This window comes from Octopus bimaculoides, chromosome 8 (assembly GCF_046866305.1).
Source record: "Octopus bimaculoides isolate indiv1 chromosome 8, ASM4686630v1, whole genome shotgun sequence".
Taxonomy (NCBI): domain Eukaryota; kingdom Metazoa; phylum Mollusca; class Cephalopoda; order Octopoda; family Octopodidae; genus Octopus; species Octopus bimaculoides.
In genome coordinates, this window is record NC_142935.1 from 43,266,871 (window position 1) to 43,389,981 (window position 123,111).

At 37.1% G+C, this 123,111-nt stretch overlaps 5 protein-coding genes across 6 annotated transcripts; 1 reads left to right on the forward strand and 4 right to left on the reverse strand.

Moving 5' to 3' along the window:
- Positions 1 to 36,718: 36,718 nt before the first annotated feature.
- Positions 36,719 to 45,685, reverse strand: LOC106869224 (small ribosomal subunit protein bS6m). The gene is made up of 3 exons (XM_014914871.3): positions 45,103 to 45,685; positions 41,611 to 41,750; positions 36,719 to 37,232 (listed from the first exon to the last, which is right to left on the reverse strand). Exons 1-3 carry the CDS (start codon positions 45,148 to 45,150, stop codon positions 36,977 to 36,979), a joined length of 444 nt encoding a protein of 147 aa, XP_014770357.1. The 5' UTR covers positions 45,151 to 45,685; the 3' UTR covers positions 36,719 to 36,976.
- Positions 45,686 to 46,133: 448 nt separating this feature from the next.
- LOC106869222 (ATP synthase subunit O, mitochondrial) lies at positions 46,134 to 56,761 on the forward strand. 2 transcript variants are annotated; one of them, XM_089356389.1, is made up of 8 exons: positions 46,134 to 46,192; positions 48,687 to 48,731; positions 50,210 to 50,320; positions 51,734 to 51,806; positions 52,431 to 52,490; positions 54,293 to 54,405; positions 55,936 to 56,022; positions 56,520 to 56,761. In XM_089356389.1, exons 1-8 carry the CDS (start codon positions 46,166 to 46,168, stop codon positions 56,631 to 56,633), a joined length of 630 nt encoding a protein of 209 aa, XP_089212515.1. In that variant the 5' UTR covers positions 46,134 to 46,165; the 3' UTR covers positions 56,634 to 56,761. The 2 variants fall into 2 exon arrangements, with proteins under 2 accessions (XP_089212515.1, XP_089212516.1); XM_089356390.1 differs by lacking the exon at positions 46,134 to 46,192 and adding an exon at positions 46,709 to 46,914.
- A 1,825-nt stretch (positions 56,762 to 58,586) lies between these two features.
- On the reverse strand, positions 58,587 to 76,165 carry LOC106869220 (carbonyl reductase [NADPH] 1). The gene is made up of 8 exons (XM_014914867.3): positions 75,768 to 76,165; positions 65,835 to 65,916; positions 64,424 to 64,602; positions 63,342 to 63,454; positions 61,348 to 61,476; positions 60,396 to 60,537; positions 59,690 to 59,753; positions 58,587 to 58,790 (listed from the first exon to the last, which is right to left on the reverse strand). The coding sequence occupies exons 1-8, from the start codon at positions 75,783 to 75,785 to the stop codon at positions 58,693 to 58,695; spliced, it is 825 nt and encodes a 274-aa protein (XP_014770353.1). The 5' UTR covers positions 75,786 to 76,165; the 3' UTR covers positions 58,587 to 58,692.
- Positions 76,166 to 78,347: 2,182 nt separating this feature from the next.
- Positions 78,348 to 103,628, reverse strand: LOC106869223 (carbonyl reductase [NADPH] 3). The gene is made up of 8 exons (XM_089356387.1): positions 103,494 to 103,628; positions 101,459 to 101,540; positions 99,374 to 99,552; positions 98,188 to 98,300; positions 87,548 to 87,676; positions 84,848 to 84,998; positions 81,142 to 81,205; positions 78,348 to 78,591 (listed from the first exon to the last, which is right to left on the reverse strand). Exons 1-8 carry the CDS (start codon positions 103,509 to 103,511, stop codon positions 78,494 to 78,496), a joined length of 834 nt encoding a protein of 277 aa, XP_089212513.1. The 5' UTR covers positions 103,512 to 103,628; the 3' UTR covers positions 78,348 to 78,493.
- An 11,925-nt stretch (positions 103,629 to 115,553) lies between these two features.
- Positions 115,554 to 121,181, reverse strand: LOC149134377 (fucolectin-6-like). The gene is made up of 3 exons (XM_089355952.1): positions 120,602 to 121,181; positions 117,348 to 117,572; positions 115,554 to 116,045 (listed from the first exon to the last, which is right to left on the reverse strand). The coding sequence occupies exons 1-3, from the start codon at positions 120,681 to 120,683 to the stop codon at positions 115,819 to 115,821; spliced, it is 534 nt and encodes a 177-aa protein (XP_089212078.1). The 5' UTR covers positions 120,684 to 121,181; the 3' UTR covers positions 115,554 to 115,818.
- Positions 121,182 to 123,111: the final 1,930 nt, after the last annotated feature.

The following is a 123,111-nucleotide window of genomic DNA, read 5'->3' on the forward strand; positions in this document are numbered from 1 at the left end:
TGCTTTAGATGTATGTATTATGTATTGCAAGAAACAGTTAAGTTTCTTTCTCTAACATTTTACATAGTTCAACTTACAGAAGTAATGTGTGAAAAACAAGGTGGGTATTTGAAACTAGTTTTTAAACATTGAAAGGCTATGAGGGTCCATCCGAATAAAATAGTTATCAAAGGGGCCCATAGCTAAAAAATAGTTGAGAACCTCTGGATGATATACTTTCCAGGACTTTCATACAGCCTTACAAGTTCTGAGTTCAATCCAGCCTGGATTGATTTTGCATTCCATTCATAAGTACAAGTAGTGGATCTTCATAAATCTTTTACAACCACCGGAATTTACTCATATTCTCTACACTGATGTAATGCTGCAGGCTGAAGATGAAATTCACATTTCTTTTTTTTTCTGTACTTTTTAACGCTGTGCATCTATAAAAAGATGCTTTCTCGAGGCAACTATCGCAGTTTCCAGGCTTTCTACAGTATATTTGTGTTAAATATATATATACATATATATATATATATATATATATATATATATATATATATATATATATATATATGATATACATTTATATTTATGCGTATACGATATATATGTGTGGCTGTGTGATAAGCTTGCTTCCCAACCACAAGGTTCCGGGTCCAGTCCCACTGCATAACATGTTGGGCAAGTGTATTCTACTATAGCCTCGAAACGACTAAACCTTTATGGGAGGATTTGGTTAGCAGAAACTGAAAGAAGCCCGTCGTGTGTGTGTCTGTGCATGTGTGCGTGCATGCGTGTGTGCATGCATGCGTGTGTGCATGCGTGCGTGTGTGCGTGCATGCGTGTGCGTGTGTATATCTTTGTGCCTGTGCTTTCCCCCGCAACCAGTGTTGGTGTGCTTATGTTCCTGTAACTTAGCGGTTCGAACAGAGTGTCCAATAAGATAAGTACCAGGCTTTCACTGGCACGAGAAACATTCTAGTAAAGTTGAACATCTTATCTGGCCACCACAGTCCCTAGATATCAATATTATTGAACATTTATGCTGCATTTTAGAAAAACGAGTAAGGAGTCGATATCTTCCTTCATCATCGCCACAAGAACTGGAGACTGTTTTAGCTGAAGAATGGACAAAAATAACTTTGGAAACAATTCAAACTTTGTACGAGTTCATACCTCGTAGAATTCAAGCTGTAATTACTGCCAAAGGCGGCCCTACCCCATGTTAAAACAAATTTGTTTGAAATTTTAAGGTGTTCTCATTATTTTGCCCAACCCGTGTGTATATAATATATATATATATATATATATATATATATATATATATATATATATATATATATATGTGTGTGTGTGTGTGTGTGTGTGTGTGTTTCTCTCTATATACACGACGTTTACATATATGCCATAAGTACGCGCGCACACACACACACACACACACACACACAAACATAGACAGTTAAGTATGAATATCTCTATACGAGCGTTTTTGTGGAAGCGGGTTCGTGTGTTTGTGTGTTTGTGCGTGTGCATGTGCGTGTGCGTGCGTCCTTGAGTGCGTGCGTGAATGCGTGTGTAAAGTTGTGAGTGTTTTCTACGAATATAATTAGCTTTAAATATACTTACACAGACACGCACACGAGCACAAAGACAATCGCACTCACGCTCACACTCACCACAAAACACTACGAAAGAGGCAGTACAATGCCAAGTCATGCTACGAGTACGAGTATGGAAAGGGGCCGAGTTATTAACGTAAGAGCAAAAGTTGCACTAATAGTCACGATGATTAGACATCGGATCCGTTGCGTTGTAAATCATACAACATTGTCTTCTCGAACAACAGACTTAAACTAAACGACCACTGACTGGTGGAGGGTATTTAGCGTTTGTCTGAATGTCTGTTTGTGCGCGTGTGCGCGCGCGCTTGTATGTGTGACAGTATGTGTGTTAACCGGTGAATCTTGTAGGATAGAGAAGGGTATTGATAAAACAAAGATCATGTGTGTGTGTGTGTGTGTGTGTGTGTGTGTGTGTGTGTGTGTGGCTGTCATAGACGCAGGCGTGGCTGTATGGTAAGAAGCTTGCTTCCCAACCACATGGTTCCGGATTCAGTCCCTCTGCGTGGCACCTTGGGCAAGTTTCTTCTGCTATATCCTCGGGCCGACTAAAGCCTTGTGAATGAATCTGATAGACGGAAACTGAAAGAAGCCTTATATATATATATATGCGAAAATTTAGATTCAGATGAATTAGGTACTTAAGTTGAGGCACCAGAATTTAGTACGGTATTATCCATACAGTTTCAAAATAAGGTGATTAAAATCAAAATAAGCAACAGGATATCCAGAGGTAAAGCAGTACGATCGTTTCAAGCAACTCCATTTAATTGAACAATTCAACCATTACATCAATTTAAATGCGGAGCAATCCTCAGCTGCATAAATACATAGAATTAAGTTAAATTAAAACAGTTGGACACATTAGTATAATTTTACCTAAAACCTTCAAGAAGGTAAGGAGATAGACAATAAACATGCTGTCTTCACTTCAGCTTATAAGCTACTAAGGTATCAGGAAGAAAGACTTGTTAGAGATCTAGCTTGTCACTGTTTTTTAGGGTCAGTTTTAATTTATTTTCTTGTTTATCAAATCTTTGTATATCAAAATCTAAGGCCAAGGAACAGGGAGCAGTGTCTGTTAGGAAAGGGGCTGAGGGAGTCGACATAAATCATAGTGGGTATAGTTATAAAACTATCAAGATTAATTTGAAGCAATATAATGAGATTTAATAAAGGAAATCTTGAATCAAGATGTTAGCTGACAATTAAAGGGGCAAGACTCTAGTAAACCAATGATGATAATACAAGGAGAATTTTATCATGGGGTACTATAGTTGAATATTTTAAACAATATTGCCATATTGCATAAAGTTAAAGTTTAGGGTTATCAAGAAGATTATTAAAAAGAATATTATAACAAGAGGGTAAAAAAAATTTTGAATACTTTTGAGTATATACTAAATTTTACCACAATAGAGGGAGGAAAAGAAATTACATAGAAATAGTTTTATATTTATACATATTATATACTTAAATATTAGCTTATTAGATGGTATCTATGAAGATTGATCATTGGCATTTACTGGTATTTAATAAAGGAGTGCTGAGGCGAAAAAACATGCTAACTATATATTAATTAAATTATAATCTAAGCAGTTTATTTTAAGTTGTGAAGATACCGGTATTGTTATATATAAGCTTCGCTTGTATGAAATAAACCTAATTTTTGTACCCCTATAAATTCATACTTAGCTTTTGTATAACAATAAAAATGAAAATTACACTGACACCTCTTTTTAACAGATATATTTACCAGTATAACATAAAAAATATCTTGAAATACTAAAGAGTAAATTTATTCAATAACATCGCCATTGGCTTCAACGACGTTGAAGAAATAGTGTTGCAGTGTATTTATGTGCTGTGATCCTGAATTGGGTAGGGGACGTATGGCCTGTGGTCCTAACCTTGGATGAATTTTGCAGCTAATGTTGAGGTCATTTGGGCAATGAAGGTGGTTTATTCTCCACATCGTGCAAATGATGCATCGCTCACGATGGCGCTGGAGAGAATAGAGTTTCAATGCTTTAAAGCAGTCCCAATAATCGAGATCAGTCATGCTTTCAATTAGTTTAGTGAGTGCCCTCTGGGGTGATTCAATTTTCGAGATGTTTTGTTTTGTGTGGGGGAGACCACAGGGGGCAGCAGCATTCGAGCTGTGACTGTACAGAGGAGAAGAAAAAAAGAAATGATGACACCTTATTCTCTGGACCGGAAGGTTCTTAGGACCCAGGAGCTCATCCTACGAGCTATATCGATCTGATTGTTGATGTGGGCACTCCAGCTGAGATTGTTATCAACAATTACTCCCTAGTCACTGATATTAGTAAATACTGAAGGAAAAGAATATGGCTATTTTAGCATAGCCTGTCTTCCAAAATGCATCAGCTCAAATTTTCCCTCGTTTAATTGCATTTTGTTTTTGTCTGCCCATTGACTCACAGCATGTAGATTAGTGTGGAATTCAGTTCGATCTTCTCTTTCATTGATAATTTTCTGGTGGGGGATAATTTTCATTGATAATTTTATATAATGGTGGGGGCAGGTGGGAATTTATGTCAGGGGATTGATGGGGGTGATACTGGTGTCATTGCTGTTTCTTTCGTATTTTCTATTAAGCATCGGTCGTTTTTTCTGTTATATGCAAGGCTTCTTGTATTTGTCGAACAACTGCGTTATGTGGTAAAGACAGAAAACATATCTAGTGTGTGCGTGTATGTGTGTGCGTGTATGTGTGTGTGTGCATGTGTGTATGTACCTGTGTGCTTTTATGCACACACACACACACACACACACACGCACACACAAACATATATATATATATATATATATTCTTTTATTCTTTTACTGGTTTCAGTCAGTTGACTGCGGCCATGCTGGAGCACCGCCTTTAGTCGAACAAATCGACCCCAGGAGTTATTTTTCGTAAGCCTAGTACTTATTCTATCGGTCTTTTATCCCGAACCGCAAGATAACAGAGACGTAAACACCAACATCGGTTGTCAAACGATGGTGGGAGGACAAACACACAAATTTATATATATATATATATATATATATATATATATATATATATATATATATATATATATATATATATATATATATATATATATATATGTATATACATATACATGTGTGTGTGTGTGTATGTATGTATGTATGTATGTATGTATATATGTATGTATGTATGTATGTACGAATGTATATGTTTGTATATATGAATGTCAGCTCTTTAGCGCTACTGGTAACATGTAACCTAGTACAACCTGTCACATGGTCGGGTCGTCGGCGACTAAACTGACAACCCCATCAAGTTTGCTTGGTGAGGAGGGTGATTCTTGGACATCCCTGCGGGATGGAAAATAAGACCCGTCAAAGGTGTAGTCAACGGCTAATTCAACAAGTACCTCGTTGCGGTGAAGTACTCCAATGACCCAGACAGCAATGCTAGAGGGACAGAAATTTTCAGGCAGCTTACCAGGCCAGACAGGTCGAAGGATAGGAGACAGACAAAACCTTAACCAATAGAGGAATAAACCTCGGCAGCAGGGAGGAGATTTAGTTATCCGGTAAGACCTAACAGATCAGATCCGTTGCTTTGAACTAACAGAATGTCATGCAGAGGATTTTGAATACAAGACAATGGATGAGACCCTAATATTCCTAGTTTGATGGAAACTGTGATGCCACATGGAGCAGCGCCCTGTGACTCCTATAGTATGCGCAACCCAAAACTCTCGGGGCGTCCTGAAGGACGACCTAGATAGATAGATAGATAGATAGATAGATAGATAGATAGATAGATAGATAGATAGATAGATGCGACGGGCTTCTTTCAGTTTCCGTCTACCAAATACACTCATAAGGCTTTAATTGGCCCGAGGATATAGCAGAAGACACTTGCCCAAGGTGACACGCAGTGGGACTGTATCCGGAACCATGTGGTTGGAAAGCAAGCTTCTTACCACACGTGTGTGAGTGTGTGTGTCTGTGTGTGCGCGCGTGTGTGTGGTATTCGTATATACCACACGTACACACAAACACAAATATGTATGTAAACCTGTACGCGTGTGTGTGTGTGTGTGTGTAAACGTTTGAATATTCTTGTACATAAGCACACGTACACACACACATAAGTTTGTGTTTATTTATAGTATGCACATATGCATGTAGTATGTATATGAGTGCATACTACACTCACACACACTGAAATGTCCAAACTGACACTAAATATGTAAAAGATGATTAATGAATCACAAGTAGGCTCCCTCGCACACTCATCATTGTACACAAACGCATACATGTGCCTAAATGTGTAAATATACAGTTCAAAGGATTTAGGTTCTATATTTAAGAGATGAGGAATTACGTACATTATTTACATTATTTATATTTGACGGATATTCGTCCTCATCTTGTTAGTTGTTAACACGACGTTTCGGCTGATATACCCTCCAGCCTTCCTCAGGTGTCTTAACCACTACGCCATATACCCGTGGGCATATGGCGTAGTGGTTAAGAGCGCGGGCTACTAACCCCAATATTCCGAGTTCGATTCCAGGCAGTGACCTTAATAATAATAATAATGATAATAATAATTATTATTATTATTATAATAACAACAACAATAACATCAAAAATACATTAGGAATGAGAACTCAGGTTCAAAATTTCTCCAAGACACCTGATGAAGGCTGGAGGGTATATCAGCCGAAACGTTGTGTTAACAACAAGCAAGATAAGGACAAATATCCGTCAAATATAAATAATGTAAATAATGAAAGGATTTAGGATAGAACGAAACACTCCTGGAGTATCGATAGGATATCAACGATGAGATCGCCATCAGCGACAAACTAGTTGATCGACTGGTCCAATGATTGATAGATTTGTTGATAGATTTATTGATTGACTCAAGCATTTGAATAGTTGATTGGTTAACTAGTTCACTATTAAAAGCAAAATGTGAAATATAACCAGTGCGAGTGTTTCATATAGGTAAAAATGACCCTCCCAAGATATAACAACGTACATAACTATAAATATGTATGAATATATTCCTCTCCGAGTGTGTGCGTGCGTGTGTGTGTGTGAGAGAGAGAGAGAGAGAGAGAGAGAGAGAGAGAGAAAGAGAGATAGAGAGAGAGAAAGAGAGAGAGAAAGAGAAAGAGAGAGAGAGAGAGAGAGAGAGAGAGAGAGAGAGAGAGAGAGAGAGAGACAGAGCGTGTGTGCATATGTGTTTTATGTATCTCGTAAGGAGTTTATATGCGCCTGCATCTAAAACTATATTTCTATATTTGTTGTTTCCATGCCAACTAAAATTTTTGTGGTTATATAGACCCAATATTTATATTTATCTGTCTACTTCTGTAAACATCTTTTCCCCCCTCCTTCCCTCTCTCTCTCTCTCTCTCGCTCGCTCGCTCTTACATGTATACACACACCTACATCGCATACACACATATATGGGTATATGAATACACATACCTGTGTGCATGCGATATAGGAGTACGTATATACGAGGGGCTGCTGAAACGTTCCTGGATTTAAGGGTATCGCGGAAGGCCCAACCTTCCGAGATCTTTTACAGGGCTTAGAAAAACTGAAGGACCGCCGCAGTGTGTGAATCTGGGAGCGGAATATATTGAATAAAATCAATAATTAACTGATGCTCCTTTATTTTCTTTTACCCAAAGCTAGAAACTTTTCAGCACCCCCTCTTGTGTGTGTGTGTGTGTGTGAGTGAGAGAGAGAGAGAGAGAGAGAGAGAGAGAGAGAGAGAGAGAGAGAGAGAGATGTACAAAAGTAGAAAGATAGAATGATAATTGTGCATAACTGTATACATGTCGTTTGTATATTTGTGTAAACATGTATCGATTAATCCATATATTTTTTTTCTTTGCATGTGTGTGTGTGAGTGCCTGTGTGTATGTCAGTATGTGTGTGTGTCTATGTGTATGTGCATATGCGTATGTGTATGCGCGTAGGTGTGTGTGTGTGCTTTTGTCTGCTCAGAATGTGATTGTTCGTTCACTTACAGTTGAATTTTTTTGTTAGTTCTTTATTTTCTTTATTAGTTTTTAACCATTAAAGAGCGAACTATTTAACACACACACCCAACCACCAAGCCAAACACACGCACACACACACACACACTCATGCATACAAACACACAGGTTCGTAGAACTGAGCTGCTCGCACATACACAATCTCTCGCATAAGTGCACACATACACTCGTACATATGTATATATATATGACCTCATACACATACGCTGTTATAAATGCACATATACACAATTGCATACTCACATACCTAGATGTATACATACACACAGATACAGGTAATGTACACTTCTCGCCACACGTACATACACACACACACACACACACACACACACACATACATACACACACTCACACACACACGCACAAATGACTACACGCCATATAACTGCTATGGATAGCCTCAGTCTATTTGGTTTCGATTTCCCAGTTCTGTTTTCATAACAATTCTTTCAATGCGGTGTTTTTGTAAAGCTTGTTCTTTATCATCATCATCATCATCATCACCATCGTCGTCATCGTAGTCGTCATCATCATCATCGTCGTCATCATCATTATCACCGCCATCATCACCATCATCATCAACATTTTCTTCTCTTCCTCTTCCTCTTCCTCTTCCTCCTCCTTCTTCTTTTATAACCATCATCATCCTCTTCATACCACCACCATCGCTAGCAGCACCGGCAACAGCACGAACACCAGCATTTCCACCATCCCCACCATCTTCGTTGATATCATTATATATGTGTGTGCGTGTGTGTGTGTGTGTGTGTGTGTGTGTGTGTGTGTGTGTGTGTGTGTGTGTGTGTGTGTGCGCGTGCGCGTGTGAATTTATATACGAATATATGCGTGTCTACTGCATGACCGCAGTTAAATGACTAAAGTAAAAGAATAAAAGAATAAAAGAATAAAAATATATAAACATAGATAGATAGATAGATAGATAGATAGATAGATAGATAGATAGATAGATAGATAGATAGAGTATTTGGACTAAATCTGACGATTCTTTGTGCCTCCCTTTTTCAGGAATATATTGATCCATTGGCGAACAGTAAGCAGTCAACGGTGCTGGACAGCATAAAGATTAAAGTGGTCGTTGGGAAAAAGTTAATTGATATGTATTATATATATATATATATATATATATATATATATATATATATATATATATATATGCAGGGTGTGTAAGATATTTGAGGACAGATTTATGTTTATTAAAAAATGTTATTCAATAAAGCCACCTTCAGCTTCAACAACCGCTTCTGTATGAGATCTTAATCATCTACATACTCGAATCAAGTGGTCCTGTTTCATTTTGGACATTACTATGGCACCTTTCATAGAATCTTTAGTGTTATGGACGTGTTCATTGACGCGTCACATGTAATAGTCCAATGGATCGAGATCTGGGGAATTAGGAGGCCAAATGTTAGGGGTTATGTGATCATAAAATTTTCAGCCAACCATTCCTGTGTTACTAGAGCCATGTGTGATAGTGCAGGGTAGTACTGAAACTCATATGGCCTTCTATTGCATATACTGTTTGTCCATGGCTTAACAATTATATCCAGGACCTCAATGTAGGCGGTAGAGTTAACTCTAAGGCCTTGTGGAAAGAAGTAAGGAGGCATCACATATCTTTCACTGCTGACAACCCCTAAAACCATGATAGTTGCAGGAAATTCTGTATGCATAGCACTTGGAACTTCAGAAGGGTCTGCACATAACCATCTGTCATTTCTTCTGTTAACTTTTTGATATTGGTTGAAGTTTTTCTCGTTTGAGAAAAACCAAATCAAATCTTCTGCTGGAGTTTTCAGTTTGTTTAAGAGCCTTTTAGATCTGATGTAGTGAATTTCTTTTGCTTTTTCTGACAAATTGACCTTTTCTCATCATATAAGATTTATATCTGATGTTTTCGTGGACAACATTTCTGACACATGGAAATCTTTTGCAATTGACCTCATGGACTTTCTGGGATTGTAATCAATGGTCTGTTGAACTTGCTGGATAAATTCAGGTGTTCTGATGATTTTAGTGTGTTTAGAATGCTTTTTATGCTTTGATACGTTTCCATCTTCAGTCTCTAGCCCCTTACAAACTTTGTAGACGAAAGATCTGGCAACTTTTAAAATTCGAGGTATTTCTAAATAGCTATGCTCAGCCTTTATAACCAAAATAACAGCATGCCTCTTCATTTCTTGAGTAAGCTGAGGGTCTGCCATTATTATTTTCTGAAACAAAGATTATACAGAGTTAGCAAAAAATGCAACAATGACCCCCCAAACTGTATGTCCTCAAATACCTTACGCACCCTGTATATATATATATATATATATATATATATATACAAAAATAAGAGGAATGACCAGCAAAAGTGGACTCCTATATGATAGAAATAGATGCCGAATTATGCTCAGCCCGAATCATGATTCGGCATCTATTTCTAGCATATAGGAGTCCACTTTTGCTGGTCATTCCTCTTATTTTTGTATGTAATATAATTTTAATCTTCGGATTTTTTTAATATGCTAGACTACTGGTTTTAATTGATCAATATCAATTTCTACCCTCATTAATATATATATATATATAAACCATACTCGCATACACATGCAGGTACGCACGCTCGCGCGCACACTCACACACAAACAAACACACAAACACCCACACACACTGAAATAAAAAGTTTCTCACGATAACAAGAAATATTTCATGTGTAAAGGATTTATATAAAGAACTCAATGAATAAGCCCAAAATATTATTTAGTCCAGAGTACTGATATATTAAGTAATCTAATTAGGACACAAAATAGAATCTTGTTTATGCAAATTAAAATACTCGAGGTGAAAATATGCACTTTAATATGCTTAACCAAACTATTATTTTAGAATGCTAATTAGATATAAGTACAGGTACAGTACCTACGTTCAGTGTTCCGGGAACGAAATTTGCTTAGAGTGTGCAAATCCAGGTCCAAATTTTTAACGAAAAAAGTGGATTTTTTTCAGTGTTAATATCAGTACAAATGCAGGTATAATAATAATTTTTATTATCATGAGAGGCGGCTGAAATGTTCATAGGCTGAGCAAGACATCCTTATGGAATGTGACCAAATGAAGTTTATTTTCTAACATAGTTCCTATTACTGTCTAACTTCCATTAGTGCTGCAGTGCTTGGATCACATTGGTGAAGAAGCTATCCTGTTGCCCAAAATGGTCATCAATGGAAGATAAGACGTCATCATCACAGCGTTACTGGTGCCCAATCAAGTGCTTTTTCGTGTTGAGAAACCGATGATGGTCAGATGGAACCAAATCACTAAAATAGGGGAGGGTGATCAACCAGTTCAAAGCAGCCACGCAAGCAACCATTGAAACCAAAGAACTGTGTGCTGAAGCATTGTCCTAATGAAACAAGACCCCCTTCATCATTTTTTCTGGGTGTTGGTCTTGATATCCTTTCGTAACTGCCTTAGCAAGTTGGCATAGATCTCTCCACTGATGGTGTTATCATTTTGAAGATAATCAAACATAATACCTTTTGCATTTCAAAACACTGAGACCATCACCTTCCCTGCAGATGAAACGACCTTGCTTTTTTAGAGCAGGTGAAGAGGACTGTTTCCACTGCATGGATTGCCTCTTTGTTTCTAGATCTAAGCGATGAAGCCAACATACATCCTAGTTTAGGAAACGTTCAAGGAAACAAGCTGGGTCTACACCAAACTATGTCAGGCATTCCCATCATATGACTAGTCTGATGCGCTTTTGACCAAGTGTCAGAAGACGTGGCACCCACCAAGCAGAAACCTTCGTCATGCTAAGTTCATTGTGCAGAATATTCTCCACTCTCTCATGAGATATGCTAATAACATTGATTATTTGCTTTATAGTAAATCGCCTGTCATCCATCACCATGTGGTGAACACGATCAATGTTTTCCACGGTGGTGGTAGCTGCAGGACTCCAGACCATGGATCTTCTCTAAACTCTTCTCCTTCTAAATTCATCTGCCACTTTTACACTGTTGATAAAGTTAGAGCGTCATCCCCTAATGTATCAACCATGTTGGCATGAATGTTCTTGAGAGCTAGACCCTTTTTCTGAAGGTATTTGATTACGGCATGACACCAAATTTCGTCGATTTTCAAGAGAAGCTGCTAACACTTACATTTGAAGTTTCTCTGAATAATCAGACGTCAGTTTACCGGGAAATAAATAATGCAGTTATTACTAAGAACTCTTGAAATTACTGCAAGCAAGATTCCTCAACTCTCGCATCTCTCTTTCATTGTCAGCCTGTGAACTTTTCAGTCCACTCTTGTACATATGTAAAAGTGCTACAAATTTTTTCAAAACATTTTCTACGCTCGATCGTTTTGGCAATGAAATTTTCCATGAATATGTGCAAAGCTTTTACTTGCACAAGATTTTATGTGCATGCATTATAGCACAGTGTGTTAGGCGCTGCTGCATTATTGTGGTACGAAACCAGGTCTTCAAACGGTGACAGGCGCTGAACGTTCTCTCAATTTATACAAAGATAGAATAAGCTACAAGCGAGAGAACGTTCAGTGCACTTCACCGTTTGAAGACCTAGATCCGTACCACAATGATGCAGCACTGTCTAACACACTGTGCCATAATGCATGTGCATAAAAACTTGTGCAATAAAAATGCTTTGCACATCCTCGTGGATAGTTTTATTACCAAAACGAGACAAAATAAGCTGCATTAGCATCAGCATTTAGGAGAACGAATAACAGCATCAGAAGCTCTCCATTTTCAACAATGTCATACAATTAATTATTTGGGCAAAACTTCTTTTTCCGTCCACAGACCTGTAAGGAGTTTGGTTTGTAATGACAGGGAGGGCAAGTAAAATGAAAAAGGCAGGTATGTATTTGCAAGCTCAAATGTCCCACAGCTGACCGTGGATAACTGCAAATCCTCTCGCTCAGAGCATATGCACATTCCCTTTTGCTGAAAGCAGCAATCCAAGTCATTTTCGAAGGCATCAACGATGTCGAAAAATTGCCGATGCCAGTCATCGATGACAAAGAGAGCACTTTCTTTAGCAGTTGAATATCTGAAGCGCAGCAGTGTGTTCTTGAAACGAAATGTGTTAAACATTTTCTCAAAGTCAACAGTGGATATTTCGCCGAAATAGTTTTCAAAAACTTTTTCACTTCTCATTTTTGAAAGAGAGTTCTCCAACTTCTCGATCAGCTTCAAGCAGTCACCGGTTGTTGTGTCTGAACCCTGTAAGCTACGTGCAACAGATTCACATATTGCAAATACATTCCCAACCACCTTAATACCGAACAAATAGAAGTTTGGCAAAAACATTTGATGCTTCAAAGTGTTTCATGAAGATGTCCGATGGATGTCGGTGTTTCATGACATTGACGATGATGTTTGATGAAAATGTTTGAAGATGTGTGACGAAAATGTTTGATAATGATGTTTGATGTTTGATAAATATATTTGAAGATGTTTGGCAAAAACATTTGATGCTTCAAAGTGAAGACGTTTGATGTATGTCGGTGCTTAGTGACATTTAACTATGATGTTTAATGAAAATGATTGAGGATGTTTGATGAAAATGTTCGATGACGTTCATGACGAAGAGGTTTGAAGACGTTTGAATGAAGACGTTTGATGGTAATATTTGATGAAAATGTTTAGTTTGGGGAAAATATTTTCATCAAACATCCATCAATCATCTTCATCAAACACGTTTGATGAAGATGTTTAATAAAAATCAATGTTAATTCTCTAAATGAAGTATTAACAGTAACTGCACGATAAAGTGAAGTGTATTGCCACTTAAGTGTGGCTGACCCCTAGGGGTGGATGTTACTGTTGCTTTAGCCCCAGGAGGACATCTCCTCCAGCTGGCTTATCGACACACTACTGTGTCCTTTTTGTTTTGCCAAGGGAAGTTACCCCTCTCATCTCGATCGTAGCACGAACGGACCCGGGTTTCAGGGTTATTTCCCTTCGTCAGCGTCCGATAGCTACCGACCTTTGATGAGAGGTATACATTCTTGGCAACCTTATGTATATTTTTCCAGTAAAATTCTTCACTGATATCGAAAAAGTGAAAACAAGCAATGTTAATTCTCTAAATGAAGTATTAACAGTAACTGCACGATAAAGTGAAGTGTATTGCCACTTAAGTGTGGCTGACCCCTAGGGGTGGATGTTACTGTTGCTTTAGCCCCAGGAGGACATCTCCTCCAGCTGGCTTATCGACACACTACTGTGTCCTGTTTGTTTTGCCAAGGGCAGTTACCCCTCTCATCTCGATCGTAGCACGAACGGACCCGGGTTTCAGGGTTAAAATGTTTGGAAAAACATTTATTCGTTCAAAGTGTTCGGTGTTTCCTGACATTTGACGATGATGTTTGATGAAAATGTTTGATGACGATGTTAAAATTATTTCATGAATTTTTTGTACTAATGAAGATGTTTCATGAAGATCTTTGAAGACGTTTGAAGGAAGATGTTTGATGATAATGTTTCATGAAAATGTTTGGTTTGGGGAAAATATTTTCATCAAGCATCCATCAATGATCTTTATCAAAAACGTTTCATGAAGATGTTTGTTAAAAATGTTTGATGAAAACACTTGAAGATCTTTGGCAAAAACATTTGATGCTTGAAATTGTTCGGTGTTAACATGACATTTGACGATGATGTTTCATGAAAATGTTTGAAGATGTTTGACGAAAATACTTGATGACGATGTTTGATGTTTGATGAAAACATTTGAAGATGTTTGGCAAAGTGTTTGAAGACGTTTGAATGAAGATGTTTGATGGTAATATTTGATGGAAATGTTTGGTTTGGGGAAAATATTTTCATCAAACTTCCATCAATCATCTTTATCAAACAATTTTGATGAAGGTGTTTGATAAAAATGTTCGATGAAAATGTTTGATGAAATTATTTGATGAAAATGCTTGTTAAAAATGTTTGAAGATGTTTGGATGAAGATCTTCGAAGGAAATGCTTGAAGATTTCTCAAACAAACGTGCAACAAAGTGTTTCCTAATAATTATGAGACATTTTAATTTTGAGAAAGTTGTTTTATTTTATTTTTACAGTAACAACAATGAATCATCCGAAAAAATGATAAATCAACTCGTAATGAAATTTGAAACATCTGGTCTAGATCTGAATAAAATGTCTTCTGCGTACATATATTGTAGAGTGCAAATGTAAACTATGGAAATCATAGCACTTTGAAGCGTAAAATCAATATTTTCTGAAAGAATTGTAACGTCTTCAATGAAACCTTCTCTTATTGTATGTCCGGAGCAACGCCTTTTCCATTTTATTTGCTGAGACCATGAGGCGGTCTAAATTACAGGAAATCGAGAGAATGTAAGAATTTCCTAGCTTAATATCCGTAGTTGGTCTAAATCTGATTTCAGGCGTTTACTTATTCTTTCTACTTGTTTGGGTATCAAATCTCGTAGAATTTATGGTTCCACGTGTTATATCCATATATTTCACAACGTGATCAAAACCTCATCAAAGAATAGTCTGTATTGTTTCTGAGACAATATTTTGCATTCTGTTACAATATGACTAATATTTTCCGCTCATTAGAAAGTATTGATCATATAAAGATAACACCGGTTCAACGAAGCAGTGGTAATTACCTTTACCCACTAAATTAGTATTTAGAGCTTCATCTTGAGTAGCTACCAACAACCTCTTCATATTTTTACATCTCTACTCCAAAACCATCCCCTCAATGACTTACGATTTTTCACATTCTTGATGTTTCTGTGAACTACCCATGTAACTATTTCTTTTTGTCACAAATTAGTCAGCTTCCTTAGTAAGCTTTCTTCTCTTCAATTTCAACATGAGTAAATCCTAGTTCTGTTATAACATGTATTTGACTAAACTTATGTTTATCCTTCACACAATCAAAAACATTATTAAGTCTACTTTGTCCATTATTTTGCTTCGTATATAAACTACTGACATCTGCATGTGAGTGGAGCGCTCCATGTAGAGTCAGATTTTTTTCCCGTTTTCTATCAAATGTATCTATTTCATTTCCGACGGCAAATCTACAAGTGCTGATCGCATTTCTAAAATTTCTTGAATTAAGTCTGAACCTCAACACAATCATCATCGTCGTCGTCATTATTATTATTATTATTATCATTATTATTATTAGTAGTATTATTATTATTATTATTATTATTATTATTGTTATTATTATTATTATTATCATTATTATTAACATCATCTTCAACTTCATCATCATCATCGTCATTGTCATCAGCAACATCATGGGTATAATTCGTCCACTGCGACAATATATAAATATATATATATATATATATATATATATATATATATATATATATATATATATATATATATATATATATATATATATAACTGATGAACAGATAACGGAGGACAAAAAACGCAAAAAAATGGAAATGGAGATTTGGTTAACTGTATTATTTCTAAAGTAAAGATCTTCTGTCGAGTGCACAAGAAAAATGTGGGAAGTGGCGAGTTTGCAGACTGAGTTGCAGGGTGGGGTGGTCTCCATGTACGCATGAATCACTGTTATTTTGCAAAATTTCCTGCCTGTTTATGTGTGTATGAGTGTGAGTGCGGGTGTGTGTGTTGTTTCGTGTGAATTTTTTTTTAATGGAGCTATCCAAACTTACCTTATTCTCTCAGAGCAGCTTTTTCGTCTACTTTGTTGTAAAACCTTAAAGCCAATGTATATGGACGTTTGTGTGTGTCTATGTTTCTGTATATGCCTTTATGTCTATGTGACTACACATATATGATCGTTTATTGATATGTATATATGTTTATTATTATATGCACGTTAAGGGTGGTGAGCTGGCAGAATCGTTATAGCACCAGGCAAAATGCTTAGCAGCATTTCGTCTCTCTTTACGTTCTGAGTGTGGAGGCGCAATGGCCCAGTGGTTAGGGCAGCGGACTTGCGGTCATAGGATCGCAGTTTCGATTCCCAGTCCGGGCGTTGTGAGTGTTTATTGAGCGAAAACACCTAAAGCTCCACGAGGCTCCGGCAGGGGATAGTGGCAAACCTTGCTGTACTCTTTCACCAAAACTTTCTCTCACTCTTACTTCTTGTTTCTGTTGTGCCTGTAATTCAAAGGGTCAGCCTTGTCACACTGTGTCACGCTGAATATCCCTGAGAACTACGTTAAAGGTACACGTGTCTGTGGAGTGCTCAGCCACTTGCACGTTAATTTCACGAGCAGGTTGTTCCGTTGATCGGATCAACTGGAACCCTCGACGTCGGAAGCGACGGAGTGCCAACAACGTTCTGAGTTCAAATTTCGCGGAGGTCGACTTTGCCTTTCATCCTTTCCGGGTCGATAAAATAAGTACCAGTTAAGCACTGGAGTCGATGTAATCAACTACCAATTTCCCGTTCTGAGTTCAAATTTCGCTGAGGTCGACTTTACCTTTCATTCTTTTCAGGGTTGATAAAATAAGTACCAGTCAAGTACTGAGGTCAATGAAATCGACTTCTCCTCTCCTCAAAAAGTGCCGACCTTGTTCCAAAATTTGAAACCGTTATTATATGCACATTAATGTATATATTCATGGTTTCATGAAAATATTCGTGTTTCATGACATCCTATCCTCTTCTAAGTGACACGCATACTTACACGACGATTTCCATGACGACCAGATGATGAGTTTGATGATTAAGCTGATGATGATTGCTCCTCCGTCATTTTCGACGATGAGCATTCAGTTGTTCGTGTAACTGAATTCCTTATACCTTAAATTAACGTTACAATAGAAGAGTAATCAGCATCTTTGTGTGCATCTAATATGATAGGTTAAATAAGCATGGCACAATATGCAATATGGTTAATCTTTTAAACTACAGGTAAAACACACCTCACAGACTTCCATACATTTTTATGACAAGGCATCGGATCAATTAATCCGATGTTATAGTAGAAGACACGCAATGGAATCGGACCCGGGAGAGGTACATCATTAGAACGAAGCAAAATACTTGAATCTCCGTTCACACATGTATCTACACATGTAAGCATGAGTGTGCGTGTATGTGTGTGTGCGTGCGCCTGTGTATACGTTCTAAAGAGCGACACGAAGTCATAACTCCTGGTTCAGTAGTACATCCTAAAGTCCATTCGTTTAAACGTAGGTCATCAAACTAATGGATAAACTAATGTGTGGAATACAAGCCACATAATAGTATAAGTAAAATATAGAAAACATATTTAGTATTTTTTCAAAAACCTGTGATGATTTCATAAGATTACATAATAATGTAATCATGTCAGTTGATTTAACAAAACGCGTGTATGTTTTATGAAGCTTCCAATGCCAAATATGTGCTTTGTATTTTATTAATACTATGTTTATGTGTATATTATATATCTGCATAGATGTGTGTGTGTGTGTGTGTGTGTGTGTGTGTATGTGTGTGTGTGTGTGTGTGTGTGTGCGCGTGGAAATGAAACAAAAGTTGTCAATATATCATATAGAGTATATATATTTGTAAACTGAAAGTTAATGATTTGCGCAGCTATTTCTCAGGGTCCATAGACACAAAGCATGAGTCTTATCAATCTAAAATTGACATAAACACACCCGCACACATACATGTATGCATACACCCAAATCTATATGTCTATGTGTATGCACACACACACGCACACACATATACATACAAATAAATATATGTATGTATATATTAATATACACACACACACGTATATATATATAATGCATATATGTATACACACACGCACGCATAAGAATATAGATCTTAGATATGGTATTGTGTAATTTAAATTTTTATTGCGCAGTGTAAGAGAAAGAGAAGCATATGACTAAAAACGGGAAAATAAAAGAAAAAAACAGAAAGAAAGGAAAAAGAAAAGAAAGAAAGCCGAAAAGAAAAGAAAGAAAATGGCGCCCGATGAGCGATAATTCTAAAGAGTAATGGCTGAAATTGAGGTTTGTTGGGTGTATGAGAAAGTTGTGTGACTGACAGTGTAATACGGCTCACACCATGGTTGACTTAATTGAGAACAAAGTTCTCTGTCTAGTACGTTAAGCGATCACAATGAAGTCAATGATCTGTAATCAAAGAAAAAGTATATGATTTATATATAAATATGAAGTCTGAGAATTTTGTCTAGGTTGTGTTGCTAATTATATACCTGTGCGTGTTCCGACACGCACGCATACTTATATATATATATATACACACACATATGTATATGCATATATGTGCGTGTATGGGTATATATATATATATATAAATATATATATATATATATATATATATATATATATATATATATATATATATATATATATATATATATATATATATATATATATGTACACGTATATATACATAAGTACATATATACGTAAACATATAAGCTTATCCATACGTGTGTGTGTGTGTGTGTGTGTGTGTGTGTGTGTGTGTGTGTGTGTGTGTGAAGGTCTGTGCACTGAAACAATATATTGTTGCTGGAGTACTTTATGAGACAGTATACTCATATTTTATATTCAATATGATATGTCTTATTCTCCCAGTGTTTTTTCTCTCTCATCCCCCACCCAACAAGAGACTTAAGTTACAGTCCCGAAATATTTACAATTATTCGTAAATTTTCGCTCGACCCTTTCGTTTATTACACTCGATTAAGACAAATTCTGACATCTGCTGAATTTATTATTTACTAGCTTAAAAACCGCACTCCGTGCGGATTTTTAAGCTAGCTCCTGCGGGGGTTAATTGGGCCTGCGGACCAAAACTAAAAAAAGTAATAATAAAGCATTTATCGGTACCCTACCAATATGGTATTACTTTAAATTCAATTTAAATGAAAACGTTATAAGTTCATAAATTTTGGGATTTCTTTTAAAATTGGAATTTTCTACTGTTAGCATACAACAAATCTTCATCCAGACCTGATCCCAATGCTAGATGTTCAAGAACCAAGTGAAGGGCAGATTTTCAATTCTGGGCTCATCCTGATTCCAAAAAGGTATAATATGTCTATGTAAAGCAATTGTAGACTGAGATACAGGGGTCCCGGACGACCAGACAGAATTTCACATTTATTATTATAGATGACAATCTCTCAGGATTTTGTCCTATGTTGAGTACTTTACAAGGTTATTTAATGGTGTGACAGATCAATCTTAGCCTACTGGGTATAAAATCATTTGTTTCCTTGAATTTCTGGTTCGGAATCTAACGTCATGTGACCGGTCATCTTGTTCTTCGACCATGGGGGTGATGTGCTTGTTTGGCTAGCCTGAAGATGTGTCATGTTTTTCTTCCAGTTTTTCACAGCTGAAAACTTATGTCGGAGCACCAAAACATTTATTATTATTATTATTATTATTATTATTATTATTATTATTATTATTATTATTAATAATAATAATAATAGTCAAATTTATTCACAATTCCATACAAAAAGAAGAGTATAGTATAGAACCCCCAAAAAATCATAGAATTGTTTGATACAACCAAAAGATAATAATTAGTTATTTGTCTTAAAGTATTCTGAAAAATAAATGTTTTTTTGTTAAATCTCTGAACGAGGTATAAACAGTAACTGCACGACAACGTGAAGTATATTTGCCACTTAAATGCGGCTAAACCCTAAGTGTGAATGTTACTGTTGCTTTTAGCCCCAGGAGAACATCTCCTCCAGCTGGCTATTGACACACATCTGTGCCCTGTCGGTATTTGCAAAGGGAAGTCATCCTTCCCATCTTGATCACGTGATACGCACGGACTCGAGTTTCTTACGAAACTATATGTAATATATAATAAATGGTAATATATAATCAAATGACAGGTTTATATTGGCTGGCAATAAATTCTAAGATCGTTCGGTGTTATACTGAAAAGTTTGACTAAATGGTTGGTTGTTGAAGGGACAAAAAAGGACAATCGCCGAATCAGAACTGAGATTCTGTAGCACAAAGGTTGTAGGACATAAGCTGAACTTAAGAAGGTCAATTCAAATATTTTTGTGTAAAGCCAAACACACTTATGAACAATAGCTCATATTTGAATTTTATTATAAAATCAAATTTTAATCAATGCTGATGTAACCGTGTTCTCATATGCATAGTATTTTATATGGTGGGGGGGGGGGGGGTTCCATCAAATTGCCGCTTTCCTATTGTACCAGTCATGGTGTCGAATCAATACGAACTAGAGAGAAGTCTGCCCATAGCTATACTGCACAGTGTTTCTTTTTTTATATCCTGTCTTAAAACTGCCAATAAGAAGGATCACATTTAATTTGTGGGTTAATGAATTTGATTAAATTTCATTTCCGGGTTAAAGAATTTGGATTTATTGCTAAACATAGAAAATATAACTAACATGATCTTTGTGCGCAATTCTGTTGTAACGTGGAAATTACCAGTGAGGTTAAAAGTACAGCTGAACGCCACACGACACAAATAAATATTAAGTTAATATTCATGTTATTGATATTTCATCTTTGTCATCATTCTTCTCTACCACTCAGCTAACTCGAGGACAAAATTAGAACTGTAGAACTGTAGAGTTCATGCTGTGAAGTATCATCAATCATAAAGAAATGTTGATTGTGGAGTAAAAGTTGACAAACAAATATAAAATACCTCGTCGAAAATGGAAAAATGTAACTTGTGAGAATACTAAAGCAAAAGTTCTATGTAAAGATATTTTGTCATATTTTATACAAATACATGTGGAAATTATTAAAGAACATCGTTTGCCCTTTTTTAGCAGCAACTGGTTCTTCAAACAAACGTGCAACAAAGTGTTTCCTAATAATTCTTAGACATTTTAATTTTGAGAAGCGAGCGTAGTGTGTATTATTTAATTTTTACAGTAACAACAATGAATCATCCGAGAAAATTGTAAATCAACTGCTAATGATACTTGAAACATCTGGTCTGGATCTGAATAAAATGTCTTCTGCATACACATAGTGTACAATGCAGGTGTAAACTATGAAAATCATAACAATGTTTATTGAACATTAAACGTTATTCTTGCAAAATTTTCTAGTACGAATTCTGAGAATCAGTTAAACCTGTGACTTTCATGATATTGATATGGATGAAAAAAGGGCCATAAATTTTGGAGAATTTTGAGACGCAGTTAAACCTGTAACCTTCGGAGAATTCTGAGACGCAGTTAAACCTGTAACCTTCAAGTTATTCATATAGATAAATTATGCAATGAGTATGAGATTATCGAACCAATAATGTAACAAAATTTGTTGCAGGAAAATTGATATTTTATGTTGAAAACGCTATGTTCAAAGTGTACAATCATATCAGCATCTCAGCTAAAAGCACAGCACATTCAAAGAAATTCTGTGAATTCATCGATGTTGATAGTTGTAGTCTAATATGCTTTGCTGTAACTAGATGGCTCTTTTTACCAACTATTGACAGAATACTTTAGTACAGAGAAGTTTTAGAAGGTCATTTTCCGAATGTACGCGAGGAAGAATGCCCTATTGTACTGTGAGAGTACTTTGGGAATAAAGGAAATACTTGTGAATTATCGAAGATTTATTTCTTTTGCCTGAGTTACTCGCGCTTAAATTGCTCTCAGACGCTATTGAAAAACTAGCAGCCAAGCCATTCAGCTTAATTTCAGTATTTAAACTAATGGCTGAACTGAAAAGCGAATTTTACTTCTGTGTGCGTGTATAGTTTTGCAGTGAGCAGCAAACTTTAGTTAGTTTTCACCTGATGTAGCTAAGGAATGAGAAACAGATTTTTATCGTTGTCTATGAAATAGCCATAAACTACTTAAGCGATAGATATGATTTCTCTGGAAACAGCTTTCATAAGAAATCACCGAAACTTAGCTTAAACAATGGTCATAAATTTTGGAGAACTCTGAGACGCAGTTAAACATGTAACCTTCAAGATATTGATATGGACGAATTATACGAAGAGTGTGAGATTGTCAAAGCAATAATCAATACTCATTCCTGAGATGAAAAGTCATAGTGAAGAACGTTATCTTAGACTATTTGGTAAAACTGAGGTGCTTTTTACAAACCAAAAGGTAAGTTCTTTATCAGTTATGAGCAACCTGCCGCTTTCTGAATGGCACGCCTGACGAAAAGTTACCTTGAATTTATTCACAGTGTGGCCCATCTGATGATGAACCATGTCTCATGCAGCCCCTTTCTCGAAAAAGGTTACCTATGCCCAGGGCTTGATTAAGACGCATAGAGACCCTAATCACTTAAAAGATTTTGGTACTCAAAATAAAACTAACCGTAAAATAGAAAATAATGCTTATTTTTGTATGCTTCCACTTCATTTATATTTGAAAAGTTTTCTCCTACTTTTTGTAATTGCAAAATTATTGATGAGATCCTAATTATGAGCACTTAGAGATTATATTTCCATCATCATATCGAATATTATTTTAACAAGTTTTAAAGTGATTTCTTTTGTGCCGTACACCATTTACCATTTCTGTGGTGCTTCCTGCCCTTTATGCCTTAACCAACGTGCTCATTTTGTTTAATGATTAATCCAATGCTGCCTATGACTGATTTATATCTTCTCACATCGATGTCCACACTGAACGAATTTTTTCAACTTGAAGAAACGAAGGAAACTATCTGCAAGCTGATTCAGTCGAAGTAGAGCATCAAATACGTAATAACTTCTTAGAAACGCCCAGTCGTGCACAAAAACTTTTTGTCCAATAGAAAACTCGAGGCGATGGTAAGTACGCAAATGATGAATATAAATGAAGAGTGATGAAAGAAATTTTAGTTTACCCGCAGTGACCAGGATTATAAAGATATTCAAATCAATGAATTATTGAATAACAAAAACAGAACTGGAGAAAATATTTCATTAATGACTGAAAAGCGAGGTTTGCATGTGTGTGTTTGTGTGTGTGTGTGCGCGCGCGCGCGCGTGAGTGTATGTTCAAACATTTACACGTATATACATTTACAGAGTGGCCCAAAAGTCACAGAGGGGACTAAAAGTTTAATAAACCTGATTTAATTACGCTTTTTTATTTCTAATTCACAAAATGTGACTCTTCACTCCTACGTACAAATATTTCCTGTATATATATATATATATCTTTCCCCCTCTCGTTCTTCCTTCTGTTACTACTATATCTCTCTCTTCCTCCCTGTCTCTCGTTGCTCACCTATTTTCTACTTCCTCCCCTTTTTTCTCCCACTATCACTCTTTCTCCTTACCCCTCGCTGGTCACATGTGTCCAGCTATTAATTCTTTTCTTCCTTGGCTATCGCCAAGCACGCATACGAACCTACTTCGTCCCGCTTCCTTCCAGTTCGTTGCTTCACAGCGTTCAATATACGCATTATTTTTCACGTCTAGCCGTATAGCCTTTTCCGCTTGTTTTCCTGTCTTATTTTCTGTCCGCCACTACATTCCTCCATGGTACAAATTTAATTTGTGGTCCGTGGGAAGAGCCATTTTAACGATGCGTCCTGCCCTAACTCTTCGAAACGCCAGTGTTAGAATGGTGGCAGCTGATGAAGGAAAATGTTCTCTATGTGGCCTGTGTACTCTGGTTATTATTTTTTTGTCGACGTTTTGTTTGCAACATCCTGTACCCAGATATGTATCTATATATACAGGTAGATGTAGGTATGCACATACATGTACGTATATATGCATATACTCATTTATTATTTGTATACATATATATATATATATATATATATATATATATATATATATATATATATATATATATATATATATCCTGGCAACTAATATTTTTAGACCCTGTCCGCCACTGTATATATTCAAACTGTACGTGGTGCTAAATTATTGTAAATTTAAAACAGCATAAATGAATTATTAACATGTATATATTTGTGACTTTGGTACCACCCGTGACTTTTGGGCCACCCTGCACATATATATATATATATATATATACATACATACGTATATACGTACGTAGATAGATAGATAGATAGATGGATGGATGGATGGATGTATGTATGTATGTATGTATGTATGTATGTGCGCGCGTGTGTATATGTATACTCACGATAGTATCGAAAAGTGAAAATTAGTACTCAACACCGCATTTGGTGGACAAATATTTATTCGTGGATTAACAAAGCGACCAACACTTGAAGGACTGTCGAGAATTTTTTGCATGTAAAACCATTGGTTGCCTTGCTAATATCCACAAATAAAGCGTATGTGTGTTTATGTGTGAGAGAGAGGGGGAGAGGGGGCTTTGATAAAACAAGCAAGATAAATAGAACTCAGTACATGAGTACATATATTTTATTATTTTTAATCGGCAGTAATCACAAAATGACTCAAAACTGGAGAGTTTCGTTCATGACGCTTGATAAGATTTTATCATCTGCGAGACAGATGTGTCTATCAGCCAAGTTTATCACGAAGATCGCAGCACCTCATCATTTAGCAAGGAACTCTATTTAGTCGTCTTCTGCCTGGCGGGTATGGCGAATAAATTTTGCGTTGCTAGACGCTTTTGAAATGCTTGAGGACATGTTTTTTTCTTCCCAGGACAATCCCTCGTCAACTTGTTCAAGTACCACTTGAAGATGTGGGATATTCTCTTGTATATTTTATAAAAGATGGGTGATAACAACGAAATTGGCGTCGTTGAATGAACCTACAGTAAATACACGGCTATTGGCAGGCGACAAGATCTGGGAAAAAGCACTTACTTTTAATAGTATGATGTAATCCAGAATTATGTGTGAGGTGCTCGAAACAATCTGTGATCGCTCTTTCATTTGGAGAGCTTTTACTTGTTTTTATTTTTCCTTCTATACTATTAGTGTTATTTACTGGATTGGATTGGATTGGATTGCCTCAACATGCTCCACCAAACATGATCTGATGTGGAGGCCGTGAATCTGAACTCGCGATCTTACTTGTAGAAGAATGCAATTTTTATACTCATACCCAGGAGTAATTAAGTCGATCACATCAACTCCAGCGCTCAGCTGGTGTTTATTTTATCGACCCCAAAAGGATAAAAGGCAAAGTTAACCTCTTCGGAATTTGAACTCAGAACGTAAAGACAGACGAAATACTGCTAAGCTTTTCGCCCAGCGTGCTAACGATTCTGCCAGCTCTCCGCTTTATAGTGCTATTTATTCTTTTCTACTCTAGGCACAAGGCCCGAAATTTTGGGGGAGGGGCCAGTCGATTACATCGACCTCAGTACGCAACTAGTACTTAATTTATCGATCCCGAAAGGATAAAAGGCAAAGTCAACCTCAGCGGAATTTGAACTCAAAACATAAAGACAGACAAAATGCCGCTAAGAATTTCTCCCGATGTGCTAACGATTCTGCCAGCTCTCCGCCTCATAATGCTATTTATTAACGTCTATATATTTTTTATCCTCACACTTTTTCTAGATGCAGCCCCTCACCACTGTTTCTTGTTTGCTGTTTTTCTCTATGTTTCGCCTTTGTGTTGACACCCGATGTCAGCTGCCCTTCTTGGTAAGTCTTGTAACCAGGAAATTTTTCATTACCCTTTGATCTTATTTCTCTTTTATACACATTTCATGTAAAGTCCCAACGATACTATATCATGTCCATTTTTTGTACTATCCCTCTCTGCTTCGGGCCCATGTAACCACTAAAGAAATTACTATGATTTCGTTATATTCCGAGCAGTATATATCAAAATTCATTTTTGTTCGACAGTGATGTACGTGAAAATATGTGGTTGTCTGGACCTTATATTTAGTATCATAAATATGCGTGTAGTCTTCTGAGTGCGAATAACTTGTCTGTTCTCGAGTGTGCAATCGTTTCTTTTTCGATGTTGGTTCAATATACTTATCTGTGTGTAATGTGTATATGTGTATGTGCGTGTGAGTGTGTGCGTGTGCGTACACGCGCGTACGTGCGTGAGCGTATTTACATGTGTGTACGTGCACGCATGTGCTTATGTGTGTGTATGTATGTGTGCGTGCGTGAGTTTATATATGTGGTGTGTGAATATGTGTGTGCGAGTGTGTACGTGCGTGCGTGAGTGAGTTTATTTACATATGTGGCGTGTGAATATGTGTATGCGAGTGCGCGCGTACGTACGTGAGTTCATTTACATATGTGCGTGTGTGGGTGGGTGCGCAGACACCTATGATTATATGTGTACGGTAAACATAATGGAAATGTATGTATAACGAGAAAGTTGTTTAAATTACCGAAATCTAATGTAACTGGCGTCAAAGCAAAGTAAAATGAATAAGTTGTTTTAACATTCTTGTCCCGGACAGATATAAGAATTTCAGACAGCAAGGCTTTATATCAAGCATACCTAGACCATGATCATATCTGAAGAACTAAAGATGAAAACAAGTCGGTAATAAAGCGATTATAAACATGAGATTGCTTGCTTTTTAATTAATATCGTTTATTTTTTAAGACGGCGAGCTTGGCAGAAACGTTAGCACGCCAGGCGAAATGCCTAGCCGTTACGTTCTGAGTTCAAATTCCGACGAGGTCGACTTTGCCTTTCATCCTTTCGGGGTCGATAAATTAAGTACCAGTTACGCACTGGGGTCGATGTATCCGACTTAATCCCTTTGTCTGTCCTTGTTTGTCCCCTCTATGTTTAGCCCCTTGTGGGCAGTAAAGAAATAAGATACGTTAGCACGCCGGGCGAAATGCTTGGCGGTATTTCGTCTGTTTTTACTTTCTGAGTTCGAATTCGCCGAGGTCGAATTTGCCTTTCATCCTTTCGGGGTCGATAAATTAAGTACCAGTTGTGTACTAGAGTCGATCTAACCGACTGGCCCTCTCCGCCCCCCCCCCAAAAAAAAACATTTCGGGTCTTGTGCCTAGAGTAGAAAAGAATATCTTTTACATGTTTCAGCCATTTGACTGCGGCCATGCCGGAACACCACGTAAAGGGTTTAAGCCGAACAAATCAACCGCAGGGTTTTTAAAGCCTGACATTTATTCTATCGGTTATTTTTGCCGAGCCGTTAAGTTAAGTGGAATTAAACAAACCAATACCGATCGTCAAGCGGTAGTGGGGGACAAAACACATACACAAACACACACATACGTGTGTGTGTGTGCATATATGTATGTATGTATGTATGTGTGTGTATGTATATATATATGTGTGTGTGTGTGTATATATATGTGTGTGTGTGTGTATGTATATATGTATATATATATATATATATATATATATATATATATATATATATATATAGTCAGTTAAAAACACATCAGAAAGAAGCACACTCTAAAAAATCTAGGGCAGTAGTTATTACAAAATTTTATATAGACGTACCCAGGGTTTCGCACCCATAAAGCCAAAGCCTTGTGAGTAGTTTCTTTTTGCTTCGGGCTCATGTTATCGTTTGGTTTGGGTTTAAAAGTTCAAAGTGGACTAAACCTTCCATATCCCACAAATAGCAGATAGCAACACCTTACGTAGGTGAAAACCTTCTTTAGCCTGGGGTTCCCTACCCACTGTTTTTGGCGCTTGACATTTTCGTAGAGAACCCATTTTTCATCACCAGTCACTATCCGGTCCAAAAAATGGCTCATTCGTGAGATGTGGCAGCAATGAAGAGCACACATTCACTCTCTGCACACGATTAGACTCGGAAAGTTTGTGAGGAACCCACTGACCCAATTTGCTGACTTTTCCGATAGTATGCAGGTGTCGATGAATAGTTGAATGACCAAATCCAAGCTTTTCTGCTGGTTCCTCAACAGTTAAGATGGGATTTTGCTCCACCAGGATTTGAAGGACGTCCTTATCGAGCTCTACAGATCTTCCAGGATGAGGCTCGTCTTCTAGGCTGTAGTTTCCGGTTTGGAATTTCTGGAACCACCGTTGACACTGGCTTACGCTTGCTGTCCAATCCCCGTATACTGCATTAATATCCCTCGCACTTTCCGTTGTGTTGTTGCTTTTATTGAACTCATAAAGCAAAATATGCCGAATATGCACCTTTGTCACTTCCATTATAGCTTTGAAAAAAATAACTGTTAAAATCGAACTGCACTCTTCAAAAACTTTCACTAAGAATAAAGACAAGGTAAAATTACAACCTGCTTTTATTGCAAGTTGATGCAAGTAGTTTATCCCGTCCCCTTCCGACTTTTAATTCATGCAATTGAAAACACTGCATTATTTATGAGATGACCCAATACATGCGTGTGTATGCATATATATGTATATATATATATATATATATGTAAATATATATCATATATATATATATGTAAATATATATCATATATATATATATGTAAATATATATCATATATATATATATATGTAAATATATATCATATATATATATATATGTAAATATATATCAAATTACAGAGGCATCAAGCTGTTAGATCAGGTTATGAAAGTTACAGAGAGGGTCATAGCCCAACTAATTAGGGAGCGAATCAATTTAGATGAGATGCAGTTTGGGTTTGTGCCAGGTAAAAGCACTACTGATACCTTATTTTTAGTGAGACAGCTGCAGGAGAAATACCTAGCTAAGGATAAACCTCTGTACCTGGCTTTCGTTGACATGGAGAAAGCCTTTGACAGGGTCCCCCGATCCCTTATCTGGTGGTCAATGAGGAAACTTGGGATAGAAGAATGGTTAGTGAGAGCTGTGCGAGCCATGTACAGAGATGCTACCAGTAAGGTGAGGGTTGGAAATGAGTACAGCAATGAATTCCGGGTAGAGGTAGGGGTCCGCCAAGGTTCCGTCCTCAGCCCCCTCTTATTTATCATAGTCCTCCAGGCAATCACAGAGGAGTTCAAGACAGGTTGCCCCTGGGAGCTCCTCTATGCTGATGACCTTGCCCTAATTGCTGAGTCACTATCAGAACTAGAGGAGAAGTTTCAGGTGTGGAAGCAAGGTCTAGAATTGAAAGGCCTTAGAGTCAACCTAGCTAAAACCAAAATCCTAATAAGTAGGAAGGTAGATAAAACACAATCCCCTTCAGGTAGATGGCCCTGCTCAGTAGGTAGTAACTCTATAAGATGTACCTGGTGCAAGCTATGGACACATAAGAGGTGCAGCAACATCAAAGGCAGGTTAACTAGGAAGTTAGTTTTTGTTTGTGGCAGATGTTCAGGTGCAATAAAGACTGTAAACAAACAGGAAACAACTTCTATCTCATTCCAGGGTGAAAAACTAGAGGTAGTCGATAGCTTCCACTATCTGGGCGACCAAGTTAGTAGTGGGGGTGGGTGCGCTGAAAGTGTAGCTGCTAGAATAAGAATAGCCTGGGCAAAGTTTAGAGAGCTCTTACCCCTGCTGGCGACAAAGGGACTCTCACTCAGAGTAAAAGGCAGACTGTATGACGCATGCGTACGAACAGCCATGCTACATGGCAGTGAAACATGGGCTGTAACTGCTGAGGACATACGTAAGCTCGCAAGGAATGAAGCCAGTATGCTCCGTTGGATGTGTAATGTCAATGTGAATACCCGTCAGAGTGTAAGTATCTTGAGAGAAAAGCTGAACATTAGAAGCATCAGTTGTGGTGTGCAAGAGAGACGATTGCGCTGGTATGGACATGTGGTGAGAATGGATGAGGATAGCTGCGTGAAAAAGTGCCACACCCTAACAGTTGAGGGAACCCGTGGAAGAGGTAGGCCCAGGAAGACCTGGGCTGAGGTGGTGAGGCAAGACCTTCGTACATTGGGCCTCACCGAGGCGATGACTACTGACCGAGACCTTTGGAAATGTGCTGTGCGTGAGAAGACCCGGCAAGCCAAGTAAGATCGTTGCCAGTGCCCCTGGACTGGCTCTTGTGCGGGTGGCACATGAGATGCACCATTTTGAGCGTGGCCGTTGCCAGTACCGCCTGACTGGCTCCCGTAGGATTTTTGAGCGAGATCGTTGCCAGTGCCCCTGGACTGGCTTGTGCGGGTGGCACATAAAAGACACCATTTCAAGCGTGGCCGTTGCCAGTATCGCCTGACTGGCCTTCGTGCAGGTGACACATAAAAGCACCTACTACACTCTCTGAGTGGTTGGCGTTAGGAAGGGCATCCAGCTGTAGAAACTCTGCCAAATTTAGATTGGAGCCTGGTGTTGCCATCCAGTTTCACCAGTCCTCAGTCAAGTCGTCCAACCCATGCTAGCATGGAAAGCGGACGTTAAACGATGATGATGATGATGATGATGATATATATACGACAGGCTTCTTTCAGTTTCCGTCTACAAAATCCACTCATAAGGCTTTGGTCGCCCCGGGGCTATAGTAGAAGACACCTACCCAAGGTGCCACACAGAGAGCCTCAACCAAGAACGATGTGGTTGGAAAGCAAGTTTCTTACCACACAACGAAAGTGTAAACGTGTTGTTATTGTTATTGCTGTAACAAAAAACATTCCAACCACAGTCAACCTGTCTTTCAAAGGTTGTTTTGGACTGCATTTCATCTTAGTGAATCCCACCATATTTCCCACTCTGTGATGGGCAGGGGTGCATACATATGAGTGCATGTGCGCATGTATATATGTGAAGGCGCATGTCTCAGTGGTTACAGCGTTGAGCTTACAATCGTAAGGTTGAGTTCGATTCCTGGAGTGAACTATGTGTTGTGCAAGACACTTTATTTCACGTTGCACCAGTTCACTCTGTTGCATCAGCTTTTGCCTTTCCCTTGGATAACATCAGTGGCGTGGAGAGGAGAGGCTGGTATGCATGGGCAACTGCTGGTTATCCATAAACAACCTTGTCTGGACTTTTGCCTTGGAGCAGAACTTTCTAGGTGGAATAGAGAGAGAGAGAGAGAGACAGAGAGACAGAGATTCTGTCTGTTTGTCCCACAATGTGAAACTAAAATCATACTCCATCTCTCAATGATTTTCTTTTCAGTGTCTCCTCTATTCTCTCTCCCCGTCTATATTCTCTGTCTGCCTGTCTGTCTCTCTGCCATGCCACTTCAAAGAGATTGTCTCTTTGTTTGTCCCGTAAAGTGAAACTAAAACCAGACACCATCTCAATGAACTGTATTATATAATTGTCATTGCTGTATTGATAAATAAAATAACACATACATCTCACTTATTATTATCATGTAATAAACAAAGAGAACTTCATGTATAAAAATGATCTTTTTTTTCTAATTCAATTATTACATGTTTTCGTCTTATAAAAATATCAAATCATTGCCATTACTGTACAGATAACAAAATAACACATACAACTCACTTATTATTGTCATATCATAAACAAACACAAGTTCATGTATGATATTGATTTTTCTTCTATTTCAATTATTACATGGTTTTCTCTTCTAAAACTACACACATGCAGGAGAAGTTGCATATATTTTAATACTTCCAATGTGGCTCTCGATAAACAGTAAAAGTAATTACCAGATCAACAGCGAGTTTTACTGCTAGTATACTATATGGATATACTTTATATATATATGAATTATGTACATATGTATGTAGGTAGGGAGGGAAGAAGGAAGGAGGAGAGGTAGCAAGGAATGTAGGTAGCTAAGTAGTAAAGTATATATTTTGTAGTTGACTAGTCTATCGTTGATTATGGCCAGTCAGAAAATACTATTGCTTTAATATCCACCATTACTGTTGTCCAATATATATCTATATCTATCTAGCTATCTATCTATATATATATATATATATATATATATTTATATATATATATATATATATATATATATATATATATGTATGTATGTATGTATGTATGTATGTATGTGTATGTAGATATATATGTACGCAATAGATATATATACATATATAAGCGTGATCATTGCCAGAGCAACTGTCTGGCTTCCGTGCCAGCGGTACATAAAAAGCACCATTTGAGCGTGATCATTACCAGTGTTGCCTCACTGACATACTTGTGCTGGTGGCACATGAAAAAACATTCGAGCGAGGTCGTTGCCAAGTGCCGCTGGACTGGCTCCTGTGCAGGTGGCACATAAAAAACACCATTTGAGCATGGCTGTTGCCAGTACCGCCTGACTGGCCCTTGCGCCAGAGACATGTAAAAGCACCCACTACACTCTCGGAGTGGTTGGCATTAGGAAGGGCATCCAGCTGTAGAAACTCTGCCAAATCAGATTGGAGTCTGGTGTAGCCATCTGGTTTCACCAGTCCTCAGTCAAATCGTCCAACCCATGCTAGCATGGAAAGCGTGGATGGACGGACGCACAGACACACATACATACATACATGATCCCATTATTGCCATGAAAATATAGGAGCAGGCACTGCAATAGCTGGAGAGTCAAGGGCCCACAGTCCTTTAATATCAATCTGAAAGATTTTGAGAGATCGACATGGGGTAGATGTGGAAGTCTTCGAAACAGGATGGGATCTCCGGGTGTCCAGAGTTCCAGATAGACTAATTTCACAGCAGGGAATGCCAATGAGGGTAGCAACATCAAACTCTTTCATTTACCAAATGTCAACTATTAAAAGAGAATTAAGAAAGATGTAGTAATATCAATGGGGCATTGCCCCAACATGGCCACAAGTAAAAGAGTAAATGATTTACTTCAACAAAGTATATGTAGGCACAAGCATGGCTGTGTGATAAGAAGTTTACTTTCCAACCACATGGTTCCTGGTTCAGTCCTACTGTGTTGTACCTTGGGCATGTGTCTCCTACTATAGCCTTGGGCCAATCAAAACCTTGAATGGATTTGGTAGACAGAAACTGAAAGAAACCTGTCATGTGTGTGTGTGTGTGTGTGTGTGTGTGTGTGTGCTTGTCATCCTTCACTGCTTGACAACCAGTGTTGGTGTGTTCACATCCCTGTAAGCTAATGGTTCAGCAAAGAGACCAACAGAATACGTACCAGGTTTTAAAAAAAGATAAAAGAACCGAAGTGGATTCGGTCAACTAAAATTCTCAAAGCAGTACTCCCAGCATGGCTGCAATCTAATGACTGAAATAAGGTTTTAAAAAAGACATATTATTGGTTACACCTAAATTGTTTAATTGCTTCATACACTCTTTAAAAAATTTGTCTAATTTTGATCAGTGAGAATGTAACTATAGCGTATAGCTTATAACTTTATTTCTGTCAACAGCTGGACATTTGCAACTCATTGCATAGCTAAAGTATTCCTGTATATTTGTGTATGCGCGCACACACACTCACAAACACACCTACTTATTGTTTGTTGCGTACCAAAAACGTGGTTACTACCTTGAGTTATGTCCCTTAGTGTTAAGTTCAGCTTGCTTATGTCCCTTACTAGATCAATTTAATAAATAGAATATTAAAAAGATTGTTGTAATTAACTAGGAAACGGATGGTGCTCACCCAGAACAGACACAGTCCAATGACTAAATCCAATTATAGATTAATACTGAAGGGATTTGCAATAGAGTTATGCAGGATCTAATTCACAATTCAACATATTTTTCACAGTTCTGAATCCATACTCTACTAGAATTAACTTTTGTTTCACATACTGTTAGCTTTATAAAATAAGTACCAGACAGATACAGTGCTAATTCAGGTGATTATACATCTCTCATCAAAATGAATCTATGGAAGACTATGATATAATAAATCTACAGTTTATGATTTAAAGACATTCTGACCAAGTACAAGGCCAATTCGAAAGGAAGCAGTAAAATTTGATAAATTGCTATAGTATTTCTCTTTATAATGTAGACACTTTTCCATGTTTCTAAGGGTCATGCAGATTTTCTACAACTAGATCCATCCCCCTCTTGTTGCCAGCCCTCACCTGTTTCCAAGCAAGCTAATATTTCCCCATAGGCAGACATATATATATATATATCATCATCATCACCATTTAATGTCCATTTTACATGCTAGCATGGGTTGGAAAGTTTGACAAGTGCTGGTAAGGCCAGGGGCCACACCAAGCTCCATTGTTGGTGCTGACATGGCTTTTACAGCTGGATGCCCTTCCTAGTGCCAACCACTTCACAGGGTGTACTGAGTGCTTTTTATATGACATCAACACCAGTACATTTTATGTGGCACCTTCACCATACATATATATATATATATATATATATATATATAGATATGATGGTCAGGTCATCTCTGACGCATGAGTGATATCAGAATTCCAAAGTAACTTCTCTTTGGACAATTCCCAACAGGAAGACAAACAAAAAGACAATCTAAAGCAATGCAACATTCCCTTTTCTTGCTGGGAAAACAAAGCATCAAAACGCAGGACCTGGCACCAGCCCTGCTTCTCCTCAGTTCAATGATTTCAGCAAAGCCAACTCCAACATCGGAACCAACTTCATGCAAACATGAAGGCACACTGGCAAAACACTGCTCCTCTAAATAGAAACCTTACCTGTCATTGTGGTTTTGTGGCACAAAGCAGAGCAGGCCTTGTTATCTACTCAAGAAAATACATAGTAAATGAACCACAAACATTCAAGTAAACTGAGTCCTCAATTTGTTCCATTTGCCAAAAGGTTTGCAAGGCACCAGCAAGCCTCAAAAGAAACGTTTGTGTCCATTGAACATGACTACCATTTCATTTTACTGAAGCCTCATTTGTTGTCATGGGGAGAGAATCCATCATAAGTGTGTATATATATATATATATATATATATATTCATTTCCAGTCTTCTGTGAAAACATATCTGGTAAAGGGGACTTACTTAAAAACAAGCAAGAGTTGGCAACAGAATATATATATATAAATGTATACATAAAGGATATATATATATACATACATACATATATATATATACATATATATATATATATATATATATATATATATATATATATATATATATATATATATATATATGAGACAGTCTTCTTTCAGTTTCCATCTATCACATCCACTCAGAAGGCTTTTGCTGACCTGAAGCAATAGTAGAAGACATTTGCCAAAGGTGCATGTAACAGGACTGAAACCAAAACTAACTATGCCTCCATGTGTATGTGTGTGTGTGTGTATGTGTGTGTGTGTGTGTGTGTGCGCACACGTGTGTGTGTGTGTGTGTGTGTGTGTGTGTGTGTGTGTTACTGTCTCTTTATTTTGACATCAAGTAATGGTTGTGAGTGTTACCCTAATGCAAGTCGTGTAATTCATTTTCAGTCTTCTGTGAAAACGTCTGGCCAAGGGAAAAAATTACCTTACTTAAAAAACAAGCAAAATCTGGCAACAGAAAGGGCATCTGACCATAGAAAATTTTCTCCAATTTATTTCATCAGGCCATGCAAGCATGAAAAGTGGACATTAAAACAATGATGATGAGTGATGAGTGTATGTATCAAGGGCTGCACTATGTAATGTGTCCTTCTCTTTTACAATGTCTGTACAGTCTAATATGAGAAAGATTCAGCTACTATTTCTATCGGGGGGCAAGTACATAATCTTATTTGTTGGCTCATTAAAAGGACTTTAACCCTTTAGCATTCAGATACTCTGTCAACGTGGCCGTTGCCAGTACCGCCTGACTGGCCTTCATAGGATTTTCGAGCGAGATTGTTGCCAGTGCCCCTGGCCTGGCTCTTGTGCGGGTGGCACATAAAAGCACCCACTACACTCTCTGAGTGGTTGGCGTTAGGAAGGACATCCAGCTGTAGAAATTCTGCCAAATCAGATTGGAGCCTGGTGTTGCCATCTGGTTTCACCAGTCCTCAGTCAAATCGTCCAACCCATGCTAGCATGGAAAGCAGACGTTAAACAATGATGATGATGTCAAATGTGATGCTTATTTATTGACATTCTTTGAAGTTAATCATGCATTATTTCACAGCTTCAAGATTTCGACGATGTGATTGCTTTTTTTTTAGAATGACATTGTAGGGTAGGTGTGAAATACCAGATCTGCCTAGTTTAAATGTAAAACAGGTAGAATATTTGGGCCAGATATGGCTGGTTTAAACACTAAAGGGTTAAGGATAAAAAAATTTACATAAAATGCCAAATGCAAAACAGTTACATGATAAATAAATGCAAATAATCATTAATAAAAAACCAACAATTTTATTTCTTTTCTGTTAAAACTGGTTGGTGAAAGTAAATGTCTTGAAACCAGTTCATTTAGTTATCTCTGGTACACAAAAATGTACAGAAACTCATCTCTAATAAACAAGAATTCCTTCAAAACTATGTATAGTTGTATAGAATCAAGTATCTTGCAGCACTATTTACAAAACAGCATGAAGGACTCATAGAATCCACAATACAAAAAAAAAAAAACAAAAGCAGTTTCTTCTTAATTTCAGCTTAATGCTGCAGATGGGTCGTTCCTATTTCGAGATATCTTCAAACGTTTCAAAACTCTTGTTCGCCAAATTCGCTTTTCATGATCAGGATTGGGCAGTTCTCCAAACACACATGGACCATACTCACAAGGGCGTAAATGTTCCTCCTTGCTGAGAATTATTCCTGGCCTTACGATATCAACATCACGTTGTAGATACTCACTTAAGTCAGTAATTTTGTCGGTTGGACTGTCAAAATTAATCAAGAAGTACCTGGAAAGAAGAAAAGTAACATATACATAGAAGAACACAAGAAGTTCCTTAATCTAAGTTATCAAACAATACAAGAAGTAAACAGAGAGAGTGATTTTATGAGTTTGTGGCTGTTTGGCTAAGTCTGCTTCCTAACCACATGATTTCTGGTTCAGTCCCACAGCAGAGCACCTTGGGCAAGTGAACTCAAAAGCACAAAAATATTTTCAATCTTGTTCCCTTTCAACAGCAAGAAGCATAAATGTTACAATTGTTGGGCCCCACTATTACTTAGGATCTATCCCTGGCAAAAGCATGTCTTCACACAGATAACATCATATCCCAAAACTGGCCTTTCTTTTTTGGGCCAGAAAATATTTCACTCATCACCAATAATTATTGATAATTTACAAAATTCAGATGAAGTAGAGCACTGCCCTCACATTTGGGACAATGCTGCTACTGCTGCTGCTACACAGAAGATATCCCAGTTTGCATCAAGAAAAGGATCATGCAAATGATCAGCTCAGTTATTCACAGACACAACCAGCTTCTGACTCACAGGTAAGCAGTCCCTTCTCTTCATCTTTTCTACCATTACAAAAATACGCTCAGCTTGTTGGAAGTAAGTGGACTCATACCATCTCAACGCAAATAATACCTGCCCATATTTATTATCTCTTTTCCTTTCATCACCTCAGTACATTCTGTAAAGTGGCTGGCATTAAGAAACGGCATCCATCTGCAGCAACCTTGGCAAAGCAAACATTGGAGACCATCAACGCCCTCAAACTAGCCGGATCCTGTCAAACCATCCAACCCATGCCAGCATGGAACACAGACGATAAATGATGAGGATGAAGGCACTTGTCATTATTATGACAGGACTTGACTTCCCAGAACGTCAGCCTTCCGGGGGACGGGCCTTAGTCTTTCTGCCGGGCAAAATGCTTAGCGGTATTTCGTCTGTCTTTACATTCTGAGTTCAAATTCCGCCGAGCCTGACTTTGCCTTTCATCCCTTCGGGGTCGATAAATTAAGTACCAGTTGCATACTGGAGTCTATCTAATCGACTGGCCCCTTCCCGCAAAATTTCGGGCCTTGTGCCTAGAGTAAAAAAAGAATAGCTAGGTTGAACAATACTATTCTGAAGTATTTAACACCGAGTTGTGTCCCTTTAAAGCTAGAGCGACTTATATTTCGCTACAAAACAGTATCTAGAGCCTGATGCTGCTAAACTAGGATACATTAAAAAACGGTGTTGCAGCAGGTTTGATGAGCAAATGAAAATAGATTAAAGCAACATATTACACGCTCACAGTGAATTCACTAGATGTAATATTACTACTATAATTTTCAGGTCTTCGAAACAAGGTAAATAAATCATTACTTGTTTGTGAATTACTTCCCTTACCTCACAGCAGAGAGAGAGTATCTTTCATTTTTTTTTTTTACCTTAATGTTGATTGATGGTGTTTCAGAAATGACCTTTCTTTTCATATATATATATGAAGAATATATATATATATATATATATATATATATATGAAGAGTATGAAGACAGAGAAAGCCTCTGGCCCATCAGGAATCACTGCAGAGATGCTCAAAATATCTGGCGGTGTCGGCTATAGCCTAGTCACCCGTATAGTTGTCCAGGTGATACACGAAGGAGTCATACCCGATGACTGGTGTAGCAGTACCATAGTCAACTGATACAAAGGTAAAGGTGACACTTTAGATACAAATAATTACAGAGGTATCAAGGTGTTGGCTTAGGTAATGAAGGTCACGGAGAGGGTCATAGCCCAACTAATTAGGGAGAGAGTCAGTTTAGAAGAGATGCAGTTTGGGTTCGTGCCTGGGAAAAACACCACTGATGCTATATTTCTGGTAAGGCAGCTGCAGGAGAAATACCTAGCCAAAGACAAACCTCTGTACCTGGCTTTCGTTGACATGGAGAAAGCCTTTGACAGGATCCCCCGATCGCTTATCTGGTGGTCAATGAGGAAACTAGGGCTAGATGAATGGCTAGTGAGAGCTGTGCAAGCATATGTACAGAGACGTTGTCAGTAAGGTAAGGGTTGGCAATGAGTACAGCCCCCTCCTATTTATCATAGTCCTCCAGGCGATAATAGAGGAATTCAAGACAGGATGCCCTTGGGAGCTCCTCTGTGCTGATGACCTTGCATTAATTGCTGAGTCACTATCAGAACTAGAGGAGATGTTTCAGGTATGGAAACAAGGATTAGAATCGAAGGGCCTTAGAGTCCAAAGTCCTAATAAGTAGGGAGGTAGACAAACCACAAACCTCTTCAGGAAGATGGCCCTGCTCGATCTGTAGAAAAGGTGTAGGTAGAAACTCTATAAGATGTACCCAGTGTAAGGTATGAACACATAAGAGGTGCAGCAATATCAAAGGAAGGCTAACTAGCAAGATAGTTTTTGTGCGTGGCAGATGCTCAGGAGCAATAAACACTGTAAATGTGCAGAAAACTTCTGCCACATTCCAGGGAGAAAAACTAGAAGCGGTTGATAGCTTCTGTTACCTAGGTGATCAAGTCAGTTGCGGGGGAGGGTGTGCTGAAAGTGTAGCTGCTCGAATAGGAATAGCCAGGGCAAAGTTCAGAGAGCTCTTACCTCTGCTGGTGACAAAGGGCCTCTCACTCAGAGTAAAAGGCAGACTGTATGACGCATGTGTACGAACAGCCATGTTACATGGCAGTGAAACATGGGCCGTAACTGCTGAGGACATGCGTAAGCTTGCAAGGAATGAAGCCAGTATGCTCTGCTTGATGTGTAATGTCAGTGTGCATACTTGACAGAGTGTAAGTACTTTGAGAGAAAAGTTGGACCTAAGAAGCATCAGTTGTGGTGAGCAAGAGAGATGATTGTGCTGGTATGGTCATGTGGCGAGAATGGATGAGGATAGCTGTGAAAAGGTGCCACACCCTAGCGGTTGAGGGAACATGTGGAAGAGGTAGACCCAGGAAGACTTGGGATGAGGTGGTGAAGCACAACCTTCGAACATTAGGCCTCATCGAGGCAATGACTAGGGACAGAGACCTTTGGAAATATGCTGTACATGAGAAGACCCAGCAAGACAAGTGAGACCATAACCCGTGGTCTTTACCAGGGGTGTAGCCAGCCCACTTATGCGTACCTTTCCTTCTTTGGACACAAAACTCTGCTTGCGAAGACCTGTTGAGGCAAGTGAAATCAAAATCGAACTAAATTCGACGACTGGCACCCATGACAACCTTCCTTCATTGGACACTAAACTCTGCTTGTGAAGACCTGTTGGGGCAAGTGAAATTGAAATTGATAATGAACCAAATTCAATGACTGGCACCCGTAACAGCGGAGTGCTAATAGCACCAGCCGAGCGGGATCACTGCCAGAGCAGCTGTCTGGCTTCTGTGCCGGTGGCACGTAAAAAGCACCATTTGAGTGTGATCATTACCAGCATCGCCTTACTGGCACTTGTGCAGGTGACACGTGGACAAAACATTCGAGCGAAGTTGTTGCCAGTGCCACTGGACTGACTCTTGTGCAGGTGGCACGTAAAAAACACCATTTGAGCGTGGCTGTTGCCAGTACCACCAGACTGGCCCTCGTGCCAGTGGCACATAAAAGCACCCACTACCCCTGTCAGAGGTAAATGGATTCATACCATGTCCATTCAAGAATTCCTGCCTTATTTGTCTCTATCTCTTTAATTACATTCAGTACATTCTGTAAAGTGGCTAGCATTAGGAACAGTAAAGAACAGACCTAATCACTATATTCAGGATATACTTTTGCAGTACACTCTCCCAATGTTGAAAGACTACTCAAATTTGTAGGACAGCATATTAATTTTAGACTGCATTTCATTAAAGGTCTTCTGGTTGATTTTTTATAACACACTACAACATGCTATGTACAGTGGATGTCACTTCATAGACATCCGCTGTACATATTTTTCCCCCTTCCATTCTTCTACAAAACCACAAACATCTGAAATTCCCTCCTTAAATACACAATTTTCTACCAGTGCAAACCACACTTATCTCATCAGTTTATGGGGCATATATAGATCATGTGTGCTGTTCCTGTTCTCCAATTAATTAACCCTTTAGCATTCAGGTTACTTTGTCAAATGCAATGCTTAAGTATTCATGTCGTTTTGAATTAATCATGCATTACCTCATACCTTTGAGATTTTGATGATGCGATTACTTATTTTTAAAATGACACTGTAGGGTAGGTGTAAAAGGCCAGATCTGACCAGTATGAAGATAAAACAGGTAGAATATTTAGGCCAGATATGGCCAGTTTAAATGCTAAAGGGTTAATGAGAGAGTAAAGAAGTAAAATTTTATTCATATTATTTGTGAGTTTTAATAAACACCAATATTACCTTCCTTCACGGTGAACTTGTTGATGTTTCCTCATTATATATGGAAGTTGTTGCTCTCCCATGTTCTCCAGTGATCTGATGATTCCTTTCCTTTCAATTATAGCTTCACAACTCCTTCGTATGGTAGAATGGAGTTGTGACTGTAAAGTAAAGAAACAAGAATATATAAGTAATCATTTCATCAGTTTGAGCTATCTTGTCTGCTACTCATCCAATTCTAAAAGACACGATTTCTAATAGAAGCACCAAGGTCACAATGTTACGACACAGGGAGAGAATATAGCTTAACATACCTACCAACATTTAACTGCTAATTTACTGACTCTGGGAGCATGAAAGCAAAGTTAACCCAGTGCCACAGTTTCTAATTTCAGTAGACGGCCAGTAATTTTGTCCTTATGCCTGGCCTTGACTTCCCATGGTCCATACCTCTTCTTAAGGCATTCAATTAGAAAAATTCAAGAGGAACATTAACAACATCAATCTTATCAGTTCAAGTAAGCTCTGCAAAAGCCACAAGCACAGCCTTGTCTTCTAGACCCAGCTAGTAAAACAAAAAATTCTCATTAACATGGGCTAGTTGATTACAACAACCAACTTGAGTTCTTGATTAATACTTTACTACATCAACCCTAAAAAGATGAAAAGTTGCCCAGAGGAGGATTTGAACTCAGAATGTAAGAAGCCAAAAGAAATATTGCAAGACATTTCCAAATCAAGTATTAAGCACACTTAAGCACAAAGCCAGAAACTTAATAAAATGGTGCAGTCTATTAAATATTGTCAAGCTCTCGATCAGCCATGGTTTAGCAGATTTATAGTCAAAGACTTTTCAACCATGGCCCTCCTGTCTTTAGGAGTTCAATAAATATTTTGTCCTTCCTTTTTTACAGATGTAGAGTGTGAATTAAGGGAGATGTGGCTTCTATTTCTAGAAGGTAGAGGCTCCTTCATTAATTCTAATTTTTTGAGGTGAATATTTATTTAGCGAGATGAATATTTATACATGATTCTTTTTTGGGGCCCAAAACACCAGAAATTTTCATTTTTGTCAAAGTCAGCTGTTTTCTCCTTGGATGCTAGTCACATCATTTCAACTATTGTACTCTCTGACCTTCTTCATAATGTTCTCAGAATAATGAGAATTCTTTATAACATCCATGGGGGTAACTTGATCCATTTACACATATGTTTCAAAAATTTCCAGGGTCAAAACAACTTATCTTCGATTTCTCAAACATACAGATTAATATTGGTTTCCAATTGTGGCACAAGGCCAGCAATTTCTGGAGAGCAGGTAAGTCAATTATATTGATCCCAGTACTCAATTGGCATTTATTTTATTAACCCCGAAAGCATGAAGGACAAAGCTGACTTTGGCAGAATTTGAACTCAGGACATAAGGATGGACAATGCACCACTATGTATTTTGCCTGGCATGCTAATGATTCTGCTAGTTTGCTACCTTAACTCATAAATTAAAAATTGATTAGCTATTTTGTTTAGTTATACTATCATACATTAAGCCTGCCTGAATAAATTCTAAATAACAACCACACAATGTTTAATTCAAAAAGTATATTTGCAGCATGTAATATACTAATACATTGGTACTAGTGTCCTTGTCTTGGTTGTTATAGTCACAACATTTCAACCATTGTACCTTCTGGCCTTCTGCATGCCTATCATAATGACCTTGGAATTCCGATCAGAATCCTTTATAAATTTACAGCGAATATGTATAGGAATGGTAGTGTGGTTAACAAGTTTGCTTCCTAACCACATGGTTCTGGATTCAAGCCCACCGTGTGGAACCTTGGGCAAGTGCCTTCTATTATAGTCCCAGGTTGACCTAAATTTAATAAGTGAATCTGGTAGACAGAAAGTGAAAGAGACACATCATATATATTTTATTATCTTTATCTTATGATATTTACTTTGTATTATATCATACTTATTTATTGTGCTTTTAATTATTAATTTTTCTATATGTGACTGGATTTTCATCGATGAGTTCATGTGTGTGTGTGTGTGTCTATGTCCTTCAACCAGTATTTAAAACAAAACCTAAAGTTGTTAATTTTCATTACCTGATTATGATGCAAGACAATCAGGTAATGAATATAAAGGTTAAATGTCGCACAGTTTGTGGACATCAGTCCAATCCACAGATCTTTCAAACAATTGTATACTCAGGTATACTTTGATAAGAAACAGGTGAGGGTTGGCGACAGAAAGAGTATCTAGACATAGAAAATCTGCACCCCCACCCAAATTCTGTCCAACCTACGCAAGCATGGAAAAGTGAATGTTAAAATGATTATGATGATGATAAAGGTGAACTATATCCATCCTTTTGTCCATATTAGGCTTATTCTATTATTCTCCTACTTAAGATGTTACCTAAACCTGAGTATAAATTGGTTGAAAGATCCGTGGATCGGACTCACGTCCACAAACTGTGCAACATTTAACCTTTATATTCATTATCCGATTGTCTTGTATCACAATTAAGTAATAAAAATTAATAACTTAAATTTAAAAAAAAAACCGGTTGCAAGTTAAATGTTCTTTTTTTCTTGTTTAAAAACTCCTACATCGTGTTCATCGCTATGCTAAGCCCAATGAGTCTGTAATGAAAAGCTCAACATATGAACGGATGCTTTCAGGGGTCATATAGCTCAGTGTTGTTCCCTCTCTATGATCTTGCTTCTGCTTCACAAAGATAGGCGTCTTTCCTCCCCCATCTGAAATGATCAACCTCAACTGTGCCTGTTTTTTCAATCTCTCCACGGTTCACGGCTTTTGGATGCTCCTCTAGCCTTACATTATAAGGGGCAGTTGGTCTAATCTTACTAAACTTAAGTCAAAACCGTAATCAAAAATGAAACCAGCAACACTGTGGAGTGTAGAAAAATAACTTAGCTTTCCTTAATTAACAAACGAATAAGTAAATGTGTCAAAAGGTAAACACTTCGCCTGTTCTGTTTTAAATGTGATGAACAGGACATATTTCTCTGGCGTCCAGGCATCATATACTATACACATTCCTAATTTTCTTCAACCAGAGTAACTTGGGATTTATAAAAGAAAGGCTTTATATTACTCAGAACATATGAAACAGGGGCTATCTTAAAAGTCTGAAAACAAGCACAGACGTGGGACAAACTTACGAAAATTCTTTGGACAGATAAAGGGTTATGTTACTTTATTCTCTTAACAGCTCTGCATCATTACATCTTATAATATATATTTGGCTGTTTAGTCAGTGACTTCATCATTGACTAATTACATTTTAGCGAAAGAGAAAAATATTGCCAACCTTAAAAGGCCAGAAAGCACAGGGGTGGATATTGTTGAAGGGCTAACGATTAAATATAGGATGCGAATTAATAATGAGAAATATATATTAGTAAACAATAAGATAACATCATTATCTCTGAATATAGCTAGATACTCAATGGAACAATCTAACATAAATAGAAAACTCACCCTATTTAATGCCGATCTCATAATTAAAAACAATTGGTATCCAGGCATGATTCCTCTCTACTTTGTTGATATGATGGCCATGCGAGAACATGTAAAGTATGGTAGCACAAACAAGCTATAAAATTTATTTCATGACTGAACCTGTCTCTTAATAGAAAATACGTAGAGCATATGATTTGATTTGATCTAGTTTCAGCTCATGAGCTGTGGCCATGCTGGGGCACCACCATTTGGTGTTGCTACACAATTTTACTTCACGAATGCTTTTTAGGAATTGATATTTGGTGCATGAAGGAGTTTGATGCCGCTGCCCTCATCTGCACCTCCTGCCACGAAGATGGCTCATCTGGGACATTTGACAGTAAGAGGTTCAGCTTTATTTTGAAGACACCTACGTCCACCCCATGCAGGTTTCTCGGGTCTTTCGGGAGGATATTGAAGAGTTGTGGTCCTCTGAAGCCCAGGCACTTGCAGTATCTTGTCCTATACTTTGATGGCAAGGCTCTTGCAGTATCTTGTCCTATATCTTGATGGCAAATTTGGATTTCTTGGCACTATGCAGTGGCGCCCAGTTCTAGTATTTTGTAACTCTCGATACCAAAGTTTGGGACAAGTCTCTCCAGGATCTTCCAGATGCATATTATGGCATATCTTTCTCGCCTACGCTCTAAGGAATTAAGGAATAGAGTCTTAATCTCTTATATATATATATATAAATATTATCTCGGTTTAAAAAAAACAACTTGACAATGTAAATATGTTAATAGTTATAATAAATGGAGCAAAACGCATATAAACAAAAGTTTATATATATATATATATATATATATATATATATATATATATATATATATATATATATATATATATATATATATATATATATATATATAATTACAAAAAAGGCCAGTATAATTTACATTCCTGCTGGATCTCACAAACCAGCAATTGAAAATTATTACACAATAACGTTTCCATATATTCCTCTTGTCAGCCGATTTAGCTTATTTATCTTCATATAGAAGAGTGCTACAGACTTCCTGTCACTCTCCTTCAAAGCACCATGGCCTCTTTCAAATTAGCACAACCGGTAAAAACCAACCTTTTCTTTTTAATTCCTTTCGAAACAAATGTTTTAAATCTTACTCAATTCCTGAAGAATATCACATTGTTGCAAAAAAATGTATTTTAGCTACCATATACTGAATTTTCAGAATCATTTCTTTCGTTCAACCGAAAAGTACTCTTACGAATATGTCCTCTAAATTATTTCGGTCACGGTTTATCATAGACACTATGTATCTGTTTAAAATTGTTTATTTGCTCCTATTTTACCTGCCACAAATACCATTCTTTAACCATAGTTCTGTACTTTATTTTTTGTGAAACAATTTCTACCTATCCATTTTTTTAGTACTTAGTAACTACCCTATATTGACCTCCCTTGTTACAAGGTAATAGAGGTCATATTCCACCAGCTTCACGTAATCACTCATTACTCATGTTAATAAAATACCAGTAAGATATTCGTGTACATGAACAAGAGAAATCTATAGATCTGTCAGTTTTACTGTTGTTTTTATTTCTGTTTTATATTTGTATCTAGCGTTATAACTATTTTGACGTTCCATGATTTTATAACCTACTTCCATCGAGGGCAACTGGGTTTTTCAACGCCAGGTTGATAAATTGATACAATTAATAAATAGAAATCAAGAAATTTGTGTTGGTCTCTCACGGACGGAGCACTTCACCCTTAACATCAGGTTTATCCTTTCACAGTATATGAACTTACCAGTCAATATAACCCAGGTGAAGATCTTTATATTGACCAACTTACCTAAATCCGCTAATTTTGATAAAAATGTTATTACTTACTGGCGGTATACTTAAAGAAATATTATTTCCTCTAAATTAATGGAGAATCTTTAAGTTTTGTTGCAGAACCTTAAAGAAACGTACAGAAATTTATGAACAAAATTAAAAGTTTGCAAATTGAAATAATATTAATCACGAAGCATGCTTCCCCTAATGAAGTTAACGTCAATATGTATATATAAAACCGAACATTTAGTTTGTCTTTTTATTATAACATCATAAACTACACAAAATTTACACGTGTTTCACTAGCAAATACAAATATGTTGTGTATAGGTTGATAAATGCATAATCACATTGAACTCGTACACGTCGAAAGTTCTTAAATTCCTGCCTTCATGGTTCGAACTTTGAAGAGTACTGAATAACGTCTAGTATTCCATTGGTTTCTGAAAATTTGGTTTTTGCCATCATCATTTTAACTCCATTTCCCATGTAGATATGGGTTAGACAAATTGCCATGGTCCAAGCCATTTCGTATTGTGAACTACTGCTTCTAAAGACCGATATGTTGCTAGTAGTCATCATTTGGTTTGGTTTCTAAGCCTTGATACCCTTGCTATTGAACACCACTTCACAAAGTGCACTAGATACATTTCTTGTGGCAGCATCACTAGAGAAGATGAATAGACTTCAAAATATGTTAAACGAGGATGTTGCTACTCTACCTTTTAGAAAAAAAAAGTAAGGTCACTGGGTAATGAAGTCCTTGCTATGCTCTTTGAAAAAATACAAAAATCATTTAACCATAGATTTGTTTTTGATTAAGAGTTCACCTTGAGGTAAACAATAACTCTGAACCTTGTAAAATGTGTAGTCCTATACTAAGTATTCATTTTGATAAGTATGTTTTTATATATATGGGTCTATGGCATAGACTCTATGCCATTATTAATCTTGTAGATGTCATAAAATGATTGCTAAACAAAACAGCATTTTACAGGCTTTCTTATAGCAGCATAGAGATCGTATCATTGATTAAAGTTTTCTGCTACATATTAAAATCTGTTGATGTTGCAAAATTATGAAAAGTTTTGATTGAAAAACTAACACATTAAGTATAGTACATGTGAATGTCATATGCAGGTCTTGCTCTGTTAAATAGAAATGAAGGGGGTTTTTTTGTGTGTGTGTGTTATAATTTACAGTTCCTCATTTTATTAGTTGTGAATTTAAGACTGTTACTGAAATTTGTTTAACCCTTTGCTCAGCAGGTACTTTTTCACTTACCCTAGCAGCCGAAAAACAGTCCCCCATTTCCTTCTATAAGACCTTAGTTAATAAACATTTCAGACTTATTTATTGGCTACCTTACCCTCTGTAATTGTCAGTTTTGTATCGTCATTGTAGGGTGACGTCAGTGTTGTGCTGAGTAAATTGTATACATCTCACTAATACATTTTTCCTATTTTGGTATCATCCCTGATTTAGAATTATACCTGATACTCTTGCTTGTAATTAACAATAGAAAAGTGTGTTGCTTCTTGCGACTCTAGTTCAGGCACAGGCTCTCATCATCAGGGATGCTACACTATTAAAAAAAAAAATGCAAGTTTTTCATGCTACATACAGAAGTTTGTCCATGACTGCTCTAGGTATTTGCATTCTGTTTACTTTGATTTCAACATTTTTTCTCTTTTTTTTTTTTAGATGTATCATTTTATAACATTTTCTAATACCTTTTTTTTGTAAAATCTTGTTTTCAGGTGAGGCAGTTTGCAACATCTTCCTTGAGACACAAACTTGTAAAGGTATTTATTTCATTATTATTATTTCTGGTTACAGTTTTTCTTTCTTCTAGACTCTCTGAAATAACTATCAGTTCTTCTGAGCTGACTCCATGTCATCTCTTATCAACAAAACCTATGACCATCCTGCCTTCTTTTTTTAATCCCTTGTAATAAGCATTCATTCCAGCACCACATAAAAGGGCTGTGAAAGAGCAGTTGTGTCAGTGTCATATAAAAAGTGCCCATGCTGGCATTTTGTAAAAAAACACCCAGTACACTCTATAAAGTGATTGGCATTAGGAAGGGCATCTTATAGAAACCATGCCAAACCAGACGACTGGAGTCTGATGCAGCCCTCTGGCTTGTCAGCTCCTAGCAAACTGTCCAACCCATGCCAGCATGGAAACAGATTGTCAATGATGATGATGATGATGATGATGTAGCATATCTAAACATACTTTATCTAATATAAATGTCATGACCTGCAATTTCTTTTCTGAGTAGAGTGATTGTATTAAAAACACTGGATCATGATGATGATATAAGTTACAAGCGGCAAAGCAGTGCACTTGACCTCTTCTAGCTATCCCCTATTGAAGAGATTATGTTGACTAAAGCCCTGCTTAAATGCTTACAATGAAGACACATAGCTTAGTGATTAGGGTTTTCAGCACATAATCACAGGATTATGAGTTCAATTCCCAGCAGTACATTGTATCCTTGAGCAAGGCATTTTATTTTACATTGCTCGAGTTCACTCAGCTGGCAAAAATGAGTCGTGCCTGTATTTCAAAGAGCCACATACTGAATCTCCCTAAGAGCTATGTTAAGTGTATGCTGTTAGGGATGAGATGACCAAAAGTTTTTTTAGTGTATGGCATTTGATCTATCATATCCCTGAAAAGTTAGTCTCTTCCATGTGTGCATTTTTTGCTTGTGTTTGTTGTTTAACAGGTGGTTTTTGTTTTGCAGATTGTTATAACTCTTATACAAGTAAAACCAGTTACAAGTTCTTTCCTTCTTTGCTGGAATTTAGTGGGTTATAATTTATTAGTCTTGTACTCAAGGCCTAAATCACAATTACAGTTACAACGTACACCTGTCTGTGGTATGCTCAGCCACTTGCATGTTAATTTCATGAGCAAGCTGTTGCATTGATCCGATCAACTGGAACCCTCACCATTGTAACCAACAGAGTGCCAGTTAGCCTAAACGCTTGCAGGTAAAGTTGATAAACTTTGCTACTGGTTATAATATTGAACTGGACAGCCTTTTAGGCCTACAATTTTCCTCTACTATTTCTGATTCTTAAGAACTGTGACTGAAGGGAATCAATCACTGGATAATATGCATTATTTCAATGAGCCCTTGCACAAATAAATATTGAAGTACTGAACTCTCAATGTGTTCTTACAATTTAATGATTTTGATTTTTCTGTTTTATGTTCTTTTTACTGCGAGTTTGTAATCTTAATTTATACTGTTTTATAACTTTGCAGGCCCCTGTGCAAGTATTTGGCATTGAAGGCCGATATGCCACAGCTCTCTACTCTGCTGCAACAAAAGAGAACAAGCTTGATCTTGTACAGAAAGATCTTACTGCACTCAAGGTAAATCCTTAATAACATGAAATTTATATTAAAATGATATATTTCTTAGATTTTCATAGTTAGATCCTTTTATTATATCTGTCTCTAAAGGCAACGAATGGCAGAATTTTTAAAGCATCAAACAAAATGCTTAGAAGCATTTCTTCACATTCTTTACATTCTTAGTTGTCATTCTAATAAGAACACTGTTGCCTCTCATCATTTTGAGGTTGATAAAATAAGTATATGTTGGACACTAGGGTCAATGTAATTGACTTATCTCTTCTTCCCTAAAACTGCTGGACTTATGTCTAAATTTGAAATTTATATTAGTCTGTTTTTGCCAAACTACTTGATTACAGAGGACATAAACAAAACAGTGCTGGTTGTCGCATTGAAACCAAACACAAAGACACTTATGTACGTAAATGAGGGTGTGTGCCTGTGTGGTTCTGGCTCATCCCCAACAGTATAAACACTTGGTTGGTGTCTTCACCTATGGCTGCAGATTGACCAGTACCTTGTGACTGGAATTTGGTTGATAGAAATTGGAAGCAATCTCTTGTATACATATACGTATATTAATTACTTGTAGGGACACTGTATGTACCAGCTGCCAGGAATGTGTTAAATATGGAGAATTGGTATATCCAATAGTGTTACGCTGCTATATTTTGTAGCTATTTAAGCAATGAGTTCATGGATGGTTGATGGGTTGGATATGGTACTGAATAAAGAAGAGCAACAACTCTTGAGATATGCATATACACCCATTATCTAGTTTTCCAGCTTCAATCAAATTGTTTACATTAGATGTATTTGAATATGAAGCAGTGTAACAAATTAGTGCCTGCTATAATTTCTACAGAAAATCTGTAGAGATAATCTTAAAAGTGATGTATGTGTGTATATCTGGCATTAGGAAGGGCATCTAGCCATAGAGATCTTGCTAAGCAGACAATGAAGACCAACATAGACCTCAGACCAGTAAAATCTGCCAACTCATGCTAGGGTAGGACACAAATATTGATTAATGATGATATGTTCCTCTTGTCCTTACACAAGCATAGTATTTGTAAAAAAAGAATAAAGCCCTCATACAAAGTGTGAAGAATTACTGGAAATATTACCTTTACTTGGAAACAAGTGGGTTTGTATAAAAAAAAAACAATGACATGGCATGTGGGAAGAAGCTTGGTTCCCAACCGCACAGTTCCAATCTCTGTAATACCTCAGATTTAACAGAGGTGTAATTACTCTTCCCAATAACTACTCATTTGAACATTGTTGTCTATTTTACAAACAATAAGTTTGGGCCAACCAAAGCCTTGTGAGTGGATTTGGTAGATAGAAATTTTTGTCGTTCATGTATTTTAGCATTGAAATAATGTTTGTAATTTTTGCTATTGTTTAGTAATTTCTGTCCTTTTGTAGGGTTTGATGGCAAAGGATGTGTCACTCACTCAATTTATTGAAAACCCATCATTGAAGCGCAAGGATAAAGAGAGTGAGTAAACATAATCATTATTTTTGCGAACTAAGTAAATAGGTGTAGGAGTGGCTGTGTGGTAAGTAGCTTGCTTACCAACCACATGGTTCCGGGTTCAGTCCCACTGCATGACACCTTGGGCAAGTGTCTTCTACTATAGCCTCGGGCCGACCAAAGCCTTGTAAGTGGATTTGGTAGACGGAAACTGAAAGAAGCCTATCGTATATATGTATATATATATGTATGTGTGTGTGTCTCTGTTTGTCCCCCCAACATCGCTTGACAACCGATGCTGGTGTGCTTACGTCCCCGTAACTTAGCGGTTCTGCTAGAGATCGATAGAATAAGTACTAGGCTTACAAAGAATAAGTCCTGGGGTCGATTAGCTCGACTAAAGGGCGGTGCTCCAGCATGGCCACAGTCAAATGACTGAAACAAGTAAAAAAAAAGAGTAATCCATCTTAAACTCATGACCATAAATAATGTTAACTGAATTGTGGGTGTCACATATAGAGAACTTGCTTTATTGAACAACATGTATTTTAAATATTAAGTTTGCAAAGTGTGTTTCAAAGTGAATAATATCATTTAACTTGTATGTAAGAAAAAAAATTATTTACTTTCTACCCTGCCATTTTCCAGCTGCCTTGGTTAGTGTTGCTCAGAAGATGAAATACAACAATCTTGTAGTGAACCTCCTTGGTGAGTAAATCAATAATATTTGATATCTTTGAATTTCCAATCTCTGTAATACCTCAGATTTAACAGAGGTGTAATTACTCTTCCCAATAACTACTCATTTGAACATTGTTGTCTATTTTACAAACAATAAGTTTTGTCTAAAATTTGTAATAAAAAATTTTAAAAAAGCAATTGGTATTTGAATGTAAATGGTATTTTAGATTGTTTGATAGATTTAGTTGTAATAATTAATAAAAGTAGACATTTCGAGGTAAAATGAACATTGTTTATTCTTATTTGTGTATTTTTTATTAATAATACTATGAAGAATCTATTCTCCCTTTCATTCACTTCGATATCAACAAGAAAATCTGTATTTAGATCCTCAAAGGGATTTTAACTCATTATGTAGGTGAACTTTAGCAGAAAGGAGTGATGGTTAGCAGTGGTAAACATGTGTGAGAGTTAGGGAAAAAAGTGATGAAAGTAACAAAGAATAATGGCATAGACAGAGCCAATGAAATGCCATCTCTGGTTAAACAGGTGGTATCTTGGATGAATGATAGTGATAATAGGGAGGCACATTGATAGGTAAGGATATGAATGATATATGGGAGAGTAACAAAGAGAGGAGGAGTACAGCATATTGAAACTTGATATAAGTGTAGATATTATACATACCAATCACTACCACCTTCATCATTATGTCTGTTTCATATTTGCATAAGTTTGGGTTGTTTTAAGTATTAATGCATATATGTGTCGATCTGTGTGTAGACATCTGCATTTTCGTGTGTGCGCATATACACGCTAAAATGAAGATGTATGCACACAAATATACACAGGTTTATATATCTACATGTATCTGTTTACCTCCTCTTGTGTGTGAGTGTGTGCATATGTTTATAACAAAGATGAAGAAAGCTATACTAAATAAAAGATAAAATTCTTGGTTTATTAAAATAATCTTTGTTTCAAAAGAAGGCAAAACAAATGGCGAGGGGAAATTGTGACCAACTGTAAATGAAGAGCGATAATCTCTGGAATTCTCCAAAACAGACAAAAGGAAATGACCATCTGTTTTCTTTTATTAGACATGGGATCTACTGAATACATGCTTCTACCTCAGTAGGCATCATTATCACAGTTGTTGTCCTACATTGACTTCAACTGGACATATAAAATTTAAACATCTATAAAACATGCAGACAACCTTTTTGGCCAACGGCAATTTGAAATTGCCATTAGGCACTTGCTTACCTTCTCTCAAAGAAATGTTCATTAAATTAATTCATCTTGTATGGCCTTCATGGTCCTTATTGTCCTTATTCAAAACACTGGCTCCTCTGAATTATTTCTGAATTGTCCTGTCTGTGTATATAAGGTGTAGACATGGCTGTGTGATTAAGAAGCTTGCTTCCCTACCATGTTGTCTTGGGTTCAGTTCCACTGTGCAGCACTTTAATTTAGGCCTGCAAAACTAGGTCCTCAATTGACAAACCTAGCTATTGAATACTATTAGTGCACAATATCCTGCCTAACCAAATGAACTTAAATCCTAAAATAATCTGTGATTTGATACACTTCTTTCCTGACTAAGATCTTTTATGGCTGAATTTTTGAGTAAAAGAAAAATTAATTGTGAATTCTATATCTTTAGATTTCATTATCATAGTTAATTTTATTCAGTAGGGTGGGCATCTGTTCGTAGGAAAATTTGTCTCAATGAATTCTGTCTGACCCATGCTGGCATGAAGTAGTGGAAGTTACAACACTGATGATGATTACTATATTATAGTATGATATATTATTATTAATTTCAGGAGCTCTCTCTGAAAACGGACGTATCCAGAAGCTCTCAGGTGTCATTAATGCATTTGAAACCATCATGAGTTCTCACAGAGGTGAAGTGCCCTGCACTGTTACCACAGCTAAGGTATGTAAATAGTTGCAGAATTGATATATGCTGTAGTCACTTCAGAAATGCCACCTTAGTAACTACCTCAAAGTCGGTAGTGGGCATCTCACCTATTCCACAAATTGCTCACATCTAAACAAGTGATTGGCAATGATTCATTCACCAACATGTTGCAGTCACTGTCTCACAGATATGCTGTTTCCCTTTTTCTATTTCAATCACTACTGCAACAGCCTTTATGCTCTTTTGAACTAGCTAGCTGTGTCTTACTTCTTGCACTAAACTTTCCTTCCATCTTCAACCCTCTGGAATTCTTCCCCTACTCCTGTCCACGTTTTCCTGTAAACATTGACAACATCAGTCTTACTATTCAAGAAGACCATTGTCTCTCTTTACTCATAACTTTAAAAAAAAAGTGTTTATGCTGACACTTAATATATATTAACATTACTAAAGTATAAGTAAAGCTACATGTGATAGCATAACCATTCTTCCACAGTGACATCTGTCTCTGATCTTATTCTAGAAGCAAGTGTTATTTTTCTGAATTCACAGGATTTTATGGAAGCTGTTGCAGAAGAGACATAAAGATAGGCTGACATGAGCAGTGTTTGACCTCAGAATTTACTTTGGCAAATAGACATGCAGTTTTCCAGCTAATGATTGAGACTCTGTATCAATAATTCATGACCCCCCACCCCAAAAAACTCTCAATTGGCCATGAACAGACAATGTTGGTATATTGCATTGGATTGGATACCTATGTTCAATCCACTAGAGGACAAAGGCTTCAGCATGTTCTCTCCACCAACTATGGTCTGATGTAGGGGCCATGAATTTGACCATCAGATCATACTGGTTTGGTGAGCCTAGTCTGCCACTCTGGCTCAAAGTGGCTTGGCAGAGGGGTGCATTTTTTTTTTATACTCATACCCAGGAGTAATTAAGTCGGTTACTTATTTATTCCCCATTTTAAGAAACACTGCTTTATGTGGTTGCTCAGCTTACTATAAATTGTAGTTGTGGTATTTTTCTAATTATCTAGGAAAAAAAGACCCACTGGATAATATAGTGATATTCAGTAATCCCTCGGCTATCGTGGGAGTTACATTCCAAAAACCCCTGCAATAGATGAAAATCCACAAAGTAGAAACAGTACTGTACTGTATATTTTTTTATTATTTCTATTATTTGTATGTATTTATTTTATTATAAATGCAAAACACCACCACAGAGGAATCGGCGTAAGCTTAAATAATAAACCATGATATGACAAGGGATTACTATAATATCGTAATAAAAAATGAGATGGTCATGGCTGGAATGCTTTTGGTCAGACTTCTCCTGACTCAAGACCAAACTGGAATTGATAAAAAAAAAAATAACAAAATAGTTTTTTTTATATCTTTAATTTTTGTTTGAACTCTTAATTTTTCTCTACCCAGTCAGTTGATCTGAATCTAAATGTTTTGCATGCTTTGAATTGATAATCGTTCAGTTTCTTTACCTCTAGTTTAACCGAATAAATTCTCTTTCTATCATTACCAGCAACTTGATGCTGCAACTCTGAAGGAACTTCAAGCAGCTTTACAGTTGTTTCTTAACAAAAAGGAGAAACTTATTCTGGAAACAAAGGTTTGTTCAATCTTGTTTCTTCAACCAGTTCTGTTTATTCGTATTGCCATCTATATTCCCTTTACCCTCCCTTTTCTCTCCTTTCCTGTGTTAACAAGGAATTTCTAATGAATATTGGCATTAGGAAGGGCATCCGGTCATAGAAACCAAGTTAAGTCCGGTTGGAACCTAGTGCAGTTTTCTGGCTTACCAGCTCTGGTCAAACCATCCAAGCCATGCTAATGTGGAAAATGGACATTGAACAATGATAATGATGACCTCATTTGGTAATAGGCTTAACCTGTCACTTTGTTTAACACTACTACCATTTGACTCCTGGGTACCTTTAGCTATGTCCACTGTGTTGCAAGCATCGTGTCAAGATCTTCAGTCTGAGGACCACCTTTGCATTTGTAATTCTTTTGACCCTCTACTAAGGTCCCCACCATCCATTTCCCGCATAATTCTTTGCATATATTTTTTTAACAATTATTTATTTATGTTTTTTCTCTTTGCAGGTGGATCCAACAATCATTGGAGGAATGTTGGTAAACATCGGTGACAAATTTGTTGACATGTCTATGTCCACCAAAATTAGGACTTACACAAACTTAATCAAGCAAGCAGTATAATCTTGGGATACAAACATTAGTCCTGTCAAAATATGTTGCTGTGTCTCAGCAGTTTGTCATTTCGTAGGGTTTCTATTCTTATGAACCTGTAAAACAACTCATTAGAATTAAAAGTTTTAACCTGGAAATCCTTTTTATTTTTATTTTTTGTTGTAATGAATGTTAAAGTCTGTTTGCAAAGGTCAAAGGCCGCATGCAGTGACAGTAAATTGAAACTGTTACTTAGCTCTCAGCAAATGTTTTATAAGAATCATCAGGCATGGCTCTGTGGTTAAGAAACTTGCTTGGGAACCAAGTGGTTTCAGGTTCAATCCCACTGTGCAGTAGCTTGGGCGAGTGTCTTCTACTATAATCCAAGTCAACCAATTCCTTGTGAGCGAATTCGGTAGATGGAAACTGTGTAGAAGCCCACAAAGGCCAGCCCGGCGGTACTGGCAACGGCCATGCCCAAAATGGTGCATTTCATGTGTCACCCGCACATGAGCCAGTCCAGAGGCACTGGCAACGATCTCGCTCGAAAATCCTACGACGGCCCCGCACAGGAGCCAGTCCAGGGGCACTGGCAACGATCTCGCTCGAAAAATTTCATGTGTCACCCACACAAGAGCCAGTCCAGGGACACCGGCAACGATCTCGCTCGAAAATCCTATGACAGCCCCGCACAAGAGCCAGTCCAGGGGCACTGGCAACAGCCACGCCCAAAATGGTGCATTTCATGTGTCACCCGCACATGAGCCAGTCCAGGGGCACTGGCAACGATCTCTCCTTCAAAACAGGAAATCCAAAATTGAGCATCCATTGGAAATCATAACTCTGTAGTGAAACCTCTCTCTCAGGTATTCATTTACAAATAATAACGAAGCGGCTAACATCTAGCCTTCGGCCTGCTTGGACCCTTGTGTCCATCACCCTGATTGGCTCTTATTTGTGTGGCATTTGTCAACAGTTCTTTTTCGCACCAGGGTGCATACCGTCCAATCATGGCCTTCTAATAAGGTCAAGTGAGAGAGTATTTCCTGGAGGCCTTGTTTATCTATAAATAAGCTTGCTTCAACCATGCCAGTTTGTCTCGACTTCAGACCTCTCACAGGTCTGGTCGTTTGACCACACACTAACCAGCCAGTTTCCAGCGATGACGCCAATACCACCGATCTACTGTTTACTACAATGTCGTCGCCGGCAGCACCACCACCAGAGTTCACACCAACAACAGTAACTGCGGTTTCATCTCAACACTGTTTGAGTGGATTGTTTCCACCACGAAGAACAGCCAGAACAACCTGCAAGAATATTCTGTACCAAGCAACTGGTCTACAGCATCAACACTCAACATGTGACACCACAGCTCTGCTCTTCGGCCACGACTTCTTGTACAGACATCTTGTGTTCAGGACTCTTATAGTCTCTGTTACAGACTCTTATTCAATGCTCTGTATTTCTTAGCCACACATACACACATATTGTTGTATACACACTATTGTACACGAAGGCCTGTCTTATTGTGTTACTTGTATTCTCACACACACACATTGTTGTATACATATTCTTTACACGATGGTCCGTCTTACACATTGTATTGTTTATATTACCGCATGCACGCACACACAGTTCACTATGTTAATAAACCTACTCTCTATATATATCTAACGGTTGTCTCTGTCACTCTCTTTCCTTTACTAGTACTTGCTCGCATCTCACATTGCGAACCTTCTTATGTTATATAACATGTTTTTGTGGCGACCGTGCGACGCGTTAAAAGGAGCTTTCTCCCATTCGTCGCCATCTCCTTTGTTCGCACGGTCGTTCTTTTAGAACCCTTTCCTCTGGTTGATGCCACAAAACATTGACTAAGAATCAACAGTTTGATTCCAATATCAACAATTAGTTTAAAATGTAGAAATGTATTCTTCATTTAATCCTAGAATAATCTTACAAAAATAAATAAACATTCAATTACAATTTAATTGTTTATTTTGTAAATATAAATGATTAAATTTCTTTTTTCATACAGGTATGATTATTTTTCTGTAGGTCCAGAAGGAAAACATTTATCTTCTGTTTATTTCCATTCATGAATTTGACGTTCTGATACATAATTACCACGTGGTTCTTTAACATTCGGCGGCAGTAAGGCAAGATACACTGGAGTATCAGCACCTTTATTAAAGAGAAATGAAAAGAGAGAGGGAGAGAAAAAATATTTATGACAAAGTTGATATGTTTTAGGGAAAACATAATATATGAAATAGAGTTTATAATATCTGTTCAATGGGAATGATTCAATCTACCACCATTCCAAGTTTCTTGCTTTCTGCATCTTGTCACCTAAACAAGTGTACAAGGTGAGAAATATGGACTAGCAACAGACTAAACCATCAACTTTGAATGAACACCATTACTCAGAGTTATTTAAATCTAATTGCTTACTCCTATCAACTGTATCTATGTTTTGCTGCTATTTTCTATATTTAAGTACTATTGAATTATTACTGATTCCCCATCCCTTAACGACTTTTATTATTTCTTCACTCCTAAAGATGGTAAGATACCAGAAAAAATGTCTAACAATGATATTTGTTCCAGTTCTTTGCATTCTAAGTCTAAATACTACAAAGACCAGTTTCGCTTTTCATCCTTCTAGAGACTGCTTGATTTATCTCCTCTTCCTTTGAGTTGCGTTGTGATTCTAGTTCCATAGATGTCTTATATTAAATCCCTAATCCATGCTGATTGGTGCATTCAACTAAAAATTAAGCTTTTGTGTAAACCAGATTAGTAGGTTATCTGGTGGTTGGCTGATTTTTTAAAGTCAATGTTGCAAATGATTAAGGTAATTTGCCTCACATTACCTCAGGTAGGATCCTTGACTCCTCTTTATTCTTAGTACCATACCCACAGCCTCCAGGCACATGGCCAAAGTGACACACAGCAAAAGGGTCTCCAGAATCATGTAGTTCTAAAGCAAACTTGTTAACTACACAGCAATGCCCTGTATTTTACACAAACACACTGATCCTCAAAACAAACAAAATTATCAAATAGATGGAAACGCTTACCTTCATCTATAGTTTTATGGCCTTTGTGGCTTGTCATATCAGTGTCAACATAGCCAGGACAACACTGAAAAAGAGAAGACATATTATTACCATTGTTGTGGCAGAAGACAAAAATGGTAGAATGCAGGGAAATAAATATTGTGGAAGTCAGTTCTATTCCTTTATTATGTCCACTGTTCAAATGCTACCCATATCAACTTTGTTTATTATCCTTCTGGGGTCAATAAAATAAGATATTTGCCTAGTACTGGATTGATAATATCAGCTACACCTCTCTTTTCGAAAACATACTACCTTATGTCTAATTTAGAAATTATTAATATTAGTGTTTATCATGGTAGAAGCAGATTCTGTAAAACACTGATTGAAATGCTTTCTAGCTTTTAGTTAAAGTAACTTTACTAAACTGGCCTCAGTCCTCAGAGATATCTGATCTCATACCCTAACCACTCAAAAACACCTGACTTGTCTCTCCTTCAATGCTTAGGCCCTGCACAAGCCACTATATCAAATTCTTTTTCAGAATATCTTTCCTGGAGATGCTAACTTGTAACAGTGTAAGTAAAGTATTAATGGCATCAATTTCATTGGTTTGGAGGGTATGCAGAAAGCCTTAAGAATTGCCTCTTCAACGAAAACCAGCAAGCAACAAATAGATAAATAAAAATACTTTAAATAAATTATAAAAAATGAAATTGATAATTACCGCATTAACAACAATATCTTCCTTTCCTTCGCTGTCAATATCTTTCTGTTGGATTATAGACATAGCAGTTACTCCCATCTTGGAAACACCATATGCTGATGAAGGCCAACCTTTTGCAGCATGATCACCATTTTTCACATCACTGATGTAAAAATTTAAAATAAATGAAGTTATGTTGACAGATTAAACATTTAATAATTAAATGTAGTATTTTGATTATGTAATTTACATAGCGTAATTTCTAATAATTTTTTTGTAAATGTAACATAATTAAGATGGTGTAATTAAATATCATATAATCAATCCCAGTATATCTATCACAGAGTACATGTTGAAAATGTACTCAGTGGCATATTTAACCCTTTCGATACCAACCCAGCTGAAACTGGCTCTGGATCTGTAGCACAAATGTCTTGTTTTCATAAGTTTTGCATTAAAATCTTCCACTAAACCTTAGTCACAATTTATGTTCCTAACACTAGCTTTAGGATAACTAAGTTATTTTGTTGTATTTGTCATACTTAAAATTAACTAAAAGAAACACAGAGCATCTCAAAATAAATACAGTAATGAAAGGGTTAAACTATGGACTCATACCAAATGATACACATGGAGTTCTAAATACTGGTTATCTGTTGTGCAATTTAAGTAATAATTTGCACTATATATTTATGTATGTGTGTGTGTGTATATATACATATATATATAAACACACACACACATACACACATCAACAGTTTTGGAAACAATATCAAATGTACAATGAGGATAAACTATAGCTATATATCTCACAGATTTGTTGACAGAAACACATATAGAGTCCCACTCTTTCCGTGTCAGCAGTTTTAGTCAAACAATATAGCCTGAACACAACAATAATGTAAATTGAATGTTGTCTTATAATATTTATGATGGAACTGCATAACATCTCCAAGATGAAATTAATACATACGTGACAAACTGAGCCATCAAATTTTCTAGTTGAGGAACAGTCAAGTCTGCAGCAGTAAATTTCTCTCTCAGTTCTTTTGAGCATTTCTCAAGTGACATTGTGGAAACCATACTGGAAACATTAACCACTCTAAAACATAAACAAATAAGTTTGACTTTTTTATAAAAGGTAGAGATAGAACAAGGTTAAGGTATTATTGGTTTGCTGACATTGTGTTTTATAGGTCTCTGATTACTAATCTATTTACTTAGATTTTAACACAAAACAATCTTCACTTTAAGACTAAACTACTTCATTTTATTATTTTACTGGTTTCAGTTATTCACCTATGACCATACTGGACCAAAGTTCTCAACAATATAGCTGATTAACATCAGCCCCAAAACTTATTGTATAATGCTTATTTTATCTTGATTAATATCACCTGTAAAACTTATAGCTTGATACTTAGAAGATATATGTATATAACAGAGTGGAGCTTGTACTCAGAATCTAAAGGAATGCAACTAAATACCACAAGATTTTAGATTTTCCAGAAATGAAGACAAGATGTTTGTGGGAACTCCTGCATGGTGAAGCCCTAATTTTCATAGTTAAAGCAGTCAAAGAATTAGGAGAAAGGTCTAAAGTCAAAGATAAGTTTAGGGCACCAGAAAATGAAATAGATCACAACTACTGACAGTGAAGTTGGAAGTAGATAAAAATATACTTAGTATACTGAAAGGGAATCAATAGGAACTTTACACTGTCTACATAGTTCAGGCTATAGGTACAGTGGGATTAAAGGCAGACTAACAGAAAAGGAAGACTTCATATATAATAGATGTATAGGAGTTGTTATAAGTAATTATTTCAATTGCTCAGAAAGGAAGGTAGAAGTAGTTGAGAGCTCTAGCTATCTTTGAGACCTATTCAGCCACAGAGGTAAGTGTTGTGAAAGTTTAGCAGTAAGAGTAAGAGTAGAGTGGGAAAAGTTCAGCTGTTGGCAACAAAAAGCTTCTCTCCCTGAATGGAGGGTATATTGTATGTTAAGACTTATGTATATGATAGCTAAACATTGGCATTAACCCCCTAATATATATATGAAGTTTGTAAAGAAGTGAGGCCAGCATATTCTACGAGATGAGTAATATCAGCGTATTATGAATGACTGTTTGTAGAGAAAAAACTTGGCATTAGAATATCAGCCATAATGTACAGAAAAGATGGTTCCAGTATGGGCATGCCATATATAAGAAGAACACTAACTGGATGTAAAAATGTCAAATATGCCAGTGGAGGGAGTTTTCAGAAGACTAAAGAACAGGTGAGTAAAAGTAAGAAAGTGGACAGCTCAAAAGGAAACAACAAAGGAATGTAACAAATGGATAAAGCACTATGTTGTTATGGACCTGTCCAATCACTGACAATTTGGAAAACTAAAGGGGTAATGATGTTGAAGAGTTGCTCAACGTTTTATTAACATCATTCACTTTTCATTAAATGAACCACACATCCTATATGTAGAAATATTTATGAGGTGTCTACATGTAAATGAAACAGATGTGACATTGACAGTGGGATGGGGACCTTGTGTATTTCAGAAAAATTAAATATTGCAGTAGTTCAATTTCTGGTTATATATGTTCGTATTAATGTAGGTTGTTAACCCAAAATAACCTTTGCTGCAAGATTAGGTACTATTTTTATATAATTACTTTTGCTAATGAGATTTTATTTAAAGAGTAACAAAATAGATTCTTGATCATGTGCTAGTTCTTTATTATATGATTTCATTAACTCGGTTTCCAGCCTGAGATAATTATCACAGCAAGTTTAAATTTTTGTTTTAGTATTATGTGTAAAAGGTTACATCACATGCTGTGAGGTGCCCAAAAATAATAACCTTCTACACATAGATGAAACAGAAAGATTCAAAGGGAGAGCACTATAAAGACTAGCATAAAGACACCCCCCACCACACACCTTCTGCATATATACATGTGTATACATACCTAGCATGAGGACGCAACAGCGGAAAGATTTGTTGACAAACATTCAAAGTTCCAGTGAAGTTACATCTCACTGTCACTTCTGTTTGTTCAGTGAAAGGAGCTGTTGATGCTTGCTAGAATATAAAAAATACAAAATTAATTTGCTGTTAATTCATTAATACTACTATTATTACATGGAAAAATGCGAGCAAGAGAAATAATATTCTTAAGAATATAAACATGGAAAAGTACAGGACAAGTTATTACACTTGGAAAAGTTAAGGTCAAGTTATTATATCTGGTAAAGTACAGAACAACTGTCAGTAATGTGAGGGTTGGCAACGAGTATAGTGAAAAATTCCGGGTAGAAGTAAGGGTTCATCAAGGATCAGTCCTCAGCTGCCACTTGTTCATTATAGTCCTCTAGGTAATAACAGAAGAATTCAAGATAGGTTGCTTCCGGGAGCTCCTCTATGCTAATGACCTTGTTCTAATAGCTGAGTCACTACCAGAACTAAAGAAGTTTCAGGTATGGAAGCAAGGTCAAGAATTGAAGGGCCTTAAAGCTAACCTAGCAAAAACCAAAATCTTTAGTAAGTAGGAAGGCGGACAAATCGCAAATCCCTTTTTGTGTGTGGAAGATGCACAAGTGCAATAAACACCGAAAATGTACAAAAAACAGATTTCATTACATGCCAGGGGGAAAGACTAGAAGCAGTTGATAGCTTCCACTACCTAGGTGACCAAGTCTGTAGTGGGGGTGGATGCACTGAGAGCATAGCTGCTAGAATAAGAATAGGCTGAGCAAAGTTCAGAGAGCTCCTTCCTCTGCTGGTAACAAAGGGCCTCTCACTCAGAGTGATAAGTAGACTGTATGATGCCAGTGTGCAAACAGTCATGCTACATGGCAGTGAAACATAGGCTGTGACTGCTGAGGACATGCATAGGCTTGAAAGAAATGAAGCTAGTATGCTCCACTGGATGTGTAATGTCAGTGTGCATACACAACAAGTCTACAAAAACTTTGATCACAGGTCAACTTAAAAGAGGCTTGACCTAGAGCTAAACAACAGCAGCAACTAGTACAGAAAGGTGGATACTACCTTGTAAGCTATACCAGCATTGTTGACAAGGATATCAAGGCCTCCATAGGTTTCTTTCAAATAGTTTGCAAAAGCAGAAATACTTTTAGTGTCTGTGATGTCAAGTTGATGGAATTTGGCCTGACATCCTTCCTTGCTGAGTTCTGCAATAGCTGTTTCCCCACGTCCAGCATCACGAGCTTGAGAAAATGAGAGAAAGACAGTTGTAAGTTTTAGAGAATTGACAAAATCTACATAATGCACAGTCTAGAGGTAAAGATTAATTTATTCTACAGTTAATTCACATATAATATCCATTCATGTATAATTCTCACTACTAATTATAGACAATGAAACCTCAGTGAAAATATAACTTGTATATAATACAGATTGGTTCTTCTTTAGAAATAGAAAAATAAAAAGAATTTAGTCAGATTTATTATTATTGTTGTACAAAATCTGAAGACAAAGCAAAAAGTAATTTTGAAAGTGATATTTAAACTTGATTGGTTTAGGCAATAAAAGGTGTCCAGTAGTGCCTTAAATCACAACCAGTAACTTTTTTGTAATTTTTATCCACCTGAAGATCTAAATCAAGGTTGATGCGTCCCAGTTGATGTGTGTTCTTGTTAGCTTTTGATTCTCCTTCAGTACAGTACTTGCCACTCTGACACAAGCCTGGTAACATCTTACATTGTGGTTTTAGCTATTGTTTCTGTTCTTCATATTTAGCTAGTTTTTTATTGTCTAGTACAAGGGTACTCAAACTTTTCTTTCACCATACCCTGTCATCATGTCAAGAGATGTTAGTGTAACCCAATGGGAAGAATATAGTGAAAAATGGTTGGAGACCACTGAACAGGCAACAGAAATGTATTATTTATTACCAATTCAATTTAAACAGTTCAGATCCTGCTGCAGTCAACTTTGTTTTTCAACCTTCTAAGGTCAGTAAAATAAAATGCTTGTCAAGTACTGGATTTAAAATAATTAATTGCCTCCATCTCTCCAAACACAAATTCCCAGCCTTGCACTTTTATTACTTTTAAAGGATATAAATTTCATTAAACTTAGCATTACATTTTTAATAAGATGGATTAACTAGACTCTTTCTTACAAGTAACTCAATTGTAAGCAATTTTAGAGAGGCACACCAGCATATTATTCTCAAATCCTCGACTGACAGTTTTGCACAAAATTCCTTTTTTGGTTATACACCTTGCTGAAAACCCTTATTGACAATGATAAGTGAATGGGAATAACTAAAGACTCTCCTCACATTTTCTAGATATACAAGTTGCATTAAGTCAGTAATGGTTCCACTGTTTTTACAAACTTCACTCACCAACCACAATTTTTGTGCTATACTCTTAGGAGTGCACATACCCCAGCTTGAGAACAAATACAGCAATAATAATAACAATAAACTTACCTGTAGCTATCACATCTCCTTTGAACTTTTTACACAGAGCTCTAACAATGGCATAGCCAATCCCTTTGTTACTTCCTGTTACCTGATGAGGAGACAAATTAAAAAAATCATTATATATCTTTGAGATGAGTTCTTGCAAATAAAATTACAATTACATCATGTAATACTAAAGTATCTGAGCCATCAATAATGACAGAGTTATTGTTGAGAAACATTTCTTAAGTGAACATGAGGAGGCACTAACACACCTTGGCTTTCTGAATTTTCTGTGTTCCTAACTCTAACCCAGATTAGGTCATTTCACAGTGTAGGTTACACATGCTAGAGTAGCATCAAAATTCCTTATGATAGTTGCGATGCCGGGTGAATCATCTGAACATATAAACATTAAAACACTAAGACACATTGAAGATACTTGTTTCAGTCATTTGACTGTGGCCATGCTGGAGCACCACCTTTAGTCGAGCAAATCGACCCCAGGACTTATTCTTTATAAGCCTAGTACTTATTCTATCGGTCTCTTTTACCGAACCGTTAAGTTACAGGGAGGTAAACACACCACCATCGGTTGTCAAGCTTTGGTGGGAGGACAAACACAGACACACAAACATATACACATACATATGTATATATACATATATACAATGGGCTTCTTTCAGTTTCTGTCTACCAAATCCAATCACAAGGCTTTGGTCAACCCAAGGCTATAGTAGAAGACACTTGCCCAAGTTGCCACGCAGTGGGAATGAACCTGGAACCATGTGGTCGGTAAGCAAGCTACTTACCACACAACCACTCCTGCGCCTGAATGGACTTTTGAATGCAAAAAAAATAAACAAGACAACTCCAGCAAGTAAGTGGAGACCTTGTTTGAAAATTTAGAGTGTAAGATTTCTTTTGGTCTTAGTTGAAAAAAATCAAATCAAACTTAAGTGACATTGTTCTAAAGTAAGGCAGCAACTTATCTCAAAAGAACTTTTCAGATTACAATAATGATGGAGAAATCTCATAAATGTTGTGATGCATGACAAATTATGAAAATTTATGATCAAAACACAAGTTAAGCATTAAGAAAGCAGAATAAATTTTCAAATATAGACAACAAATGGAACTAAAAAGAACTATTGCAGTAAGAAAGTAGAAATGCTATTGGATAATTTAGAAAAGTTCAGACTGTTTCATTAAGCATTATGAGATCCTTGTAGGTTTTTAGTTGAACAAGTCAACCCCAGAACTTATTTCTTTCAGCCTAGTACTTATTCTATCAGTCTCTTTTGTCAAAATGGTAAATTATGGGGATGTGAATAAACCAACACTGGTTGTCAAACAGTAGTGGGGGACAAGGGCACACACACATATATAGGTATGTTGGTGCAAACAGGAAAAAACAGAACTCCAGATATGAGTATATCTATATATTTATATCAATGATTATGTGTTGTTAGCGATTTTGATGGAATTTATATTGCTTTCATTATTCAAAAATTACATTTGCTCTTCTTTTAACGTAACTATATTTCACAAAAGTAATTTAGCAATATATATATGTGTGTGTGTGTGTGTGTGTGTGTGTGTGTGTGTGTGTGTGTATAAAAATTTATGTAAGTATATTAAGTATATGATTTAACTTATAAAACAAAGTTCAACAAATTCAATCATATTTTTCATAACTGGAGGAGATTAGATGTTAGTATGGAATGAAATTATTTTTATTTATGTAGCTATACGATTGTTCCATACAGAAAGACAATAAATTCATTTTCAGAATCTGGGTTGTTAAAAAGTATTCGTCAGTGGCAAAAATTAAGGAAAGGGGGGGAAAAAAGCTAAGAAGACATTAGAATTACATAGGTATGCTGTTTGTAAGGTGTAATTGCTCTTAGAGACTGAAGGCTCTTATGATATCCTCTATATATATAAATATTTACTATCTTATAAAATTTTATAATTTATATTATATATCATTTTAGCAACTAGGTTTTATAACTATTTTTATTTATTTATCAAAAATGTTTACAATATTTAAAACAATTTTTAAGTATTAATATTCTTATATATTATTATAATGTATATAGTTTTTTTTGTAATGTAACAATGTATGTTTGTATGTATGTAAACCCACATGGCTATTATACATTCAGGCCTGTATATATAAACATTATTTACGAACATTTGTATACATTAATCATTATATATATATACATATACACACACACACACACATTATTGTATGTATAGGTGTCTGTGTTTTTTCGTTTATATACATATATCCTTGTACTGATATGTACATGCATTAACTCTGAAGGATAAAGCTATGTATGACAACTTTTTGTATGAGCACATCCATCTCCATATGATGTAAATGTTCTTAATTTAAATTTTTTCTTTATTGCATCTGTATATATAAAAGGCAGGATGTGTGTGTGTGTGTGTGTACGTGAATGTAGTTTATGCACGTCCACAAATTAGCACGCATGTCACTCCAATTTTAGGAGGACATTCGTCATGACCCTATCTGCATTTTCGTTAACTTTTTCTCTCAGAGGCACCCGCATATTGCTGTAAAAATCGATTCTCAACCATAACTTTTACCAATTTTGAAGTTTGCTAACATGGCGAAGTCAAAGTGTGAGTATGCGCGTGAAGGAGAGAGACAAATTGTGTTGATGTATGTGTGAGAGTTAGAGATTGTTTGCCAGTGTCTAACAAAAACAAGGTAAAGAAAAAGTGGGAGAGGGAGACAGAAAGTGTCTAACGAAAGAAAAGGAAGATAGAGTGTCAGCGTTCATCAAAAATGAAAATGTAAAATGCTTTTTTTTCTTCTTAAACATGAGATATAGGTTCAAATATAGGATGTTTTTGAAAGACACTATATTTTATAATGAGATTATATATACTTTCTCACACAACAATTAAAATACATTAAATAGACATGACTCTAAGAACAATTACACATTACAAACACGATATCCATGTAATTCTGTCTTTTTAGCTTTTTTTTCCCCCCTTTCCTTAATTTTTGTTACTGACAAATACTTTTTGACAACCCAGATTCTTAGAATGAATTTGTCTTCCTGTATGAAACGATTGTATAACTACATGAATAAAAATAATTTCAATCCATCTAATCTCCTCCAAGTTAAATCATATACTTAATATACGTCATAAGTTTTCATATCTACGCTAATTTACACCAGTAAATTAAAGTATGAAGAAACAACATTAGAAATCTTTTGGAAACTACTCCAATTAAAGGACGAATTCACATTCAACCCTTTAAAAAAATATATCTACGGATATATGTATAAACTTATAAATATATATATATATAAATATATATATATATATACACATATATATGACAGGTTTCTTTCAGTTTCCATTTACCAAATCCACTCACAAGGATTTGGTTGACCCAAGGCTATGGTAGAAGACACTTGCCCAAGGTGCATGGAGTGGGACTGAACCCATAACCATGTGGTTGGAAAGCAAGCTTCTTACCACACAGCCACCTCCTGTGCCTACGTCAACTTTTGTTTAATATAATGTGCATACTTGACTTATACATTAAGGGTAGTGTTACTAAATAAAATGAGCAGGCTAGTGTTTATTAAAAAGAGACTTCCATTCATGTGACATTGTTCTGAATACATTCAGGACAGAAGCCAACACATCAATTGTTGCTATTTATACATGTCATTGTATTTAACAGGTTCTGTATTTGAAAACAGAATTCCTAATTCAGGTCACTGCTAACTCTGTATTTAGATTCTTTTTAAGTTTGTACACATTCATTGGTTTTGTAGTTGAGTCTCAACTCAGTCCTAATCAGGCAAACTTAACGGCTAAAAGAAACTTGTTTACCTGTAAAACACCCACAGCATACACAATCTTTGTTTTGTCCTGTACTGTCTATAATGTTTTTAATGTAAACCCTTTGTAACCAATAAAAAAAGAATCATTATTGTTATTATTATTATCATTATTATTATTAGAAATTGTGTTGCATTGTCTACTAATATCTAGCATTCTTCAAATTGGTAGGGTTTGGTTTGAGGATTAAATCAAGAAGGGATTTTCAAAGACCTGTTTGCCTGAATGAGTGTTTATTCAGTTTATCATCATCATTTTTGATCAACATCATTTTCACTTTCCTTCCTCTCTCATTCTGTACCCCTATTCAACTATGAAAGAGAGATATATCTCTGAATGAGGACTTGAATTGCTATAACTCATCCCAGTTTGGTAAGCGGATGTACAACGAAACTGACAATGATAATAGTGACAGAGAAGTATCAAGCTAAAAGGTTTTTCAAAACATGCATATCTTACAGATAGAAATCAAAAGTGAGTGAAAGACCAAAGATGTTCAACAGCACTTTTATATTTGCATCTGGAGAATGAGGCACTAACCATGATACTTACAGGCTCCACAAGACAAGTGAGCTTGAAGCTCTTAATGTTATATTTAAATAGTTGCAGGTCCACACTTGTAAGGAAGACTGGACTGGTTAGTGCAAGGCTGAAGGTGTGGATACACCAAAAGTGATGAGAGGTGGAAAGACAAATGGATCAGGGGTAACTGAGTGGTGGAGTTACAAGCCCACCCAGCTCTGAAGAAAAGGGACCATTACAGTAGTGACAAGAAAAAAAAAAAAACCCAAAATACTATGAGACAGTACACCAGCGGGTCAAAAGTTGGAATATGTCTGTTAATGAGTAAATGCCAATTAGCCAAGTGGTCTTTTCTGAATGCAGTGGAAGATGTTTGTGTGCTTAGCAGCACCATCGCAAATGTGGGGGCAGCACTCCATTGTGATCCCCACTTGAGCCTTGTAGGTGCATGGCTTAGTGGTTGAAGAGTTGGAATCATGATCGTAAGATTGTGGTTTTGATTCCTGGACGGAGGAATGCATTGTGTTATTGAGAAAAACATTTCATTTCAAATTGCTCCAGTCTACTCAAACAGCAAAACTGTGAGAGACTGGCATCCCAACCACGGGGAAATATACACACCATGGAAACCAGCACTATGTGAGTCTGTATGATTCAGGAAGGAACTTGTAGAATGGCAGTAGTTGCTGGGGGCTGAAATATTTTCAGACCCTAATTGGATGTTATTTCATATTTCAGTAGTTACAGAAGCAGAAGTAAATTTTTAAGAAATATACATTTTTGTAGCTGCATATAAACAGAAATTTAAATTTTGTCATATCTGTTTTTGTTTCACAATCATTTTGATGCATCTATTAAATAAGAAACAATTGTTAAAATCATAAGAACCCCACAACTTTAATTTCTTAAAGCAAAATATCTTTTAATCATTTCACGATATTACTACCTTCATCTGGTGATGGTGTAATATTGCAGAGAACAATAGAATAATGGGTCAAATGCCTACTATATTTAGTTATACTCCCATAACAGTTGAATTTGACACCACGTTTGACATGGAAATCACGAGTTAATCATGCATGCAAACCCCATTTCAGTCCAATCAACACTATTTGTTCACATGATAGTCTAGTGGCATGACTAAGATGTTCTGTGAACAGAGACTTCAAATACAGCTCATTTTAGCACAAAAAGAGCAGAGGGAATTCAGTCTTTGGTGGAGTTTGCTTTCAACTCATTGCTCTTCTCAAAGCTACATATTTAACATGGCACAGTAGATAGACAAACATAGTAACAAGAATATTTGATATGCAAAAATCAGTTTAAATGTGAATTTCTGATGAAGATCTTCTTCACCTGTAATATACGTCATTTTATATAAAATTTACTCTTCTTGTATTGCATGAACAGCTGGATTAATGTAGCAATAAATGATGTCTATAAACTTACAAGCCTTTATTCATGACCTTGCTACACTCCTTTACATTGTGAGTTCAAATCCTTGCCTTTCATTGTTGTGGAGCCACTAAAATTAGTACTAATTAAATATTGCTATCCATACATTCAACTGTTTCTCCTTCCCAAAATGTGTGGTCTAAATTAGAAATCCTTTTTGTTAAAGAATTTTTTTTTTTTTTGTTAAATCGTAATCTTCCATATCGAAAACATATGAAACTGAAAAAAAATTATTTTTTAAATTACTGGTTCAAACATTATAGAGTGGGGGTAATTCTGAGGACCCATTTTTCCATCAATAGCATTACCACATATAGTGAGGCCACATGGTGTATTACGATTTTCGCAAGAGTACAAATTCATAATTAGTCGACGCCGTGCCAACCACTGAAGAATCTTGTCTCGTGATTCGGCTAATAGAGTGAAATTTCAAAACTGACTCAGGGTCGAGGACTTCAAGTTCAGGAACAATGAATATCAGTGTCGCTGGTCTCCTACATGCCATTTCGACCGATTCGAAAGTAAAACTGATTTCGGTGTAAATAAACAAACGAGAATCTATTATCTCCCCGAGTTGTTATTTCCCCTTTCAATTTTAAACCCTCTAAACTGAAAGATTACGAACTATTTTTTTTTAAACACAATCTGTAAATAAATTCAGTTCAAAGTGTACTAATTAGAAATATAGTAACAAACTTGGCAAAATGATTGTCAATATACCACACATTTTTATTTCCGTGCTAATAAAGTTTATTATAAAGACAAAACAACTTGTTTTAAATCTCTGAGTGACTGTTACAGTTTATTATATTTAGTACACCCAAAACCTGACTGAATATTGATTGTAAACTTGATTTTAAATAGATTCTAACAAGTCAGTGATTATCCACTGATTCGTATAGGAAACCTTTATGTTGAGTAAAGGAATACAAAATCGATGATGAGGATTTCTAACCAAATACACGTTTCCTTGATAAATATTGTCATTGTTGAAGGTAAAAACGGTAAAATTGTCTGTTTCTTTTTTTTTTTCTAGAAGATTCATTTAAATCAATGTATTATCGAAATGTGAGACGTTCTGATAAATCGACCGACCTACGACGAAAGTTTTATTAATTTTTTTTTACGGACTCCCACGTTTTAGGCTATGGAGATTCCGATTCTGAAAAAAAATTTTTTGAAAAATTTCAATCCCCCCCCCCCCCACCAAGCAGGCTATTTACATGCTAGAAATAACAGCCAAATCTCACAAAACTAGTGTTAGGGTTAGGGTTAGGGTTACGGTTACGGTCAGGGTTAGGGTTTGAGTTAGGGTTAGGTTTACCCTGTGGACCTATATAAAAACCGGGGGGGGGGGGGGGGGGGAATCGAAATTTTGAAATTGAAATTTTTGAAAATCTTTTTTCAGAATCGGAATCTCCATAGCCTAAAACGTGGGATTCCGTAAAAAAAAAAAAATAAAACAAGGGGGGAAAGGTTCAGATTACATATAGTCCATCTGGACCGTTTTGTCATTGTTAGATATAGCAGGTGAGAGGCCATGAAGGTGCTTGGCTGGTCCACCGACACTGCTTCTGTTATGACCCGCACTAAAATCCCGAGTACTTGAGGTTACCCAGACATTTTTTAACGGGTAAAACCAGTATTCCTTATTGTAGTCTGCAATTGTGTGTATACACCTTTTTAACCCACCTTTTTTTTTCTAACGTTATTGCTAAACTACTTCCCTGAAATACAATTAAGTTAAAAGTAAATATAATTTTTGAATAATTAAAGCAATGTATATACCAGCACAATCGCTAACAATACACAGTAATTGATATATATTCAAAACAATAATAATAATAAAAAAGGATTATAAAGTTGCCAAACTATTGACATGGAACCAACGAGAAATAACCGAATGCACCAGAAACAGGCTACAAATAAATCCCTCACAGGAAACAAAAACGCGAATAGCAAATCTTGATAAAGTTTACGACGAGTTTTAGAAAAGCTATTACCACTTCAAGAATGAAGGAAAAAAGCAAACAATTTATAAGCAAAAATGTAAAATTTTGAAATCGTGGAGGAAAAAATTCCTTTTAGAATCGTAACTTACCACAACAAATATATTTATAATGATGCAATATTTTTTTATTTTCTTATATAACATAAACATGTACATCTTTTAGAACATTGTCAGTTTATAAGATTTTGCTGGCAAATTTTTTAATTAACATAAACATTTATTTATTGGGTTGGTGCATAATTATTGCGGCTTTTTTTCAACAAATTTTATTTAACAAAAACAATAACATGTCACAAAAACATCTTTAAACGATTATTCCAGAGTATATTCACCATCTATTTCAATTACTGCTTCTCATTTGCTAGGCAGACGGTCAGACCGTCATTTAAATATGTTTTTGTTGAATAAAATGTGTTGAAAAAAAAAAAAAAAAGCCGCAATAATTATGCACCAACCCAATACATGAAAAAAATTACCGGAGAACTTTTATCTAATTCTTCCAAATCTTTCTCTTAAAACTGTATTGACACCATTTGTGGGGATTTTTTTTTTATCACAGCAACTGGTCGCGCACCACAAAGTTTATTGGAACCTACTGAAGCAAGCTAGCAAGCTCGCAGTATTACCACGGTCGATGGCGACGCTAAGGCGTTGAGAAAGCCAAGCGCCCTCACGGCTATCACCTGACACCTCGGTGAGGCGAGCTGCCAACATTAACAAGCACTTCGCAGCTAGTGGCCCAGTCCCTCCGAACGTCTCAAACCCTATACGTTGGAAGAGATAGTTTACTGTCAGGTTCCGATACTTTAGGGTTTTCTTCCGTTCGGCTACAAAAGCAGTGACCTTCACATTAACTGCAGTATCCAGGATATGGGCGGGAGCAAAGGAATCGCAAACTGTGGCGTCCCAAATGAGGTACCTACCTCTAACCCAGGGACAGAGGGTAAGACCATCTGGTCTCTTTCCATTACTTCTGGATAACCCCGACGGCTCCAGAACTGAGGAGATATTAATCCGAGCCAGGGTCCGCTTAATAATTAGGTTTAGCTCGGTGTGACGAGTGAAGCGACCAGCATTTTGTCCGGCGGGCTAACGATTTTTCCAGCTTGCCGCTTTTATATTTAAAATACTATTTGTTAGAATAGGAATTACATTTCGGAAATACCCGAAATCAAATGATTTGATTGTGTCGAGTTATATCGAAGGAATGCCTCCCCCCACTAAAAATTTCATTTTCTAGAAATTTGTGCCTTTTCTTTCTCATTAGGCAGTGACAGCTATCGCAAAACTTCACTTTAATTAGGTGAAGTATTAGAAATAACACATCATATACTGTGATACAACACTAACTTTCTGGGTATTAATTGTCTGGAACCTCTTATAATCCGCACCAATTTACAAGCAGGGACTTCAAATTCCTGCGGCTACCTAATTAGTTTACTGTTACCTTGCACAGTACCATATTAATAAACTTGTATCATTTATATTAAAGTGGTGGTTCCTTTGTTTAACTTACAATGTGCTGACCAAGGTGACTACCCTTAGTTTAGAAAAAGTAGAAATCCGGAAAAGCCTTGGAGCCAAAGTTTCAGGAAAACCGATGTTGTATCTGTACTAAAATGCAGACCTATATATGTATAGATAACACTACCGACATTAGTTTTGTTTGGGCTTATAAAAAGTATTTTAAAAAACGTCACGTAACGCGTGACCTTCTTCTCGGCGGTTAAGGAAGTCATAGAGATTGTTTGAATAATAGACGGAATGGTCACGGTTGGCTTGTCTTCGATCATACATCTGCTGGATCGAGATTCATTTGGTACCTAACGGCAACGGTAAACAAATCGGTGGTACAACAAAACTAAAGCTCTTAAAAGCACGAGTCCTTAACGAAAACATCAAGTCTGCGTAAGCACATGAAAGGCAAGCGCATTTAATTGGTCGCTTATTATTTTTTAGAATTACTTTTCTTTATATTTTTCGAGTAAAAAATTACTGGGCATATATTAGAGCTGTTGGTTAATAACTATTTGGATTCGAATAAATGTATGCGTATGAAGTAGGAGACTTACCACAGCTACTTGAACCATTCTGACAGGTGTGAACGACGTTGTATCAGTGAATGTCGATCTTGTCTAGTCATTGGTTAATATAAACCGTGCTACTGCTGGGTGGCCTCTTTATAACATGGTCTACTGGTTATGAGGTTTCACCGGTCTTAGTTTTTTTACTTGGTTGCAGGGTATCCTGTGTATGGACTCTCTCTGCGTCCGTATATGAACGTAAAACCCAAGGTAATCCCATAAACCGGCCTTATCTATCTTTAATATATACTTCTCTATAACTTAGTGTGCTTCTTTTTTTTTTTTTGGAGTTATGTTTACGGACGATATTTATATATCGTATCTCTTACTTGTTTCAGTCATTTGACTATAGCCATGCTGTAGCACCGCCTTGAAGTGTGTAAGTCAAGCGAATCGACCTTAGTACTTATTTTTTAAAGCCTGGCGCTTATAATATGGGGGCTTCTTTTTTTTTTCTTCGTCTAACTGTTAGGTTACAGAGACTTGTTTCAGTCATTTTGACTGCGGCCATGCTGGAGCACCGCCTTAAAGGGATTTTTAGTGGAGAACATCGACCTCAGGACTTATTCTTTGTAAGCCTAGTACTTATTCCTTCGGTCCCTTCTGCCTAACCGCTAAGTTACAGGGATGTAAACATACCAACATCGATTGTCAAACGATGGTGGGAGAACCAAGAAAGACGCACATAAATATACATACATATATATATATATACGACGGGCTTTTTTCAGCTTCTCCCAGGCTTTGGTCGGCCCGAGGGTCACGCAATGGGACTAAACCCAGAACCTTGTGGCTGGGAAGCAATATCCACACAAGTGTGCGCCCACCCCGATTTTGAGTCCTCGTAACTCCCAGAAAAATGGATATTTTTAAATGAAATCTTTTATGTATACGCTTCAGATGATGTAGATTCCAGTTATATTGGAATGAGTTGTGAAAACATTTTTTTTGTGGTTGGGGAGAGGAATTTCGGAAAATTCACATGAGTCGGCTTTGTTTCCTCAGAAGCTTAAGAAAAATTGATATTTTTTGGTAAAATTTTTTTTACAAATTTTTACACTGTAATGAGTGTGTAGATTACAATTATATTGGAATTTGATATGAAAAATAAAAAGTTGGTGGGCTCGCACACATACATATTGAGATATATCACATATATCTACAAGATGAAACTTGAAATTTTGAAAAAAATTGTGATGCATGTCAGTATGTATGTGTGCATGCTCACCATTTTCCTTTTTACATCGAATTCTGATATAATCATAATTTAGACACTCTGAATGGCATTTATGGAAAATTTTGTTTAAAAACAACAATTTTTCTGAAAATCATGAGGAAACAAAGCTGATTTGTTTGAATTTTCTGAAGCTTCTCAGAAAAAAATTTCACAACAAATTATAATATAAATGAAATTTACACTGTCTAAAGTATATTTGTAAAACATTTCATTGAAAAATATCCATTTTATCCACACAGGTAAAACCTTGACCAAAAATGCATAGAAATGTTTACTCTGGATGAATATGTACTGCAGCTGAACCAACTAAATATACATTACTGCTACAACCAAGGACATTAGGACTCTTATGCAGTAGAAACATGTTGGATTGGAATCTAAATGTGAATTTAATGAGAATACTTTAATAAACAAATTTGAAAACATGGAAAGAGTTAACTACCATCCTGCTTCATAAGAAAGGTGATAAAGAAGAGACAAAGGTGATAAAGAGCACAGCTGTTTATGAAGCTGACAATCACCAAACACCTCAATGACCAACAGCAGGGGATGCATTGTATGCGGGGGGGGGGGGGGGGGCTAGTCTTGGGTGAATTGTAAATGTAATACCGATATCATTTGGATAATCATCATTATCATCATCGTCGTTTAACGTCCACTTTCCATGCTGGTATGGGTTGGACGGTTTGACTGAGGACTGGCAAGCCAGAAGGCTGTACCAGGTTCCAATCTGATTATGTTGAGAAAAGGTTTAAATTTTGGAAAAATTTTGTTAGTTAATTGTTGAACTTACTTCCTAGCTGTCCACTTACATTTTTAGAAAGTAACTGACCATCATCTCAATAAATTCCTATATTAATAGTGTGGAATTTATTGTTAACTGAGCTGAAAGTATATGTTCCAAAAAAGGTTGAAAATCCTGTGAAATCACTCACATGTATTCTTAGATCAAAGAAATCTGTATTAACTACATAAGTCCTACTACTGTAAAATGCTGATTTACATCATGCAAAGGAATGTGTGAACAAAGCACAAGCCACCATCATGCCACAAGTTTACCACTGCTGTCGATCTCTGTCCATCAGTTCATACGAGGTCATCCTGTTTCTGCCGACATGGCACTCTCCTCTCGTCACCACTTCTCAACTGATCACAGGTGACAGGACCCTGTACAAGTGTGCGTGTGTGTATTTATGTATTATTTCTGTCATTGTGCTGCACACCCTCAATGGTTTCAGCCAGGTTAGTAACAAAAGGGTTAAGAATGAAGAGTTCAATTCCCATATCTGGTATTAGTTCGAAATGCAAAAAATAAATAAAAAATAAATTCATTCTAAAATATAGATTCAATTATATTGAAATTATTTATTGAGTTACAGCAGATAATTAACTTTTCAAAGTTTTCTCATTTAAAGATAATTATTTTTCTTTAGTTTCAACAGAACAAAATATCCTTATTCATTTATGTATGTCATGTTTATTTCCATTCACGGATTTGACGATCCACTACAAACTGACCGCGAGGCTCTTTAACATTTGGAGGCAGTAAAGCAAGATAGACTGGAGTGTCAGCACCTAACAAAGAGATGCAGATAAAAAGATGAAAATAATGACACAATAACACACGGAAAAAGATAAAAGTAATAACACAGGTATAAATATGTGGTTAAGATGTCAGCTTTGTGAATTCAATTCCAGTGTATAGCAGTCTGTGCAAATATATTCTGCTTTAGCTTTAGATTACCATACATGCATGCATAGATACATACATATGTGCACGTGAGTATGTATGTGTGTGTAGCAGTAGTAGAATCAATAGAAGAAAAAAATAGAGTGAACTAGCTGTGCAGAGTGGAAAAATCAAACGTTTCGGACAGTCCTTCTTCAGAGGAAAAGTTGAAAGGAGAGAAATTAATGAGAGATGACAGACTTTTAAATACTCAAAGTTTTGCAAAAGAAATCTGGCTGAAGCTGATAAGGAATGCAGGACTGCATGAGCTTCATACGCGAACAAGAAGTGGTAGGAGTGTATGGAGGAAGAAGAAAGGGATGAGGTGATGCAAGCAAATTTGAGAGTGAGATGAAGAGAAAAGATAAGGAGAGAGGGGAGTTGAAAGATAAGAAAAGGTTCAAGGAATTAAGAGATGTAGGAGTAGAAAGGAAACATTTTAATCTGTCAGTGATATGGTGCTTAGTTCTATTATGAATCGTCGTCCCCTCTGTTTTCTTAAGAATAAGAATCTATAAAGTGTAGCCATGCTGCACACTGATAAGTAAGTGATGGAATAGCTTGTAGTGTTAAAATGTGTGGCGACAGACTGACTAGGTGTGCATTGTAGTAAGATTTGAATATGCTCCAAAAAGTGATCAGCAAGGTATCGGCCTGTTTCCCCACGGTAAATGCTGCCACATAGTTTGCACAAAATGTAATATATAAGGTTAGACAATGCGCAACAGTTCTAAGTAATATGATGTGTCTTAGACCAAGTGATGGTTGTAGTATTGTTAATGAAGGGGCAGGTGTTGCATCATCAGTGAACACATTTAACAGCATCTGGTAGTGTGGGGCTGGGTGCTGTTGAGCCTTTAAGGTTTCTCAGATTCTTATCTTTTTTAAAGGTGAAGGAGGGTAGTGCAAGAAAGATAAAGTGGTTCAAGGGGCAGAGAGTTGGGGATGAGTTTATCTTTCAATGGGAGGATGGATAGATGGATGGCGAAAGAGTGGAATATGATTTGTGGGTGTGTGTAAAGACGGTAGGAGAGAGCTGATGCACTCGGTGGCCTAGGCCCAGCAGAGTACTGGGTCCACAACTAATTAAAAGTATTCTTGATTCAGGGAGAATTGTCACATTGTTTGGCATTGGGATTCAAAGTCTGAATCAGTGATGCAGAACTGGTGAAGGTGAAGAGTAGTGGAGATAGGAGTATGAATCATAAGTATGTAGTGGACAGAACACGACTGAATCTCAAACAACAACATTGAGAACAATGTTTGTAGCAGCTGGCCACGGAAGATCAAATCTAGCAGCATAAGCTGCAGTGGTTTGGTCACATCTGCAGGATGTGCACCAGAAGATTACCACACCAACTCTCATGGCAACAGTGACCTATGCACTGGAGAATCCAGTGCAATGCATCAAAGAAGACACGAGCAAAACAAACTGAGGAAGACCTAAGTTGAAGCACGTCATGCTCGAGCATGCCAAGGTCAGCACCATGTATTGGAAAGCATGGAATAACATTATCACCAGAGTCCATCATCCAGTAGCACCCACACTGTATTAATTATGCGGACAGACTTACTCTCTGGTCCAGGATTAAATAATAATAAGAAGAACGTAGTGGACAGAAGAGGGAAAGAGCTGGATATTTTTATGGTGATGGAGTATCAGATACAGTGGAAGTAAATTCCGAGACAAAGTGGAAGGTGTTGATGAGAAAGATAAAATTGTTGAGGTGTTGTCTGGTAAATGTCAACATCGCAGTCATCAATATAACAACCATACAACTCTGTGATGGATCCAATGAACTGAGCAAAGATTTGTTCTTCAATATAACTGACAAAGTGGTTAGCACAACTGGTAAAAACTCTGCTGTCTCTCATTCATTTCTCTCCTTCCAGCTTTTCCTCTGAAGAAGAACTGTGTCTGAAATGTTAGATTTTCCTCTCCTCACGGCAAGTTCATTATACTCTTTTCATTGACTTTACTACATAATAATATAAGTCTTGCTCGCACAGAAAAACACCAGCCTCATTGGAGTCTGTTTGAATATATGTATGCATACCATCGTATTTGGTAGTGTATAAGATATGAGGAAATGATGTCTGGTGCAGGGCACACTTGTCTAGGTATGCTGTATACAATCACAGTTGTGTGTGCTTTAGTTTGTGTTTTTACAGCCAGTTAATGTGTATGTAGAGAGGCTTGTGTGTATAGTAGTATATGTATGTATAAGCTTACTTGTATTGACAGCAAGTACATGTGTGTGTGAGCATATGTGTGTGTGTTGAATTATGGAAGCTTTTATATTTGGTTTGTGTGACAGAAAAGAGCAGAGGTGTGGGATTAGAAAATCTAAAATATTTAATTTTAGGTGATCAAATACTTAGATAGAGATTTTTACCTTCCTCAATAGTTTTGTATCCTAGGTAACGAGTCATATCAGTGGCAACATAACCAGGACAGCACTAAAAAAAGAGAAGACAAATTATTAATGACAAATCATCATCATCATCATTATTATTTTCATGTGAGGGCACATGGCTTAGTGGTTAGGGTGTTGCACTCATGATTGCTAGGTTGTGATTTCAATTCCTAGATTGGGCGGTACATTGTGTTCTTGAGCAAAAACACTTCATCTCACTTTGCTCTGCAATCACTTCGACACCTGATGCATGGTACACTGTGCACCTGTTCAGATACCATCAATTTGATGGAGAGTGTGAGCTAATGTACGGCATATACATTTGATCACTATAAACAAACTGGTTGTGCACTGGGGTTGACGTAACTGACTAACCCCAACCCTAAAAATTTCAAGCCTTATGTTTATGGTAGAAAAGATTACCATTATCATTAAAATTGTGAGTTGAAAGGATCATTAGCACATCAAAGTCCTTATCACGTTCGACATGAGCTGCAATGTGCACGTTGTCTGTTTATTCAGTTTCAACATGTTATTCTGCACATGCCGAACTGTACCATTACGCAGAATACATTCATCCATTAGCTCATACTTATACAATCACTTACACACCGAGATACAATACATCACTGAGTGTTTCCATACATTCACACACACACTCACACGCAGACACGTACACACATACACGCACATATATAAAATATATGTACATATATTCAGATGCACACACGCATACATATACTAGACCCTTATGATTTGACGGGCAACATTTTTTTATGTAGTGTTTTTGGTACCGAAACACTTTCAGACTTCGTATACTTGTATATTTTGTGGTTGGACCATATACTCACCTACATATCAATAAACACATTCACATCTATACATAGACGCTTATACATTTATCTACTCATTTCCATGTACATAGTTATATTGCTGAACGCTCCATCATAAATACACATTCCTATACATACGTGTATAGTAATGAAAATCTAATGAATAAGCATGATGAGAAAATTTCAAGATGTAACCACCGTGCCAAATATGCATTTTCTAGATGGAAAAGTGTATAAATTATAATTATTATTATTCTATCTCACTAAACCCATTTTTGACCGCCTTCTCTGTTTTGTGCGATTGTGCATCCATAGATTTCTACCACACACACACACACATGTAATGTAAAAGTTCAAACAGGGAATTATTCCATTCAGTATCATATCTATTATAGAGATTATGTAACAAATTATACTTTATACTTCTTGCTTCTGGTGTCTTCTGCCTTTATATTAGAAATGTGTACCTGTGAATTTACTTTAAGTGAAAAAAAAAAAAAATCGCATGCAACAGATAAGTCGTCTTAATAACATATTGAGTTGGCAACTAAGTTCCAGCCGTTTATTTAAATTTTGGAATTTATTGCGTTTTTAAATTTTGGAATCTATTTTTATCGAGAATTCTATTTTTGAATCATTTTGGAATCTATTTTGTTTTTTTTTTCTAATTAATTTTAGTTAATTTCTTTTTATTTTCAGATCATTAAAATGGAATGTGAAGTTAAGAAAAACAAGCATTTTCGATACCTGCTTTTTGCTTTTAATCAAGGTTCTAAGGCCGCAGAAGCTGCTCGCAACATTTGTGCTGAAAAAAACCGCTCGTGATTGGTATGCCAAGTTCAAAAATGGAAATTTTGACCTCAAAGACACAACTCGTTCTAGCCGTCCAGTTGGGTTCAATGAAGAGCGATTAAACGGATTTTTGCACGAAAATTCTCGTCAAACGACAAGGGAACTGGCAGAGAAAATGGAATGCTCCCACACTGCTATAGATAAGCATCTTCACTCAATGGGAAAGGTTCAGAAGTGTGAGGCATGGGTTCTGCATGCTTTAAGTGACAACAAAAATCAACGAGCCACAATCTCCGCTGGTTTGCTTGGTCGTCACTGCTCAACTCATGGACACAAGCAACGATTTCTTTACCGAATCGTTACCGGCAACACCGCGCATGGAACAAGATCTTCATCCGTGTAAAACGATGTGCGTATGGTGGGACTGGGAAGGGATTATCCATTACGAATTGCTTGAACGGAACCAAACGGTTAACATGGAACTCTATGTTCAACAGATGGAACGACTCGACACGGTTATTCAAGAAAAAAGACCTAATCGGCAGCATGGAGTTCTTCTGCAGCACAACAACTCCCGCCCTCATATTGCCAATATGACCAAGGAAGCCATTCAAACGCATGGCTGGGAAGTGCTGCCACACTCACCGGATACTATTCAAGAAAAGTGGTCCCAGTGCGCGCACTCACGCATCCGCGCTAGCTAGTTGTGACTAGTCGGTCCTACGACTACCTAGCGCGAGTGCGCGTCTTGCGCAAAACATGTATGAGGGTTTTTTCTAAACAAAGTAAATAAGGTAATCTTCAAGTTTAGGGGGTAAAAAAAGTAAATAAAAATATTCAAGGGAAATAACTGAACGACTTACCATTATTATCCGTTTTCTTTTAGCTGTATATAAATAAATCACATACGAGACCAGGCCTATCTAGGGAGCTTTCTGGTAACTGTAGCGGCTACTGGCATGAAGTTGAAGGAAATCAGATTCAGACATCTCCTGTACTGCAGTACTCTTGTAGAGAATGATACTGACAGGCATCAGAAAAAGGTTTGGGTTCCTCCCAGAAGACCTGAGTGCCAGCTGGCTATTGCCTTTACCCCAAGTTTCGCCTGTTCTGGCTGGAGCAGTATAATAACAGCCAGGTTAGCAGAGCAACAAATACCATGGAGACCATTGTAGCGACAATCCTAATGAAAACCAATGAGGAAGGCAGCAGCGCCACCAGCAATGAGGATGAGGAAGATGATTTCTTCAGCAATATCACTCAGTTCCATGAGAGCAGGAGCCACAAGTCACTGAAGTCCAAGGTGCAGAACTTGGTGAAAACCTGGCTGGAGGCTGCCTCGAAGGAGGTCTTGACTGAAGTTGCCTTTTTGGGTAAGCAGGTCTTCATCGACCTGCTCACCAAATACAACACTACCATCCCATCCAGTGCTGCAGTTTAGCACCTATTCTCTATAGGCAAAGATATTTTGAGGGCCAAGAAAGTCACCCTGTCAAATGGTAACTTTGTGAGGCTGATGTTTATGAAGGGCAACCAGCATGACATCAAGGCGATGGAGAAGGCCCAGCTAGATTAGTACACCTTGATCATTATCTGATCTTGGCATGGCACCTATACTTTGATTCATTTAATACTTTTTTGTACAGTAAATAAAGTATATGTTGACTGGAAAACTAATGTTCAATTTCATTTGTTCATTTAATTATTTGCATACACATTGATCATCATCTAATCTTGGCATGCTATACCTTTTGGAAAACGCTTTGTCTAAGCTACAACATGAAAATTTCAGCTCTTTAGGCCTGTTTTTAAGGGTTTTAGAGCCAAAAAATCAATCCAAAGCTAAATTCATATGATAAAAGTTAGTGGTTATCAGTTAGTGTTAGTTTCCGCTAATCTTTTTACCCGTTTAGTGATTTAGCATTTGCAAAGCTCACTTTTTTAGTTAGTGTATTAGTGGTTAGTGAAGCTATCTTTTTGGTTAGTTGTGTCTAATATTTTAAAATGCTAATATTTTAAAATTGATAATAAATAAATGAAATAAAATAATTGATAATTACTGCATTGACAACAATGTCTTCTTTGCCTTCACTGTCAAGAACTTTCTGCTGAATTATGGACATGGTAGTTACTCCAATCTTAGAAACACCGTATATAGTATGAAAAAATGAAGGCCAACCCTTTGCTTTATAATCGCCATTTTTCATATCACTGAAGTAAAATTAAAAATATATACATATATAAATAAATAAGTCAACAAATTAAGTGTATAATAAGATGCTCTGGTGATATAATTGTTTAGCCCCAACTCATCTTGATCGAACTAACCTATCTATAACCAAAGGAATTTAAGCTATGATCGCTGAGGTTTTTTTTTTCCATGGGATAGTACTTTCCAATGTATCCCCTTTTTAAGTCAACAAGTTTTGATATGAAACACATTTAGCTGTTATTTCTTGAAAAGCGACCAACCACAGATGCTTTCCCATTAGCAGTAGTGTATTACAATATTTATTGTATTATAATGTCTATTATATAATGTTCAGCAAATAGGTTGTGCCGAACATTGTAATAGGTCAAATTTATAAAATGCTTTATTCACAATCTGTTTCCCCCTCCCCCCTTCTGCTCCTTCCCCTTCTCCCACAACAGCATTGTCATTGAAACATTTATTTCACGACGTCCAATGCAAAGCCAATAATATCACCAACACAATCATTTTTACATGTGCTTTTCATGCTGGCATGAGTGGAACAGGTTGTCACTGTTCGAGTTAATTCTTTTTTAGAGGTATAGCCCTCCTAGATGTGGTCATGAGTGGCATGCCTCACTTGTTTGTTTCATTTTGGTAGAATTGTTTTGATTGCATATTGTTCTTAATATCTACTATTTTACAGAATGAACTGGCTGCATTTTATTGTGGTACCAGCACTAGAGATATTATCATGTCATTAATGAGATAAGAAAAAGGGGCCCACTCGAACCTATCTTAGACCCCAATCATTCGTTAACCCTTTTAGTAAATGTTTTTTATTGTGGAACCAGTTGAAGTGTGGTTAGCTTGTATTGGGATCTTCACTGTTCTGTGTTGTCTATGTTCAACTAGGGCCGCATGACAAATAAATTAGATATAAAAGATGGCATTTGTGGAAAATAATCTAGAGTGAGAAGGAGATAGAGAGCAAGAGTTTGGAGAAGGAAACAGGATTAGAGCAAAACTGTAGAAGAGCAGGGAGTCAGTGCCAGGAGAAATAATGAAGAGTGATAATAATGACAGAAGGGAATGGGAAAGAGACACTGATAGCAGCTCCACATTTGCAAGTAATGGAGTGAGGGATAGTTGTAAGAATAGTAGTAAAAGAGAATGATGAACATCAGTGATACATGACATGGAGGAGAAGTAGCAGCAGCTAGCAGTATTTTCTATCTGCTGAGTCTGGAGGGGTAGTGCCTTTGGGATTCACAGATTCTCCTATATTAGGGGGATTAATGCCTATAAGTTCCTCTTAAACCTATAAACCAACAAATATAAGCAAAGAAGGTATTCGAGAAGGCCAACATTCCTTGAAGGATGAACTGGGCATAGTGATTAGTGCAGTCTTTGGAGATTTAAAAACAAAAGAATGATGAGATCAGAAAAGACAAGTTGGGCAGAATGGATGAGTAAAGGGAGCATGAAGCTTGCAAACTCCAAGAAGCAGGGGCTATTAAAGTAGTGGTACAAAAGGCAAGTGAGGAGACAGTGTAACTGGGGAGTATTTTAAGCCATTCAGATGGGTGGAACTCTTCTGATGGGATCTAGGATGTTTGTATGTACAGCAGCAATGCCATTCAAGATGTTAGAGAAATAACTATTGAGATGTAAGACAATTGATTCTTGCAGGATACGTAAGAGTTAGTTTCAGCATAGACTGTTACAGAAGGTTTCCACTGTACATGCAAATAAACCGTAGTTGCTAACATGGAATTGGCATGACACAAGACTGGTTTTACTGAGGCCAATGAAACAATTGTTTTGTTGTGTCAACAAAACAATTGTTTCATTGACCTCAGTAAACCAAACAATAAAGCAATTAGTTAACCCAGTTCTGTAAAGTTCTTTTTTTTTATATACATATAATGAAAATAGTAGGTATAATATTGCACATAGAAAGTTACCCTCTGAGGAACAAGTTCGGGCAAGGTTTTTGTGGAAGACCAGCAGTCGCCCATGCATACCGGCCTCCCCTCTCCATGCCAACGATGTTATCCAAGAGATACAACTTGGTACCAGTAACGTTGAAACTCATTTCTACAACTGAGTGAACTGAAGCAATGTAAAATAAAATGTCAAGCTTAAGAACACAACACACAGCCTGATCTGGGAATAAAACTCACTACCTCTAACCACTGAGTCATGAACCCTCACCAATGAATGAGTAGTATTTTAAAAAATATAAATCACACATCTACACATAGAAGCTATCTCTTTTTATCACTATTGGTACAGGAACAGCATGGGATGGGCATTAAAATAACGTAAACTTGAACCTTGTATTATAAAATTGCTTTAAAATTTTGGCACAAGGCCAGCAATTTTAGGAGAGCAGGTAAGTCGATTGCATTGATTACAGTGCTTAAGTGGTACTTATTTTATCAATGCCAAAAGGATGAAAGGCCAAGTCGACCTTGGTGGAATTTAAACTCAGAAACGTAACTTTGTATTATGATATTAACTTACATGTATTCAAAAGATATATCCATGATGAAATTATACTTACGTTACGAACTGAGCCATCAAATTTACCAGCTGAGGCATAGTCAAGGCATTAGAAGTGAATTTTTCTCTCAGGTCTTTTGAACATCTCTGAAGTGCCATTTCACCGGAGTCACTGGAAACGTTAACCACCCTAGAGCATAAAACACAAATATATTTGACTGTTTTGTAGCCTGTCAGATAAATAAAATGATTTCTGTATTGTTGGACATTCCTATTGCAAACAACAGATGATATGTTTATAGTGATCAAATACTTGTGCTGGACATTAGCGCACTCCCTCCATCAAATCGATATTGCTTGTTCAGGCGCACAGTACGTCAGATGTCAAAGTGATTACAGACCAAATTGAGAGTACTAGGCTTGGCCTACATAACTGGAACTTATTTACAGCTTGATGAACTGGAGCAACGTGAAATGAAGTGTTTCACCCAAGAATAAAACTGAACGCTCGGTCCAGAAATTGAAACGACGATCTTGTGATCATGAAAGCAATACTTATACAACTAGGCCACGTGCCTTCACCATGTATTCCTTCAATACATGTGTATATGTGTGTGTGTGCGCGCGCTTGTATCTTATTGTGTATATGTGAGTCTAAGTTTAGTGAGCATGAAAGAAAAGTGACAGGTAAGAAGAAACAATTAAGGTGTTAGAAAATCACCTGGCATCTATATTCATAGACATTTTGATAATAATGTTTCTCTTGTATGCCTCCTCCTATTTTTGTGTACATTAATTCCTCCCACTCACATTCGCTAATCACCTCCATGATGGTGAATTCTATCATCTTTTATCCATCTCTGAGGATTTCACATTAAGTTTTGATTATGTTATTTGCTTTACGTAATTAATAATGAAACGTACATAAGATGGTGTAACTAAATATCCTATAAACAACCTTTCTGGTTTTATTTTGTGTATATATATATATATATATATATATATATATATATATATATATATATATATATATATATATATATATATATATACAGGGGTTGGACAAAATAATGGAAACACCTAGCATCATAGCATCATAATTTTGAAATATCTATAAAACCGTCAAAAGCTTATTTATTTTAATATTTTTTTGATTAATTATTAGTGTTGCATAATATGTTTTGCTAAACTTGGTGTTTCTTTTCAGATATCATGAGGAAAAGGTAATTAAAATTCATTGAAATGACAGATCTAGCGGACTTTCAAAGTGATCAAATTGTTGGTGCTCGTATGGCAGGCGCTAGCATAACGAAAACACCCGAAATGTTTGGTGTATCAAGAAGTACTGTCTCAAAAGTAATGACAGCCTTTGAGAAAGAGGGAAAAAACCTCCTCGTCGAAACAAAACTCCGGAAGAAAACGAAAACTTTCAAATAGAGACCATCGGACTCTTATGCGAATTGTTAGAAAAGATCACAAAAGTACAGCTCCCAGAATTACTGCAGAGCTTAATGACCACCTTGAGAACCCAGTTTTCACAAAAACTGTCCGCCAGGAGCTGCACAAAGTCGGATTTCACAGGAGGGCTGCCATCAGAAAACCACTACTTTCAAAAACAAACGCTGCAAAGCATTTAGAGTGAACGAAACGTCGAGTTAGAATTGAGGCAGCTGATGAATAATTCCAAGTGGCTTTCTGTTTTCCTGTGTGTTCGTTCCATTGTCTGTAGTTCATTGTTCTAACGTCCTGTACCCTGATATGCATCTATATACACATGTAGATAAAAGTATATACATATATGTGTGTATACATGCATATATATTTTTTGTATTATATATATAATCTGTAGATATAATACGTGACAATTATTCGGTAGCCATGATAAAACTCCGAGTCTCAGATGTCGGGGCGGAAACCCACGCCGGCATTTTTTCCGTTATCGGGCCATCGAAAAAAAAAAATGCTATGAAAATGACCGTTAAACAAAGGTGCTTGTAAAGACATGAACATGACATACATAGGGGAGGCATCTAGGAGCATTGCGGAAAGACTAAATGAACATTTGAGACAATATGACGACAAAAAACAGTCCGCCATACTCTACCAACATCCAAAGGACCAACATGGAGGCAACTTGGGTCAACTTGACATCCACATTTTATCCAAGCACCCAAAGGACTCAACCCTCAGACAAATACAGGAGTAAGTCCTCATAGGTGAAAAATCCCCAGTACTAAATAGGAAACATACGTAGTAGGCATTAATACCCCTATACTCACAGTTTATATTTATATACAGGTAGAATTGTTAGTAGGCTGTTATGTAGATGTGTGTGTGTGTGTGTGTGTGTGTGCATGTATGTATGTATATCTACATGTATGTAGGCAAATGGATATGAAAGTAAACAGATAGACATACAGACGGATAGGTACATAGGTAATATGAACACGCAAGCACACATTGACACACACATACACAAATGAAGACTGAAACACATGACCATATACGCACACACTTCACTTCACACAAGGACACGTATAGAGACATACATCCAGACATATGGAGATACACATCCATACATACAGACACAGTACATAATCACAAAAAGCCATATATATACACACATACATAGATATATACATACGTATACACACATATATAAATGCACACACACACACACTTACATGCATGCATACATACATACTTACATGCATATGCGCACACACTGACCCACACACATGCGCACAAACAAACAAAAAGAACGCAGCCTGTATAACGGACAGAGTCAGCAACTATGGAAAAGGTTGCAAGTCGCAACGGAAAATTTTAGGAAAATAAATAAGTAAATGAGTGGAAACTTTACCAGTGAGTGTGTTAAATCATAAGGCACGACAAAGAATGACTCTTCCCAGACACAACAATAAATGTATATATATATATATATATATATACTTCACTTCACTCCTACTTCTCTTCACTCTCACTTCTCTTCACCCCTACTCTTTCTCTCCTCTCTCTTACTCTCCCCTCTCTCACTCTTACTCTCTACACTCTTACTCTCTCACCCTTACTCTCTTACTCTCTCTCACTCTCTTCTCTGTTTCCCTCTCTCTCACTCTCTTCTCTTTCACTCTCTTTCTCTTCCTCTCTTTCTCCCCCCCCTCTCTTACATCCACCTTCCCCTTCCCCCGTCATAGTCAAACCCCCCCCCCCCTCATAAGCTCATCCCACCACACCCCAATACACTCCTACTCTACCTTCCCACTCCACCCCATCCAATTCCTTACACCCACCTCCCACCCCTACCCACATACCCCTACCTGTACCCCCACCCTCAGCCTAACTCACACTCCACCCATGCCTTCCCCACCTCCCAACACCCTCACATCACATCACATCACACCAACACCCTCACATCACACCACGCACACACTACAACTGACCAACTCCTTTCTCCCCTCCCCATTTTCACACATACATACGTCAAGATCACCAGCAGTCTATCTCTCACACACACAGAGCCCCTCGTTCTTCGATCACCGTTCTTTCTCCCCCTTTGTTATCTCCCCCTTTGTTATCTCCCCCTTTTCTTAGCTCTCCTGTGTAAAATTTCTAACTTCCGGTCAGCCATTACTATGATTGACCGTTGACTGAACACTATTCAATTTTTTTTCTCCGTGTTTTTCTCCTTGTCTCCGTATTCTTTCTGTTGAAGAGCGTAGCTCGAAACGTTAAAGACTTTCCGTATTCCCGAGCGTCATACTAATACATCCTTTTGTTGTTTACACCACCTGTCCTCGTCTGTTGTTGTTTTTTCGTACATTCTCCCATATATATATATATATATATATATATATATATATATGGGAGAATATACAAAAAATAACAACAGACGAGGACAGGTGGTGTAAATAACAAAAGTATATATTAGTATGACGCTCGGGAATACGGAAAGTCTTTGACGTTTCGAGCTACGCTCTTCAACAGAAAGAATACGGAGACAAGGAGAAAAACACGGAGAAAAAAAATTGAATAGTGTTCAGTCAACGGTCAATCATAATAATGGCCGATCATAACAATGACTGACCGGAAGTTAGAAATTCTTATTTCAGGAGAGCTAAGAGAGGGGGAGATAACAAACGGTGATCGGGAACGAGGGGCTGTGTGTGGGAGGTAGACTGCTGGTGATCTTGACGTATGTAGTGTGAAAATGGGGGAAGGGAGAAAGGAAGAAAGTAGTTGGTCAGTTGTAGTGTGTGCGTGGTGTGATGCGAGGGTATTGGTGTGGTGTGCGTGGTGTGATGCAAGGGTATTGGTGTGGTGTGATGTGAGGGTGTTGGGAGGTGGGGAAGGCATGGGTGGAGTGTGGGGTAGAGGTAGGGGTATGTGGGTAGGGTGGGGTATGTGGGTAGGGGTGGGTGGTGGGTGTAAGGAATTGGATGGGGTGGAGTGGGAAGGTAGAGTAGGAGTGTGTTGGGGTGTGGTGGGATGAGCTTATGAGGGGGTGTTGACGAGGAGGGAGAAGGGGAAGGTGGATGTAAGAGAGGGGGAAGATGGGTATGGGAGGGGAGAGGAAGAGAGGAGAGAGGGTGGGTATAAGAGAGGGAAGGGGGATTGAGAGAGGGGGAAGGTGGGTATGGGGGGAGAAAGAGAGGAAGAGAAAGAGAGTGAGAGAGAGGGAAGAGGGGTATGGGGGGGAAGAAGAAAGGAAGAGAAAAAGAGTGAGAGAGAGGGGAAGAGAGTGAGAGAGTAAGGGTGAGAGAGTGAGAGAGTAAGAGTGTAGAGAGTAGGAGAGTAAGAGTGTAGAGAGTAAGAGTGAGAGAGGGGGGAGTACGGGAGAGGGGGGAGGGGGGAGTACGAGAGAAGAGAGTGAGAGAGAGTAAGAGAGAGGAGAGAAAGAGTAGGAGTGAGAGAAGTGGGAGTGGAGAGAAGTATGAAGAGAGGTACAAAGAAGTAGGAGTCGGAGCAGGAGGTGGGGGAGGGGAGAGATGGGTGGTAGGAGGGAGGGTGGGGGAGAGAGACAGGAGGAGGGGGTTAGATGAAGAGTGGAGGGGAGTTGAGCCCATGTGGCGCAAAGGAGCGAAGATAGAAGATTAATCCCTGTTCACGGCGCAAACGGGAGTCCGGATGGCCCCTGTGCATGGACAATCCAAACACAGACAGGTGTTGCCGCAAGGAGTGGCCGGCAGAACGGAAGTGGCGTGACACCGGGGTGTCATTGCCGACGTTGATATCTCGGAGGTGTTCCGCGAATCGGTCGGCCAGGCGCCGCCCCGTTTGTCCGATGTACAGGGATTGGCAGAGAGAGCAGGAGAGGCAATATATGATGTTGGTAGACGTGCAGGTGAAGGAGTCGGTGATGCGATAGGGTCGGTGATGGGTGCTGGTGAGGAGGGTGGTGTTGGAGAGGTAAGGGCAAGTGCGGCAGCGTGGACGGGAGCAGGGGAAAGAGCCAGGTTGGGAGGTTGGGTTGGGGAAGAAGCTGTGGACCAAGAGGTCCCGTAGGTTGTGGGCTCGTTTGAAGGAGGGGAGGGGTCGATTAGGGAAGATGTGGGAGGTGGAGGGGTCGGACTGGAGGCGCCGAAAAGCTCGGAGAATGGAGCGTTGGAGGGGTAGGGTGGTGGGATGGTAGGTGAGGGGAAAAGGGAGGCGGGAAACGGCAGGGCGGGTTCGGGGGGAGAGAGCAGATGCACGGTCCACAGAACGTGCTCTGGCAAATATATATATATATATATATATATATATATATAGGGTGCGAGGAGTATTTGAGAACAGTTTTGGTATACAATAAAACAACTATATTTCAGCTTAAATACATATGTATTTGAATAAATATTTGTGCAATTAGTCTTGATAATGATTTTTTAAGCAAATTATTCTATGAAACCACCTTCGGTTTCAATGACTGCTTCAATGCGGGACCGAAACCGCTGGCATGCTGACATTATATGGTCTTTATTCATTTTAGACATCACCTGGGCTATGGCGCCCTCCAGTGAAACTATGGTATTATGAGGATGACGATTAGTCTCCATTTCAACAGTGCTCCACATGTAGTAGTCCATGGGGTTCAAATCTGGCGAGTTTGGAGGCCACATATTAAAGATTGTCTGACAGCCATTCTTCGGTGGCGAGGGCTTTGTAAGAAGGTGCTGAGTCTTGTTGAAACACGTATGTCCTTTCACTGCATACTTCATCAGTCCAGGGCTTGATAACAGTTTCCAGTACCTCAATGTATCCAGCAGCATTAATTCTAAGACCCTGTGGAAAAATTCGCTATTCGCCACTCCTAAAACTATCACAGTTGCTGGAACTTTCGTGTGCATCATTCTGGATACTTCAGAAGGATCTGCACATTACAGTTGTCATTTCGTCTATTAGACTTTTGAACGTGGTCAAAGTTTTTTCATCAGAGAAAAACTAAACCATTTTTCATTTTGAACGGATGAAACGGTTTGTCTGTGACTTTACAGACAAGAATTGGCCTTTCCTCATTACATAAACTTGTATCGAATATCACACTGTACCATAAAATAGTTATATGCTGTCATCTTAATGTGACAGTCCCCTGAAGGGAATAATACTACCGTTGGTTAGGCCTAGGAAGCTACACCGCTTCCTGTCAGCCTTGACACATTTCTTGTGTCCTTATGTTTACAAGGGGGAGACAAGCACCTCCACCCAGCTAAGCCTGCATCCAGAGACAAGTTTCTGAGTCTTTGCTCGTCATCAGTTTCCCCCTTGTAAACATTAGGACACAGGAAATGTGCCAAGGCCGACAGGAAGCGGTGCAGCTTCCTAGGTCTAACCAACAGTAGTATTATTCCCTTCCGGGGACTGTCACATTAAGTTGACAGAATACAACTACTTAATCGTATCACTACTGCATAAATCTCTCTGAGAGATTTAGAAATGTATTATTTCTAAACAATGTACCATAGTTCTGATAGTTCACTCTGACTCCGAAGTTCTTTAGCAATGGACCTCATTGATCTTCTGGGGTTTTCATTGATAATGTTTTGAACATGTAGCATAAATTTCGGTGTCCTTTTAGTGTCCGAGGGTTGTGAATATATTTTTCCTTTTTTATATAGATGAAACGTTGCCATCACATGCCTCCAATTCCAATCGAACTTTGTGTACAAATGATCTTGCAACATTTAGAAAGTTGCTAATTTCTAAATCACTGTGGTTTGCATGTATAGCAACTATGATTGCATGTATTTTCATTTCTTGAGTTAACATGTCTTTAAAGGGTTATCTGAAAAAAAAAATGATGCATTAAATAATTTGAAGGTGTAATGAACAAAAAACAAAATGATAAGAATTTATAGAAAATAGTAAGAAATATATATAACCTACATTTAAAGAGACAGGGTATTAAAATTTGAGGTAGGGAAGAGATAAAGGTAGTCCGAAAAGAGGAGGTAGTTAGGTATGGGCTTAATTAGGGCAGTTAGAGGTATTCAGGCCGAAGAGATTTCATAAGTTGCAATGTTACCGGTACTCTTAGATATATGATTTTATAATTTCTAATGGGTATATAATTAGGAGACTTACTTATATAAAAGCCATTACAAATATACATAATATGATTAGTGGCGCAGGACATCATAGAACGGAAAAAAAATTGTTTAATCACCAAAAATATGATGAAGCCAGATTAACTAGGCCGGAGTTTTCATGGGAAAGTAAATACGTATAGAACACACATACCATAACATATAGCTTATAACATATTGAATTGATTAGAATTGAATTGATTTAAATACCACTGGCTATCTCTAACTGCTCTAATTAAGCCCATATCTACTACCCTCTCTTTTCGGGTTACCTTTATCTCTTCCCTACCTCAAATTTTAATGCCCTGTCTCTTTAAATGTAGGTTATATATATTTCTTATCATTTTCTATAAATTCTTATCCTTTTGTTTTCTTACTTTGCTATCTTTACCTATTCATCTCTTATCCCTTATAACTTGTTACCGTTCTTAAATAGAGATTTTTCAGCTACTTAGGTCTATGGTTATACTATATCAATATAAACGTATAAATATTTGTGCATGTGTGCACATAGATAAGTATATGTGTGTATCCGTACACATCTTTATTTTCTCTGATTCTTGGCTTATAATTAACATATAGTTAGCATGTTTATCTTTCCAGTATTCTATAAGTAAATGTCTTGAGCAGTATTTATAGAAACCACCTAGTAAGTAAATAATGAAGTACGTGAATCTTTCCTATTAATGTCGTTCTAGGAACGGTTATATACATATACAGAAACACACGGGTGCAGAAGATAGTAAACAATGAAAATAACTGGGTAGCGGAAATTATATTTCTTAATACTACGGGAAGAAAGTAAATAAGAAATTTGTACGGAAAAAATTTTTTTTTATGGGTTGAAGTGAAATTTGTCATTGAACCAAAAAGCTAGTATTGATGGAACCAGATAGAGAGATAGAGAGAGATGGATAGAGAGATACAGAGGTCACTGAAGTAAATATTTTTAAAACTTTCAAAGACATGAGTCTAATATAAAAAATAATATTTATTATTTTTTTTAATGACCAATGGATGTAAGGGATACAATCAATTTCTGAAAGTTACTTCGCAAAGAGTTACTTCAGTTCTCCACGTAACCCAGAAACGGGTGTTTTCTACCCCGGGAGGCCTGTTACTCATTATGTGAAAAGTTTTAAGAGTCTGAAACCACCTCTGGAACATAAGTAATGCATGTTCCCAGTTTGGAGAGAATCACTTGAAAAATACGGCCGTTATAGTTTTTTACACACACACACAGAATGAGATTTATATTATAGATAAATATATATGTGTGTGTGTGTATATACATATGTATGTATATATGTATATACATAGCGTATATATATGTGTATATATATGTATCTCTCTCTCTCTCTCTATATATATATATATATATATATATATATATATATATATATATATAATCTGTGTAACACTCAAACCTTGATTTCATTACAAAGGATACCTTTACAATACATGAATGTCAATACACATGATGTTTTAAATGTGACCCATGGCCAGCTTCCCTTCATTCTCTTCTTTTTTCACATCAGCAGCCCAGCTATCCGGTCGCAAAACAATTCCTCTCTCTTGCTATTTGCTGTCTTCTATATTATTCAGGATTCTTTCTAAGCGTTAGCCACCATTTCTGTCTTTTCGGCCCTGAGGCTGTATTTTGCCCGTTTCCTATCTATTACATCTTTGTCCATCGTCTTAAATTACATTTGTCTGTTTTGTTTATTCGTGGCCCTACATTCTCTACAATTTTCACAGGCACTGCCAATATGGGAAGTCCTTGGTCTTATCGCTATTGGTGCAAAACTGAGTATTACCTTTTGGTTGAAATCTGATGAAGAATTAGGAACCGTCAGTGCCTGTCTCGCGTCTGGTTATATACGTATACGTTTTTAACTGTCGTTGTTTATTTACTATGCGTTTCATATATATATATATATATATATATATATATATACATATATATATATATATATATATATATATATATATATATATATATAATATTATATATATATATATATAATATTATATATATATATATATATAATATTATATATATATATATATATAATATTATATATATATATATATATATATATATATATATATATATATATATATATAATATTATATATATATATATATATATATATATATAATATTATATATATATATATATATATATATATATATATATATATATAATATTATATATATATATATATATATATATATATATAATATTATATATATATATATATATATATATATATATATATATATGTATTTATTTTCTCCTAATTAATAAATAACTCGGACAAAATAAATTGGTTAATAGATACCAGGGTAGCAAAGATCACAAAATAACTGTGGTGTAACTCCTGTTTATGAGGTAGAAGCTCCTTGATATTTTGGGTATTTGAGTATATATAAATATATATATATATATATATATATATATATATATATATATATATATATATATATATATATATATATAATTAATCAGAGGACATACTAAGTATGTCTACCTGCTTGAAATAACAGCCAAAACCCGTTATTAAATCGCCCAAAAGTACACTGGTAATTACTACAGAAATCAAATGAAGGCAAACATGGTTAAGTCAATCAACGAGGAGGAGGAAGAGGAGGAGGAGGAGGAAGAGGAGGAGGAAGAGGAGGAGGAAGAGGAGACCCCCTTCGGTCATGAATGACCATGGGATCGCACCTAGAAAGTTACCCTCCCAGGCACAAGTCCGGGCAACGTTGTTTATGGAAGGCCAGCAGTCGCCCATGCATGCCAGCCTCCCCTCTCCACACCATTGATGTTATCCAAGGGAAGGGCAAAGGCCTATATAGCTTGGCAACAACGACGTCGCAACTCATTTCTACAGCTGAGTTAACTGGAGCAACGGGAAATAAAGTGTCTTGCTCAAGAACACAACACGCCGCCCGGTCCGGGAATCGAACTCACAACTTCACGATCGTAAGCTCGACGCTCTAACCACTGAGCCACGTTCCTTCACACACACACACACACACACACACACACACACACACACACACACACACACACACAAACAAACAAGCACACACAAATATATAAATATACACATATACACACACTTATAAATACCTGGCATGAGGACGCAACAGTGGAAAGATTTCTTGACAGACATTCAAAGTTGCAGTAAAGTTGCATCTTAATGTCTCCTCTGCTTGCTCACCAAGGGGCACTGTTGAATCGTCCTAAAAAAGAAATTATGCATAGTGTTAGTTAATATCCCCTCCTACTACTACTATTACTACTTCTACTGCTACTGCTGCTGCTGCTACGGTAACTGCTATTATTGGTGATGATGCTGATGATGATGCTATTGCTGTTGCCATCACCACCGCTACTACCATCACCGCAGCTGCTGTTGCTGTGGTTTACAATGAGCCGATGGCTGTAACAGAGCTCTTAAAATAATTAGAATATATCAAATTCTAATTTTATGGTGGAAAAAGACAAAAAGAGATAAAAAAAAAAACAAGCTTTTGTCTTTGGTCAATTATTTATACATATTTTATTTCATGGAGGCGCAATTGTCCAGTGGTTAGGGCAGCGAAATCGCGGTCGGAGGAACGCGGTTTCGATACCTAAACCGGGCGTTGTGTGTGTTTATTGAGCGAAAACACCCAAAAGCTGTACTCTTTCGCCCCAACTTTCTCTCACTCTTTCTTCCTGTTTCTTGAGTAACGCTGCGATGGACTGGCGTCCCGTCCAGATGGGGGGAACACATACACCATAGAAACCGGGAAACCGGGCCCATGAGCTTGGCTAGGCTTTGAAAGGGCGACGTTTATCGTTTTATTTTATTTCATAAGATTTCGCTAATTTACATAATATGATATGTTCATTATGATCAATTTGTAGACATGCTAACGATATAGCATACATATGTCCCTAAAACTTTCAGAGAAAATTTTATTGAAAATTATGAATTTTCGAAAATTCAGAGTTTTTATATTTTTCTGAGCCGATATCTTTATATTTTTATAACAAAGATACTAAATGAAGTAGAAATGAAAACACACCTGTAATATAAATGCAGTTGTTTTCAATACTCAAAATTTGCACAACGTAACAATTACAAAAGCAGCTTTGCTATTGTTGTAGGTCAGAATATATTGTAGGTTTTGAATATGAGACAACACCCCAGAAAAAAGTAAGTTGTCAAAATGACATGAATGTTTCTGCCTTCTTGCTTCACAATTTTGTAGAAATTTGACCTTGGGCTAAACACTAAAAACAACTAGAACTGGAAGATGTTTATTACCTGATAAAGAACAGCAGCATTATTAACGAGAATATCCACGCCTCCATAAGCTAATTTCAAATATTTTGCTAAAGCAGAAATACTTTCAGAGTCTGTGATGTCGAGTTGATGGAATTTAGGGTAACATCCTTCTTCGTTAAGTTTTGCAACAGCTACTTTACCACGTCCAATATGACGAGCTTGTAAAAATATGAAATACACTTGTATTAGATAGTTGTATTGATGAAAACTTAACACACTGTAGAAGAAAAATTTATAAATTCTATAATTTTAAATCAGTGGTTCTCAACCAGAGTCCCTATGGCTTTTGGGAGGTGGGGTCCAAATAACATTTTGTTGTTAGAATATGTCTGCAATAAATTGATTGTATTTCTACAATGCATGAAATACATTAACAATTTTTTATGCAACCCCTAAAAATATTTAGTTATAAAAATATAATAGGATTTTTTTAGACATCAAATGGCTATGAGGGACCACTCGAGTAAAGCTGGAATCAAAGGGGTACACATGTAAGAAATAGTTGAGAACCAATGGTTTAGATTCAAGGAGCTCTGATTACGATGAAGAAAAAGATACAAGATAGTAACGATATGAACAACACCAAAACTATTAAGGTATGTTATATACATGGATTGTATTTTGAGGGTATGATCAATTGGTGGTTAATACTTGATTGGCACATGGTTTGTTCTTTTTGTTTTTGTTTTTCTCGGCTTTCTGTATAGAAAGCCCTTAAACAGTTTGGCTCCCACATGTGTAGCAGTTCGGTCGTCTGACATGAATACTGAATGTTACGGAGTTCCTATTTGCACCCTCTACAGGACTCTAGTATAGCCTTGTAGTATTGCAGAAGTCATGAGAACTTGTATGTCCATGATGATTTCACTAAATCGTACATCACAAAATGTTACGTCCACACTGGTCACATTCCCATGAAGGTGACAACTAGCGAGGTCCCCATCATCACTGATGTCTCCTGTGTTCCTCCTTTACAAATACTGCTAGACCAGATTATGAGTAGGTCTGTAATGTATTATTAAATAATTATAATCTAATTTAGGCACAAGACCTATAAGCTTGGAATGGAGAAGAGCCGATTATATCTATCCCAGTTGTTCTCTGGTACTTCATTTTGCTGACATGATCCTGGAGAGGTGGAAGACAAACTGAAGGATTTCAATCAGAACAGAAAGATCCAGAACAAATACTACAAGGCATTTTGACCAACAGTGTGATGAGTCTGCCGTGGTGCTACCAACCTCAATAATAATAATGATTTCAAATTTTCCACACGGGTAGCAATTTTTTGGGGGGTGGAGGAACGAGCCGATTACATCGACCTCAGTGTTCAACTGCTAGTTATTTTATTGACCCTGAAAGGATGAAAAGTAAAGTCGACCTTGGTGGGATTTGAACTCAGATCGGAGCAACGGGCAAAATACTGCAAAGCATTTTGTCCAGCCTGCTAACGATTCTGTCGGTTCACCACCTTAATACTAATATAGACCAGATATAGTTGTCAAAGATCATGAAGAAAAAAAATGGTTTCTAATTGATATATCAATACCAGCAGATGACAACGTTTCCCTAAAAGAAATGGAAAAACTTTCAAAATGCAAAGACCTGGAAATAGAAGTAACTCGAATATGGAATCTAAAAACAGAAACAATTCCTATCATAGTAGGTGCCTTAGGTATAATAAAAAAATATTCAGACAAATACATAACAAAAACACCAGGACTTACAAATATATATAATATACAGAAAATTGCACTACTGGGTACTGCACACATTCTACGCAAAACACTTTCAATACAGTAACCATAAGAGCATCACAGCATACCACAGCACATACCCAAGGCACACAGAGCTGCGCTCTGTAGTGAAGTGAAAGCACGTTATAAAAATAAAACTACTGGAGGAGGAGGAGGAGGAGGAGGAGGAGGAGGAGGAGGAGGAGGAGGAGGGTGGTGGTGGTGGTGGTCTTGGTGGTGGTGATGATGATGATGATGATGATGATGATAGTTGTGGTGGTAGTAAAACAATAACAATAAGTACGTCTAAGTAAAATAACAAACTTACCTGTTGCTATCACATCTCCTTTGAAATTCCTACACAGATTTCTGACAATGGCATAGCCAATCCCTTTGTTACTTCCTGTTACCTGATGAGGAGGTAAATTGAAAAATTATTAAATGCTCAAAATCGTTGTGTTAAGTATAAATTTTATTACTATTAAACACATCTGCAGAGATGGAAGCATAGTTACAATGCTTCCGTACACTGTGTCGTTGTATCGACATGAGAAATTGTTGAAGTGGCGGAGGGGTAAATATAACTGATAGAGCTCCAGATTATAAACATTATCATGTATTGTGTCCATTGTGTGGGGGGGGGGGGGCGAGAGAGAGAGAGAGAGAGAAAGAAAGAGAGAGAGAGAGAGAGAGAGAGAGAGAGAGAGAAAGAGAGAGAGAGAGAGAGAAAGAAAGAGAGAGAGAGAAAGAAAGAGAGAGAGAGAGAGAGAGAGAGAGATGATCGTAAAGACTGCAATAAAGTTTAAAAACTATGCACTCACTAACAAAAAGTGAAACAGAAATGCCTTATAGTGAGTCAAGCAGGTTGAAGCAAAAGCAGTCGATTGAGAAAATCGTTAGAGCATCGAAGAAATATGCTGCAGTAATTGCTCTGGCTCTTTGATCCCAAGTTTTCCGCCCTTCCAGGATCGATAAATAAGCGTTGATGGTGGATGGATGTAAGCAAAAGAGTGAAGGAAGAGAGTGGCTGAAAAAGTTAAAGGGTGCAAGACGTTCTTTATTATGTAGATCCATTCACGAGTGTTTAAAAGTCGTATTCTAGATTATGCTAGTGCATAAACAATGTCAAGTTCATTTTACTTATCTTTTAATCTTTCATTTGTTTCCATCATTGTACTGCAGGGCATTGCCTAGAAGGTTTAGTCTAGTGGTTTTCAACTGGAGTCTATATGGCCCCTGAGGGTCCATATAAGATTTTTGAGGATCCACGTAATAAAAGAGTAAATTGGGGATCCACAATAATATTTTAAGGTCACCAGACAAATTTTGCTTTTGATGTATGTATTACAAGAAACAGCTAGGGTCGTTTCTCAAGCATTTTACATAGTTCAACCTAAACAAGTTAATGTGTGAAACAACAAAATAAGAATTATTGAAAGGAGTTTCTATAAAACTAGTTTTAAACATTGAATGGCTATGGGGGTCAACCAGAATAGTAATCACAGGGGTCCATAGATAAAAAAAAGATGGTTGAGAACTCCTAGTTCAGTCGACCAGATCAACTCCAGTACATATTTTAAAGCTTGGTGCTTATTCTATCGGTCTCATTGACCAAACTGCTAAGTTAAAGAGAATGTTAAGGAGCACTCCGTCGGTTACGACGACGAGGGTCCCAGCTGATACGATCAACAGAACAGCCTGCTCATGAAATTAACGTGCAAGTGACTGAGCAATCCACAGACAGGTGTACCCCTAACGTAGTTCTCAGGGAGACTCAGCGTGACAAGGCCGGCCCTTTGAAATGCAGGTACTACTCATTTTTGCCAGCTGAGTGGACTAGAGCAACTTGAAATAAAGTGTCTTTCTCAAGGACACAACGCATTGCCGGGAATCGAACTCACGACCTTATGATCGTGAGCCGAATGCCCTAACCACTGAGCCACGCGCCTTCACTGAATGTTAACAAATCTATGGTTGTCAAGTGGTAGCTAGGACAAACACAAATACACATACATACAACGGGCTTCCACGTAATTTATTTCTACCCAGTTCGTTCACAAGACACGGGTTAGCTCGGGGCAATAGTAGAAGACACTTGCTCAAGGTGCCACGCAGTGGGACTGAACCCAAAACAACGTGGCTACAAAGCGAGCTTCTTAACCACGCAATCATGCAGCCATATCTATGCCTGCAGAGAGTTCTTAGCATAAATTTTTATGCATGTCATCTTGTGTATATTTTTAAAAAATGATCTAAAAATACATCAATTCTATTTAAATGAATATATATGTGTATGAAATGAAAAAAAAAAAAAAAAAACTTATCGTTGCGCTTATGTGAAATAATGTTATCAGGTGACTTACCACTGCTACTTGTACCATTCTGAACGCTTCGAGTAGTGTTCTATTAGTTCAGTTTAGTCTAATTTATCGAAGAATTATATATATGTACATACCAGGTTTTGTTGGCTGTAGTTTTTGCGTAGGTGGGTGAGAAGACCTAGATATAGTATTGCTGGGAAGTGACCTGCTTCACGAGCAGTAATTCATTTCCCGCCATTATCAGCTCACTGTTTTCTTTCTTTCTTTCTTTCTTTTTTTCTTTCTTTTCTTCTTTCTTTCTTTCTCGTCACACAGCAGTAGTCTGTGACTCTAGATACACTAATGCCCGGATGAAATACACTGATGGGGTTGGGGTGTGTGGGTATACTCCTTGCTGAGAAATGGGTTAATAAGGTAATCGAGGTAGTCAGAGTTTGTAATAGAATACTCAAGCTTAGACTAGTGCTGCAACTTGGATTAGCAACCATTATCTCGGCTTATGCCCCTCAACCAGGGCTACCTGATGAACAGAAGACCGATTTTATGACACCCTTTTGCAGACTACTCGTCGACGAATGACAGGGACCTTCTCTTTGTAGATAGTGACTTCAACGGACATGTTGGACAACATCCAGGGAGCTTCCATGATGGCTACAGACTTGGTTCCCGCAATGAGGAGGGAACCAGGCTGCTGGAGTTCTGTGATGCAAATGATCTTATGATCTGTAATACTAACTTTAAGAAACCTGCCAGTCAACTACCAGTCTGGTGGACACACTAGTCAGATTGACTACATTTTTGCCAGGAAACGGGAAAGATAGCTACTTATAAATGCCAAAACCTTCCCAGATGAAGAATGCAGCCCACTACATAGGTTACTTGTTAGCGACTTTAGGATCAGGACTAAATGGATGCCCGGAAGAAGACCAGCATGGGAAAGAAGGGTCTGGAAGCTTAAGGGTCCTCTGAATGGTCAGAGATTTATAGACGTATTACTTGAAGCTTTTGGTGAAAAGAGGACATAGCATCATATAATGTGAAGGACAACTGAAGTTTCCTACGGGAAAACCTGTTCGGGAGAACTGACCAGATCTGTGGATGGTGTAAAGTCCCTTCTCGACCCAAGGTAATGTGGTGGTGGAACAATGCTGACAGGGCCATTAGGGAAAAGAAATAGGCATGGAAGGACTGGAAGAATGGTGGTATCAGGGAACTGTATCAGATCACCAAAAGAGAAGCTAGGAGGCAGGTTTACTTAGCCAGAGGGGAATCAGATGAGAAAAAATTTGCCAATGATTTGTGTCATAAGGACCAAAGACTTGAAGCGTTTCATGCTGCAAGACAATGTGTGAGAGAGACTTGGAGACACTATTATGAAAGGTTGCTAAATGACGAGAATGAATGGGAGAAAGAGAGCCTGAAAAATGTCGACCTAACAGAGGGACCAGCTATTCAAATTGACAGTACTTTGATAGATAAAGCAATTAAGAGTATGAAAGCAGGGAAAGCCCCCGGCCTATCAGGAATCACTGCAGAGATGCTTAAAATATCTGGCGGTGTAGGCTCTAGTATAGTCAATCAGATGATACATGAAGAGTCATACCTAATTATTGGTGTAGCAGCACCATAGCCAACTGCTATAAGGTAAAGATGAGGCATTAGATAGAAATAATTACAGAGGTATCAAATTGTTGGATCGAGTGATGAAAGTCACGGAAAGGGTCATAGCCCAACCAACTAGGGAGAGAGTTAGTTTAGACGAGATGCAGTTTGGGTTTGTGCCAGGCAGAAGCACCACTGGTAAGACAGCTGCAGGAGAAATTTCTAGCCAAACATAAACCTTTGTACTTGGCTTTTACTGACATAGAGAAAGCCTTTGACAGGGTCCCTCGATCCCTTATCTGGTGGTCAGTGCGGAAACTAGGGAAAGATGAGTGGTTAGTGAGAGCTGTACAAGCCATGTACAAAGATGCTGTCAGTAAGGTGAGGGTTGGCAACGAGCATAGCGAAGAATTCCGTGTAGAAGTAGGAGTCCACAAAGGATCAGTCCTCAGCCTCCTCTTATTCATCATAGTCCTCCAAGCAATAACAGAGAAATTTAAGACAGGATGCCCCCGGGAGCTCCTCTATACTGATGACGTTGCTCTAAGGAAGGCAGACAAATCACAAATCCTTTTAAGTAGATGACCCTGCTCGATCTGTAGAAAAGGCATAGGTAGACACTCCATAAGATGTATCCAGTGTAAGCTATGGACACGTAAGAGGTGTAGCATTATAAAAGGAAGGCTAACTGGGAAGATAGTCTTTGTATGTGGCAGACTGCAGGGGCAATAAACACTGAAAATGTGCAGAAAATAGATTCCATCACATGCCAGGGAAAAACTAGAAGTAGTTGATAGCTTCCTAGGTGACCTAGGTGACCAATTCAGTAGCGGGGATGGATGCTCTGAGAGTGTAGCTGTGAGGATAAGAATAGCCTGGGCAAAGTTCAGAGAGCTTCTACCTCTACTGGTAACAAAGGGCCTCTCGCTCAGAATGAAAGGGAGTCTGTATGATGCATGTGTGGGAACAGCAGTGAAACATGGGCTGTGACTGCTGAGGACATGCCCTGAGAAAAAAGTTGGACATAAGAAGCATCAGATGTGGCATGCAAGAGAGACGACTGCCCTGGTATGGTCATGCGTTACGTATTGATGAGGACAGCTGTGTAGAAGTGGCACACCCTAACAGTGGAAAGAATCTGTGGAAGAGGTAGACTCAAGAAGATATGGGATGAGGTGGTGAAGCACGACCTTCGAACGGTGGGCCTCACAGAGGCAATGACAAGCGACCGAGAACTTTACAGATATGCTGTACTCGAGAAAATCCGGCAAGCCGAGTGGGATCGTAACCGAGACTGTTGCTAATGTCGCATAACCAGCCATTTAAGAGTACTCTTCAATCGTTGGGTAATATTGAGCATGTTGTGATCATGTATTTTGGGTTTCTTTTTTTTTTAGAACTATATTTTCCAATGAGTTCTTTTTTTTTAACAAGTAAGGATTGTTTTAAAGAAATTTGACTGCTATTTCTATGTCATGTGACCACTTAGATGTCCCATCGTTGGTTCGTTATTTATCCAATTAGATTTTAGAAGTTAATATTTACAAATAGATTAAGAAATAAAAATAGTTTCTTTCTTTTTATTTTTTGTATTGAAATCTTCAAAACTATACAAACTGGGGCAGTCATGGTGAACCATTAAATCCGGCGTGTCGAATTTTTTGTTTTTTAAATAATCCTCTTATTAGTGTGTCGTATATGTACCTCTGCTTTACATTCAAGCAAATGCAAATAGATAAATGGCTTACTTAAATACAATTTGAAATTTCAAAACATGCTTCTGAAACTAAGATGAAATTAAATATAAGTTACCTAGTTTTTTGCAAACAACTTACAAAAGCAATTGCTACCAGTTGAAAGTTTCACATACTGTAGCAGATTATGTTGATTAAATTGTTTAAATCCTGTGAGACAGTGTAATAATCAACATAGAAAGCAAAACCATTGCTTACAGTTTTTATTTGCACGTAGGGTGAGTATACTACGGGGTGCTGAAAAGTTCCTGGCTTCAAGCGTGTCGTGAAAGGCGTGATTGCAGGTCCAGCCTTCCGAGTTCTTTTACAGGGCTTTGAAAAATTGAAGGACTGCTGCAATAAGTATGTGATTCTGAGAGGGGAATATACTGAATAAAGCATAATTAACTGATCCTCCTGTATTTTCTTTTACCTAAAGCCAGGAAATTTTCAACACCCCCTCGTACAAGGCTATAGTAGCAGTCAGCAGTCTAGTGGTACAAACAAAAAAACGAAGCTCGCGCACTCTTAGATGTGTGCCTGTTAGGAAAAGCTGCTTTTCAGAAAGTGAAAGAGGTACGCATGTGGAAGCGAAAAATACTGACCGCTGATGTTCTCTGGGGGTTCCTATTTATATTTATGGAAAGAAGCTGAATACATGTCCGAGAACAAAGGAATGTAACTTATCTTTTCTACGTTAACCTCCAGTTAACTCAAACAAGGAAATCGAGATAAGAGTAACAAGTGACCTCAAATTTCCTAGTATTAATGCTGAAAACAAAGGAAAGGATCTCGTAGAAAGATCTAGTCTGAAGTTTCAATTCTTGGCTCAGAATCCAAGAAATGTTTTCTTACACTACTCCCACCGTATAGAATTTCCGAAAAAAAAAATCACGAACGATATAAGGAAACAGAAGGAAAGAAATGGGTGTGGAAAAATAAACGTAGGGCAAAATAAATATTTCAGAGAAAACAAAGAAAACACACACACACACACAACTTATCTATCTATCTATCTATCTATCTATCTATCTATCAATCTATCTATCTATCTATCTATCTCTACAAATGTGATTGTGTGCTTATGTATGTATGTATAGCTATATATAAGTAGATTAGTAGAGATGCCCAGCGTTGTTAGGCATTAAAATGATATAGTTTATATATATATATATATATATATATATATATATATATATATATTATTATGATTGACCGTTGACTGAACACTATTCAATTTTTTTTCTCCGTGTTTTTCTCCTTGTCTCCGTATTCTTTCTGTTGAAGAGCGTAGCTCGAAACGTCAAAGACTTTCCGTATTCCCGAGCGTCATACTAATATATACTTTTGTTATTTACACCACCTGTCCTCGTCTGTTGTTATTATTTGTATATTCTCCCATATATATATATATATATATATATATATATATATATATATATATATATATATATATATATATATATATATATATATATATATATATATATATATATATATTACAGTTTTGTTGAAACAGGTGATACGGAAAGTGCAGCATTGACGACAAAATAAATACACAGTCATGTACAAAATGTGATGTCGTTGTCATTGTGGTATAAAATGTCCTGTTGACAATAGAAAGATTATCTCTATGAAATGTTATATTGCTTTAATCGACATGAAAATAATGGAAATGCAAATAAAATTCCCTAATGACACTGACCAGCTCTCACATACGTATAGTGTGTTTAATAACGTACATAAGGCGGATAGACGCACACACTGTGAAACATATACACAATCATACACTCATAGACATACATTCACAGACAGATACACCTATACAAAATGTGACGTCGTCGTCGTTACATATATATATATATATATATATATATATATATATATATATATATATATATATATATATCTGTGTGTGTGTTTGTGTGTGTGTGTGTGTGTGTGTTTGTGTGTGTGTGTAGATGTGTGTGTGTGTTTGAGTGTGTTTAATAACGTACGGTTACATATGTATATGTACGTGTAGATGCGTGTGTTTGTATGTATGTATGTAGTGTTACGTATACACACACACACACACACACACACACACACACACACACACACACACACACATATATATATATATATATATGTATATATATATTAATAATATTGGAACGTTGTCTGGATATTTGCAGAGAATAGAGTAGAACCGTGTGGTTACTATAGAGTAGTACTGTGCGATTATTATAGACTAATACCGTGTGGTTACGGCAAAATGACAAGGCTGACTGTGGTTGTACGTGCGATTATACTACGCTCAGTGAGATTAGTTGTAGTGTCAATAAGTCTAACGCGCTTCACATCGACTTAGAGGTCGATATAGTGAAGAAAAATCAGCTCCTATGATAGAATCGGCAACTTAGCGATCACGGAAACCCACTGAAAAACACGACGAAGACCTAAGTTTGAAATGAGAGACTATTCACCAAAAATTTGAATGGGTGATTGGATTATTTTGCTCGAAAATTTTATAATTGCGTGAAAAATCAAAATATAATTGGATATCGATAATATCGATTGAGCTAATTAACAATGTAATCCAACAACAAACAACGCAACGAAGACCTTTCAATATGCTTCAGAAATTTTTCAGTCATATTTTTGTTTTTGTAATTATATTAAACTTTGCCTGATTTTCTGGCCGAGCTTTGCACGGGTTGCTACATAACAAATAACGCCATTTTAAAAAACAATGTTAGACTACTCAGTCCATCAATCTTGATAATTTAATTCCTTCTACAAGAACTTGATGTCATCATAACTGAATTCAAAAAGTATAAGTGCAAAAAAAAAAAACATGAAAAAAACTGGCTAAAGTCATGTAAACGCCGCATCGTGTTGCTCTGCGCAACCGGTCAGTTTACTGGGTTTTGAAACGACTTTATATTTATTGATTGTAATATGAGTGTTCTATCATTAGAAATGACAGAAAAAGTGCATTTTTTAAGGGTTGATATGACGAATCTTTAATTTGCGACATATACTTTTTTAGCATCCAGATGGCTCTTTTGTCCAAAAGCTAAATTTACACGGGATATTTTATTCGTAATATCATCCAACGAATATATGATGCAGAGATATAAATGCAGATTGTTTTCGCTTTAAATATATCATACAGCAGAAGCAAGTTCCCGTTTGCATGAACCTAATTTATTAACAAATGTCAAGTATGGAGTCTGGCAAGTAAAACCTGCTGGGTCACGCCGCGTCAGCGATCATCTGAAAGCATGGCTATCACAAGTTTAACTAGTTTACAATCTTTTATACCCTCTAAGTACGCGCGCGCGCACACACGCACACACACACACCCTCACACATACATACACACTCACAAACACACATTTATGTATTAATACAAATCTATTTCTCTATATTTAGATGTTTCTCTAAACCTAAAATTTCCTCTTATAAACTCAACGAGAAACTTCCCCGCTTACTCAAACAGTCTTGTCATCCCACATAGTGTTCAAAAAGCTGGTAACCATCAGCAACAGAATATCTAACAGCTCTTCTTTTAAAGAAATTTTCGTGAAGGCATCCCTTTACTACAACAATGCCCCAACCAATATTGACTTCAATAATGAATTAATTTACAGCTCCTCTAGTAATAGTACGAATAGCAAAATTAGATCTAAAAGTAGACTTAGGAGAATAATTTGGTTCATCCCAGCTTTTCCCTTAATGTTAAAACTAACGTAGATTAAAAAAAAGTTCCTATCTCTCAGGACAAACATTTTCCGGTATATCAAAGGTACAGAAAAGTATTCAACAGGCGCTCAGTCAAATTATCATATAGCTACTGTTCCAATATGAAGAGCACCATTATACGCAAACCTCACTAAGAGCCTACTCGCAGATATAACGGTCGAGGCCCAATAAATTATCCACTCGACCAGGGGCGTATGATTAAATCCATCATATATGAGGCAGACGTTACTGCAACGCTAGATGATTAACATAACTGATAAGAAGAGCTACATCGGTCTGTGTGAAGACAACTTAAAAAATCGCTGTACTAACCTCATATCTTCCTTTCGACACAGGGACAAAAGTAAGACCACTAAGCTGGTTAGCTATATATAGGGTTTGAAGTATAACGCCACATAACATACAATCAAGCAGAAAATAGTTGAAAAGTCCACGCTATATATCAACGGATAAAAAACATGTAAGTCATGCGTAGCTGAAAGAGCACAGATTTTTCAGATCTAAGAACTCCACTGCACTGCTAAATTACAGATCTGAAATTTTCGGTGGATGTAAACATATGAATAGGTTCCTGTTGGCGAATTGGAAAATACCACCCTCTCCGATTTGAGCAGCTGTACTGATGACTCTAACCCCCTATCCATTCAACCATATGACTTTACGATCAAAGGGTACATAACTTTAATTCTTCCCTTTTTTTTCTTTTTTCGCTTTTGTTTTCTGGTGTTTTCAACTTTCCACCTTTTACATCTACTTTCTTCTCGTCCTTTCTCGTATTTTCTTTTATTTCTGTCGTCTTGTTATAACTTGTTATGCCACGTGGGCAGAGCCTGAGGATTGCATGAAGGCACCGGGAAGCACTTATAGCCACACCTATTGTCTGCGCTGCTACATTACCTCTAATTCTATATATGTTAACCATTTCTAAGTTTTGCCTATTTAGCAGTATATGTTTCTATGAATAGATCGAATAAGACCGAAAGATGTTAGTTGATTTTGCCAGTTTCTTTTTCTTTGAGGACAACATCTATTTATGTGCATATTGATTTTAATTCCTCCAAATTTTATCTGGTTGATATTATTGAAAATAGTATTTTTGTTTTTAAATTTCAAACACCCCAATACAGGAAATTTAGTCAAGTAACTTCTTGAATATTCTCAGCACATCGAAGTTTTCCAACGTGTTATATTTAATGCGTGAGGCACCACTTTGTGTATTTAGTCTGCAGAATGCATCCCTGAGTTATGTTCCCTCAGCCATATTGTTGAGTTGAATATATGCTTTATCTAAAAGAAAAATGTTTTGACAAGGTAGCCTAGTTCTAGGTATGTCTATGTACACATAAGGGCCCACTCACGTTCACATGGGTGTATATACACGCCCACACACATACACACGCACTCGCATATATGTTCACTCAGATACATAGCATATAATGTGCGCATGCATATTTGCACATATAGGCATGCTCACATGCACACGCATATCCATTCTTACATAGATACATACATACATGCATACACATTTATGTACTTACATACTTACTTTACTTATTTACTTATAGCGTAGAAATCCGGAGCAGGCTCATTAAGTTAGATATTGTTCTTTGCGACAAGGAGCAAAATCATGCATTCTAGCAAGAATATGTTTCCCGGAGAATCTGAATGCCTCAAAGGAAACTAGAGAATTAACGAGAAACTTACAACTCGCGTTGCGAGTCTCTGGACTTTCACTCATACCTAATATCATAGACATCGTTGGGCTATATAAAATCAGATCTGCATAAAAGCCTAAAAATGTTGCTCTTCAAGAAAGAACAGAGTAAGTAGATTCACCTTATTCAAATACAATTAGTTGAACAGTGAAAAAATTTTAAACATTACATGGTTTCTCTATTTGAGGTTACTGGATTGAACTTCTGCACGAGGTTACGTCTATATGAAATCCACACACGGTCACATACACGCACAGACACACGCACACATAAAGAGTAATAAAGCATATACACACTTGCGCACTAAAGTGATATGCATACCTATTACGGTATTTACATATAAGCACATACAAACTAACACATTCATAATCTCAAGAGCTTAGACACAAGAGCCTTGTTATTTTATCGGTGTCTACTCCAAAGTAAAAAAGCATGAAGATGGTTGTGTGTGTGCGTGCGTGCATGTGTATGTGTCAGTCTGTGTGTGTAGAAAGAGAGAATGAAAGAGAGAGAGAAATGGCAATACATTAAAAAAAAAGACAACAGAAAACAATATTAGTGTTATTTCAAAATGTTCATTCATACATATAGCTGTTTCAATAATTCTTACATCACACGATCGTTATATATTTGATAAGAACCATCTCAACAGGAAGGTCCTTTGAAAATCAGCTACAAAATTCCTTACAATTGTTCCTTCCTCACCTCACCTGTTATAAATACACGCAGGCATACACCTATGTATACATACATAGTACACACACACACACACACACACACACACACACACACACACACATAAAAGACTTTCTCACTTCCCGAGCATTAAACTAATACATCTGTTTTTTGTTGTTTTTTTTTTGTAAATTCTCACTGTGTATATATAGTTGGAATTTACAGAAAAACAAAAGACGAAGACAGGTGTATAAACAACAAACAGGTGTATTAGTTTAACGCTCAGGAAGGTGAGAAAGTCTTTTACGTTTCGAGCCTACGCTCTTCAACAGAAAAGAACATGAGAAAATAAAAAGAGAGAGAATTAAAAAAAGCTTTAGCGGCTAGCGGTCAATCATGGCAGCTGGCTGGACAGAGGTGGTTAGACAGGCGAGCTAGGAACAAGGGGAGATGATAATGTATTGGTGATCCCAAACGTAGGTGTGAGAGTGTGTAAGTGTGTGCGTGTGGATAGGGTCTGGTGGCCTTGACGTATGGATGTGTGCCTATGTGTGTACGTCTGTAATGTGTGGGTGTGTGGATGATAGTGTGGTTGCTGGGAAGTGGTCAGTGCTAGTGTGTGTGGCGTGGTGGTGTTGGGGTGTGGGGATGCAAGGGTGGGGTGTGGGGATGCAAGGGTGGGGTGTGGGGATGCAAGGGTGGGGTGTGAGGATGTGAGGGTAGGGTGTGGGGATGTGAGGGTAGGGTGTGGGTTTGGGGTGAGGATGTGGAGGTTGGGGTATGTGGTAGTGGGATGCGTGGGTGGGGTGGGGTATGTGGGAGTGGGATGTGTGGAAGCGAGATGGGATGGGATTGGATGTGTTGGGATGTGTAGGGGTAGAGTGTGGATGAAGAGAGGAAGTAGGTGTGAGATAAAGGGAGCAGAGATGAGGGGAGTCAGATGAAGAGGGGAGGGGGTTGAGCCCATGCGGCACAAAGGAGCGAACAGAGAAGATTAATTCCTGTTCATGGCGAAGGCGGGAATCCGGATGGCCCCTGTACAAAGACAACCCAAACACAGACAGGTGTTGCTATGAATGACCGCTAAAGCGGAAATGGCGCGAGACCGGGGTGTCGTTTCGTAGTCTAATGTGTCGGAGGTGTTCCGCGAACTGGTCAGTCAAGCGGCGTCCTGTTTGACCGATGTACAGAGAAGGACAGAAAGAGCAGGAGATGCAGTAAATGACGTTGCTAGAAGTGCATGTAAAAGAGTCAGTGATATGACAGGGACGATGATGGGTGCCTGTGAGGATGGTGATGTTGGAGAGGTAGGTGAAAGTACATCGGCGTGGACGAGAGCAGGGGAATATGTACATATATATATATATATATATATATATATATATATATATATATATATATATATATATATATATATATATATATATATATATATATATAGGCTATATTAAATCTCTGAGCGAGATGTAAACAGTAGCAATACGGAATCGTAACATATAATTGCCAACCAAGTGTAGCATCCTATACGGGACAGTGCTACTGACGTTTATAGCCCCAGGAAGACATCTCTTCCAGCTGACTAACGACACACATTCTGTGTCCGATTAGTATATGTGAGGGGAGGTCATCACTCCCATCCCTAGCCATACGTGATACACATGAACTCGAGTTTCTTGGTGGTTACACGTCCTCAACGTGTGTTAATCATCAGCTAGTGATGAAAACTCAACCCACTTGAAAAATACCATATGCTACTGTTTATATCTCGCTCAGAGATTTAATATAGCTTATTTCTCCTTTTTCGAGATCAGCGACGGTTTGTCACTGGAAAAGGCATATTGTATTTTACGAGTAGGCTGAGTTTTCATCACTAGCTGATGACTAACACACGCAAACACACACACACACACACACACACACACACACACACACACACACACACACACACACACACACACACACACACACACACACACACACATACATATATACGACGGGCCTCTTTCAGTTTCCGTCTACCAAATCCACTCACAAAGCTTTGGTCGGCTTGAGGCTAGAGCAGAAAACACTTGCCCAAGGTGCCACGCAGTGGGACTGAACCTGGAACCATGTAGTTGGTAAGCAAGCTACTTACTACACAACTCACCTGCGCCTATATATATATATATATATATATATATATATATTGGATCCTAGATCTCAGTGGAACTGATGACAGAACGTTTACCTCTCATCCCACCTTTCGATATTACATATTTCTTTCTCTCCTTTTTTTTCTTCTTGTTTTACAGATTCTTTTTGTTATAGCAAACTTATCTATTTTATACACATATATGTATACACATTCATATACGTACATACATACATGCATACACATACATACATATGTATGTATATATATGCACACACACACATTTTACATAAACATACGATATATATATATATATATATATATATATATATATATATATATATATATATATATATATATATATATATATATATATATATATATTTATATATATATATATATATATATATATATATATATATATATATATATATATATATATATATATATATATATATATATTTAAAATTTACAGAAAACAAAAGACCAAGACAGGTGAAGGAACGACAAGCAGGTTTATTAGTTTAACGCTCGGCAAGAATGGAAAAGTCTTAGACGTTTCGAGCCTACGCTCTTCGACAGAAAGGATTATGAGGAAAAATTACAAAAAAAAAAAAAAATTTAAATAACGGAGAGAGAAAAATGTGTAGGCATTAACGGGTTAGCATGATCCATACCCCTGTCATAGCAGATTAAAAATATATTATTGATATGATGATACGAAGTATATAAATGCTAATATATATTATTAAAATAGGTTTTTAACATTCATTATAGACCAGTTCTTTTTCAGTGTTATCAAGTGCGTTGTTTGAAGCGGGTACTTTAAACAGGATACATTGAAATCTTCCATACTTCGAAGGTCTCATGCTAAAAGTGCTGCAGAAATTTTGTCTGTGACAAAGTATAGCACATTCCAGTGGAGATCTGACAGAACAAGCGGTGAATGACTGTAGCTTCTTCGTACGAGTAGATTTGCAATATTTCCCTTTAAATGAAAAAAAAAATAAATAAAATAAAATAAAAGAAATAATTAGAGAAATTAAAGAGAAGAAATTAAAGAGAGAAACGTAACCAAAAGTTTTCTTTCTCAGCACAAACACATTCATAAATGGACACACACACACACACACACACACACACACACACACACACACACACACACACACACACACACACACACACACACACACACACACACATATATAAATTCAAAGTAAACAGAAAATGGAAAAATATTAATCAATAACAATTGACTTACATCAATTATTATTTATTAATTCAATACAAATAGACTGTATCCCATCTAACAGCTGTTTCTGCTTCCATTGTTATAAGGTATTACTATTGATATTCTAAAAATTATATTCATCATATTAGGTAATAAATCCGATCTGGAACATGGAGTTTCATCAGAGTGAAGAAAAATATATACATAAAAGAAAAGAAGAGCCTCGAAGGGAAAAAGAAAGGCTTAAAATGTTTGAATCATACCATTGTGCTTATGTGTCGCTTTAGGACGTTGAGTAAACGACTAAACTTAAAATAGTTATTGGTGGGTTATTTTTTCTATAGGTGTAATAGAGTGGATAGATAATAAAAAAAAGTAAAACTTAAGGAAAATTACAATAACGAAATACGCCAATAAGTTTAGTCAAAGAGGGAGTGAGGGTGCCATAACGTTTTGAAGTAATCATAATAGTTCTTAATAATTATGTCTATAGTACTAATTAATAGTTTTTATCGTAATAAAGTGTCCGACAATTAATTTCTGTAATTTACTTACATATCAGTAAGTAAATAATTGAAATTAATAGTCGGGCATTCAGACCATATTATTCAATTTAGCTATCGATTTTAAGACATTCGACTATGATTTCAAGCTGTGATTTGTGATTTAGGCAGTGCCGTCTTAAAGTATTGATACATGGGGTAGTTGCTCAGGGCCACCACAAGTCTTAGGGGCCCAATTATGACTTAAGAATGTATGTGGCTTGCTGTGAATAAATACTGTAGGGCCTTATGCACTGATTTCTGGGACCCATAATGCTACGAAGATGGCGGGGCAAACCACAAGTCTTAGGAGCCCAATTATGATCTATGTATGTATGTGGCTCTGTTGGGCTCTGTGCACTGATTTTCTCTGGGGCCTATAATGCTGCTAAGAGGGCTATGGATTTCGGTGCTACTTTTCGAGGCTTGCATTTTAAGTAGTTGAAGCGTTGTTACTCATGAAGTCAAAAGTCTGCATGCAAGGGAGTAAATTTTAAAATCTGGTTTAAAACTGTACCTTGATTTGCATTTCCAACTGCTATACCAGTAACTTGAACTTCACAGATGTGGAGAAACTCTGTAAAACTTGATACACGCTGGATCATAACATAACGAGCGATTGCAGTACATTTTACAGAATGGATGTTCCCACTAGCTTTTTCTGATACTTCTGAACACTCGGAGTTGGTGTTTAAATAATGAGCACGGAAAGCGAACACTTTGTAATATCTTGAAAATTCAACTGAAGATATATAATGAAAATAATGTGTGTGTATATATATATATATATATATATATACACATACATACAAGGTTGGCTAAAATTCAGCCGAGAGTAAATCAAAATTACATAAATACAATCGGTAATTATGTATTGATTTGAATGGAAAAAAGTGTCGTCCAAGAAGGACTTCAGTTTGAATAATTTTCATGTTGTTTCATATTTAGATGCTTATATTAAATTCATTCAGTAGTTAAACATAAATATATCTTGGAATTAAATAGTTTTGATTTACTGTCAGGTGACTTATGACCAACGTTGTATGTATGTATGTATGTATGTATGTATATAATTAGTAATCTGCGACTGATACGTTTCCTATCGAGTAAACAACGGAGCAACATAGTTGACTCCCTAAGTCTAAAACATTTCAATCTATTTCTTCTTTCTTTTCCTCCCACATTTTCTATTTCATTCTTTCATTCTGTTCCATTTTATTTTTTTCTCCCAATCTCTTACAACCGCTTACCCTTTTTATGTTCTTTCTTTTGCCTGAACAAGCAGAACTAACATCCTTTTTATGTGCTTATTCGTCAAGAGAGAAACCGAATAACTACCCGTTTTACAGTGTTAAAAATTGAAATTTAAAAATCAAGAAAAGAACAAAAGCTTAAAGTGAAATTGAATTTTCGAAAAACAAAACAATGCTTAAAGAGAAACTTAGAAAAGCAAAAGGTTTGCGTTGGCGTGATGGATGTTCGGTGATAGAGTTGGCAGTTTCTACTGAGTAAACCGTTTTGTTTAGAAAAATACCCACACAATGATGATACATACATACATACATACATACATACATAAATACATACATACATACACACACACATACATACATACATACATATATACATACATACATACATACATACATACATACATACAAAGACTACGCATGGGCATGTTGCCCGGAAGCTTGAAAAAGACAGTAGAATTGACACGAAGTGCAACTTCTCTTGGACACAAGATCACTACATCATATCACACTTTGAAGGGTATGCGTTTGCAATCCAGGAACAGGAGATTGCCACAAAATACCTGGTGAACAAAAGAGACAATGACGCTCTTGTAATCCCAAGGTGCAACCGCATGTGTAGGTTGTGTCATGTTTCTGTGGAAGACATCACGCATGTGATTAGCAACTGTCCTAAAATGCCGTCACGGTACTACCTCCCTATGCGGCACGATGTTGTCGCTAAAATAATTTACAATGCCATCCGCAAGAAAGACTGTCTTGAAATAAACTTTAAAAATTCCTCTGATATGGAATACATTCATAAACACCAACTCAAGGAATACTGGTGGAATATTCCCATCGAAACTTCTGTCAAATATAAACATAACAGATTGGATATTGTCGTTTGGGACAGAAGGACAAAGGTATGTACCGTCATAGAGTTCAGCTGCCCTGCAGCTATAAATATCTCTTTAAAAAAATCAAAGGAAAAGAGGATATCTATGGGCAACTGCTTCGAAACCTCCAGTTTCTATATCCAGACTATGAATTCATATTCATACCAATAATAATTGTTAGTAAATGCTTAAAGGAGAATCTGGCTAATTCGTGCATTAAAGTGCAATCCGTGAGTAGAACAGTAAAACATGCAAGACTTTTCTTAAGTTCCAAATGTGAATTTGTCTATGTTAGCTACATCCCGAAGATTGAGCCTTGTCTTTTTGTTGGAAACCGGCTCCCTCCTCAGTGGAAGAATTATAATAATTAAAAAATAGAAGAGACATACATGCATACATACATACATACATACATACATACATACATACATACATACATACATGCATACATACATACACACACACACACATATACATACATACATACATACCGATGAGACATGACGTTGTAGCCAGTACACTGTATAATGAGATCTGTCGGAAGGATAACCCCGAGAGCAATGAAATAAGACCCTTTTTTGTGATAGAGGCCATTCCCACTCATATTAAGAGTGCTGGTGGAATGTCCCAGTGAAAACCTCAATAAAATGTAATCATAATAAACCTGATATAGTAATTTGTGATAGAAAAGAGGAGCAGTGTACAGTTGTGGAAATCAGTTGCCCAGCAGATGTTAACATAAAGTTAAAGATCAGCAAAATAAAATACCTACGCTGAACTGTTGGGAGATCTATAGTTACTCTATCCAGATTACAAGTTCAGGTTTATGCCTGCAATTACTGGGGCACTGGGAATGTAATGCACTGCCTAAACATCAAACTTGGGAAATTAGGCTTCTCAAAACCAGAAAGGAGGAACGTAATTCGAAGTCTACAGAACCAAGCCATCACTGGAACTTTAAAAATTTATGCGCATATCTAGACACACAACTATGTGCATGAGAATACAACATAAAACAAAACATACAAATCTGCACATGCATGATTCAAAATACTGCACATATATACACATACATGCAAAAATACCCTGTTCATTTTGTTGAAATTCCAATGAAGGAGCTTCGGATCTAGGTTAGAAACCGGCTCTTTCTCCATTATCTTCAAATAAAACTGAATAATATCTCTCTCTCACACACACATACACACACACAAACATACACACATATATAACTTGTCTATCTATCTGTCTATCTATCTATCTATCTATCTATCTATCTATCTATCTATCTATCTATCTATCTATCTATCTATCTATCTGTGTGCGTGTATGTGTGTGTAGATAGATAGATAGATAGATAGATAGATAGATAGATAGATAGATGGATGGATACGAAAAAGAGAGAGATAATGACTAAGATTGAGAGGCAGAGAAAAAGATACAGAAAGAATGAAAGAAAAAGACAAGAGAGAATGAGAGAGTGGGAACGAGAGAGAGAGAGAACGAGAGAGAGAGAGAGAGAGAGAGAGAGAGAGAGAGAGAGAGAGAGAGAGAGAGAGAGAGAACGAGATAGAGAGAGAGAGAGAGAGAGAGAGAGAGAGAGAGGCAGTAAAGTAGATTTAGAAAAAGATGGAGGATTTACTTACAGCAATAGTTTTCAAAATATACAGTAACTAAATCAATTTTATGAGCGACTCTCAAGTCAACAATCCACCACGGATTCATCATGTAATTCGTTCGGCTGCATGGTCCGTTCCGATTCGTCTTGCCATCTATAGCAAGCTGGGCACCATACTTATCGGCCACACTACTTTGTTTTACTGGTTTTCCTCGTGCAATGTTGTTGCCTGCAGCTGGAAAAAAGAAACAAAAATATTGAGAAAAATTTCCTATACTCTAAAACACATCATCATCATCATCATCATCAAGATCCCTTGTCAGATTCAGCCAGCCGTTGGGGTCCCACTCTAGATGCTTTCATAGTCAGTCGTCACAACTGGTCTCTGATCTGTGTCATGCTTAGCAGCTTCACTGTGTTCTGACCTGTCCAGTCCTTGATGTTATCAAGCCAAGATTTTCTCTGTCTTATCTGCCTCACTTTCATCTTCCCTCATCTGTGTCATGAAGAATGATTTTGGACAGTGAGTTGTGGAAGGATACATGACCGTGCTAGAGAAGCTTCCGTCATTTTTACCTATGCAAGGAGTGGTTCCTGTCTGCCACCTTATTTTTGACTTACTGTCTTGTAAGGCTGCTAGCTTTGTGATCCGCCCCAGTCTAATAGATCAAGGTCATCTTATCCAAAATATAGTCGTAGTTGTTATATAATCATAGATAAGTCCTTATCGAGCAGACCTAAATCACCTTATCTGAAAGATGTTTGTGCAGTTATTGTTTACTTCCACTCATAGTTCAGCCCTGATCGAGCAAATCTAGAGCCAAAGACGATATGTCAGTCTATTTTAGTGTTATCTAGACACAAATTATCTAATGTGACCCCCGCTATTCAAAAAGACAGCAGAGTGTGCTTTGAGAAAAATTCATCTGTTATTTCTAGTAGGTCTTTCTATTAGGTAAAGGGTTCTTTGTCGGCTGAGAAATTTAGAAAGACAGATGGATGGAAAACGATGTGTAGATACAAAAATATGTATGAATACACACACACACACACACACATACGCACACGCACACGCACGCACGCACATACATATTTATATGTGTGTGTATCAATATATTTATATATATTTGTATGCGTGTGAGTAAACGTATGTACGTATGTGTGTATGTATGTATGTATGTATGTATGTATGTATGTATGTATGTATGTGTTGATCTACATCTTTTTCTGGGTATGACTTTAAACTGCATCGAGTAGTGGGCCCTTTGTTCGTAAGCTCCAGTGTTTTGAGGTGTGTGGAACCGCATCTTAGCTACCATTTGTTCTCAGATCTACTCAGATCTGGACTTGTGGCTCTTGTCAGGATCCCAGTTATGGACTAATTAGTAAGTTAGTCGGGAAAACAGAGCTCGTAATCCGGGAAGTGAGGGGAACCCGTCTTGAGGAAAGGGAACCCTGATTCCAAACCTCCGGCCGTACTCAACCACGAGAAAGGCTTCGGGAGTAAACCCTATGGAAAAATCGCGAGTCGGAGCTCTTGGGAAAGTTCGACGTTGACTACCACCTCGTTCTGCGACGATGCTGGTGCCAAACTGCAAGGGGCATGCTGTTGCTTTGGAGTCATCAGTGCTTTGGAGTCATCAGTGCTTTGGAGTCATCAGTACTTTGGAGTCATCAGTGGGTATACGCTGCATGGGCAACAGCCTGTCCTCCATACCATACTATCAAACACCCTATGCTGGAAAGATAAAAAAACATTACTACTCAAAGAGCACTGGAACAGCCTACGAGTGCGGCTAGTGTGGCCGAGACTGCTATTCGTGCATCGGACCGTTCAATCACAGACAACGTTGTTCAACGGCAGACAACTAGGACCTTAAGCCTTAGCCATTAATGACAGATGCGGACCTCAATAAGAGAGAGAGAGAGAGAGAGAGAGAGAGAGAGAGAGAGAGAGAAAGAGAAAGACAGACAGACAAATGGATAGATAGATAGATAGATAGATAGATAGATAGATAGATAGATAAGGCATGTTGACAGGTATGTGTTCTCACTGTGCACAATAACTTATAGATTATCGACATGAACGCTGTCTCAGTACTTCGGTGAATCAAGCAATAATTTAGTACAATAAAGTACATGAAGGCAGCAACTACATTTAAGATAATCAACGAAGCATAAAGTCAAAATAGAAAAAAAGTAAATTAATTGTACACAGAAAAAAGGAAGCATTTTTAACAGCGACGACGACGATGACAAAGGTGATTCCAAATTCTGCCCTTACCAATACAGCCTTGGACCAAGACTACAAGAAGGAATAAAACACGCAGCATCATTCTTTATAGGCTGTTCTTTCTACCATAGAAATATTCCAAAATGACTTCAGCTTTTGTTAAGACATGTCTTCATTTATAATCATCATCAATCGAAGATCAATAAGGTTGTTATAATATTGATGTTAAAGACCATTATGTCAATACATCTATGTAACCATCCACCCATCCATCCATCCATCCATCTATCGCTCGGCTTCTAAAC

Excerpts from the sequence above, each read along its gene's own strand:
- LOC106869224 (XM_014914871.3), bottom strand. The coding sequence starts at position 45,150 with ATGCCTGGATACCAATTGTTTTTAATTATGAGATCGGCATTAAATAGG. Across the intron at positions 41,751-45,102 it reads TGAGATCGGCATTAAATAGG|TCACAACTCCATTCTACCAT; the intron begins GTGAGTTTTCTA and ends TTTACTTTACAG. Across the intron at positions 37,233-41,610 it reads CAAGTTCACCGTGAAGGAAG|GTACTTCTTGATTAATTTTG; the intron begins GTAATATTGGTG and ends TCTTCTTTCCAG.
- LOC106869222 (XM_089356389.1), top strand. The coding sequence starts at position 46,166 with ATGGCCTCTTTCAAATTAGCACAACCG. Across the intron at positions 52,491-54,292 it reads TCTTGTAGTGAACCTCCTTG|GAGCTCTCTCTGAAAACGGA; the intron begins GTGAGTAAATCA and ends TATTAATTTCAG. Across the intron at positions 54,406-55,935 it reads GCACTGTTACCACAGCTAAG|CAACTTGATGCTGCAACTCT; the intron begins GTATGTAAATAG and ends TATCATTACCAG.
- LOC106869220 (XM_014914867.3), bottom strand. Across the intron at positions 63,455-64,423 it reads ATGCTGGTATAGCTTACAAG|CAAGCATCAACAGCTCCTTT; the intron begins GTAGTATCCACC and ends TTTATATTCTAG. Across the intron at positions 58,791-59,689 it reads CCATAAAACTATAGATGAAG|GTGCTGATACTCCAGTGTAT; the intron begins GTAAGCGTTTCC and ends TCTTTAATAAAG.
- LOC106869223 (XM_089356387.1), bottom strand. Across the intron at positions 98,301-99,373 it reads ATGCTGCTGTTCTTTATCAG|GACGATTCAACAGTGCCCCT; the intron begins GTAATAAACATC and ends TTTCTTTTTTAG. Across the intron at positions 87,677-98,187 it reads CTGTTGCGTCCTCATGCCAG|GGTGGTTAACGTTTCCAGTG; the intron begins GTATTTATAAGT and ends TTTATGCTCTAG.
- LOC149134377 (XM_089355952.1), bottom strand. The coding sequence starts at position 120,683 with ATGATGAATCCGTGGTGGATTGTTGACTTGAGAGTCGCTCATAAAATT. Across the intron at positions 117,573-120,601 it reads ATATTTTGAAAACTATTGCT|TTGAATTTTCAAGATATTAC; the intron begins GTAAGTAAATCC and ends ATATATCTTCAG. Across the intron at positions 116,046-117,347 it reads AGTTGGAAATGCAAATCAAG|GGAAATATTGCAAATCTACT; the intron begins GTACAGTTTTAA and ends TTTCATTTAAAG.